We start from the raw sequence: 144,179 nt of genomic DNA on the forward strand, positions 1-144,179 counted from the left end.
TACCAAGCCAGGAGAAGTTTTTTGAAAAACAAAACAAAACCAACAAATAAACAAAAACAGCTATTTGACTATGCAGGTATGGCTGTGCCCAAATATCCTAAAGAAATGGCTTTCAGAAACTGTGACCTCAGCACTTTGCAAGAAATGCATTTTAAGTCGTAATCTAGTACAACACACTACAACACAGTACAACACACTAAGATCTTGAACAAAATTAACAGATTTTAATAAATGATGTGATACTATGAGCTATGTGTACTGGTATTTTCCTTTCTATTGGATTCTCTTTCGTATGTTTTTTAATGCTGCTCAAGACCTTTCCAATGGACTCACAATTCACTAATGGGTCACAACGCACAATCTGAAACACACTGCCCTCGGGGCTTCACGATAATTCTCCTGCTGGGATTCACTGCAGGAACCACAGAACAATCCAATCAGCTATAAAAAGTTCAAGCAAAATTGATTCGCCTGGTTCGAAAGGTCCAAATGGCAGAGCTGCTTGCCCTGCAGGACCTGCTGAGGAAGCTTAAGCCCACAGGCTCACCCAGAAAGTGGGTCAGAGCAGCACCCCCAATGCGATACACATTGCCATCAGAATTAAAGGGGTTTATGAAGCATTTTCCTTCCCTGTAACACAAAGTGCAGCAACCTGCCTCAGTTTTGAGGGGATTTAACTACATGCATTAGCAGTGGGAATGATATGGTTTGAATACCACCCAAAGCATAATCAATCCTTATCAATAACCACCATGCCTCCAGGGAAGGTGAAAGATGAATCCCCCTCCGAGAAGTTGGAGGATAGCATCTACACGGCAGAAATCTCTGCCAGACAAAAAAGCGAAGTGGGTGAGAAGTCTGGGTCCCAGCTGGGGTCTGAGGGGAAAGAACAAACAGAATGTCAGACTTACGCAATGAATGGACTTGCTAAAACCAGCCAGATAAGTGGAGGAACCCAGAGCTGCAAGATTTTGTCCCCAGTAGGTCCTGGGGCTATTTTATGGCACCTGACCTGAGGGTCCTGTATGATAATACGCCTTCCGGCCTGGAAATGGCTGACTGGCATCTTGAGTCGGAAGAAGATGAAGGTTATCAAACTGATTTCTCTGATGTTTGAGGTCGTTGTGATAGAAATTCCTAGTTTCACGTGGGCCTAAAGAAGGAAGCAGATGACTGTTCACACTCGGGTCAACCCTCCAGAGTTTCAAGAAAATATCCTTCAGGGAGGCAGAAGAAGCTCACCCAGGGGTGCACTTGCAAGTGATTGAGAAGTAAAGGTAGTTTAGTGATCAGGACTCCACACTGAACCCCCAGCTCTAAGGCGCTGTATCCAGCTAGTGCCTGAAGACTGCCAATGATGCTTCACAAACCACCAGCAGTTACAAATCAGAGCTCCAGAAACGGGAAAATAATCACGGAGAGGTTCTGTGATCCCCGGACATCAGCAAGGGAGGACACACAGGCCACAACATCAGCAAAGTGGCCAGCTGTACCACAGCAGACCCCAGAGAGGGTGCCCAGCTAGACAAGAGACCCATGAGTGTCCTGAGGACACCCTAATTCACACATCAACCTGGGTCCTCCCCTTGTCCTCGTGGGAACACAGGAACTATCTTCTCACTTGGGACATAGGATGGGGATCAGAGAAACATGCCTGAAAAGGAGTTTGAATGTTTCTTGCCGTCAGAAGCAATCAAAGGTTGTTAGAAATTTTTGATCAATGATGGAAAATAACACAATTCCTGTATTTCATAACATATGAGTTTATAGGCATACATAATTGATTCTGCCATAGCTTTAAACTGGATTTAAATTAATAAAACCAAGTGAAAGCGTAGTGTTTGCAATTCAGTTGCACACCCCTAAAGGACCTGTGGAGGATGAGCTGCGATGAATGAGGAAAGGTTCATTGTCTTTGGAACACAATGAGTATTGTGAAAAGATAGAAAACTTCTATCTACTCATTCCACAGACAATGAAATGCAGTCTGGGCAATGTCATTATAAATCATGAAATCCAACGCCGCACTTTACAAATAATAAATGAGGCCAAGAGAAATAAAGCTTCTTGATCAACATCCCCCACGAAGTTAATAGCAGAGCAAGGACTAGAATCCAATTTAGGACACTGTTTATTCCAAAAATTAACTAACGTCCTTAAACTCTCTTTAATGTGTATGCAACCTAGATTTTCAATTGGGGCATAAAAGTGGAAGAAAACAGCTGTTTATTAAATTTCTACTCACCATATATCAGCTCCAAAGGTGATGCAGGATAAGAGAAATACTTCAATAACCTGCTTCTGCAGTGTTCATGTATTATGTATGAGGAAGAAGGATATATAATTGCCATTATAACCTCCGAGAAGGGATTAGAGGGTAAAAGAAAATTTTTCATTAAGAGCTTGTGATACACAACTAAAGCATGTTTCAGGGAGGCACATAATTATCTTGACAATGCAAACATTTAGCGACAGGCCTAAAGGCAGAAAGTTATACTAAGGTAATAGATTTTGTATAAAATAGCAATTGTTTCATAAATAATAAGTCATGTTTGCAACATATATTGAACCATAATGAGGCATACCAAAGCTCCTAGACTAACACCAGAACTTTAAATAACAGACGTGTGTATAAACTCCCATTTGGGCAAGCTTCTCAAGTTCCTTTCAGACTCAGAAACACAGTCCTGCCTGGCTGGTGTAGCTCAGTGGATTGAGTGTGGGCTGTGAACCAAAGTGTCGCAGGTTCGATTCCCAGTCAGGGTACATGCCTGGGTTGCAGGCCATGACCCCCAGCAACCACACATTGATGTTTCTCTCTCTCTCTCTCTCTCTTTCTTCCTCCCTTCCCTCTCTAATAAAATAAAATAAATAAAATCTTAAAAAAAAGAAGAAATACAGTCCTGGATCCCAACCCACATCTTTTGTTCTTCAAAAGGGCAACATTCCTACCCACCTGGTTCATTCCCTATTTCATTTTCTGCATCCCCTTAAACTCTGCACAACGTGTCTCCACTTCTCTCCACCCCCTCTAATGGATGCTGGTTTGACTCATGGATCTCCCTTCTGCACACATGTGCTCCTTCCCCAATACTGAGAGTCTCCTCCCCACTCCCCTTCCATGTGACTACCCTCCACAGAAGGTCAAAGTCACAACCCCTTCCCAGGGGCTGTAGGCATTCAGTGACTGTTGGATAGAAGAGTATGGAAGCCTAGACCCCTTGGTGCTATGCATACCAACTCTGAAAAGACACCCAACTCTACCTACTTGTTAAGATGGCAGAGGCCTGGTTGTGGTTGCAATACAACTCAGCTTCTTTCTCCGTCTAGTTCTACTTCCTCTACTCTCCCTCAGTGTTGATCCCAGGGGCACTCCCCACAGCAGCTTCCTGAATGCTAAAGACAGCCTCAGGGTCAGCCTCCTGGTAAACCTGTCCATAACACCCACTCCTGACCCGGAGACCCCAAACTCTCCATGATGCCACCCTTCCCAAGGGGCTGTTTTGCTTCCTCACAGCTACTAAGACTCATACAAACAATTGCCTACAAATAATAAACATAGAATTATATTTATGACATATGGTAAAAAACACATAACATGAAATCTACCACATTAATGAAGTTTTAAATAAGCAGTACAACAGCATTAACTACATAGCATTGTTGTACAGCAGACATCTGGAACTTTTTAAACCCTGCATGACCCATTGCACAGCAAAATGCCATTTCCCCTCCCACCAGCCCCTGGCAACCACCATTCTAATTTCTACTTCTATGAATTTTACTATTTCAGATCTATCATACAAGTGAAGCCACACAATATTTGTCTTTCTGTGATTGCCTTATTTCACTTCACATAAAGTCCTCCAGAGTCATCCTTATTGCCACATGTGACAAGGGTTTCCTTCTTTTTCAAGGCTGAATTACATTCAGTTGTACCTATAGACCACCTTTTCTTTATTCATCATCCAACTGTGGACATTTAGGTTGTTTCCTCTTCCTGGCTATTTTGAATAGTACTGCAATAAACATGGAAGTGTGAATATCTCTTCAAGATCCTGTTTTCAATGATTTTGGGCAAATACCCAGAAGTGCATTTTATGATTGTCTTGTGCATAGAGTAACCTTATAGACAGGCCTTAATTTCATACTGATCAATTGAAAAATACATAAATGTAACCATTTGGATTACATCTACCATGTCAGCATCTTGGCACACTATGCTATTACATATCTTAGGAAGTTAGTGTAGGGGATATGTTATTTCACAGGGCTGGTTTTGTCTTGCCCAAGATCAAGAACATGAATAGATCAACTTTTCTCACCCTGTGGTTTGTAAATGACCAGCCATGTGTCAAAGCATTCCAGAAAATCTGTGACCACTGTTCCCATTTCTGTGTTGTTAATCAACTCATAAAACAAAATTTAGCTTCTTTGGACAACGGAATATGGAGTGACCTGGAGGAGATCAGGTGAGTGGTCTGACATGTCCTTGAGCGTCACTCACAGATTCATGATGCACTTGTACCTGGCTGAACACCATGGCGGTTTTGAGGGGTGTTTAATTTTTTTTACTAAGTTGTATTTTGGTCATATCCTGTGTAATATTTCCTCATTTTAGACCATTCATTAAGCAGGAAGCATAAGGAACATTGATTTTGAACTAAAGGTAATCAGAGGCATACAAAGAATGAAAATTCAAAATCTGTTTTAGGATAATCTTTACTAGACCGCTACTTTTCACCATCATTCAAAAATGATTCTTTCAGTTTAAAAATCAATGTTAAAAAGTAAACCACAGGGTTGGAACACCTCTAATTTGACTTTTGCCTTTTTGCAAATAATGATTGCCTAAATTTACAGTGTATTTAAAAAGTATGATTGAAACAATTTTAAATGGCCTCTCTTATTTGTTTATCTAAAAAACAAAACACAAAGTTACAAAAAAATATTACAAATAGCAAGATTTTCTAACAGCAAATAATGAAAGCTTCTTTTATATATTTTCCATAGCATGGTACTTAAAAATGCACATACATTTAACTTCCAAAACAAAATGTAAATTTTTATCATTGACTTTTAAGTCACATTTTTCCTGTATAATTAATTAAAAATGAATTAACTAGTGGATGTGCCTTATTATCTGAAAAAAAGCTAGACCTTGTTTAATGTGTCTTAAGAACAGTTGTAAAAATGTACCATAATTTAACACATTACATCCATGTGTCTCAGGAGACACTGTTCCCTGGTTGTTCTCAGCAAAGAGAATACGTTTAGATAAAACACCAATGTGACAGCCACAAGTGATTGGAAGAAGACAATTTAAATTTTTACTGTTGCCTTTGAAAAGCATTGAAAGGGACTATGTTTTTCACTCTGAACAAAATGTGTTAAAATCTCTTTATCAGAGACTCTCAATATCTCACACATTGCAAGCTAGTTGTTCCTAATTGGCTTCTCTCTACGCCTGGCTCCCCTTAATTCTTTCTCCCTAAATTTTTGTACTTGCTTCCATTGTTAGGATCAATGTACATATATTTTAAATTTGTTTTATTTACTTTTTTAGAGACAGGGAAATGAAAGAGAAAGAGAGGGAGAGAGCCATCAATATGTGGTTGCCTCTGTCTCCCAATGCAGGCATGTGCCCTGTCTGAGAATCAAACCAGCGACCCTTTGGTTAGCTGGCCGGCATGCAATGCGGTGAGCCACACCTGCCAGGGCTATATTTTTAAGTCAATAATAAAATAAAAAGGCAACCTTGGGAGCTGTGCAAGCAATTGAGTACTCTTTTTCATAATGTAGAGGTGGGAAAAAGGCTATGAAATTCATACTCAATTTTTTTTGATATCTACATTTTTATTTTCTTCTAATATCCTTTTTTTAAAAAAAATGATGTGTAATTTATATTCTATTTTAAGGGTACAATTCAATGTATTTTGACAAATATATACACCTGTGTGACCAACACCCGAAGTTCAAGCTATGTAGATAATTTCCACTTGTCCAGAAAGTTTCCTTGCACCCTTCTCAGGTGGTTCTCTACAATTAATAGAGCTGACCAGCATGATGATTGCTATCCCCATTTTTATGATTTGTTTATATTTTTCACAGAACAGTATTTTGCCCCTTTTTATTGCCAAGTGGTATTCTGTTGCATGAGTATACCGTTGTCTATTCATCCATTCCCTTGTCGAGGTACATTGGGTTTTTCCAGTCCAGGCCTCTCTTGCTACTTTGTGCTTACTAATATATTGATCTATGTTTTTACTTAAAACTGCTTTGTTAATTTCACATCCATGATACCAGCCAACATTTAAATATAACAGTGGCACATTTAGGAAAGATTATGCAGAAACCAGAATGCTTGTACTCTGCTGGATGGAATGTGAAATATTATAATCACTTTGGAGAGCAATTTGGCAACATTTAGGAAAATTGTAGAGGCACAGCTTTTACTCTCCAGTAATTCCACTCCTAGTTACATATTTTAGAGGAACTCTCAGATGTGTACATAAGGAGACATCTACAAAAATGTTTAGAGCAGCGGTTTTTATAAAAACAAAGAAAAAGTCCAAACAGCAAAAATGTGTTGGCAACAGAAGAATGAATAAATTGTGACATATTGTATATCCTTAAATTGAACATTATATAGCAATAAAAATAACTAAATATGAGCTACTTGTATCCACTTAGATAACTCTTACAAATATAATATCGAGAAAGAAAATAAGTTTAAAAGAATGCCATGATACTTTTTATTTAATTATTTAAAGCAATAATAAAATGACATATATTATGCAGAAATGTATCAAGAAATATATAGAAATTATACATATTAAGTATTACATAGAGAATAATAATTACTTCTGCAGAAAATGAAGAGACATAAAAGACAGGAAGCTATAACTAATTTTCTTTAAGTTGGGCTGTGGATACATGTTATGTTGTGTTATACGGAGATATGTAATAATATCTCTTGTGTCTTGTATTATGTCTGAATATTTAATAATTATAAATTTTCCATCATGGTAACAAACCACTCAGAAGGGAACACATGACACAACAGATGTCTAAGGAGATCTTTCAGAAAACGCATTGGAATAAAAAGAGTGTAAGCTAGAATGTTTGGGAGACACGAAACAGCTTAACTTCCAGATTCTTGATTCTGTGAATCAGCATTGCCGTTAAACATGGTGAGTGAGGGACCGGGTACTATTGAAGAGAATCTGATCTTTTCTCAGGACCACAGGAGCTGCTCTGACATTTTCAAATTTTCCTTTTCCCTAGTTGTGCTAAAACATAATGTTAAAGTAGATCCAAATGTATATGAACATATAGATAACTTGGGGACACTGGAATGCTGGCACAGGTCTAACAACTTGCTCGGGGAGAGGAGAGCAAGGAAAGCCCTCATGTGTAGCTATGGTCAATTCCAATGGCTGATTCATGCCCTTGGCTTGCCTGTGATGCATGCGAAGTTGGGACGAGACACACACAACTGGCTGGCATGATGAGATCTGACACTTCCCTGTGGGAGACGGGCGTCACAGAACTTGTCCCCTAGAAACGAGAGAGGTCTGGCACAGGGAAGTCACCCACTGTCCAAGCTGATACTGAGATGTTCACAATGGTCAAACAAACGCTGAGTTATTAAAAAAATCCACTAAAGAAAGGGTAGAAGAGCAGGATCTTGACAGAAAGCGTTAACAGTGTCTTCCATGTTGAGCTAAGAGCTCAAGTCTGCAAACTTCCCTGCATTTCAGAAGCTAAGTCCTATCCTACTGGAAAGCAGATCTATTATTACCTATAAAATGTGCCGCTGTCTTGAATAGTCTGAATCAGAGTTAGTGCATTATTATCAGAGTGAAATGGTGATCTTCTTTACAGAAAGAAGCCAACAAATACAGCTAAGAGTGCTGAGCTGAGAGTAAAAGAGCCAGAACTGTATGCACTCGGTTACATATGGAGAAGAGTACACATGGTACCCTTCTCTTTTCGAAGAACTGTAATGAAAAACAGCTAGGGGTGCACAGCTGTGCATGATTCCATACGTGAAGAGAGAGTACAACCAGGTGAGAGAAGTTTCGTGAACATTCATTTAGGGGTTTTAGGCCCACTTGTCCCTCCCTCTCACCGCTGAATAGTGGGAAAGACAGAGACTCTGGTTCTGCCTTCTCAACCGGATTGTGAACCACACACATTCATAAGCGTTTCCTGAGAGGCATAGGCCAAACGTCCCAGCTCTTCTCTAAACTCGCACAGACTTCGGGCCTGATTTCAGTTTATTCCTGGAGGCAGATTAGGAAATATTTGTGATAGGATTAAACTCTCAAATAATGTGGGCAATTCTTCAGTTAAATCAGAATGTTTGTTCTGTGCCTCATTACCTTCAGCTCAGCACCTCAGCAACCTACAGTCATTAAATGATAGTATTTAATATGCAAACTGTTTATTTAACTCTGCAGGAAACCAGGAAAATAATCTAACCCAGACAGCTTCTTTCTTTAAGGTAAAACAACATGGCAGCCTCAGCAATGTGATTTTCCAAGTGAGACTTAAGAATATTACGGTGTCAGCTTCTCGATTAAAGATTTAACATCAAATAAAATTTCTAAAATTTTCATTTTGGGAATGTTCAGTACATGGAGCTGGTTTATAGTAAATATTGCTAAGTATATAGCTTTAAGAATACTCCCTTTGTTCCCAAAGAGCCATAAAAAAATAAATTTTGCTGCTCTCACTGTTTAATAATAGATTTTTAATTACTGTTTATGTTTTCCTTGGGATTTGAAAGTTTTGTTTTATTTTTTTGGTCTACTTTATGAAGAAATAATATACTCACGAATTTATTTTTTCAACAGTTTGTAAACATTCCAGAATTTGTTTCCTATGTTATTCTGGGGTCTCCCCAGCTTTCAAGGCTTTAAGGCTTATGGACAAATAGTAATTCAAGTTGCGTTATGATTTTCTTCACAGATCTCACACAATTGACTATCAGGTTATTTTCTTAAGCCATCTCTATGCCCCCAACTGAAATGCTTTTAAAAATGTATTTTTTTTCATAAATTGAAACTGATACTTAGAACTTTTTGGAAAAAATGGATTTTTTTCCTACTAGCCTTTTAAAGTATAGACAGTACTTAGCAATGTCATCTAGGCTAACCAATGAAAATGTAGCCTTGGTGTAAAAATGCAATTTTTGGGGAAAAAATATGTTCTCCTTTTTTTGATTCATTTAGTTGTTTATGTACAATAAGAAACTTTTGATTCATATAATACCAGCTGCTTGAACCTCAGAGAGGAGCGGTTTCTCTGAGTTGGCCCAGGTTAATGAGATTAGATGGCAGACAATCTTCTACCCCTGAGCAATGGACCCAGTCTGAACTTCCAGTCAAGACTTATTTATTCTTCGGCAGTCAAAGTTTTTTGGTGTTTTAGACTCCCATTAAAAGAAATCCTGTGGCTTCCCTTGTATCCTTCTGTATTGTTCTTCTTGATGAAAACAGGAATGCATTTCTTCTGGACTATAAAAAGTGAATATGCCATGTTCCTCCATAGGCTAATTCTTGCAGCTGATATCAAGTAACGCCTTGGTGGAAGTGAACAGGCGGCTGGTCGAGAACTTTGTAGGTGCCTTTCTAGGCCTAAGTGAGGCAGAGATGAAGGGGGAAGGTTGTAGAGGACAAGGTGAAGAATGGAGACTTACTTCCTCCTCATTCCAAACAGTCTCAGGGCCGCCTGTTTCGAGTGGCAGATTGCACACGTGCATTTCGTCATGCTGTCTTCAGGAATCTAAGCAAGGTGACAGTAAAGAGATAAAAAAAAGGTGAAAATCATAATCTCACAGGGATAGAGAGAGTCGTAGAAGAGGAACAGAAAGGTCAAAACAATTTTAGAAACAGGACCAAAAGGCAGATGAGTGATAAAGGATTTAGCTGAACAGAGGAAGCTGACAGCTACCTGCCTTCCTAAAAACACACACGTGCTGGTCTCCGGAACTACACAAAAAGCTGAAGAACTGAAGGCGAAGGCAGATGGGGCTCCACCGAGGAGGGATGATTGGGATTCCCTATGAGAAACAGTTCAATAACAGGTTCTTCCCCTACTAATCTCCCAGGATTGAGCACACTCTCGAGACAAGGAATGAATGTTTGATCGAGAATAGCAGGGGCCCTATGTTTAATCATCCTCTACCCCCAGGCCCAGACCAGAAGGAGAAGGGGAGAGGGGCAGTGCCAATTTCACTTCTTTTCACAGCACCATGTGATGTCATCATGAAGTACTGAGGCCAGTACTTGGGTTAGAGCAGACACCTCTCTTGGGGAGCTCCAACACATCGCTCATGTGAGCATATTATTAAAAAAATCATTTTTACTTAGCTTTGAATTGCATCATGAAATTTTTAGCTTTTTAATTTTTTACACATTTTCTTACTTACGTTTTCCCTTGTGTATTGGTAATATTAGTTTGAATCCCCTACTTACTTGCTGACCAACAATGGGGAAATAAAACCTGAAAGTGGAGTGGGTGCTTAAAAATGAACCACAAAAATGGACATCTGGCGAACACGTGTCCTCATACAGTATCAGTTCGCTGAAATTCATACTGGGTCTCTAAGACTAGCTAATGAGATGGTAGCTATTTTTAAAAAATCAATAACAATCAGTAATGATTCTACAAATCAAGACAATCAGTCAGGGTATATTTATTCCAAGAAAATAAAACGTACATGACTTGAATCCACAGCAAAATACTCACACAAAAACTTACATACAAGGAATGATGTCATCTTCATCAGCTTCATCTCCTGGAACAGGGACAAAACTTAAAACGAGTATATAAAACGCTGTAGCCCCGGTCTTTTCATTCACTTGGCAGATTACAGAAGCACATCCCCACACTGTGATACTGCGCCAGAGGTTTAGTGTGAATCTCTGCTGTTGAAAAACGCAGGGCACAGAATGTTACAGCATTGGCAGTCACGGTTATTTGTCCCAAGTGGATTTTCATCAGTTTTTGTGATCTGCTAGAAGTGGTTGGCCATCTGCAGGTTTCCATAACTTAACTACTCACAAACATTTCTAAAATGTAGAATTTCAAAAACATTTTAAGGAGCTTAACATGCAAAGTCTAGTCTATTTCTCTCACTATATATTTGAGACCTTTTACCCTCTTCATCCTCCCGAAATGCCCTTTCCTCTATGGCAACCCCCACCCCATTGACTGTGCCCATGTGTTTGCAGCGTACAGGTAATGCATTATTAAACTGTATACCTGAAACTTATATAATGTTATTAACCAATGTTACCCCAATGCCTTTAATTTTTAAAAAAATAAGAAATAAGTAACTAAAAATAACATCATGGAGGACATAAATATTTGCTATATTACCCACAATGATATACTAATTAGTGAAAAACAACAACAAAAATCTCAAACCAGAAATCATCTCTCCCCTCTCATACTATCTTTTTCTTTTTATATTTTTTCCTTCATGTCAGTTGGTGACGTGTTCATACTGTAATGGAAATAGACTATCATGTGAATAGATCAAGCTTTCTGTATCTGTGTTGCCCTCTCTCAAGATACTTTTCAAAGGTTATTTTTAAAAGTTACAGGTAATTAAAGGGAGAATAAAGTATTTTATGAGAAAAGATGTTATAAAATTTTTCACATAAAATAAAGTTAATACTTTTCTTGACATCAGCTTAATGTTTAATATGCCAGTGATTTAGAGATTATTTTTTGTGATGTAGTCACATAAAATATTAGTTTTAATTTTTCCTTTTTAGAGTCCCCGTTGTCTTATTATCACTATAAACATGCAATACACATTTTTCTGCATATATTTGGGACCTTGCAGATGCAAAGGATTATTTAAAATAGGAATGAAAAGACATAGGTAAGAGGACAAAAATAGGAACCAAGAGCAAGGGAAACAAATAGGACACAGTAATACATAAGATAAATATTAATCCAGTTATTATCAATAATCACTTTGAATGTCGCTAGTGTGAAGGCACTAGTTAAAAGACACAGGTTATCAGAGTGGACCAGAAAACACAGCCCTGCTATATATATTGTTGACAATAAACCCGCTTGTCTCAGTTGCCTAATGAAGGAATATCTTCTCCCCCAAGAAGAGACCACCCACCCTCAGTGAGATATGGTCTTTCCCACTGGCCCCGCCCAACAGAACAATGACATCTGAGCACCGTGGCCCAGCACAAAGCCATTCCTCGGCTTCCAGATCATTCAGTCCTCAAAAGCACCCCTGCTGAGAAACAAAAGGTCCACAGCAATGTTTGCACACAAACACAAATGTCCTTCCTTTGCTGGTTTATTTCCAGGGTAAGTTAAAAATGATGTCTACGTCTCTTTCCTGAAATCTTCTTCATCCCAGATCCTCATTCCAGAAAACAGCCGTTCCAGCAAGAGTACAGGCAATCTCGAAGAGTAGGTGACAGTGTACAAACAGGCCACATTACATAGAAGGCGTGGGCAGAAAATAGGTTTACCATTCTTTGTGTGGGAAATAATGCAATCATTGACAAGTAATAACACAAGAATAAGTTCTGTTTGGCATACTCACAACTGTAAGCCCACGTTTGCCCATCCTTGTATATCACCCAAGCGAAAACACATCTCTCCGAGAAGCAACAAAATCTTCAGAGACATAGCTTTGCCAAAAACTTGTGTACAACAGTTAAAATGACCAAAGAGACTCCATTGTTTCTCAGGTTATACCATCTGCAGTCATGTTTATATCCTCAGGAAAGAGCCAGAGAAAGAAGGAAGGGATGCTAAAATACAGAATAAGAGATACATGCAGAAAAATACTCCCTTAGAAGGACTAGAGTTAGGAGACAGAAGGAAATGGAGGCAGAACACAATGGATGGAGTGCCCTTGTGCAGACAGCAAAGCCGGTCGAAACTGGGGACTCCCATCCGGGAAAAGGTTCTAAATTAAAACCGAAACCTGTGCTATGAGTTGAGGAACAGATAGGAAAAAAACATTAACTTTCTTTTAATTCCACAATTAACTTCCAGATATTAATAAACAAGCTTCTTCACCTTTGTAAACCTAAATGAAAGAGAAATATTATGGCACCCTTGCTTCTCACATTAAGAAGCAGAAATAAAAAATGCATGGTCATAGAGAAATGAAAGATGGCATACTCACTTTAAATTATATAATGTCTTGCTCATAGTCAAAAGGGAATATGTATGAGAAGCCTTGCATGCTTGCTGAATAATTATAGAGCACAGTAGGCAGAAGGCAAGATTTCCTTCTCATTTTGCTTGAATGTCCCATAGTGAAGGTAAGCTCATCATTAGGTCTATGATGCAGAGCATGGATTGCATCAGATATGACGCAAGAGAGTTTCTGAGTCCGCTAAAGCAGAACCCCAATGTGATCACAATGGTGTGAAGGCCGCCTCTTTATTGACAAAATAAGCTAGAGTGGGAATATAACTAAAGAGAACGAGTTTTGAAATACTCTGATCTGATGCTCTGATCCCATTGTTTATTAGTGGTGAATCAGACACCTCTGTAAACTCCTTTAACACAAGGTAATAAAAGTTGCACTTCACAAGGTTGCCAGCCTTTCTCTCTCTAGCTTCAGTGAGGCGGCACTGGTATGTGTCATTGTAAAAGACAGAGGTGCAAAGATAACGCCAGGGAAACCATGACAAATGCCCGCAGCAAACGGCTAGGGTAAACGAAGCTTGTCTATGTGGGAGGAAGCTCAAAGACACCACCGGAGTCAGAAACTAGGCAGAAACTGGGACAAAGCCATAAATCCTTCCGGTTGGGGTGCCTCGTGGCTCAGCCCCTGCCTCTCTTTTCTGTACACTCGTACATTCTCACAGTCATGGTTTCATCCGGGTCCTTGCCCTCAAATACCATCTTACTAGTTTCTGGCCACAGTCATAGCCTAGTACTGCAAACTAGGTGGGTTAAAATGCAGAAAGTGTTAGTCTTACAATTGTGGAGGCCAGAAGTCCAAAATCAAGGTGTCAGCAGGGCTGTGTTCCCTTTGAGCCTGTAGGGTGAAGTCCCTCCTTGCCTCATTCTGGGTTTTGGGAGTTTGCTGACAGCCATTGGCTTTTTTTGGTTTTGGTGATGCAGCTGCATTGCACCAATCTCTTTCTCCATCATCACCTGGCATTCTCTCCTTGTGTGTCTATGTCTCTGTGTCGCTTCTCTTCTTATAAGGACACCAGTTGATTCAGGCGGAGGGCCTGTACCACTCCAGTCTGATCTCCTCTTAACTTGACTCTTAACATCTGCAATGACCATAGTTCCAAAAAAGCTACACTCTAAGGTACTGGGCACTAGGACTGCAACACATCTTTTTTCTTCAGGGGGCCACAGTTCCAGCCAAAGTACCATCTTTAGTATTGATCCTGAGCCATCTAGCAGTTGCCTACTTGGCAGATCCATTTGGCCATCTAAACAGGCATCTCAACAAGTACAAAAGAGCTGTCCCAACCCCCGCCCCTTCCCACCTTCCCATTCTCAGCCTTCTCCATCTCAGTGAGTGGGGCTAACATCTGCCTCATTATTCAATGAAAAAATCTAAAATTCATCCATTGCTCCGCCCTCACCCTCATCTCCTGCATATAGGCCATCAACAGCTTTTTCTTGTTCTTCTGCCTTCATGATGGGAGCTGAATCACTCATTTCTCTCCTCTATTCTGCCACCACTCTGATCCAAATCACAATAGATTACAAAAATAGCTTCCAAAAGTATCTCCTTGCTCACTTTCTAGTCCATTTTTTCATACAAGAAGGCAGAGGGGAAAAAACTTTTAAAGATACATCAAATCATGGCACTCCTTTGAAACTCTCAAAAAGTCACTCTATGGCCTAAAAAGAATAATGAGGCTTGAGTCTAACACTGCCATTTCATACCACTGACCTTCTGTGCATATTAGCCTCATCACTTGTTATCACTCACTTTAGAAATTCTGTCATTTGAAATCTCTAGAATCCAAATATGAGGCTGGGGGAAGGCTGCGTGCAGGAGGTGGGAGAGGGGAAGGAAAGCACAGCATCTAGCATTTCGTGGTTGCAGGGGAGACCTGGGGTCCACTCCCCTGTATATACCCACTTTAAACCAGTCCTTCTTATTTCACTCCTGCTCTCTGTACTACCTTTCATGCTATCTATGCCTCCAAGTGCTAAACGTCGCAATCCGAGTGCCTTTTGCAGATCATTCAGTTAAGGTGACTTTGCCCTCTTCCAGTTCGGGCACTTCTCCTCAACTGACTGCCTAGCTTCCAAAACTCCTAACCATCTTTATCTACAGATATCTCTTCACTTATTCTCATTGACCTTATGAATTGATACGCATTTAACCTTCATTTTTCCAAAGCATAGTTCAGGAGAGAGAGTAGATGTAAGTAATGAATCTCCCTGATTCAGGAGAAACATCACTAACATTAAGTTCCTTTCTCTATTCCAATTCTTCTATTATAATAACTGGCAGAAAACCCTTAGATTTGGGTTAAAATAAACACACATTACTTGTACCAGAACAATGGGTGGGTGGTAGTTTACAGAAGCATTTCTCAACCTCAGTACTATTGACATTGGCACTGGGCAACTCTGTTGGGCGGGGCTGTCCTGGGCATTGTAGTGTGAGTAAAAGCATCCAGCTCTGTCTCCAGATATCATCAGATGTCTCCCGTCAGGGTGGGGGACATTTCCCCTGATGGGGAATTGGTAATTTAGAGAGTAAAAAAGAGAAAGTGACATACATAATAAAGATCCTGTACCCCTGAATTTCACCAATAAAATATGACTTGGAAAGCCTTGCGGCAAGACCTGCCAGTACTTTTGACCCTGAATTACTAATGTATGATCTCAGGACAAGCAGGAAGTGGCAAGAGCTAAGGTGGATCTGAGGAACTCAGCAGAAGGATCCTTTGATTTCTGTACAAGTGTGTCACTATTTGCAGAGTTGAGTGTCTTAGTATTTCCTTTCTGTCTACCAACCTGACATTATGGATGTCATATATAAACTTATGACTTGTTCTTCTAACAAACACTTATTTCCCACCCACAACATGCTGAGGACCATTGAGAAGACTGCATGAACGTGCAGTAGCGTATATGATATTTAAGGCTTCGAGCTTCATGGTGATTATATTCAAGGGGACTATTGCTAGTAACTAGTAAATCTATCAATAAATAAGTTAACTGAGGTAGTGATCAGTGCTATATGGAAAATAAAAGAGTATAATGTGTGAGAAATGAATGGTGGTAGGGGAAGAAACAAGGAAGGAAAAATTAGACTGGGAGATCAAGGAAGTCCCACTAAATAGGTGACATCTGACTTAGAACACAATTAGAGGATATAATTGAAGTTTGATTATGTGTGTGTATATGCATGTGTGTATATCTATGAATATGTGTGTATATGTGTATATCTGTTTGTGTATATGTGTATACATATGTGCTATGATCTAAATTATTGTGTTCCTATCAACTTCATATGTTAAAATCCTGACTGCAGAGAATGATGGTATTGAAAGGTGAGGCCTTTGGGGGTGCTCAGGTTATGAGGGGGGGCACTCATGAATGGTATGAAGCCCTCCTAAAAGAGACCCCACAGAGCCCCCTACCTGCTTCCACCATGTGAAGTTGCAGCAAAAAGGCAGCTGAGTAGGAGGTGGGCTTGCACCAGAGATGGAATTGACTGCCACCTTGATCTTGGACTTCTCAGCCTCCAGCACTGTGAGGAATAAATTTCTGTGGTTTCTAAGTCACCCAGTCCATGGTGTTCTTGTTATAGCAGCCTGAATAGACTTAAAACAGTATGTATACATACACACACACACACACACACACACACATATATATATATTTAATTAACTTTTTCTCTGCATCCTTGCTTCTGTTTATTCATAGTTACTCCTTCCTCATTAGTGTAGGCCAGCAACTGACCCATTAGAGTTGCCCGTTCTCTCCCAGCACCACCCTCCTGCATTTGCAGTTCCCACTGTTGCCTGCCTCATTATTTTGGTATTTCCATATTGGAATTCATCTGATGGGCTGAACTTACCTTTTGCTCCAAGTAATGCCATAAACCGCTGGCCAGTCTGTGGATGGACTACTCTTGGATCCCATGCCCTTTCCTAATCTAATCAAAAAGCCTGTGGCAGGGAAAGGCCAGTCGGTACGACAGTACCTGCTGCTGTTGGCCTTGAGCAGGACTGCAGTCAGATCAGCTTCTCTCTAAACCATCTGGGTACCCAAGCTTCCTGACCGACACAGCTCCCGAAATCACCAGTGGCTCACTCTTCGCCGTGTACTCAAGGTCATTCTACCCTTCAGCTCTGCTATCATTTATGTTCCATTTTTAATTTATTATCCAGAGAAATCCCCGGAAGATATCAGAAAAAATCATCCTGGCAGTAACAGAGGTTAACAGCAAACAGATAAGCATATGCCTTCCTCACACTAGTGTCAGATTGAAACTGATTTTCCCCAGACAGTGGGACGGACATGTTTTCGTTCATATTCTCTAGTGTGAACCATACACTTATTTATTGAACCCAAAATTATTGCACAGCCATTTGAACCAAACTATGTTTGAAGATCTGGATGAATCGTTCATGAACATAATGACAAAATTCCTGATTTGGGGGCTTGCACAGTATTGGGAGCAAGCAGTGGCTATTTACCAGGCTTCTGTGACTGTTGGGCACTCTTCACAATGTTTGCAAACTTCCTCCTACATAGGCCTGCCTCTCCAAGGAGGATGCCGACTCTACATTCCCAGGCTCTCTTGTCACTAGATCACAGAGACATGACAATGGCTCTTCTAGTCACATTCACTGATAAGAGGTTAAATACAGAGAAAGTACCATAAAGATGGAAACATAAACAGATTTTGTGTGTGTGTATGAGTACTGTGGTGTTACAGAAAGTCACATAGGCCAGAGCAGAATCAGTAATAGGGATGCTTGTAGTAGTATTTGTTGCCCGCAATGTGGAGTCCTCGGTTAAATGGCCCCATGGTACAATTTGGGCATTTTCTAGATTTGTGCCATCCCGTATGGCAGCTAATAGCTTTGTACATCTCTTGGACCTCAGGATGTGGCTAGTACAACTGAAGAACTAAATTTTTTAATCCATTTACATTAAAATTTCAAAACAGCTGCTTCATTCAGTTATTAGAAAACTTTTAAATATATTTGGAACAACATTGGTATGTTTGTCTCCCTTTTCAACTGTAAATTTTATGAAATCAAAATCCAGATCAGGTTTTTAATAGAGTTTAGTAGCCACATTGAGATAGACCATTACATGTAAAATACACACAGGATTTTGAAGACAATAGAAAAAATAATGCAAAATATCTCTAATTATTTATGTTGATTATATGTTATAATAATACTGTATTACTGTGGTTATATTAATAATATAATAAGATATATTTTATTTTTCCTTCAAATTCTTCCTTTATAAAGTACCACATTTTCTTAAAGGACTTGATATCTTTCTTTGCCTTTGGAAGTCAGTAGGATTGGGTTTTTTAAGCACCTGAGTATTTCAAGGTGAAATTTTTTCAAAATGGAGAACCAGGAGGCAAGCTTGCTTAGCCATTCTACTGACAGTATGAGAAGAAGGCTCCCTTTTCTCAACAGTAAGCTGGAAGAGACTGCTCTGCCTAGCACTATAGCTTACTATTAACACCCATGGTTATAGCCAGCCTCTCCCAATACTGTGTGCAACAGCTGGGCAGGAGTAGTCTCTCTCCATCACCAGATGCCTGTCCCCACCCCACCCCTTCTCACCCAGGGCTCTTCTTCATGGAAGCCAGCATCTTACCATTGCAAGAATCCTCAACACCATTCTCCTACTCTGCAAACACTGACTTACATCTGTAGCTTCTTTTAGGACTTAAAGTTCTATGTATCTGGGACTTCGTCCAGACTCCAATCATCCTTCCAGTTATTTAGAAATTATGCTGCCCAGAAGAATGTTGAGACTGGGTTGAGAGTGACAGAATAAAGTGAGGAAGCTTCTCAAACACCATGGATTAAATATTTGGATTTTAATCTGAGGGCAACAGGAAGCCACTGAGTTTTAAACAGGTGAGTGAGTGTGATTAAATCTATAGTTTCACAAGAAACATTCTAGCTTCAGTCTGGAGAATAGCCCTAGAGGCAAAGAGACTGCTTATAATGGAGACTCGAAGAGCTGAGACTAGGGCAGAAAGAGAGAATAAAATACAAATGTGTCTGTGTGGTGGTTGGGTGTACAAGTAGCAGAATTTAGTGACAGATCAGCTGTTAGGGCTGAGAAAGGAGGAGTTGATAAAAGTTTTATGTTGGATCAGGTCAATGGTTGGGCCCACACTGAGGCACGAATCACAGCATTTATTTGGGAAGTGATGTAAGTTCTCATCCTCTTACATTCATGAAGCTTCTCCTTTCCTCTTACATTCATTACATTCATATTTACAGGGACAACTTCCTATAAAAGATATGACTAAATTAAACTTTATATGCATTTGAATTTTGATGCATATTATTATGTTGCTCTCCTTAAAACTTGATATTTGGGGATGGGGAGGGTTTATGTGTTACACAAAAAATGATGTCTCACTATCAACTTGGTTTTTACTTTTTTTCTTCTAGGGGGACTAAGGATGAGCACCTTCTAAATGTTTAGAATAGGAGAAGAAATGGAAGACAAATATATATATCTGTTTTGATATTCCTGCTCAGTTTATATTGGTTGTTTTTTTTTTTACTTTATTCAGTTTGTAAGCTATTTATATATTAAGGAGACCAGGCCTCTATCTTATGCATCAAAAATATTACTGCCAGTCAAATGTTTGTCATTCATAGGAAATTTTCATTCTTACAGACTTGAATTGCTTATTTTTTTCTTTTATGGTTTCTGAGATATTTAAATAACGCATAGGAAAGGATTCTCTATTCCATCATTATTTAAAAGTCATCATCTCATTTTTTATCTAATAATTGTATATTTATACTTAAATGTTTAATTCATATGAAATTGATATTGATGAAGGGAGATAGAATCCTACTCATGGTCCAAAGATACTTATTATGTAACCCATTACTTTAGAATGATACTTTTTAAACCATAAATTAAATTTTTGTACATGTCTATTTTTTTATTTTCTATTCTGTCCCATTGAGCCTATGTATAATTTTAAAAAACTGTTTTAATGATTGTGATGTTATAGTATTACTTGTTAAGGCTTATTCTATTCACTCATTTTTCATAGATATTTTTACATGTCTATTTTCCATGTAAACTTTAAAATCAGAGTAGTTTGAAAAAATTTATATTGGTGTTTTTATTGAATTCAGTTTAATGCCCAGATTTATAGGTTAATTTATGGAAAATTGGTATTTTCATACTGTTGAATTTTTCCAGTCAAGAGGAGTATCTCTATTTACTTATTTCTGTCTTTTATTCCTTCATACATGTAACTGAGAACTTTCTGATTTTTAATTTCATAAAAATGAAATTAAAAGCTATTGAATTTTTAGTCATTCAACTCTAGTAAAGAACTTTATAGTTGCTTCTCTTTGATTTTCTACATATACAAGCATATCATTTGCAAGTGATCATTTTGCTTCCAATTTTCATAATTCTGTTTCCTTCCTCTTGTCTAATCACATGGGCCAGTAACTCCATGGCACTGTCAAATCGTAGTAACCATGGTGTACGTTTTTGTTTTGTTTTTCCTGACTTTATTGGAAACGCTTTTAACAAGTAAACATTTTATCAGCTTTCAAAAGAAATACTATATTTATTCGGTGCACTGTCCAATTCTCCTGTATTTTCGTCACTGGTTTTCCTTGTCCAATACCTTCCACCTTGAAAATGCCACTTATTTGTTTAAAGGCAAAAAGTAAGGTCTTCATCTCTTCATGCACTGCTTCAAACAGAAAAAAATTGGAGTGGAGGACAGGGTGAAAAGGAAGCTTGCTAAACTCATAGCAACAGCCAAAGCAAAGAGTCAGGAGTTCCTCCAGCAGAGGATCATGCCCCCGGGGCACTACAGAAGGAAGAACTGGAGCGTGGGGAGGAGTCGCGGCCACCCCCGCCCCCGGCCCCGTGTAAGGTGCCAACCGCAGAGCTGAAATGTGAGCCGGGGTGGCCGGTGACTTAGTAGCAGCCACCGGACCACCGCCACCCGAACACCACTGGGAGAGACAAAGAGACCTCCGCCCCAGCGGTGCCGGGCGCGGGGCTCCGGGGCTCATTTCTCTGGCTGCCAGGCAATGGCCAGCTCTCCTCGTGCTTCCCCTCTCAGGAGTACTGCTGTCTCCATCTGACCGCCCTCTGTCCCCTCCGTCCCCTTCCCGTTCCGGGCTCTCCTTTTGCTCCCAGCCAACCCTAGCTCCAGTCTGTCTGTCTGTCTGGCCTGGCGCGCAACCTCCGGCCACCGGCTTGGATGGACGCGTGGAGGCTGCTCAGGGGTCCAGGGGTCTTGCTTCCAAAGTTGGTTCTGCTCTTTATCTATGCAGGTCAGTGACTTAGGGCTGCGGGAGAGGGGAAGGGGATCTGGGGCTGCACTTGGGTCACACTCTGGGCGACGTGGTTTGAGCCAGACGCACTGGGACTTTCGCAGGAGCGCAAAGATTGTGTGGTCCTGGCGTCGCTGGACCCCTGGGCTCCACTTCCATGCGGGTTTGTTTTGTTGGGTTTTTTTTTTTTTTTTTTTCCTTTAACGTGTCCTTTCCACTGACGTTTCCTTCCTTTTTAAAATTTTCTTTCCTTTAATTTTCTGTTCTTTAATTTTGTTTTCTTTTCCTCTCCACAAAGCAACGTGGAAGCAAGCCCTAACTCCACCTTTAGGAGATTTTACTCTCTGAATAGAGTAACATTTATCCAGTATCCACGACTCAAGAATCAGAGTGTGATTGGAGGTTAAGGGTTGGAAGGGAAACATTTTTTTGAAATCACTTGAAGTCTAGAGCTATTGCTGAAGTTTTCAAATAAATTGATGTAGTGACTTTTCCATTTCAGTATGCACTGCCCTCTCTACTCTAGCATTCTGAATATTCCTCTTTTCCCTTTGGAAATAAAAACCCATAAACCTTTGCTTTAGAAGATGATCCTCACGTGCGGTACAAGTGGATGCCTTGAAGTCAAACGTAAGGTTTTTGAGAGGCAACAGTTCACTCTGGGTCTAATCTGTTTCATGGATTTTGTTAAACACTTGTTGGCAAATGATGGGCATCTCATTTCCCTCCTAATTACTCCTAGTGATAATTGCTAATAATTGATGAAGTAAAGTGGTTTTCTTGTTTCGTGATTGACATAGAGCCCAATGCTATGGCCTTTCATTGCTTATTCATGTATAAAGTTAATTACATATGAGTTTCCCATCTGCTTTCTAGTCACAAAACAAGCTCAAAGCAAAAGGTTTGCAAAATATTTTCATTTCTCTAATCTCCTATAGCAAAAACCATAGGCTGGTACCCACGGCCTTATAATACTAAATTTGTGCATAGTACCTTGAATACACATAAAGATACCACACTGAAACAAAGATGTTCTTCAACATGATCGGATCATCAAAAGTTTTGAATTTATCTTTCAAGGTTGCCAGAAGTGAGACACAGTAACTCCTGTGGAAATTTTGAGTCTGTTTATTAAAATGCAAATTAGTAGTTTCCATAAGTTAGTTTAAAGGTATTTTCTTGTAGGGAAAATGTAGGTTTTCAAATGCAGAAATTTATAAAAGTAGGAAAAGCACTTATTTAATGAGGAAATTCCACATTCTAATCTGTTTACACTTATTTTACTTCGGTCACACAAGGTTTTCAGAATTCTAGGAACAGAATCAATTGCATTCATCTTAGTTTTATCTCTGCATTAGTTTATCTGGAGCAATGTTAATTCTTTTCAACTCCTCTATTTATCAAAAGAATACAAAAATAAGAAAATGGAACTCAGCAGATAAAACTGTAATACCCTCACTTGCCCTTACTCAGCCACCATTGAAATCAACTTTTTCATAATCAACTGTCTATTCTATTCCCCCCGGTAAACACAAAGCTTCTGATTTGCGCATTTTCCTTCCCTTCATCCTCTTCCTCCAGGGCTGGGTGCACAACTCCCCAGCTTCAGAGAACCCACAGGGCTGCCTAGCAGCAAGGTGGGGTGCTTTAGAAAGTTTCCTCTCTGTTCATTTCTTCTATCCTTCCGCATCTCTCCCTGCTGAGCTACAAAGTGTGCTGATACTACTAGGTTGACTTAGTACCTTTGGTAAGAAATGTTTAGCCAATGTGTTCTTTGGTGGTAACTCCTGAACTCCTTATTTCAGAGGCTTTTTCATGCCTGTCATATTCATTCAACTACTGTTTACTGTGTGAGATGTGGTGAGTGATGTATAGGACAGAGGCCACGCTGAGTCTTGACTAGGAGACCGGGTGTGCCCATTACACTAATGGGTCATAGGAGAGGTACAATCATGCGCTATTGGTGTCCAAAGGAGAGGGTCTCATTGCTGGCCAAGGTGTGTAGTTACGTTCCATGAAGATGGTGTCTGTTTTGCTCAGCATAGTAGTTTGAGAGACTAGCTAAAATGCCTTGTCCATAAGTGAAGTTCAATCAATATTTGCTCAGAAAAACAGAATTAAGGAGGACTTTTAGGAACGAGGCCTTTGAAAGACAGGGAGGAAGCATGGGACGTAGGAGATGGAGTAGCAGGACATAGTGTGGTCAAAGGCAAAATCCACGAGATACATCTGTGCAAAAATAGATGGCCTGCTTGGAACTAAGATTTATGGCTGGAAGTAAGGATTAAGGTGAGATGGGGGAACACAGGAGAAGCAAGAATAGTTCAGACACCGTTAGGTGACTCGTCAGCCTTAACGGGACAAAAACACAAGTAGATGTGCTGCCTGTAACCTGAATTATTTCTCCCAAGACAAATGCACTCAATTCACGTTCCATTTGTTAAGGAAATAGGAACGAGGTGTCTATACCTGAAGCCTCATGTTGTACTGTGGAGTCACTTTTGGAAAGAGAGCCAATGAAGTGTTTACGTTATTGTCCAACTCCCAGGGCAGGCTACAAAGACAGAACTTGGCCAAGGTTGTGCCTTCGTGTCCTCAGCCAGTGCCTTCTGTCCCCTCCCTTTCCTTCCTCTCTTAGCCTTAGCTGTACTGTAGCTTCAAGTCTCTGAACAAGTATTTGTAGCCCGATACAGCTTTTCCTGTAGAACACATTCCTTAAGGTGGAGTGGGGGTGGGGAACCTTCTTCCAGATCACGCCTTTAAGGTTACTGAAAAAAGTTTGAACTGGATGATTTGCAAAGATACTAACTCGAATATTAGAAACAATATTGTTTATTTTCTAAAGACATTCGGAATGTTTCGTCTTTTTACAAGTGAGAAAATGCTCCTGTATCATTCAAACTCTGGTCTTCATAGGATTAGTCTCAAATACAGTGGAGAGAGCAACTAACATATCCAAACAAGCTCTGAGGTGTGTATGTGGAGCCTGTGCTTGGAAACACCATGATTGTGAATGTACCTGCTGTGCTATGAAATCTGCCCTTTCGGTCCTTTAATTCTGAAAGCAGACAAGAGCGCTGGAAAATGCCATAAAAATATGAACAGTGTGTGGCATGACAGTCCATGTCTGCGGCAGGTGAAATCCAGCTTCTTGGCTACAAGACTTTAGGCTTGGTTTCCTGTAACACTGCTCAAAATATTTTGATAACAACATGTCCTTATAGTAATAGTAATTGGAGAACAAGAGGAGTAACTGAATCTTTGATATTCATGAAGAACTTAGTGAGATGTCAGTGTCTTGGACATGATGTTAAAAGGCCCCTCAATGGTTGTCCTGCTCCCACAGAATGAGTGGGGGCATCAGCTCCCCTACTACCTTAATGGCTTGTAGTGACTTTTAAGAACATGAAGCAAAACATTCCTGCTAAGAGCTCGAGACAACTCAGCAGTCTAACTAAATATTTGAATTAATTACACAGCACGAAAAAGAGCAATACACATTCATTGGGAAAACGATAAAATAATCAGTCTTTAAAAGTTCGATGCACTCTGCAAAAAGCATACTCCATCAATAAATCATTAGACTGTGTTTCTGTCCTCCAAAGTTTCAAGTAAATTTAAGCAGAGTTACTGCATCTTTAAAAAGGTAATTATTTTCTTCTTTCATTTCTTCTTACCATGTTCCAGCGAAAGTCACTAAAGTTTGTTAATTTACGAGGTAGAAATAAAATTGAGGGAAAGAAAATGTGAACTTTTTTCACTTGTTTGACAAAGGGCATGCATTGTGGATAAAGGTGAATGAACTTGACTACTTTTTAATCCCATCCTTTTGTAAAAAAATGTCATCTTGGCAGGGAGGTGATTTAAAAGCAGAATTGAAATTTTCCTTTCTAGATAAATCAATTACATGGACATGCAGATATAAATATAACATGTACTTTTACAGAGTGACTTGAGCACAAAAGCAAGAGTCTTACATAATTTAGAAAATAGTTGATGTTACCTTCAGAGGTTGAGTTGAAAATGACTCATTTTGTGATTTTCAAACATGCAACTTAAATTATCCCACTATATTTAATGTTTTCCTTGTCATATACCTGAAATTCACATACCCATTATAATTTATAACACTGACTATAACTGAATGATAACCTTAATGTGTCAAACATTATTTAAGTGGAATAAAGAAATATTTAAAAGCCAGGGTAATTTTCATTCAACATTTTTGGGATAATTTTCTTTAACCAAAAACATATAGGAAAAAAAGAGAGTAATTTGGTTTCGTTAGCTCCATCATGTCCTTTTTAATCAGAAAATACCTTTCCCCCCTTCACACAGCACTCTTTCATAGCTTATCGATTCTTAAATCTGACATTAAACTCTTAATTATTCACAAGTTAATTATCTAGGGAAACTTCTTATTTTCCAAATCCAATGTATTGCCAGGATATGCAGACTCATATGAGTTACCATGTGTAAGTACCTGTGATTATGAAGGTAAAAATGGCCGAGAAAGAAAAGCATGTAATTCATTGTCATGACAAAATATACATTATTTTCAAATTCTCTCCAGTTGCCATTATTCATGTTAATAACACTTTCAATTAAATGAAATTAATTGAGAATAATACCCAAAGTCAAAAGACTTTATCTTTTAAAAATCATTAAAAGAACTCAATTGACAAAGTGAATGACTAATTAGTTGGCTCATTCAATCCTCCCTTCATTATCTCACTCAATTCTGACCGCCAGTTATGGTGCTAGATGCAGGAGATTCAAAGAAGAAAGGTCTTTGTCTTTTCTAGCTTTATGTTTAATAGGAAAGGAAGACAAGTTCAGATGCTTGTATATGTTTTAGAATTCTGCCTATTTAAATCAAAAATCTAAATGCACTCAAGAGCGGTTAAGGTATGAAGTAGAATAACTTTTGGTGAAGCTGTGATTTCAGAACTGTAACTGGGTGCATGTTGTGTTTATTTTGCAGATGACTGTCTTGCTCAGTGTGGCAAAGACTGCAGGTCTTACTGCTGCGATGGGACCACACCCTACTGTTGCTCCTACTACGCCTATATCGGGAATATCCTCTCGTGAGTACTGGTCAAATTTAGCAATATTGACACTCTTTCCCATGCCCAGTTATATTTTCAAAAAGTATTAAGTTATAGGTATGGGCAAGAAATTTTAAGATCTCTGCTGGAAATCTCTACTGGAAATACTAAATCCTCATCATTATCCAGTATGTTGCTTGGCAAAATGTGCAAATGAATACACAAAATACGTTGCCTTGATTAGAAGGGAGTTAAAAGAAATATACTTTTATTGCTTAACTTGTTTTGTAATAATGACAATGTTTTAAGTAGCCCTTATTCATGTTATTGATCTTTTTTAACATGGTAAATTATGTTGTCTGCTTTGTTGAAAGATTTATAAGTTCAAATTTGTCATTTAATTATGGCCAGTTTATTTTGCCATCCATGTATTTGTCTAACTCATCCAGTAGATATCAGAGCAAAGAGACATTATGAATAAAAAACAGTGGAGGTATGAAATGTCAATTTTCTATGTAATGCATAGAAAGCAACTTCAAGAAACAAGTTTAGAGCCCAAGATAGGCTAAGCATCAGCAATGTAAAGTAATAACCAACCACACAAAGCAATGAGACACACACACTATCACAATGTTAAGCATTTCTCCATAAAAATCTAAGAATTTATTTTAGAGGTGCTTTGGTCAAAGGGAAGTGGAGAAGCAGGAGCTGCCGTCAGGGTTGTACAAGTCTGTCAGGAAAGTTTACAACTCTCAGTTCTGCTCTGCAGGCCTTCAAGATGAGAAAGTAAAGGTAGAGAATTAGGAACACAAGAATTTTCTGCATCAGAATTACCCGTGGCCTTCAGATAGCCACAATCATCTGGCTTCTGTTCTTCTTGTGTTTTGTTTTTCAAGTGAACAGCAGGATGCTTTTGGAGCTGTCCTGTTGTGGCCTTACTCATGCCCAAGAAGGCTTAGGTGGTCCAGGAAAGACTAGGTTCTAAAGGATGTTCTTGGAGATGGCTTATAAATCCTCCTCCATTTCCTGAGAATAGAAAATCTGCTACAACGTAAATTGTCCATAGATTCAGAGTTGGGGCTGATATTAGAGATGATGTCTCTCAATAAGACCAAGAAGAATCAAACTTCTGGGTCCTCTGGAATACTGCCATGATTATGTAAGAAAGGCCAGGCTGTGATAAAGATGCGTGAATGGAACTTGAGCAATCTTTGAAATGCTTATCAATTCTAAATAAAGTTAAATTTTTTCTCATGGAAGACTTGGTGGAAAAGAGATGAAGTCTCCTTCTTATTTTAGAGGATAGTCAGAATGATATTGGCAGGAATTAATCTGCTGAGAATACCCTACGTATGAGTATATAATGATGTTTTACATTTGTATGCCACTTCACACTGGCATGGATGGACCTGGAGAACATTATGCCAAGTGGAATAAGCCACTCAGAGAAAAGATAGATGCCATATGGTTTGGTTCATATGTGAAACCTAATGTACAAATTGAACAAACAAGCCAAATAGAAACACTCATAGATAGTGAGCAGGCTGACAGCTCTGGCAGGGAGCTTAGAAGGTTGAGGGATTAAGGAAAAAGGAGAAAGGATTCATGGACATGGACAACAGTGTGGTGATTGCAGGGAATAAGAAGAATAAATGGTCATGGAAAATATACAGTAAATTAAAATAAAATAAAATTAAAATTAAAAGTAATTTAAAATACATTATGACTAAGTTCTAATTTTACTTTTGAGTGGTCTCCACCTGCCAGATATTGCTCTTCCAGGCAGATGTGTGAGTGGGCCCCACAGGTGGTATAGATTTGAGGAACTGGCACCAGAGCGATTCCTCATTCTTTGGTCCTCTGGCTTCTGGCCCACTTTCTTGTCCACTCACTACATCATGGTGTGCTAGGTGACCTTATTTCTCACCCGATAGCTCCCACCACCCTGGTAAATATGTATGTGAGACATAATTACTTATTAACCTGAACATATAAAAATTAGGTTGACAGATGTGCTTTCTATGTGTTACATTTGCAACCAGTTTCATATTTTCATGGTATCTATTCTAAGCCTTTCACTAATTTCACTACTTAAGTAGTTGAGTTGATGTATTTATCTGGGTTATTAGGGCCATGTCCATGTAATACTAGGGGAAAAAAAAGGATTTTGTTTTTTGATAAAATAAACACAGATGGCATGTTTCAGGCAGTTAAAACTGAATTTTCTGTTCAGAAAAGAGACCAAGTAAATCCCTTGCTAAACAATTCTCAGGGGAAAAAAGGAGGGGGCGCTTTCAAGTGTTTTCCCCACTGGATAAAGGAGAACACATTTCAGGATTTCCAGTTATTGTTTAAGATTTGAAAAGAGTTCTTAACTCCACCCAAAGCTTTTTTTTAAAAGTTGGGTGTGGGTAGAAAGTTTGAGAGAAAAAAAAAATCACTCCAAGAATGCTTACAAAGGTTCTTTCATGCACATGTTTTCAAATATCGCTATTTGGGAACTCACAAACTATGCTTCCTCTCTTCCAAGCACCCAGGCACCTCCTTAGTGAAATCATTTTTATCACCTTAACGGAAAATTAAATCTTTGTGGTTATCAGAAAAGTAATAAGGAAGAAAGCAATAAATACAATGGTATGTTTTGTCTCCTAAACGAACAACTTTATAAATTGGTTATATTTTGGTTTCTATTTTTGTCTGTCTAAAAATAGAAAACATCTTGGCTCAGTTTCAAACGAGCTGAAAAGAGTACAAAATACAAGTTGGGTGATTCTAGATTTCATAAACGGTGAAGCAAGGAACTCTTGGTCCTGGTCGCGGAGGCCTCTCCCTAGTGACCCTCCAAAATAATCAGAGTAGACATGCTTCACCTTTAACTCTATTTATGTCAAGTCTCCTCTCCTTTGTGCAAAGTAACCAGCAAGACTCATTTTTTAAGAAATCATAAGACCTGAGTTTCAATTTACCTTTTAGTTGGAAGTTGTATTTTACTCAGGTCCTTCCCTCACTGATATTTTACCTGAATGTGAGTTAATTTTGATAAATAAATTGAGGTCATCTCCCCTTTTCCTTCCTTTTCTGAATAGGAATTTTAAAATTTATTGTGTCTCAGGAAAATTTTAAAAATAAAAATTTAAAGTAGGATATCTACCTTCATTTCTTTTGAGATATAATTGACATATAACATTATATTAGATTCAGGTGTACAAAATAATGATTTGATATTTGTATATGTTGCAAAATGATCAGCACAGTAAGTTTACTTAACATAATCAATTTAAAATAGCACATTCCACTTTTAATTATTATGATCACAGATTAACTTTTCAATATAGAAAAATAGTAGCATCATTTTCCAGAACTTAAGAATAATTTTATATAATCAAAAAGTTTCCGGAAAGAAATGAACTCACAACAATCCAAAACTTATGGAACACAGCAAAGGCAATCCTGAGAGGGAAGTTCATAGCAATACAGACCTACATAAAAAAAGATAGAAACATTTCAAATAAACAACCTAACCCTACATCTACAAGAACTCAAAGAACAACAAAAAAGATAGCCCAGAGCAAATAGAAGGAAGGAAATAACCAAGATCAGAACAGAATTAAATGACATAGAGACTAAAAGCACAACTCTAAGGGTCAATGAATCCAGGAGCTCATTCTTTGAAAAGATAAACAAAATCGATAAGCCTTTATGCAGACTCATCAGGAAAAAGAGAGGACCCAAATAAACACAATCAGAAATGAAATAGGAGAGATTACAGAGCTGTGATTACAGCTCTGATACCACAGAAATACAAAGGATTGTAAGAAATTACTATGAAGAAGTATATGCCAAGAAATTTGAAAACCTAGGTGAAATGGACAAATTTCTAGAGAAATAAATCTTGCAAAACTCAGTGAAGAAGAAGCAGAAAGCCTGAACAAACCAATCACAGTTGATGACATTGAAGCAGTGATCAAAAAACTCCTGACACGCAAAAACCCTGGACCGGGCAGTTTCACAGGAGAATTTTCCAAAGCATTTAAGAATGAACTAACCCCTATCCTTCACAGACTATTCCAAAACACCCAAGAAGATGGAAGACTCCCAAACTTTTTTTATGAAGCCAGCATGATCCTAATCCCAAAACCAGATAAAGACATAACAAAGAGAAAACCTCAGGCCAATATTGCTGATGAGCAAAGATGCCAAAATCCTCAACAAAATATTGGCAAACCACCTCCACCAATACATTAAAAAGATCATACCCCATGATCAAGTGGGATTCATTCCAGGGATGCAAGGATGGTATAATATTCACAAATCAATAAATGAAATACATCACATAAACAAAAGACAAAAATCACATGGTTATATCAATAGATGCAGAAAAAGCATTTGATAAGATACAGCACCCATTTATGATAAAAACACTCAGTGAAGTGGGAACAGAGGGAGCATTCCTCAACATAATAAAAGTCATATATGAAAGACCTACAGCCAACATCATACTCAATGGACAAAAACTTAGAGCTTTCCCACTAAGATCAGGAACAAGACGAGGATGCCCACTTTCACCACTCCTATTCAACATAGTACTGGAAGTCCTAGCCACAGCAATCAGATAAGAAAAAGAAATAAAAGGCATCCAAATCGGAAAGGGGAAAGCAAAACTGTCATTCTTTGCAGATGACATGATAGTGTACATAGAAATCCTATAGACTCCACCAAAAAAACTCCTTAACTTAATAAGTGAATTTGGCAAAACAGCAAGATGCAAAGTTAATATTTAGAAATCAAAGGCATTTTTGTACACCAACAATGAAATATCAGAAACAGAAATCATGAAAAAATCCCATTTAATATAGCAACAAGAAAAATAATCCATAGGAATAAACCTAACCAAGGATGTAAAAAACCTGTACTCAGAAAACTACACAACACTGAAGAAAGAAATTAAAGAAGACAAAAACAAATGGAAGCATCTACCATGCTCATGGATTGGAAGAATGAACATCATCAAAATGTCCATACTACCCAAAGCAATTTATAGATTCAATGCAATCCCTATTAAAATACCAATGACATATTTCACAGATACAGAACAAACATTTCAGAAATTTATATGGAACCATAGATGACCCCGAATAGCTGCTGCAATTTTGAGAAAGAAGAGTAAAGTAGAAGGGATCACAATACCTGATACTAAACTGTATTACAAGGCCACTGTAATCAAAACAGCCTGGTACTGGCATAAGAACAGACACATAGACCAATGGAACAGAACAGAGAGCCCAGAAATAAACCCAAGTCTATATGGTCAATTAATATTTGACAAAGGGGGAAGAAGCATAAAATGGAGTAAAAATAACCTCTTCAACAAATGGTGTTGGGAAGCTGAACAACTACATGCAAAAAAAAAAGAAACTTGATCACCAACTTACAACATGCACAAAAATAAATTCAAGGTGGAGAAAAGACTTAAATATAAGTCATGACACCATAAAAGTACTAGAGGAAAACACAGGCAGGAAAATCTCAGACATTCCATGCAGCAATATCTTCACTGATATGTCACCTAAAGCAAGGGACACAAAGGAAGGAATAAACAAATGGGACCTCATCAAATTAAAAAGCTTCTGCATGGTTAAAGAAAACAGCATTAAAATGAAAAGAGAACCAACTATATGAGAAAACATATCTGCCAATGATACCTCGGAAAAAGGTTTGATGTCCAAAATAATAAAGAACTCACACAACTCCACACCAGGAAGACAACCTAATTAAAAAGTGGGCAAAAGACTTAAACAGACACTTCTCCAAAGAGGACATAGAGAGGGCCCAGAGACATGTGAAAAGATGCTCAATATCACTAGCCATCAGAGAGATGCAAATTAAAACCACAATGAGATACCACTTCACACAAGTGAGAATGGCCATCATAAACAAATCAATAAACAAGTGTTGGAAAGGGTATGTAGAAAAGGGAGCCCTAGTGCACTATTGGTGGGGATGCAGACTGATGTAGCTGCTATGGAAAACAGTATGGAATTTCCTCAGAAGACTGAAAACTACCTTTTGACCTGGCAATTCCACTGCTAGGATTATATCCTAAGGACCCTGAAATAGCAAAGCAAAAGAACCTATGCACCCCAATGTTCGTAGCAGCACAATTTACAATAGCCACGTGCTGGAAGCAACCTAAGTGCCCATCAGTAAATGAATGGATCAAAAAACTATGGTACATTTACACAATGGAATACTACACAGCAGAGAGAAAGAAGGAGCTCCTACCCCTTATGACAGCATGGATGGAACTGGAGAGCATTATGCTAAGTGAAATAAGCCAGGTGGTGAGGGACAAATACCATATGATCTCACCTTTAATTGGAACCTAGTCAACAGAAAAAAAGCAAGCAAAATATAACCAGGGACATCGAAATTAAGAACAATCTGACAGTAACCAGAGGGGAGGTGGGAGAGGATAATGGGGGGAAGGGTTTTCAGGGTCTACTATAAAGGACACATGGACAAAACCAAGTGGGATGGAAGCAAGGGAAGGAGGTGGGTTTGGCCAGGGGGTGGGGGGACTTGTGGGGGTAAATGCAGACCACTGGAATTGAGTAACAATAAAAGAATTTTAAAAATTAATAGTAATAAAAATACTATTAAAAAGGAATAACTTTACAGAAATCAGCATATACTATACAACCAATTATTTACAAATCCATAGCGAATGCCCATAACCATGTCAAGACTCAAGTTGGTCCTGGGATTCAATGATGAATAAATGACATACAGTGACCTCTAGGATCTCATAACCTAATAAGAGTGTGTAGACAAATAATTCTAATTCAATGAACCAATCTATGAAATGTTATTGGAGGGCTAGGAAAAGGGAAAACAGTACAGTTTGTGTGTGTGTGTGTGTGTGTGTGTGTGTGTTTAAAAAGAAAGCCTCATAAACATGACATGTAAACAGCTTTGAAGGAACAGTATTTACGTAAATGTACAGTGAAGAAAGTTAAGTATATTCCAGACAGACAGACTCTTGATTTCAAAGGCAAAGTAACAAGAAAGGAAAGGGCCAGTTTGTGAAAACCAGTGTTGTTCAGTGTTGCTAGAGAGGTAAGGGTAAATGTTGAATAGCCCATTAGAATAGGTTAGGTAAGGCAAAACGTAAGTCCTCACTTTTGCATATTTTTATTGGTAGATTTTATACCTTAATTGGTCATGTCTCACACAACTGAAGCAAAATAATTCATTATTTTTCTAGAAATTAGAGAGCTGGTTTTATGTAGAGAGAACACATTGTTAGACAGCACACTGGGACAAGGGGCAAAGGCGAGAAGGCACGAATGATGATTATTTTTATTTATTCCATAGAGAAGAGATTTGAAATAAACACTTTGAGATATTAGACTATTTCGAGGTATTTATGGCAGAATGTGTGACTTTGGAATTATTTTTTGATTTTTGATATTTTTTTAATCACAAAGTAACTACCTGAAGGTTAAAAGCCTCACTATGCTTGAAAATGATAATAGGGCCAATTCAAGAAATAAGTGATTTCTCATCAAATTGATTCTCATTTTACTCAACCACTCTCCCCCATGGAAGATACACATCTGTGATGAATATTGAAAAAGCTATTTCAGTGTTTGCTGCTGATGAAATTGAATTGACATTCATTAGAGAGAGGATCTAGTGTCAAGATGTGGCTTGTACAATAGTCTTTAGAATTGATAGAATTCAAGGAAATAGAGAGTGAAGTTGAGTGGCTAGTTACTGATAGACTTTACTGGAAGTGAAGGTAAGCTGCTATGTAAGTGAGAGAATAATTGTACAATACTGAATAAAAACCAGCAACGACTTGGTTGGACATAGTAAGCCAGATGACAAGAGGTAAGATTTAATTCCCTTATTCAAAAATAGAATTTTGCTCTTTAAATTTGCATTTGTAAAAATGCAGATCTGTCTTGAGATGCATCAGAGAGCCATCTGGCCAACACAAAATCCCCACAGGGGAAAATCAAGAAGAAAAACTAATAATGGAGATTCTGGTGGGATTAAGTTTCTTTTCTTCTCGATGAAATGTGAAAGATGTATTGCCTGCAGTTTTGCAAAGACAGCTACTAAATATCACAATTGTGATTTTAGAGTCATGTTATGCATGAAAGGAAAACTGAGTTAAAAGATAAAGGTTTCATATTTTCAAATGGCATTTGCGGTCCTATGCTCATTAAGTAGCTGAGCATTCTGAATAAAACACATGAGGCTATTCAAATACTGACAAAACTATAATGCATTCTGAAAGGTCTTTGGCATTGGTAAAAACATTTAAATTAATTAAATTTAAATTTTCTCAGTACTTAAATATGGATAAACACTTCTGGAACAGCGCATATTAAGTAAATGAAAGTTTGTGGGAGTCTTTATTTTTGTTTTAGTAATGATGCAAAGATAAATAACTAATACAATGTTAAAATAAACATGAACTTTATTTAAAATTTAACAACTTATTTTTAACATAAGAAGAAAGTTTGTGTTTCTCAGAAGACACACATTTACATTTTATGGATTATTTTCTTAAAAGCAAACATGGATATCTAAAATTTTTCTCAGTCAAATCTATATTCTATTCTGTCAGAACTGTCTGTGTAAATTAAGACTAGTGTCAGAATCATAATTTGTTTTTAGGAAAGAATAGATGACTTTTTAGGACACAGTCTTAGTAACCTATTTCTATAAATATTTACAGAGATATTCTATGTTCTATGCCTGTTACATAAATATAGCCAGCATGTTCTTGCCCATGCACTGTGTATAAGCTGCTGCAAGCAGATTACTATAAATAAATAGTTTAATATACTGGACAAAGGCCACAATGCAGTGAAATCAGGGACAAATCAGTTGGACTTTAGTCCAACTTTAGGGTTCTAAGAAGGCTTCTTGAAGAAGACTACATAATTCTAAGATCAATCCCAAAAGAAAAAGCAATTGACAAAATTCATCACTCAACATTAAAAGAAAAACATTTAACAAATGAAGAATAGAAAAGAAAATGCCCTAACCTCATAAATACCTCAAAAAAAAAAAACAACCACCGTACCCTACCTCAAACATTATATTTAATGGCCCACTGTTATAACACTTCCCTTTAAAGGCAACTGTAAGACAAGCTGTTGTCTAGCACTGCTCCTATTCAGCATCCTGCTCTCTGGGTCAGCATAACCAACAAGGCAAATTAAAAAGAGACAATAAGAACTGGAAAGAAAGAAACTAAATTGTTATTATTTATCAATGATATGACTGCCTATATTGCTCAGAATATTAAAAAAATGAGAGAATTCACCAAGACTTCAGCATGTAAGGTCAGTATTAAAAATTATTGCATTAGTTGAGGTGTGTACATAAATCTCATTTACAAAAAAAAATATAAGATACCCAGTAAGAAATCTAATAATAATATATGTACAGCATTTATGGAGTATTATAACTATGTAAAAATTCCAAGGGATGAAAGACAGAGCTAAAGAAATTAAGAGATATACCAAATTGTAGATTGGCATATTATAAGGATGCCAATATTGGGATATGTCAATTCCTCCTGAACTATATATAAATTCATGAAAGTCACAAAACTGTTATTTTTTGTTGAGTTTGACAATCTGAAATTAAAACAAACCAATGCATGGTAATGTATCTTTATAGTAAATCTCAAAACTAATAATCCTGTGTGAAAAAGAATTAGCAGAAAATAATGTGCCAAAGATGATCACATTGGTATGAAGTTAAACAGGTGCAGTAATACCGTGTGCTAGTTATGGAAGCATGCACATGTGTGAGAGACGGGTACCTGTGAATTTCAGGATGCCCAGGACTGAAGGGTTTCCTGGGGTATAGGACTTCGTCGCCCCTGGGAACAGTCCTGGGCTAATGGGAACAAGTCGGTCACCCCAGGGAGAAGAGCAGGAAGAAGATCGCCAACTCTAATATTTTAGTATTTAAAAATATCAAACATCAGAAGCAACTCTAAACTATTAACGTGATAAGTCTGGGTGGTGAGTGTGTGGGTGTTTTAGTATTATTATCTGTAATTCTTATGTTTGAAAATCTTTGAAATTAAAAAAAAAAAGAAAGCAATGAAAACATTTCATGGTGGCTGTCATGGATTCACCTATCCGGAGACCAATCCCACTGTTTGGGTTTGCCAACACTCCCAAGCAGTGAGCTCAGTTCTGACCCTCTCTGCCTGGAGACAGCATCAGACCCCTCAGGCTAAGAGCTTAGTCCTACCAGACTGCCCCACCCCTATCTGCTTCAGCCACCAGCTGAATTTAAATGTAAATCCACGCTATCACCTGAGCTTCTGACCACTGGCCATAGATTAGATATTCCCAAGGCCCCTTCCTTGGGTTTGATTAATTTGCTCAAGCAGCTCATAGAACTCAGACATTTTAGTTACTAGATACCAGTTTATGATAGAAGATTAAAGCTCAGGAACAACCAGATGGAACAGATGCAGACGGTAAGATTTGGGGAAAGGATGCAAAGCTTCTCTGCCCTCCCCATGTGCTCCCTGTGTGCCCCCTTCTTCCTAAATCTCCACATGTTCACCAAACTGGAAGCTCTCCCATCCTTTGGGTTTTTATGAAGGCGTCACTACATACACATGATTGATTAAATCATTGGCCACTGATGATTGAATTCGGTCTCTAGCCTTTCTTCCCTCCCCAGAGGTCAGGGATAGGGGAGGAAGGCAGAAAGTTCCAGCTCTCTAAATCCTGTGGTTGGTTTCCCCGGCAACCAGCCTTCATTCTTAGGTACTTCCCAAAGTCACCTCATTAACATAAACTTACATGTGGTTGAAAGATGTTTGTTATGAATATTAAGACACCTGAATTGCTCTTATCACTTAGGAAATTGCAGGGGGTTTAGGAGCTCTGTGTCAGACTCAGGGACAAAGGTTAAACATGTATGTTGTACTATAAATATCACAGCACCTTCTTAACATACAGATTCTGATTAGGTAGCTTGGGGTGGGACCTCAGATTCTGCATTTTTAACAAACTCCCAGGCCGGGCTGACACCACTCATTCTCCAAGCACACTTGGTTGGAGAGGGCTGGGGCTGTTTGACAACGTCCTGTACTAGAGGCCGAAGTGGAAGAACAGATTAAGACTGGGGACCGATGGGATGTGGGGCTAAAAAGAGGAGGCAGTCCAAAATAATTGCGACTTTCTTTAGATGAGCAGGTAGATTGTGTTCTGGGAACTAAAGGGGAATATGCAGGAAAGTTCAGAGAAGGGAATGGATTTTGTTTTTAATATATTGAGTGACAAGGGAGGTGAGAAATAGGCTTTATAGCCTATAGGCCAAATTCAGTGGGCCTTCAGTTGGTGGACTGGACCAATCTGAACTCAGTGGGGAATCGAGCATCGCACACAGCCTAGAGGTGCTGTTTTAAAAAGGTGTGTGGGAGGGAATGAGCTGTGCTAAAGAGGGTGTAGGAAAGAGAACAACAAGCTAATGATGGAATCCAAAGGACATTCAGGAATACATTGTGATTTCTCCCTTCTCTACACCTGATCAGCTTCCTGAAAACTGTTCTACATCTATTTCCCTTAAAGTGTCCGCATCCTTTCAAAATTCCTTCAGCCGTATGAAAGTTAATCTGTCCTTCACGAATCAGCCTGAAGCCATCTCCTGTGGTGGTGGGAATAGTAAAGGCCTTTATTTTCTTCTATGTACTTCTTGTGGGTTTTGTTATATAGAAGATAGAAGTCCTGGTCTTTTCATTCATTCTGAATTGCATATGTTGCCATAACAAAGTTCATGTGAGGATCCAGCTTCGTTCATCCTGATGCCCAAACCAAATCAACTCATATCTGGTCATATATTTCAGGTGTTTGGGGCTACCTCAACTAGACAGAAATCAGAGTTGGGCATTATAAGAGAAAGTGTGTTTGGTGGTGCCAGGGATTATTAGAGTCATGGGAACTACCATTTATTTAATTTTTTTCTGTCCAAGATACTTGAAATTATATTAGTTTATTAATCTTCAGAATAGCCCACATGGCCTAGGTAGTAATTTTATCTTGAAATTCACAGAGCTACTAGGTAATGAGCTGGCATTTAAAACTTCATGTGCTGGACCTCTTTCTGGTATTCCAATGGGTTCCTGAAAATCTCAAGATTTCAGGGTGAAAGAATGGAAATTATTTATTGCTTTAAGACCTTAGGAAGTCTGACACACCATATTTTGGGGTGAGCCTTTTCTCAATATCTGGATTAAATTCTCTCCTATAAGTTGCCATAACATTATCCTTTTTCTGCCATGTGGTTATTTATCACTTCATTGAAGTCCCTACATTACCTGTCTGCCCTTCCATTCTCTAGACCCTGAGGGGACAGGAAGCCAATTGGACTTGAAGGTCCAGGGCCCAACCTACTAAATGACCCACAATGCATTGTTTCAATGCAGGTCAATCCTATATTTATGGAAAACCTAACACTGTGTGTTCTAAATAAATAAATATTTATTTATTTAGTGTTGTGTGGATGAGTACTTGCTTAGAAAAGTCAAATTATAATTTGCCTATGTTATTGATTTTCATGGAATTCAAATCAGGTATCATTACAGAGTAAAATGCATGATTCCTATGGAGTTATTCAGCTATCACTTTCTAGTCACCCTTTATAGGATGATGACTTCCTAATCAGATAATAAGATTAGAACTCAAATGCCAATTTGATTAAAACTGTCTAACCTTTTGTCATATCTCATTGACAAAGCACATATTTGAATGTGATCCATCAATGAGGAAGTGTAGTGTGCCTGACTCTGGCAATTAAGGCAACAGGTTTCTGTACAACTATTCATTTGCACAACTTTTGAAGATAAAATGTTTTGTTGATAATGTGGAGAAGGGGAGAATTATGCATGCACACAATAGTGTTTATCCCATCATATTGGGAGAATTCTGGTGAACAGCTGCTGGCCAGCACAGAACGTGCAGCTGCCTTCCAGCTATAAAATGGTAGGATGAACAGGCCCACGACAAATGACAGTTTCAGAGGGTGATGATAACCTCATGCAGTGAAATAGGATTCCATCTGAAACTGCCATGGGTGATGCCTACTTAACTCATAATGACCCAGAGGCAAACACACTTTCTAGTGTTGATATTCTTGCTTACAAGAAAAAGGAGAAGAAAAATCTTACAGGTGACAAAAAGAATACCTTTTTTACGCCTTTGCACAAATCTGACAAAAATGAGAAAAACATGACAAATTGCTTCAAACATATTCTGTGTGAATTCACATTGCAGAATTCCTGTATCTCTATGCTGTGCTACATTTTGCAAAAAAAAAAAAATGAGTGCTACCTGTGGTGACAAATAACCAACTGTACAATGTTGGTACACCATTATTTTCCTTTACAAGTATCAGAAATTAAACTAAATCAGTCTACAAAGTCTTACACAGAGGGAAATATTTAAGTTTAAATTTATCAAATAAATGGTGAGAACTTGACCTTGCAGTTGCAGTCTCGAGTAATACCTATACTTGTATTAAGTAAATAGACCTTGCCCCTTTCCTGGACTTAAACAGGAAACAACTCTTCATGAGTCTGTTCTTGATTCATAGTAGTTTCAGTGATAGTAGGTTGTAGAAGAATTCATAAAAATGGTGAATTCCTGTTTTGTGCTGCATGAATTTTATTCTCCTAATATCACTGTGCCTCAATTTGCTGATTTATAATGAGGGAACAGCAGTAACAGGTTACCTATGTCTCGGAATCAGGCTGAAGGATATATTTGTACATAAAGGCACTTAGAATGGCTTTGGAATTTTTCCTGACATTAATGAAAACACTGTGTGATGAAAACATCTGGACTTTGGAAACAGATGAAACATAGGGGGAGCAAAGTGACTCCTCGAAGGTCTTTTGGGGAGCCCATGACTGACCAGCAGGACACTGCTTTGGGTGTGAGGCTCCCTCCCTGGTCCTCCTGGCCAGAGCACAGGCATCTCTCCTCAGGAGAGCACTCTCAGTGTTCAGTGAAATACAGGGCCCAGCACCAATCATGCCTCGCTTTTAGGACAAAATCTTGCATTACAAGCTCATAAGCATGTAATCCTGTAACGTAACAATATCACACTCAAGCACACCATATGACAGTTTAGGTGAAATGTTCAAATTAAAGCTACAAATTATTATACTCGTATTATTACCCTACCAACTATGCTCAAGCAGGCGTTACTTCTGCCAGACCCTGTGCATAATCTACTTAATCAAATGCGATCGCACTTTGACAGCTGCAAAGGCAGCTAGTGGAGCACCATGTCGTGCTGCCCAGCAGTTGTTAAAAGTACAACATAGCCCCCAAAGTCACATGGATTAAGTATTACAAATCTGCCGTGTTGCCCTAGGCTGAGCTGTGCATTAGACATGCTGACCAAAAAATGGAGGAAACAAGTCTAAATAAAAATATATATGCCTGATTTAGGAAACAATCACACACATAATATGAAATATCAGGGGGCAATGATTTGCTTTGTAAGAAGATTCCTTATACAGAGTCCCAGTTAACTCACTATTCCAAATTTACTTTACTCACAACTTTTGAAGTGTACACGGTGCGTATGGCTGGTTCGTCCTGTTGATGACTCGCAGTAATAGATGCACAGCGCGGTGGTCTCACTGCTCACCATTTCAGCAGAGGGATCCCAGCACTCTCTAGACGTGAGCATGACTTTGCATGTAAAAGTCCAGAATTGCCCGGATTAGACTTTTAAAAAAAAAATGAGTTAGCGGTTCTCTCAATATATCAAGTGCTTAGAAGACTTACAACCATGAAAAGGGCAATGACTGGCCTCTGATGATGTTGTATACACTCTACATTGGCAACAGTCGCCAGACTGAAAGCATTTTCGGTGATGGCAAATAAATGCCAGCTGCATGCTGAATAAAACCTCATGACCATAAAAAGGATCAGCTGAGGTCTATCAATTCTAAAGTAAAGTTCTTTTTACATGGAGTGTTGGCTTTAAAGAGCCAGCTTCTTTTGCTTTAGAATCTGCATAGTGTTTGCAGTAATTTTTGTCTCATTACTTTTCACTGGACAGGTGGGCCCCCATTTGGGGTAAGGCAGAAAGCACACTCCACTCCCTGCCCCCACTGAATGCAACTATAGAATTTGGATGGAATGCACAGAGCAGCTATTTCAGGTATATGGAAAACAAATCATAGCAAGCAGATTGGTGAACAAGACCAACATTTCAAGTATTACCTAAACTAGCTATGATCTTGCTGGTTATTTTCCTCTGCTCCACTCTGGATTAAACATAGCCAAAACATATAAATAGGCTTTGGGACATGGACAGAGAGAATCTCTCCAGTTCTAGTCAAATGACCAAGGCCTCTTCATGCTCAAAGACAGTGGAGGGAGTACCCAGATTTATTGTTCTCTTTTGTAGCTCCCAAGTGATCTTTTGGTCGCTGCAACAGTGTCAGTGACACTGATGGCAACCGGACCTTACAGGGACCTAAAACTCTGGGTACAAGGAAACTTTCTTATTGATTAGAATGATGTAGTACCAGGGAGACAGGGTGAACCTACATTGCTTTCTTCCTTCTTTATCCTCCCACTGTCCAATCCTGAATATGAGCCCATTTGTGGAAGTATGCAAAGAGCAGAGTAAATAAAGCCCATCTTTCTGACCAGAGAACTTAAATGGGTTGCTCCAGGGAACCAGAAAATATTGGGTTGGCCAAAGAGTTGGTTAGGTTTTTTTCCATCAGATGGCTCTAGTAGCACTCAGTTGTCTTTAACTTCATTTGAAACTATTTTATTTGATTGTATTGTTACAGCTATGATATCAGCATACATTAAAAAAATTATCAAACTTGGTAAATGATTATGTAGCCACTTTATATTGAAGATGGAGGAAAATATGCAACATTTTAAACCTACTATGCTTTATTACTTCAAGAAAGGTAAAAACACAACTGAAATGCAAAAAAAAATTTGTGCAGTATATGAAGATGGTGCTGTGACTGATCAAACATGTCAAAAGTGGTTTGCAAAGTTTCATGCTGGAGATTTCTCATTGGATGATGCTCCACAATTAGGAAGACCAGTTGAAGTTGATAGTGATCCAATTGAGACATTAACTGAGAACAATCAATGTTATACCCTGCAGGAGATAACTGGCATACTCACAATATGTAAATCAATAAAGTTATTGGTGAAAATGAAAAAATATATCTTTTATTTTGAAGGCAAAGCCATACAGACTTTTTGGCCAACCCAATACTAGGAAGATCACCAAAATAGAGGCATTCAAGAAAGAGACCGCAGACACTGCTTGTGAACTCCTGGGCTCATCTCATTCACACATGCATGGATCTGACTCTAAGTAGCACATCCCAGAGCTCAATAACAAATACGGGGTAGACAACTACCCAGATCCTACACTGGCAATTGGGTACTGTGCACATAAGACAGATCCAAACATGACTGTGAAGGCTTTGAAAATGGAACTCACATTAAAGCAACAAACCCCCGAAGTCTGACTGGAATATGTGATCTAAATTGAACTTGGTTCATTGTTTGCTAAAACTGAAATATCAAAATTCCCCATAGTCTTAAACAAAACCCAAAGTCTTACAACATAATATTCAAAGTAAAGAGTAAGAGTAAAGAGTGAGTGAACTTGGAGACAAAGCAATAGAAATTATACAACCTGGAAACAGAAAGAAAATATACTGAGGGAGAAAAAAGTACAGAGTGTCAGGGACCTCTGGCACGATAACTAAAGGCCTAGCATTCATGCCACCCAAGTCCTAGAGGAGAGGAGAAAGAGTGTGGTGCTGAAGCCTTCCCAAGTTCGGTGAAAGACAGAAACTAAAGACTCAAGAATCTTAATAAATTCTAAAAAGGGTAAAATTTAAAAAATCCATACACAGACACATAATAATAAAACTACTGAAAAGTAAAGTAAAAATTCTTGAAAGCCCCCAAAATAACCAACAAATTACATGTTGAAGAGCTTTGGTTTTAGTGGTTCCACACTTCTCATCAGAAACCAACAAGGCTGGAGAAGTGGTATGTTAAGATTTTGAAAAAATAATGACCAATTTAGACTTATGTAACAAGCAAAAATGTCCTTCAGGAATAATGTGGAAATAAAGATACTGTCAGATTAAGAAAACTAAGAGAATGTTTAGTGAGCAGAACAGACTTGATCTTAAAAGATTGCTGATATTTCTAGGAAACAGTAATTAAAGGAAGCAATATTTGAATGTGAGTTGATCTGACATTAATTTTGTCTTCCCACTATAGCCCACTGGTTTTTTTTTTTTCATGTCAAAAGCCTGGACTACATGTGGAAAAGCTTCTACCCTCATAGAATTTACAGTCTAGTAAAACAAATGTTGTATACATTTTATCCTCAGGTTAAATTTTTTTGAAATGATATCTACATTTTTAGATTTACTCTCAGACTCTGGATTATGTCACTACATTTGTTAAGTATAAAACTAATATATTAAACAGAGCACTCACTAAAAAGTCTTTTAAAGATAATAATGATCACCAAAAGGAGTAAAGCACACTATTTTAACATTATAACAATTCAGAGATTTTTGTATAAATATGTTTGTACAAATATTAACTATATAGTGCTGGGCCACACTATAATTTGGATAAAATAATACCATAACAAAATATTAAAATAAAAGGATTATTAAAAGAAGGTCTTCAGAAAGAAGGCAAATAACACCAGAAGGAAACTTGGAATATCAGAAAAGAAGAATAACAAAATTGATATGTATCTGAGTAAATATAACAGATTATATTTCCCCTCAAAATATGTTAGACAGTTGAATGTAAAAATGTGTAGTGTTTTCAATGGATGTAGATGTGGTATCAATATAAAACACAACTATAAGCATCAAGGATAAGGGGATCTATAAGATGGTGAGGTTAAATATCCCAACTAAGTGGTATAAAAGTGGTTGTAACTGATGATAAAAAATTAAGTGTGTATGCTGTAATCCTTAGAGCATTTCTAAAAAGAAGCACAAAAACAAACAAACTAAAAAACCTACAGTTCAATGTAGTCCAAAGAAGGCAGGAAAGGGGAATCAATGGAATGAAAAACAGAGAAAACAAACAGAAAACAAGTAATAAAATGATAGACTTAGATCCAAACATCAATAATTATATTAACGATCAAGCACACCAACTAAAATGAAGGACAGAGAATGGATAATTTTAACTAACAGAGTTTATCCTATCTACATGAAACTCACTTCAACTACAATACTATAGGTAGATTAAAAGTATTTGAGGGGAGGAAATAGGAGACTTTGGTCCCAGGGTACAAAGCTTCGATTGTGCAAGATGACTAAGTTCGGGAGACCCAATGGATAATGTGACTGTGGTCACATTATATTTGCAATTGAAATGTGCTAAGAGGATTAGATCTTAAGTTTTCTCAACAAACACACACACACACACACACCACACACACATACACACAAGAAAAAGTTAACCACTATATTTTTCAGACTATAAGACACATTTTTCTTACCATATTTTTTGCTTCAAAATCTTTTTCCCTTTTTTCCTCTAAAACCTAGGTGTGTCTTATGGTGTGGACCCCAGACACAGCTAGGTTTTAGAAGAGGAAAATAGGGGAAAAAATTTTGAAGCAAAAAGTGTGGTAAAAAAGTGCATCTTGCCCTGGTTGGCATAGCTCAGTGGATTGAGCTCGGACTGCAAACCAAAGTGTCGCAGGTTCGATTCCCAGTCAGGGTACATGCCTGGGTTGCAGGCCATGACCCCCAGCAACCGCACATTGATGTTTCTCTTTCTCTCTCTTTCTCCCTCCCTTCCCTCTCTAAAAATAAATAAATAAAATCTTTTAAAAATTATATTTAAAAAGTGCATCTTATAGTCTGAAAAATACAGTATGTGAGGTGATAGATATATTACCTTGGGTGTGATGATTATTTATTAATGTATATTAAATCATCAAGTTGTATACCTTAAAGATATATGATTCGCATTGTCAATTATAGCATAATAAACCTGGGGAAAAGCAATGAGCTATGAAGCCACGACAAGAAAAAAATTGTGAAATGATGGAAAAAGATATGCCATACAAACACTCAGCAAAGAAAAACTAGAGTGTGGCTACCTTAATATAACACAAAGACAAGTTCAGAGCAGAAAATATCAGATAAAAAGTGATATTGGACGATGAAAAGAGGGTCAATCAACCAGGAAAACATAATAATAAAAATGAGAAGTTCAAATTCTCGACATTTGGTTTTTATAAACAGCAACTAAAGAAACTAATTTTGTTTGTTGAAACTCACTTTACAAAAGAAAAAGAACATTACATGTATGTTAACTTATATACAGGGTTAAAAAGTATTTGTACATTCCCTTTTTTCTTCTCTGTTTTTAATTTGAGCATGGTAGTTAATGCAGATAATGCAAAGGAAGCTTAGATTTACCTTATTCCAATTCTGAACCAATCTAAAACTTGACAGTCTCTGGCTTTTTGATGTGTAAACACCTCAACTAGGAAATGAGAACTTTACAAGATGACCCACAAGTATGCATTTTTTGTAGTGCACCAAAAACCCATTTCAGTGACGACAGAAATATTGATTTAACATACTGGATGGAGGCTATGCTCTGTAGGTGACATGGAATAAAGACAAACACACACAAGCCCCAGAAAACTGAGTGACAATAATTAAATGTTGTAACGAAAATGACTAAAATAATTAACTCCATTTCAGATTCATTGAGAGAAATTATTTTCTCATGAAACGTGGAAGAGAATTTTGGAAGGGAAACGAATGTACTGTAATATTAAAAACAAGACTCTTCGATCACTAGCAGACTTTCCCAGCTATATTCATACATTTTAAAAAATTCATTAAACTTTTTAAAAGAATGAGCCTGGATGTTTTCTTCTCGTTTAAATATTGATGAGAAGGGAGAGCTCAGACAAACTGCAAGTCCCAAAATTCATTGCTTCCTGGAATAAAATTCATCTGTAAGGAAGAAAGTTCATAAGGGAAAAGAGCATATACTGAAATGATTCATTCAAAGCAAGTACAATTTATTCTATTTTTTCAGATTATGTTATTAGGAAGACTAACCCCCAGGTGTTTCGATTAATTGATAATCTGATTTAAATAGCTGCAAAATATCATAGGTTTTTTTTTCCTTGTACTGCATCATTTGTTTCAAATAACACGCATAACCCTTTACTAGCATAGTAGAAACAAAAAATACATTTATTCATTTTAAAAATAGCATTCAAGCTTTTAAATGTCTTGTGATTGTAAATACTAGACATTAATTATGTGCGCTCAGCTGAAAGTAGAGATCACATATCATTTATATGAGTTTAAATTAGAGGTTTCTAAACTTTAGTATGCATGAGAACATCTGGGAGTGCTTGCTCAAAAACCATATTTTCCCAGGACCTAATCTAGAAATTCAAGTTCAGTAGATCTAAAATAAGATCAAGAAACCTACATTTTATTAACCACCTACTAGTAGGAGATTCTGGAACACATGGCCCTTGGACCACACTGATCTAAGTAAACCATACCAAAAACATTTCCTTTGGGACTCTTATTTATTGTCCTGCTTAGTTATCAAATTGTAAGAGATACGATTACACTGTCATTTCATGAAGTACAACTTCTTTGCATTTACCCAGACTTACATAAAGCCTATTTCAAATTACTATGGTAAATATACTCTGGAGTAGTGAAAATAAAATGCCATGAAGGTTTATTCACATTTGATCAAAGTAATTGAATGGAGTTCTTGGCATTGGTTGAGAACCAGTGGGTTCTCGGTTAAGCCCACGGACAGTCAAATAAACAAAGCTCTTACCTCTACACAAATGGTTGTAATATGCTAATAACGCCAGGATATGTTCCATAGGTGGATACCATGAATAACTGAGCTAATGCTTATGAAACTATTTAAAACAGCAGCTGGTGCTCAGTAATTTTATTACCTGCCATCTATTCTTTGCCAATGCATGTTTTCATCACATCAATTATCTCATTCATGATGGGTAACTCAGGGAATGGTATTAGTATAATAGGGAAGCTGGGTTGATTTAAACATGATTTTTTACATTACATATGTGGAAACTGGAGTTCCCACTAAGCTCCTTATAGCTTCCATAAAGTTCCTTGTAGTTCTCACTGAGTTCCTTGAGCATCCTTATAACCATTATTTTGAATTCTATGTCTGATAGATTGTTTGCCCCAATTTCATTTAGCTCTTTTTCAGGGGATTCCTCCTTTCCTTTCAATTAGGGGTTATTTCTTTGTCTCCCCATTTTATGCGACTCTTTTTGTTATTTCTGTATCTTGGTTTGCTCTGCTTTGTCTGCCTGTCTTCATGGGCTGAACTTCTGTGGTAGGAGTTCTGTGGGACTCAGTGGTGAAGTCTCTTTGATCTCCTGAGCTGGATGCTCCGGGATTGTCCTCTATTCAGTTTATGTGGGCTCTCTTGTTGTACTTGGGCTTTGATTACTGATGGTTCATTCATTGTTGGGTTCTCCCCTCCAGCTGGCTGACTAGGAGTCACATCCTCCACCATGTTTGTGTGCTATCGTGCAGGTACTGATTAGTAAAGCAGTACTACCCAGAAAACCAAACTCACGCCAGCTAAAATACCCCCTACCATATCAGCAATATCAGCAGCAATTGAGCAAAGATTAATAAAGGTGGAGAGAGACTAAGAATATTATAAAATTAGAAAAAGGGAATATGAGATGGCTAAAGGAGATAAAAATGATTTTGAGTGGGAAGAGGGAGGAGAAATAATAAGAGTAAGGAATCCTAACAAGGCTAAGAAAGGGAGAACATAAAATTTTAAATGTAAGTAAAACAAGGAAGGGAATGGCAAAATGGAGTAGATAAAGGGAGGGGTATAATATGAGATTTGAAATTAAATTTAAAAAGTAGTGAACCAAAGGGAACAAAACTGCAGAAAAACCAGAACAGGGTCAATAACAATGACCGCTGAACAAAGATTAATAAAGGTGCAAAGAGAATAAGAATATTATATGCAAGAGAAAAGAGAACATGAGATGTCTACAGTAAGGAAAAATTATTTTGAGAGGATAGAAGAAGGAGAAATAAATGAGAGTGAGGAACAGAATCCAGGGTAAGAAAAGGAAAAAAATAAAGTTCCAAATTCAAATAAGTATAGGCAGTAGGAAGGCAAAATGGAGTAAGACAAGGGAAGGGTACAATGTGAGATTTGAAATAAAAATAATACAAAAATCTAAATTAAAAGAGTAAGAAATAAAAGACAAAGAATAGTGAATTAGTTGGAATACAGTTGACACCAAAGAAGAAGTCTTAAAAAACCTATGTGAAAAAAAAATAATGCAAATTCTGAAGAGGAATGAAGTGGAATTTTTCTCAGCAGAGTTTGGTGTTTGCCCTCCGTCTTCTTTCTGGGTCCCTCCGCCTGTGGTTTTTTATCAGCTTAAGGTCCTGGGCTGGGCTGTCCAACATCTGGCAGCACCACCTGTATCACCTTCACCTGCCTCTAGAGGGAGCTTCCATTGTGATGGAGAGGGTGGGACCTCTGGAACTCCCCTGGGAGGCACTGTTCAGTCTTCTGGGGAGTTTGTGGGTGTGTCCCCCACCACCCGCCCCTGCACCACCCATCTTAGTCTGTCCCTGCTTATTTTCAATAGCGTGTAATTTCTGCTGAATTAGCTGGCCCTCTCAAGGGAGGTGCCAATCTGTGTAAAAGGGTCAGCTCTTTCTTGATCGGTGCTGAGGGCAGTTCTGTGTGAAAGCTGAGGCTGGGTGGGGCTCTGAATCCCCCTTACTGCGTTGATTTCTGATCTCCCAGCTTTGCTGGCCTCAGTGGAATAGGCCCCTAGGAACCAGTGTATTTTGTCTCCCAGAGAAAAGTTCAAAATGGGCCCTTTAGGCGTTTTTCCTTCTCTTTCTCTTGCAGATATGCATCCTGCGGTGGGGCGTGGCGGGGGGAGGGGCGGGGCTGGGTGTGTTAAGCCCTTCCTGGAGATCCAGTCTCCCCTAGGGAAGGTGGATCTGTCTGGCTGTAAACAGTCTCAGTTGCTCCCTCCTGCCTGTCCAGTTCCCAGCCCACCACCCTAGTAGCAAACAGTTTCCAACTCTGCACTCCGTGCAACCTCCAGCCTGCTAGCTGTTCCGGGCTGGCGCTGAGAAATCCCCTTGCTGTGCACCTTTCTGATCTCTCTGTCAGCTGCACTGAGTGGGAGCCAACTGCACCCGCAGTCTTTTCCCCTCGCCATCGGGGCAGCTGCGCATGGGGTCTCTGCCCAGCATGCCTCAGTTGCCCTTTAAAAAAGTCTCTCCGGTCATTCCCACGGCACCACTGAGTCACTGTCCAGATGTCCTCACACGCCACCTCGCCAAAAACCCAAAAGTCTCTCACAGCCATGGCTGCCCACATCCGGTCTCCACCGCACCACGTGCAGATAGAATCCCCCACCCCCTGTGGCGCTCTCCAGGTTGACTTATGCAGCTGCCGCTATGGGTGTGCTGCTCACTGCGCGTGTATAGCCTGGCTCTCCCCAACTTTGTGTATCCAGGTCATTCCCGGCCTGCATCTCTTTGTGCCTTTTTAATATCCTCTGAGGCAGCCTCCAGCCACAGTGAACTTCCTTCCCGAGCCAGGCGTATTCTTTCTTGAGTATCTATTTAGTTGCTGAGTACTCCAAGCCCAGCAGAATCCATTGTAGCAATCAATGAAGCTTTCTTGTCCCGGCTTCTACCTTACATGGGCCCTTTCATTGCATCTAAGGTGGCACATTCGCCTGGCTCTGCGTTTTTGTAACACTTGCAAAGAAAGATATTTTCAGTGTCTCTTTTAAGGCTATAGTCTCTTTTCATTTCAGTTTTTTCTCCCTGAGGGGCTTTGGAATGGCTGCCCCATTTTAGGGATCTGGCTGGGGGACATGGAATTGTGGATACATTCAGTCTAAGTTTAGTATACATTTATGTGGTTCAGAGTCACTTCAAAGTATAGTTAAGTTTTTGCTAGCCATTCTGAGGTAGGAATGGCTCCCCAAAATGATCAAACAACCCAAAGCAAATTTCCAGACATCATGTTAGAACACCAATTTTCAACTGGTGTGCTGCGGCGCACTGGTGGGCCACAAGAATTTTTAAAACATGCAATACTATTTAGTTGGGAGCAATGACCTCTTTTCCCTTAGACTGTCAAAAAAAAAATGACAGCAGCCAACAAAACAATAGCCATCTTGTGTGAATGAATCAAAATTACACCCATTTTTAATCAGATCAACAAAAATATAATTTTTTGTGTGCCACAGAACGTTAGTGATCAGTTCATGTGTGCCATGAGATGAAAAAGGTTGAAAATCACCATGTTAGAGGAAATACTACATTATCTCTCTCTTCTCTGTTTGGAAAAAGATATTGCAAAGTTATTGCCATTTGAAGCGGGGATCACAGGATTTGCAGCCAAAAATGTAATAAAACCTATGCGAATTCACACTGCTGAGTTGTGTCAGGCAGTTAGACTGATACCTTGTCCTTCAAAAAGGGTCCTCAAAATTTTCCATGCTTCAGACCCCAGGAAATACTGGTCACCACTGGTCTGGATTAGCAAGTTGTGTAAATGTTAACCCATCTCTCTCTGATCTGTTTTTCCCATAAACCATATTACTTTTAATTTATGATTTTGTAGAACTTAAGTTTTTTCACAGAAATGCATATGTCACGTTACAGCAGAAACATCTGTTGTTGCTGTTACCGTTTTTGTTGTTGTCACCGAAATTATTGGACCTTGGGATAAGGAGGGAGGGATGCATTTAACCAAATCTGGTCTGTGACAAAAAGATTTTTTAAAGTATGATTTTGCATTTTGTGTTTCATTTTGTATTTTTAAAGCTTTCTATTCTGTATTCAAAAAACTGCATTTTAAGAAGATATCAAGAGAATTAAAGCTCACAAAAGCACTACCCTGACTTTTTCTGAAATTAAAAACTAAGCAGATCATAGTTTTCTTGACCTGTGCACTTTATTTTGTTTTAAAAGTTACAAATCATTTGTTCACTTTACTTTGTTTTAGAAATCTCTCATATCTAAAAATAGCAAGGTCTACTCCCACCTATGAAAGCACCTAATTTATGCACGTAGTTAAATTACTGTAAATTATCCGTAAGCCATCTTTAATTTTATTTGGAGTATTCTGTTCATCAGAAGGTTGAAGCTTCTGATGAACACAATACAATGCAACTGTTCGCTCGTGTGATCACTCATTAAGTTGGCCGTCTTGGAATTAAACTTCCAATTATTTATTAGTCTCTTTCCATGAAAAATAAATAAACAAAGCAGCCAGGGTAGAGAACAGCAGGGGTGGTACTTCAAACTGAATGGTCAGGGATGAGCAGGTAAGGGGCCCTGAGGAGCTGGCGTTTGAGCAGAGAACAGCAACTGTGTGAATATTTTGAAGAATACCACTTCACCGTATAGGAGGCAAACCCAGAGACCTTAATAGGATGTGATAAATGAAAAAATGGAAATTTAAATAGAAAATTGTTTTAAAAGGTTTATTTATTCATTTTTAGAGAGAGGGGAAGGGAGGGAGAAAGAGAAAGAGAGAAACATCACTGTGTGTTTGCCTTTTGTGCATGCGCCCCCTACTGGGGACCTGGCCCACAACCCAGGCACGTGCTCTGACAGGGAATTGAACCAGCGACCATTTGGTTCACAGGCCAGCACTCAATTCACTGAGCCACACCAGCCAGGGCTAAAAATAAAATATTTTAAAATAGCACAAAGATCTTATGATTATAATGAAATATATAATTTTAACATAACATTAATTGCCAAATTAAGAATTAAACATAGAACAGGATTAATAGTGGAAAAATTTTGTGATTGAATGTGTTCTGAAACAGTTAACCTGTTCTGAAGTGGTTTTGGCTATCCAGTAAATTATTCTGTTCGTGCCATTCTATATACAAATTATAATTTACCTTATTCTCTAGCTATACTCTTATCTTCATAATATAAAAATATATAGATAGCCATTTTAATTATAAAATTATACTTTAAAAATTAGTCAAATAATGTTATGCAAGTTTTAAAAAATTACCTTCCCTTCTGCCATTCTCATGATCCAGTATGTCCTAAGAGCCCCCAGGGCACCTCACAATGTCCACCTATCAAAGTGTCACTGGAGATGAACCCTGACTCCAAAGAGTTTATAAAACTTAGTTTTCTATGTCAGAAAGCAGTTTATAAACATTGCATTCTTATGATAAATATCTGGCTAATGAATTGATTAATAGACATTTGGTCCTGTCCAAAACATTCATGGAGACATTTAGTCCATGCCAACCTGCCTACCTAACCCCCGGTGTCATGACAAACTAGGCTTCTGAGACAATAAAGGTTACTATTGACAATACACCCACAACATAATGGACCAGTAACACCTGATACTGTTTTTTGGTATTAATTCTGTAAACGCAGAGTATAAACAACTGTTATGGGCTATTTGACCCCAGGGATGTTTCTTAAGCGCGGTCATATTGCACAGGACAGAATATTAAGGCCCATTTGGCAAGGACCAAGTGCGCTCGCTCGGAGACATTTTGGAGAGGACCAAATTCCAAATTTCAAGGACCTTTGGCATGGATGAGGTGTCTCTGTGGATGTTTTGGACAGAAACAAATGTTCTGCAAGGCTTTAACTTCCTTTCTTCTTAACTATACACCTAGTAATGTGAGATGCATCCTGGACACTGAAAAATACATGGTAGAGCCTGGATTGTGTTATTTTCTCAAAAGGTAGGTTTTTGTTCATTTTATCAGGAAGGTAATGTGGAAGGACTCACATCCCAGTCTTCGTCACTCCTGCAGTGAATCGCTGATAAGAATTTCCATTTGGTTCTTTAAGCCTCAGCTGAGCTGCTGCCCGTTTGCCCTAGGCATGAATAATCCAGAGGTGATTCTGCGACTTTTCCCAGAATTTATGTGCAAAATTAGTGTATCCCCTTCTCCTTGTAGTTCCTCCTTTCCCTGAGTTACCCCTTACTTTCCATCTCCTTTGATAATCCTAGATCCTGTCCTCTAGTTCTTGAAACCAGTGTGCTGCCGGGGTTCGTACTGATTTCCAAGTTCCTACCAGGGACCCAAAGTTTAGCCAAATCACTTGATCTGACTGGGGCCTGCCCTTGAGCAAAGAGTCTTATCTACAGGAAATCCACCCTGTCCCATTTCCTGCTTCTACGTTTCCATTCTCCTCCAGTGTCTGCCTGCTTTTACTTTCTCTCCAGTGACTTCAGGGTGGTATTGTGCATATTGTCAAGAATCTGGAGCTGTTTTCTATGGTAGGGTTGTACCGACAGGACCCACCCCACTTTGACCATTCTGCCAGGAGAAGAAACAGCCCAGGCCCCTGGCCGTGACCTTGGAGGAACTCCTAGTCTGATGTCTTAAGCAGAGACGCTAAAAGCACCTAGGGAGTGCCTCAGATAAGCTCTTTTAAGAAATGATTTCCTTAAAATATAAAATAGATGTCTTTCTTAAAAGTGGCATTGCATATCAACCTTGTTTCCCACTCACTTTCATATCAAATCAGAGAGAAGGAGATATGCTATTATGAGAGGAAGAAAAGATGTGAGTTCAGACATAATAAAATGCTACTTATGAATTTATGAATGCATCTAAGCTTCTGTTAAATAGCATAGATTGAATACAAATGTCTATCTGTATTTCCTCCTGAAGCCTTACAGAGCAATGACATTAAAAGAATTAAGAAAAAAAACTCTCACAAGGACAAAAAGACAACAGCCAACATAAGCGGCATTGTGAAATCTAGAATACTTTAATCGCTGGTAACTGCTGTAGACTAAAAAATGCGATGATCTGAATCTGCTGAGACAGAAAGCCAAAAAGCTAGTCATTTCCACACAAAACTGCAGCAAACCTCAGAGACGGGTGATAACTGATGCTTGAAAGCCAGATATTAAAAAAGGGACTGTAAACAGAAGCATGGATCGAGGATCTTTAAAAGGGAAGTTAGCCCTTCCACATTCCCTCTGTAACCCTGCTCCATCAAGAGAAACCCTGGGGTCTACTTAGGGAGAGGTTTTATCTGACAGCCTCTGGATTTGGAGACAGCGAGAAGAGTTTAGGGCAGAGGTAATTTACTGTGCTGCAGTGAGTGGGATTATGGGAAAATCTTCCCCCTGAAGATGACTTGAGGTGGGAGACTGGTACTGCCTTGTGGGAAAAAATCAGTCCACTCAAAAATATAAACCTCCAGTAGGAGGTTTTAACCAGAGGGTCTATGAACTTAAATGAGAATAGCCATTCATTTTTTTTTGTTTTTACTGTCCTCTAAAAGCATTTCTGTCATTTTTTTATGTAGACAACAAACCATCATAGTGACAGCATTACCTGTGACCATTGTCACAGTTACTTTCTTACCACATTACATCGGAGTATTTGCACTCATCATTGTTTCAAAAGTTATGAGACACAGCTCTAAAGCTTATAGTATAATACATTAGCAATGAAGCACATATTACTGCACCACAAATTTAACTTTTAATATTTTGATTAAGTTGGTTTCATACATTTAAAAATATTCCAAAACAGGGTTCACAGGCTTCACACCACCTAGCCACGAAACACACACATACACCCACAGATTAAGAACCTCTGCATTATGGACACAGGCATTTGGAGACTTCCTCAATCGAACAAATGATCCCATAGTAGCAATGCTACAGTGAGACTCACAAATTGATAAGCCACACTCATGCTTCTAAATAAGGTACTTTCAGGCCTCACTTTTAAATATGATTTGACATCTAAGGAAGACCAGACATTTGAGAACAGTGTCTACCATGACAGGTAGAAATAAAACAAAACAAAATGGAATCAAATAAGAAGAAAAGGGGAGAAAACCAAAGTAGCGAGAAAATAAACATGTGAAAGAAACATCATTCATATCCTAAGAGTAAGAGACTATATTTCATCCATAAAAGAAGACCAGGGCACCACATACGAAGGAACAAAGAATACAGAGGAGCTCTTGGAAATTCAATTAAGATAGCTTCAACAAAAAGTTCAACAGACATGCAGAATATTAAGGACAACATGACTCATTTCCTTCTTCCAGGAAGGAGAGGAAAAGTTGAAGAGATGGAGATGGTATTTTATCTTCTCTACCTATTCTCCATTTACGAATCACTGCACTGCCTGGTAAATGCCTTCTGCCCTTCTACCGCAGCGCCCCGCCATGTGCATTCGCCTTTGCAGGAACCAATGGTTGGAAATGAGAGAAGGTTAAAAAATGGGTTGGCTGCAGGCCGGGCACCAGTAATTTGCTCTTTCCATAGACAGAAATATCTGATCCACGAAAGTTCATCTCCATGGTAATCACTACTGTTTGGCACCAAATATTTCTGGCTTTCTACTTTTGCAGCCTCTTGGTAATAGGCTGCTCCCTCTCTCCTGCAGTGTGAGGATAAGCATTGTCCCGTGACTGGTTTGGGCCAGTGAAGTGTGCAGCTCTTCTGGAAAGAAGCTTTCAGAGCTGATTCACTCTTTGGCAGGTGCTCTTCTCTCTCTCACATACAAAAAAGCTTCTGCAAGCTTGGGCTGCTGAGTGCCGATAAAGGACAAAAAATGCTTCCTGGCAACCTGCCTTGGATACAAAGCTTGAGCACTAGATACACCTTGCCTGGACCAATCACTAGGAGCTTGAGGTTGGTTGTATTGCAATGTCAACTAGAGTTTCTACCATCTACCTCCCTGCATGTGCTTTATATTTATATGTGTTCTGACTTGTGAATCAAGGGGAATGCCATACAGAAGAATAGGATAGAGGACACTAACTCGTACCCTTTAATATGTGAACCTTGAACTTAGGCATAAGTTACCTGGAGTCCAGTGGTTTTAAGTCAAACACTGCATGTATCTATTCCTTATTTCAGCACTACACAGTCTCTGGTCCTCTGCATGCGCCATTCTTTCTAACCGATGAACACTTTTAAGACCTTCTCCTGTACTCTTTAATTAATTGACCGACTGCCCATCCATCACGATCCCCTTCAACATTTCCCTAAAAAAATCTCTAAACCCAGATGCCAGGTAAGGTCCCCTGGCTTTATACTCCTACACTTGCATGATTCCTTCACAGTGTTTATAATTATCACTGTTTACAAATGCAGTCATACCTCAGTACTCATCAGCTTCAGAACTCATCAAACTCTCTACTCATTGCATTTTGATGAGAAAAAGAGTTTCAGTACTTGGTGCTTGATCAGGACTCATAGCACCTGTTAGAATTTGTATGAGTCATGATACCGCCCCACAAGAGAAAATGATTCACCGTTCAGTATTCCTCAGTTTCAGTACTCATCACATGTTCCAGAATGAATCAACGACGAGTACTGAGGTACCACTGTGTTTGTTTCTTTTTCTTGACTCCTTGAGTGCAGTGTTTCCATTTAGGCCTGGAACACAGTAGGTGCTGCAAAGGTATTTAATGAGTAAATGAACGAGTGAATGTAGAATCATGAAAGCCGAGAATAGGTCTGTAGAACATAGAAATGTTGTGGTATGTGTGGCATACAGAAGTAAAGATCAAAACACAGATGGAAACGGAGCCAGTTAAAGGACTTGATTTAGAATTGCCCAGGTAACACCAAGAAGAAGATACATGACCTTCCAATGTCTCAGGGTTGCTAGTGTTATAAAAATAGTGATCAAAAAATCAAAGGAAAAAGTTACCATTGTCTTTCTACACAAGTATTGGATTACAAAAGCAAAAGGCCCTTATAGTCTCATTAGAGTGACGCCTCCCATTTTTTTCTAAAAGGAAAACCTCTCAAGTATGGAGAAAAATTATATTTAAAATGTACTGAGGTGCTTACACTTTCCAAAAAGTCTTAAGTTCCTGCCATACCTGATCTTGAAATACTGTAATTAGGCATGCTCTCCTTTGATAATGTACACCATCAAAGTCTTAATTCACATAGACTGAATATATACCTCTTTGTTAAAAGCATAATAAAGCATCTCATAGAAAAGTAGGCCTCAATGCCTATGTGGTTTTCAACAATATGTTACATCTACCTTCTTTTTCATGCTCCTTAAGTTTAATTGGCAAAGAAGATGTTCAAACTCACTGGTGGTCTGTTGGATAAGCAAGTTGCAAATAGTCTCTGGTGGAGGTGCCTCAGAGTTCCCTTGACTCTTGAGCCTGATAGAGAAACTGGGGAAATCCTTGGAGGGTGGGATCTGAGAATGGCCACTGACTCACTGTGGCAGCACATGCAAGGGAAAGAACCCTCAGACTGCAGACACTATATATAAAACAAATGAGATTAGAGAGTCCCCTAAAATTTAAAAGGTGCTGTATTGAAATCTGGCTTAACATGTGGTGACTGCAGGCCATAGCCACGGGTTTGGTACTAGTAAAGTTCTCACAAGCCCGCCTCCCTCCACCCAAATGAATAGGATCAGCGAAACTTCAATAGGATTGCTCTCTACCGTAGTAAACATATTCTGAGCTGAGCCTTATCCTTTCCTCCTTTTATAACTTCCCCCTCTCTGCTTAGCCCTCACAGCAAAGGCCCTCTTCAACTGGTTTATCTGTGTATCCAACAGAGGAACTTACTTTGGGCCTGAATATGTCTGTGGCACTCTGCTCTATTGAATTATACCTAGCAGTTGCAATGTCAACAGACAAATTTGCAATGACTATGGGAAAGAAATAATGAATGAATGAATGAATGAATGAATGAATATAATAAAAGTTACAGGTGAGACAGATTTCTATCACAGCTAAAACATAAGATGGGAATAGTCTTATGCTGGGCTTTTGATAGCAGAGACCCTTTGCATTCCCTAGGCCTGAGAGAGACAAGAGGAGGGAGTAGTTATCAAAATTCAGAGAGAGTAGCTGAATGGAAAGAACCTTTCATGATAGCTAGGGCCTGTCTAGGGAAAGCAGCCAACTGGCAGCAGTGGACAGAATTGGGAGCCAAAGCATCACAGGTTTCATTCTCACTTTCAACCTCCAGTTTCCTGCATCAGGCATTCATTGGCCGAACTCAAACAGAAGTCAGAAGGCAAGCTGGTCTGTTGATGGAATTGTTATGGGTCAGCCTTCCTAATTACTGAGCAAGATGGAGAGGGGTGGAAGGTGGGTCAGGAGGGGCAAGAAGAAAATACCCAGCGCATTAACACAATGTAGAGATGCAACGTGGAGCCACCAACTCTGTAGCTGAGTGATGAGGCGAGAAATCAGCAACTTGTATTCATTGACTCACTCACTTAACATTAACCCTGTAGCAAACCCTTATTATGTAAAGGAACTCCATCAGTTTCCTAGGATACTAAGAAATAAGACATCATGTCTGCCTGCAAAGAGCTGTAATGGAGAAATCAGACAAATAAACAGGCAAATGACAGTAGGTCGCAGTGATATTAGTGAAATATTGACAAAATATTCTTTTACAAGGCCATTGTTTCGAGATTGTGGTTGGCAAATTCCTTGAACTGATTTGAAACAAATGCTGAAATGGTGACATAAATGCTAGTGAATGGCATGCCACGTATGCTTGAAGCTCCACGCATTTACGATTTCATACTGAATTTTGTATCATTTGAATCAGTCTTACAGCAAATACACTTAGTCCTAAAGTCTTAACAGAAACTTCTAGGCCTTTTGCCATGAAAGAATAAGTGCCTTTGATTGGCTGTGTTATGCAAACTAGTGTTTGTTAACAGTCACTTTTACAGTCTTTTTACCCTCACAGCTAATGCCAAACACTGAACACAAAACATGCACACGCACACACACTGCCACCACCACCACCACCGACACGAGCGACAGCAAGTCAAGTTGATATGATGTCATGAACAGTTCATGACTGTGCCACCCATAGTGTGGCCAACATAACAAAACACTCGACTTCTGAATACCAGTAAAATTTGTCCATTAAAACCCATAGTTTTATTATGGCCAAAACGATCACGCAGGCTGCTTGTGAACAGCTTGAATTCTATAAGCAGTGTCTCAGCTTCGATGACTATCATAACACACAAATGCAAGCAGGCTGGCTGACACATCTAAGCCTCACACTGCACCTCAGATAAGATAGCTTTTGGGGTTTGCTCTAGTCTCCAGCAGAAGAAGTACTCAGCATCGTTGGGGAGTTGCTTACCAACACTAACATGTCAATATTCCTGTTGATGTATACGCGTATTCTACTCAGTTCATTACTGGCACTAGAAAAGCTGGGTTGGGGGCAATAACAAAATTGTCAAGGAAAGAGCTTGGGATCCTTGGGTTTCTTCATTTTGAAGTCCATAGGTACCAAAGGGGTAAGGGCTAATAACCAAATTCCTTGCAATATACAGCTGGCCCTCAATCATTCTAGCAAACAACTTATGTGTTTAGTAAGATAAAATCCAACAGCATTAAACCAAAGTGACCTGTGTCAAAAACACTACCTAGAGCTGATAATTTTTAATTAAATGAAATAGATGGATGATAACCCTGACTGTGCAGACCACGTTCCCCCATGTCTTCCGGATCTGCGTCTGTACGTTGTCACCCTGCTATTGGTCCAGCCAGACTCCAAGTCTACAACAGCGTGCTGCTGCCGCCTCCAACAAAACCACGTTCCGTACAGATTTCGTCCACTTTAGGCAAGACCAGGAGTACTCATTTGTACTTAAAATTTAAACAAAAATTGTGGTTGCCTGTTTTCTTCATGAATTATATACATTAATAATGTAATGCATGGCTCTCATCAAATTAATGAGTGTGTCTTATATATGTTAGTATGTCACTCAGCCGATAAAAGATACTTTGCATCTAGTTTATCAGAAACTCATTTTTTCATAAAACTCTATACTTTTCTAAAAACAAAAAAAAGCAAGGAAAACATGGTTGGGAAAATCTAATGGGATAAACACAGATAAGCTTTGCACTAAGCACACTTCTATTCAAATTACCACACCACACCTCTGCCACTTTACGAACTAGGTGACCTAAGGCACTACTAATCCCTTCCCAGCCTTACTTCATTTATATGTTCAATAGAATGATAATACACACCTATTGTATTGTTGTGAAAAATAAGTAATGCATGTATGGTACCCTTGTAAAGTGTAGAAAGGAAAGACTCTATAATTATTTTAATTTCATCTGTGCAACTTTGTTTGGTATTAATAATGGAGTAGAGAGCTATGAAATAGATAATAAACCAGTAAAACTTTATGGTGTTAGCCTGACTCCCTCTGAAAAACTTTTATTGAAAAGGCATAGAACAGATTTATCTGAATGTTCTTCCTTCTCTTGTGTATTTTCTCCTCCGATGGCCATATATAATCAGTAACCAAGGTTCTCAATAACAGTAAGTCAAATTGATTTCTGATCAGGAAATTGCTTCTCTCCAAGCATATAAATAATGGTAACATCCCAAGAGATTGAACTAAATATTACATTAAACTTACACATTTTTCCCCACTTGAAGGTCTTTCCAAAGTTGTATCAACAAATTTCTGGAAATTTTAATTTAACAGGAATTTCTTAAAAAGAAACAGAAAACTTTTAAATGCAAACCTTTTTTAAACTAAAAACAGTGATTTAGTTATTAACCAAAATTATAATATTTGGGCTAAAATAAATATTTTTATCTTTATTCTGAAAAAAAAAACTTTCCTGTAGTGATACTTGCCTCTTTTTAATAGACAGTTGCCCAGATTTTAACAGAACATTTCTAGATTTTTACTCATTTTAAGTGTTGCTATATTTTTTCCTTTATCTTTTTTTATAGAATCGCCTTTCTTTATTTCTTGAAATTTCTATATGATGTTTCTGTTAAATAGCTCACTCCTCTGTCAGAGCTTTTATTAAAAGGAAAGTAAAAATAATGCCTTAACCTTTATTACCTCTGACTTTGTAGACTATCATATTTCTAGGGACCCAACATATGAAGAGAACTTCTGATCACTGAGCTGTTATGTTATCTGAACAAAATGTTCTCCTAGGACCCATGAAAGATTCTGATACCTCAAACCTGAATTTAGCTTTGAATGTGGCAGCAGAAGTCTTTGTAAAATTGTAGTGTTCTGGAGGAGCTTAGCTTTTTTTACAAATGACTCGAAAGGCCATATTCATGCAAAAGAAATGTACAGAGTCGCAGTGAAGTAGAATATATTCATCCCAACATTGGCCGTTTTTACTTGATGATGAAAACAGATCTATCGCTCTGGCTGGCATAGCTCAGTGGATTGAGCACGGGCTGGGAACCAAAGTGTCCCAGGTTCGATTCCCAGCCAGGGTACATTCTTGGGTTGCAGGCCATAACCCCCAGCAACCGCACATTGATGTTTCTCTCTCTCTCTCTCCCTCTCTCTCTCTCTCTCTCCCCCTCCCTTGCCTCCCTAAAAATAAATAAATAAAATCTTAAAAAAAAAAAAAAGAAAGAAAACAGATCTATCTACTCAACAACCAAGAATTGTCTGTAATGAAAGCTTTCTAAATTCAGGGAGAATGTAAAAAGCTATTTAATGTTTCTTTTTTGGTTGGCTTTCTACCTTTGAGGTTTACACAGCATTCATTGAGAAAAATAAAAGTGATTTGACTTTACTGATTATGTAAATTGGATTATTTTACATAGTTCAAATACACTGAGTTTACACAACTTCATGCTTGCAAAAACAAAACAAACTAAAAAGCCATAATATTTTACAAATTATGCTTGATTCCCTCCAAATTCAAAGCCCCAGTGAACAAACAGGACTACTTATTTTGGTAATATTGTGGCCAGTGGAGAGAGAAACGAGGGAATCTGGCAGCATTTCCCGCCTTTGCTCTGGCTCTGATTTGCTCCCCATGTCCAAATGCCCTTTACTACATTACCAGGGCAGAACAGAATTACACGGGAGCAGCCATTCCCTGACTTCTGATCACCCACGTTATAAACACACCAGTATATTTGCAAGAAAAAAAAAAATAGAAAGGTCCAGAGCCTCTTTATAGTTAGGGTCAACTTAACTTTCTCGTCTAATTCATTAGGAGTGATTGGCCTGAACTCTTGGCTTCTTTATGCAGGGGGAGGACAGCTCAGGCAGAGAGCGGGAATGAACAGCCCATGGTATTTGGAGGACAGTGCTATGTTCCGAAGGGAGGCTGCTGAGTTTTAAAACGCTTTCACCTTTCCTACTGCTTTTGTACCTAGAACCCCGAAGTAAGGACGTGGATTATTTTACCGCTTTCGAGATTAAAACGAAAGAGACAAAGATGTGAAGAGCCTCGCACAGGGTTCACACCGTTCCTTAGCTAATAAAAAGGGGGGCTCAAAGATAAGGTAGATATCTCCATGGATAAAAACAAGAGAAATACACAGATGGTAGGGCGGAAGCCTCTGTAGGGGGAGGCAGGCAGAGAAGGCTAGATCGCTGATCTGAGACTGAAACTTATTTTTTAAAATCTTATACTAGGTACCAAGGTGGAAATATGTGTTCCTGGAATCCTATAGTTGAAATTAGACTCATTGGTTTCATTTGGAACATGTATACATTATTTTTAGTACAGCTGGAATGATCCTAGTCATCAAATAAATTTTATTTCAAATGGTCTTAACACGCAAATGATTTCTATATTACCATAAGAGATTTACAATGTAACTTTTATAGCAGAATTTATTAGTAAATTAGAGATTGTCTCTAGTAACTGCAGCAAGCTACAGTAAAACTCTTCCACCAGTGGGAACCACCCACCAAATTAGCAGAGTAAAATGCTTTTAAATGTAGACAATGATTATAGAATAACTTTAATTAATAAGTGGATCCTGTCAGATAAATGGTAAGCTTCCATTTAAGTATCCCATATACACATGAGAATAGCTATTTTACTTAAAAAGTTGTAGTAGAGCTTAAAAATAAGATAAATATCTCCATGAAAGTCTCTGGGAAGGGAAGCAGGCGGGGATGGTTAGGAGGTAGAGTTCAAAGTACTTCATGCACTGTGGTGGGGCCCCATGGGCTGGGGGCTGGAAACAGACTCCCTGCTTGAGCCTGTGACTATTATGGGACTGAGGTCAGCTCACCTACCTGTCAGAGAAGCTGAAATACCTGCAAGGAAATAATAGGATGAGGCATTGATAATTGGTTCAGAATAGATATTTTAAAGATTCTTAAAGAGGTAGAGGAAAAAGTCATAAAAAATTATGAAAAAGCAAGAAGAATGAAACAGAAAAAATGAAAAAGAAGTAGGTGAAGGAGGAGGAGAAGGAAGAGACATAGTTAGAAATCCTGGAAGTGAAAAAAGATTGTTACTGAGATCAAAGAAAAATCTTATTGACTGAGATCTGTTGTGGTTGAAGAGAAATTTAGTGAATTGGAAAATGGTACTGAGGAATTCACAAGGGCATCAGAAAGGGGATGACAGAGAGAATGTTCTAAAATCTCCATGTCAGTTATCAATTTATTGCCTCTTAGCTTCATATTTAGCCTTCAATACATTCTCTTTGAGAACAGATGGAACTTGTTAAAGCATTGCCCTCACACAGTGAGCATGATGTTGAGCTTTCTCTGCAGAGGGCACTGGAGGCACATGGGGTTGGAGAAGGCCAGCAGTGTGGATGCGACCACCCACCAAGAGTGTAAAATCCGTCAGCAACTTTGCAGCTTTGGCCCAATAGTAACCTTTTCCAGGCCCTTTAACAAAGGAAACCAGAGCCCTGAAGGCTTCCTGCCAGCACCAAAGGCCTCCTGCCCTCACAAGCACTCAGGATTTCCTCTGTTAAGCCCCTACTCAGCAGAGCATCCCCCCACCACCTCTGCTCCTTCTGCAGTTGCCCAGGTGACCTACCAGCACCCTGAAGAGTTCCAGCTGAGCTGCCACTCACTCTGCAGGCCCAAACCATTGGTTTCTCAACCTGCTCTCTGGGGTGGGCGGTGTGGGGGGGATGGGTGCCCTGCTTACCCAGTGACTACAGAACACATCTGGCCACACTGCAAACTTCTCTGCTACCCAGTGGCTGAACTAAACCTCCCGTAAGTGAAACCTTCCCAGTCTGTGCCTCCTTGGGAACTCTCAGCACTAGCATCTCATATAGTTTCCACATATCTTAGAGTTATTTTGCCAAATTTAATAGTTCTTTATATATCATTTTCCCCTGTTTAAGTGAGTGTGTGGTTTCTATCTCCTGATATAAGCTGTGCATTGTTTGGAAGTTAGGTGGAGACTCAAATTAACTTTAAATTTGTTTATGTCAACTCTACATGCTAACTGCCCTGAAAGAATAAAAAATGGCATGCATTATTTCTGAATTAGTACCAAGAAACAGGAATAAAGTGAATCAATTTCATCAACCCAGAAGAAGATAAAAAGGAGAGGAAAACCAAACAAAGGGAAACCATGGTTTAAAACACACACAAGCAGTAATGCCGTAGAAAACTCCAAAGTAATTACAATCACAATAAAGATAAACCAACTAAGTCACATATGAAAGTCTGAAAATTTTCACGTTGGATATTTTTAATTTAATCCAAACTTTGGATTTTTGCAGGAGACAAAATGACACACAAAATAGTTTGAAAATAAAGGAAGAAAAATTACACCATATAAATAAATATTAATCAGAAGAAAGCTTGGCATTGTAAATTTAATTAGCCAAAATAATTTTAAAGCAAAAGGCACTCTTAAGCAAACTTGAAAACAAAAGCACTATTGTGTAAGGATGTCTGTTACTTATAGAGAAGGGACAAAACCCACTGGTTCAGTTATCATGAGAAAGATATATAATTTTAATCCTATGCATCTATCAACATAACTTTAAATTATATAAAGCAAAGTTCAACAGAACCACAAAGGAATATAGACAATGCCCAATAATGACAATGAGAGATTTTAAAAAACTCAGAAACTAATATATTTTTGAGACATAATTTTTCAGAATCTTGATGATTAGAACACAGGTAGACATGTTGGTCAAAAACTGTGCACCAAAAAGCAGAGAATTCACTTTTTTTCCCCCAAGAATATATGTATGTGATAATTTACAAATTATGCCTGCCACAAAAATTTAAACTGATACCAAAAAATAATGTCCTACAGACCACTCAAGTGCAATTAAAGTTAAATATCAAACATCTAAAGACAGTTCAAATACAATAATCTAAGTTTAGAAAGTGGGGAAAATCACTCATAAATAATCGCGGATTAAAGAGAGAATCTTAATGGAAATTACAAAATGGTTTTAACTCCATAGCATCAAAAGAACTATATGACATTTTCAGAAGTGGAAACTAACCTACTTAGAGGAAAATGCATAATCTTTAAAAAGATTAAAAATAATTGCTTGAACATTCAGCTCAAGAAGTCTGAAGGCAGCAACAGAGCTTCCAGGAAAATAGAAAGAAGGGAGTGATAAAAACATTTTTGCACCACTAATTGGAGTGTAAATCAGAACCTTTGGCACATGGGAAAGGGGGAATATTCAAAGATGTTCTTTGGGGTTTTATTCGTCCTGAGAAAGAGGAAAAAAACGAAACCCCAAAATGTTCATGGAGGAGAAAAATGTAAATCGCGGGATATTCGGGCAATGGGGTATACTGCCGTGTGCTCACTTTCATGTCTGTGGTCCTTTGTGCCCAGAACAACACTCCAGTTCGCTTGCTGTGCCTGGAAAATCTTGTTTATCTTTCCAGGCCCAATAACCCTTGGCAGAATTCAGTTATCCTGGGGATAAAACTGCCCTTGAATTCATTTCTCTAATAATGTTTTCACGGTTATATGATCATGAGTTGTGTTTCTGTCTCTCCTGATACTGTGTGGGATTCTCAGGGGCGGGGACCTGGACTTTGTTTTTCATCCTTGCATCCCCAGTGTGTAGTGGGTGCTCATAAAAGGTGGTTGAAATAAATGACGGTCTGTTCCACCATAAAAATCCATAACAGGTAAAGTGAAATATTTTCTTTTAAGTTTTGTTTTTTGAGGGGGAGTACTATCACAGGTGCCATTGAAATTGTAATAAAAGCAGGTCATTCAAAAACAAAGCAGGTCATTGAACAGATTCATATAAACACACAACTTTGCAAATGCTGTTAAAGGCTACCAGGCCCACTAAAACTCACTCATGGAATAGGTCAAGGCTAGGGTACGGCATCTTTATTGAGCTTTTAAAAAGTAATATACAGCCCTGGCTGGTGTAGCTCAGTGGAATGAGTGCGGGCCTGTGAATCAAATGGTCACTGGTTCGATTCCCAGTCAGGGCACATGCCTGGGTTGCAGGCCAGGTTCCCAGTGCGGGGTACGTAAGAGGCAACCACACATTGATGTTTCTCTCTCCTTTCCTTCCCCTCTCTCTAAAAATTAATAAATAAAATATTTTTAAAAAGTAATATACAGTAAATTTTCTCTGTGACTGGAATATTGCCCACATTGTCAATTGTTACTAGTCTCATAGTGTAGGTGTCTCATACTGTGGCAGATTTAAATGTGCTAATAAATAAAGGTGAGTCCTTTATTCTACACCATAATTTTCAACATTTGTTATCTCATGGCACACATAAACTAATTACTAAAATTCTGAAGCGCACCAAAATCTCTATTTTTCTTGCCAATTTGATAAAAAAAAATAGGCATAATTTTGATTCATTCACACTGGACAGCTATTGTTGTACTGGCTATTGTTATTTTTTATTTGGCAATCTAAGGGAAAAGAGGTCAGTGCCCCTGACTAAATAGTCAGGTATTACGTACTTTAAAAATTCATAGGGCATACCAGTTTAAAATGGCTGTTGAGCATATAGTTTCTTGACAGAATACCACATAGAACAATACAACATCAGTGCAAAACGTGGCGAATTTCACTTCAGATAGAATTTGTTTGTACAATGATGACAGTGTAACCTTTTCAGTCTGTACCTCCACTGTCCTGAAGGACAAAACAGCTAACAAGGAACTCAGAAAAAGAGAGAGAGAGAGAGAAAATGTTACAAAATGCTACCTTAACCTGCTAAAGAAATAGATTGAATGTCTCCCTGAGTGCGAGCAAATATTTGATTCCGTTTCTTTCTATTTTTTTCCTTTGAAATGTGATGGTCTTGTGACCCAGAGGCTATGTCACAGACGAGCTGTAAGTAGGTATATTCAAGTGTAGATCACGTATCCAGGACCCAGTGAAACGACATTTGTTGTTCATTCTCTTTGGAGTAAGACACACTCAAGCACTCAACAGAGTAGTAGTACATTAGGAGTTGTTTTTTTAAAAATAGATAATAATACTATTACATGGTCAAAATATGAAAACATTGAAGGATACTATAATTTGTTATTATTAATTTAAATGTTCCTTTCAGATAAGTTGGTCTTGGTGGTTTTTAACTGGAATTTGACTTTGAATTCAGTGTCTATTCAGTATACCACCTGTTTTTGTGTGTATATATATATATATATATATATATATAGGTTATAGGTTATTTGCAATATATATATGACCAAATATATACATATGCTATATATATATAGAGAGAGAGAGAGAGCAAGTTAAAAAAAACATTGGATTCTGTCACTCCTCTCTGCCCAAAACCTTCCAGCACCTCCCATTTACATGCAGGGCAAGAGCCAGGGCCCTCAAATGGCCTACAATTCCCTTAGGCCTCTTAGCCTGTGGCTTTATCCCCCACCATTTTCCCCTTAGGCACTCTCCCCAGGGATGTTGACTTCCTCGCTTTAATATATGACGCATGCCTACGGCTCTGTCTGTTCCAGCTTCCTGAAAGTCCTATCCCTGCGTCTGCTTGGACAACTCCTTCCCCACCTTCAAGTCTTTCTTTGTCTCTCAACGAACCTGCGTCTCTTCCCTGATCCTTCTTATGCTGCCGACTTACTCTTTTCTTCTTTGTGGAATGTAATACTTTTGGATAATATTTATATTTTATTTAGGTATAAATACCTATGTGTTGTTATTACTTGTTCCCCACCTCCTTCCAGAATGTAGCCTCTTCAAGAGTAGGAATCTCATTTGCTTAGTTAGTTTTTTAGATTCAGTTGTTGATAGATATGTATTTATTGCCATTTTATTGTTTATAGTTCAGCAAGCAAGAAGGCCAGAGACAGAATCATGGATACAGAGAGTGTTTTGATGGTGTCAGATGGGAGGGAGGTTTAGGGTACAGGGAGAAGAAGTGAGGGGATTAAGAAGTACAAACAGATAGTTACAGAATAGCCAGGGGGAGGTGTAAGGTAGAGTATAGCAAGTGGAGTGGCCAAAGAACTTATAGCATGACCTATGGACATGAACAGCGGTGAGTGGAGAGACTGAGGGAGCAGAGGGTGTTGGGGATGGCAAAGGGGGAAAAACTGGGAGAGCTGTAATAGCATAATCAATAAAATATAACATAATTAATCTGGTAAAGACAAAAAAAGGATAAGTATATGAATAATATATTCCAAACATCTAAAATAGTTCCTGTCACATAGTAGGCTCTCAATATATTTGTTGAATCGAATGAATGGGTTGGTTGGACAACCTAAGATTTGCATATTAATTCACTCCGAGAACACAAAGATGAATAAGAAGTCATGATCCCGTCCAAATTTGAGTTTACCTCTGATCTTAGGAACTATATGAAAACGTTTGCCACTCATCTCAGGCCTAAGGGAAGGAGCAGGGTTAGTTCTACCCAATCTATTCAGCTTCAGGAGGAAAGACATCTGTTGCCAGGATTTCAGTAATACTCCAAAAAATGCAAATTACTGCTTAATTTCTGAACTCGAGTGACATTCTGATCTCCAGTCGTTTCTCAAGGAGTCCATTGGTGAGAAGCTAAACTGAACCATTCATTGTTTGGTGTGCCGGCAGGCTGAGCTTTAAAAGGATAGCAATCTGGGAGCAATATAAAGTGTGAAGCTACAAAAAAAGCAACATAAGTTCTGCTTTCCACAAATGAAGAGATAAAAGGAATGGGTTAAGAAGTATCAGGGGTCTAAGCTGGGATCTCAGACAGTTGCAGGCACATAGGAGTTGATTTCTGTCTTCGTACATATCTCACATTTAAAATCAACTCTTTTCTGTTAAAAATCCAATGCCTTCATCATAGCTGTGCACAGGCAGTGACCCGAAGACTGTATGATGTGGGCCTGGATCCTAGGGCCACGTGAGAGGAACACTGATGTGACCTTCAGGCCGCCATCCTTTCAGACTGTGATAACAGAATATCCGACACTGGGTGCTCAGACAACCGACATGGATTTCTCACAGTTCTGGGCACTGGAAAGGCCAAGATCAGTCAGCATGGTTGGGTTCTTGATCAGGGCCCTCTTCCTGGTTTATAGACCGCTGTCTCCTTGCTGGAGGGGACAGTGACTGTTCTCTGAACAGTGAGAGAGCCAGTTCTCTGGTCTTTTTATAAGGGCAATCGTCCCATCATGGAGGTTCCACCCTCACGGCCTCGTGTAGGGCCCCACCTCCAAATGTCATCCTGTTGAAATGAGAGCTTCAACACAGGAATCTTGCAGGGACACATATTTAGTCCATAGCAGCCCCTAAGAAATACCTGTATATGTCTGTGTGGAAATCTTCTGGAGTCTCTTAGCGGTTTAATAAGGAGTGGTCTGGGCTATCTCAAATTTTGGGATTCCCTCTACCCTTCCCCACTGACACCCCCACTCCTCCTTGTACCAGTATATCTAATTCCCCATCCATCTGAATCTTCTTCTTCTACACAAAAGAATAAAAAGGAAAATATTTTTATATAAACTAAATATGTCTCAATGAATGAATAAGCTTTCAGCTGCATTTTTTTTTAGTAGCAAGCCATTTCTGAGAAATAATTAGGTTTATCTGGCAGCAGTACTTGAAAGATTAGAAGTAATACCATATTATAATTGCATATAATAACATGAAAAGCAAAAAAATGGATTCTAGAAGAAATAGGCCCAGATAATCCTAGTGTAGGGTGTTCTGTTTCTTTCTTGTAATTCACTTCATTGAAAGGTATATTATTTTTAGCCTTGATGGTAGTCAAAATTATAATTGGATAGATTATCTTACTGAATTCTTAAATCCTGGCTAAACATTTCTTTTTATTATTCCCTAGAATCTCTCTATTACTTGTTAGCCTGCAGAATAATTTTAACATTAAGTTAAGCAAAAAATGTTGAAGCAAAGCCCTTAAAATGTGTAATATATTTTAAGAGCTAATATAAGTGGCTTTAAATTTGACCATTATGGCACATAATACACACAGCTGCTATTGTCTGTTTACATAGATAATTAAAAATTAACTATATTTTGGGAAGCTTTTGTAAACTTACCAAAACTAGGGAACTTATCATCCAGCAAAATTTATCAGCTTGATATCCTGCCATCAACAATTTTGAGGTGCAGTTTTCAAAAGAATGCATTTCTTAGTTTTAGTTCTCATAATGGTATCTTTTCTTAGTCACTACAAACTCAAAATTATTTTTTCATAATTGAGTACCCTTTGGTCATCCATTAATAAATGCATTAATATTAATGGAATGAGAAGAAAAGTCTCTTTTAATATAATTTTTAAATAACCTAAATATGTTTTGCTCTTTCATCCAAATTGGCTTTCAGAGAATGCTTGTGAACTGTCAAACTGTCACAATGATGTAAATTAAGTAAGTAGCAAAAGCAATTTATGCAGTTATTTAAATAGAACTCCCTGGAAGAATAAGTGATCATAGGATGCAAATCACTATATTTTATTTGTTAAAGGCTTTGAAAAACAGATTGCATGTCAATAAGCCTGTACATACTATTGGTAGTGGAAAGGATTTGCAGGCTCCGATCCCCGTTTTGGCTTTGCAAGTGGTGTGAAACACAGAGCCACGGTCCACCTTCCATATGCCAACCTCTTCTTCCGTTCCATCCAGCTGCTTCTTTGTAAAGAATTCCAGTGACCAGAAAGAACTGCAATAACTAAAAAGGCCCAAGTCAGAAAAAAAACAGAGCGTAGGAATGAACCTCCAAAGGAAAAATTGCCAACATAGAAGAGTCTGAGAAAGTGAAATTGTATTTATATATTATTTTTAGTACCTGTATTTTAAAACACCTCTTCTGTATGAATGATACTGTAAGGTACTCTGGGGGATGAAAAGATGTGTACAGACTCTAAAGCTTTTGGAGTTTATAGTATGTGCATGAGTATTATTCCAAATCACATACAGAGCCATTTAGAAAGAAATGTTGTAAGAGTAGGGGAAACTACTCTTTTGAACAAAGAGACCAGATGGGAGGTAACATTTAACCTAAAGAGATAAGGTGTACAAGGGGTGATTGGAAGACACTGGGTAGCCCAAGAGAACTGAACAAATTAAAATAAGCCTGGGAAGGAAATTTGGACTAGTTTAGGAAAGGCCTGGAAGTCCAGAAATTCAAAAACAGTTGTCTGGAGCAACCATTATGTTCTTAGATTATTTTTTTGTGCCTATTTGCATGTGGGACCACAGACTGTCCCTGAGTTGTGAGCAATAGAAGACACAAAAGCTATCTAACTTATAAGGAAAAACTATAGAAAACAGGAGAAAAAAAGATCAGTACTATCATACCACATTGAATTGTAAAATGAGTTTGTATTTATAATTGTTCTATCTTCATTATTCATTTAATAAATATTTATTGAAAAGCTGTGATATGGTGGTGGAGAGCAGGAGGGATTGGTGTGGATTCATTTAGACCTGCCTTCAAATCTCATCTCTACTGATTACTTATAATCTCTCTAAGACTCAATCTCCTCATCTGTAAAATGACATTTTACAGATGAGGAAATAACATTGCTCCCTGGCAGAGTTCCCATGCATGTGAAATGAGATACTGTAAGTAAAAGCATTACCCAAGGGCCTGCGTGTAGTTAGTTCTCAAGAGAGTTAGTTCCCCCTCACCTGACCCTTTCCAGACTCTACACTGTTCTTTCCTTTGTGTCCTGTGTCTTCCTCTGCAACACAGCCACTTAATTCTTCTTGACGGGCTTCTCTGCTCTGTGAATCTAGAATCAGATTACAAACCTAAGCAAAGTAATTTAAGGAGCGCCTCCCCAGTGGTTGGGACTTGGCTCAGGCCACCCTCTCGGCAGTAGCTTCACTCTGATCTTGAGTGCTGACTTTGTCTCTGGACTTCCGTCCAGTCCCCTCCTTAAAGCCGCAGTCTTCCTAAGACTGGTCTCCATCTTCTTGCCAAACTCCACAACCTCCACTTTTTCCTCTTATTTTTTGGTTCTGTTGCCCTGGACCTTTGTCTGATTAAGAGAATCTTGCTTACTTGATAATGAGCGTCATTGATGTTTAGAGCCTGACTATATCTCCTACTTCCAGATTGGGTCCTGGGCTTATGCTCTCCAAAACTTGTTTATTTTTTGTTGAACGGAGCCTCCCTCCCTTCAGTTCCATTAGAGCACTGACTTGGGCCTTTGCCATGTCCCTGGAATGTCTCCTGGACCCTGCATTTAAGGAATTATATGACTGAGTGTGTGTGCTGAGGCCTGATGGCGCTCTTGTCACTATTCCCTCAGTCAGCAGGAGTCTGCACCAGCCTGCCCATGTCTGCACCATTCTTAAAGGTACAATGACAACTAAGACAAGTCCTTATACATAAGGATCTTATAATAGAGTAGTGGAAATGAGACAAGTGTATAACTAAGTACAACACCAGCCAAGATATGGTAAAATGAGTCAGAGGTTGAAACACTGTGCAAATTCATCAGAGCAAGAAATCACATTAGGTTGACAGACATTCCTGAACTGCTATGTTGAAGGTGACCTTGGAGCTGGGCTAACAGGTCAATAAAGGGGAACCCACAGCCAGAAGAAAGAAGCAACAGGTGGTAAAAGGGTGCCAAGGAAAGAGTAAGTAGTAGGCGGGAAGGCTAGAGAGAGTCTGGTCTAGATCTAGGTTATGAGAAATCTTAAATGCCTGGCTAGGAAAAAAGTATTTAAATATGACGAGGATTGGAGATCAGAGCTGTAGTATACAACCACACAAGCTATGCATGGCCCAACCCCAAGAGGTCCTATTAGTTTATACATGGAGTTTGGTAAACTTTCTCTGTTGTATCTGACCAGATTGTAGATATTTCAGGTTTTGCAGGCCATGTGTCTATGTTGCAACTGCTCAACTCTACCTTTGTAGCTCAAAAGAAGGCACAGGCAAGATGTGAACAAGTTAGCGTGGATGCATTCCAATAAAACTTTATGGACACTGAAATTTGAATTTCACAAAATATTACTCTTCTGTTTTTTCCAGCTCTTTCAGATTGTAAAAAAAATGTATTCTTAGCTAATAAACTATACAAAAGTGGGCAGCAGGCCAGATCTGGCCCTCAGGCTGTGGTTTGCCAATCCCTATGTAGACTCAGTGTGAATGACACTGCTAGAACTGTAACACAGGGGCCATTGTGGGAAGCAGTTGATTGAATTTATTCCAGACAAACCTGATAATGTCAAATATGAACAAGAAATGGGTTAGTGGGAAGAAAAGTGTGAGGTGAGGGGCCAGGTCTGGGGCTACTGCCACCGTTCCAGCTGTGTGTGTGTGCATTTGGCTTGTGCGTGCATTTGCACTATTTTTGGCACACATATGAACTGTCATGCAGAAAGTGGCATTTGACCTGCACTTTCTATTTTTCTATAGCACTTATTCTATACTTTGTATTCCAAAATGTCTGTACAATATATGATCATCAACTTAGCACTGTGATCAGCTCCCTGCATGTTGGAAAAAAGAATGTCAGATTCATCTAAAAATAATAAAAAAGGAAAAACAGTCATTCTCATAACTTTGGGGTTGGGGGAATTAACCCAAACCCTTAAGTCAGTGCAGTAGTAGAGGTTGTCAGTATAAGGAAATGAAAAAGCATTCACTTTGAAATAATCTGGTCCTGTTTTCTCATAATATCACATAGAACATCTTATAAAACTCACTGTGCTTTCTGTTCCTCGGTATTTTAATAACCTGCACTTGGGCAGGCATCAGAAATCTTGGTTCGGTGACCTTTGGATTCAGAAAGCTTTATCTCATCGTTGATATGCTATCTGCATCCCAGCACGTGGCTGTGGTATCTGTTTGTGGCTGGCCTTATTGGATCCATCTTCTTTTGTTCATCTCAGTGAGAGTTATGGGGGCCAATGGCTAGGCAGGAAATTCCATGACAAGGTTAAATTAAAATATTCTCATATGGACTTTTGTGTGTTCATTATCCCATTCCTGAATGGTTTGTAGTCTGTAATATTATCAGTTTATGACCTTTAAATAACTGTAACAGTGCCTCTGTTTAGTATGTATGGAAAATAATATTACTTGAAGCAAAAAACAAAAACATCTGAACTAAAATAATGGGTGGAGGTTCTACAGAAGTGATTATCTGCTTACTGTAGGAAATACTATGAGGAATGAGTTTTCTCATAGATAATAAAAGGCATCCCAGTGGGTTTTTATGGTACATATAAACAAGCTTATTTTAAAATGTATACGAAATTTATAGCCAAGGCAATTTTGGAAAAGAAGCATAAAATTGAAGGAAGCACACTACCCAACTTTAAGACTATTTACAAAGCTGCGGTAACCAAAATAATGTGGCACTGGCGAAGGCACTGGCACATAGACCAATGGATCAAATTAATTTTTGAAAAAATGAGCAAAAAGAAATTCAATGGAGTTTATTATATGTCAAGTTATACCTCAATAAAGCTGGGTTTTTTTTGAAAGCATGCCAAGTTAACAAGAAATTCCTCACAAGAACAATTTGTTCATTCCACAGGGACTTAGCACAGGTGACCTGGACTCCTCCTACCCCACTGTTGTAGGACTCCACTGACTTTCCAGAGAACCCAATGCATATCTTTCATAGTAGAATCCTCATCTTTAAGTATTTTGCATTCAATGCACTTAAAAGATTAGGTTTTCTATTAATAAGATTTCTTTGAATATAGAAAAGTGATAAATAAGATCACTACACCATTAACACAAACTTTTTATCATCAGCAGCAATCTTTAGCTGACTAAGAAAACAATTGTGTATAAATTCAGCATGTTTTTGAAGTCTGACAACAAATGTACTCATTAATTACCCATAGCTGTAAAAATGAATGTTATGCCCTGGCTGGCGTAGCTCAGTGGATTGAGCATGGGCTGGGAACCAAAGTGTCGCAGGTTCGATTCCCAGTCTGGGTACATGCCTGGGTTGTAGGCCATGACCCTCAGCAACCACACATTGATGTTTCTCTCTCTCTCTCTTTCTCCCTCCATTCCCTCTCTAAAAATAAATAAATAATTTTTAAAAAAAAGGATTTTAAAAAATGAATGTTATTAAAATAGTTTGATATATCCTTAAATACATCCTAATGAGATTTTCAAATAGCTGAAAATCTATTCCCTTTGGTAGCAAGAACAGAGGCCACATATGGAGAGAGTGGAATTATGAAAGGCAGGTACTCTGGATCACTGAGTCACACTGAATGGAGGAGAGCTCTCCTGGTGAGTCATCTGATTTAGAACTTGTTTGAGGAAGGAAAAAAAACTTTTTTAGTTTAGCCATTGAGATTTGGGGCTTGTTTGTCACAGCAGCATAAGCTCAGCCTATTCTAATACAACTTATCTACTTACCTTCTCCAGCTTCTAACAGCACTTTACCATTATTTCCCAGTACACCATTATCTCCCATGAAGATGTTTAAAAGAATTACAAAAACTGTTCTCTGATGCTATGAGAAAATAAAGATGGAGAAGGTGAAGGGATTGGTGAAGGTTTAGGTGCCACAATTCTAAATCAAGTGGTCAAGGAAAGACTCACTCAAAAAAATAATATTTGACCAACAAACTCAAAGCCATGCATATAGCTATAGGAAATGTATTCTAGGCAAAAGAGAATCATCAACCATGTTATGTTTGAAGAGTAGTAAAGAGGCCAGTGTACCTGGAATACAGTGATTAAAGGAAGCAGGGAATACTGAGAATTGAAGTCCAAACCATAAGGAGAAAAAGGCACATCATACAGGGCCTTGTGGGCTATTGTAAGAACTTTGGCTCTTACTCTGAGTGAAATTAGAAGCCACTGGGAAGTGTGGTGCAGTGTAGCGACATGGTTTGATTTATATTGTTAACAGATTCTCTTCCAAAAGCATACCTAAAACAAAAGACCAGTTATTTGATGCAGACACCGGCCTGCAGTATCCATATCATTATCGATGAAATGAGACATTCACATGGACTACTGAGTCCGGTGGAGGGAAAGGGACAGCATGGCTTTTCTCTCAAGGAGAGCCAAAGCCTTGGCCCTTGCCGTGACCAGCCTTTATTGGGTTTCTTGGCATGTTACATGATGGTCCTCATTTACTATGCACAAGTTCGATTCAGGTGGTTACCTTTTACAGACAACAAAGGAGATGAAACTGCTAATCACATCACAGAAGAAGGATATTTGCAAATGAAAAGGCAAAAGTGGTTGAACTGGTTACACTCATCCTTGGAAGGTTTAGCATGGATTTTAGGAAGTTACTTTGCAGTAAATGTCCTCAATTCAGGGAGAAGGAGTTTTTAGCAAGAACAAGACTCAAAGTGCCCTAGGCACATTGCAGGCCTGATTCCCCACGGGAGAACTTATCCATGGGCTTGGGTCCTGCGCATCTTCGAGTGGGAGCTGGGCCCACGCTACACAAAACAGTCTCCTACAGTTATTAACAGTAGACGACATTGCAATATAACCTTGGCTCCCCTCATGTGTCCTTTTGATCCATGAGTAGTTTTCACCAAACCAATGCTACATGGTGGCAACTCACATTGCAAATTGTACTGATGACAATTAGACTTCTATCTACGTTTCCCAACCATACCCTAGGCTGCAGTGCCCTGACTTGAAATGCTTGCCATACAGCTATCAAAGAAATATTTGCAAAAGTCTTTATTCTCCTGAACCTCCACTGTAAATTATCAAAAATCATTGCATTGTAATTTCACAGCACATGAAACAGCACTTGGAGTATCCTAGGTGATGACAGAGTGAATGCACTGACTTCACAAACTGTTCACTTTGTCATTTCCACCTGATTACTACCCAAAACACTTCTCTGGCTCAGTATCTCCAAAAATGAATCATTCCCCATGCTCATTTATTCACTTCAGAACTTATGCCAGTTGCCATCCTTTTCTCAGTTCAGAAAACTGCCTTTACCACAGTAGCTCAAGTCAGAGCCCACTTCTGAAAGCTCTTTACCCTACACACTTTTCAAGGCTGCTTTTCCCTTTCTCCTCCAACACAATTTCAAATCTAGCCCTCATTCCGTCTCATGTGAATTGCTGGAACAACCCCTAATGAATGCAAGTCCCTTTCTCTCACTGCCCACTGTTGCAGGAAGCATCTTTCTAAACCACAACTCTGACTGTTTCACTCCCCTGTCTGCAAGGAACAAGCTACACTCTTTGGGCTTAAAGCTCCCTCATGCTCCAGCACAGGCCTGCATGTTTAGCCACATGTCTTGCCACTTCTTCACAACAGCTTTTGCTACAGCCACTCAAAGTTGCTTGTTTTACAAACCTCATAAGCTACTTCACACATCGATGACTTTGCACCTGCCTTCTGCTGGAATGTTTTTTCACCTTGTTTAACTGGCAAATTCCTACTGCTTCCAGCTTCTGCTTACATGCCATGCCATTGGTGAAGCCTTCCCTGATCTCCCCTCCAGGGCCCCTCATATACAATTTTATTTCAATGGTGACTTTGAGCTTGCATCTGTCACTCCCCCCATGAGACAACTCTGTGTGCCAAGCCCCTAAGGCTGAGCCATACATAGTAGAAACAAAGGAGGTGTTCAGTTCATATTGAATGAATTAATGACTCTAAATCTCATTCTAGCTCTATTATCTGACATTAATGGAATTTAAAAGATGTCATGTCCAAAGGGTTTGATCTCCAACACATATAAAGAACTCACATGACTCTTCTCCAGGAAGACAAACAACCCATTTAACAATGGGCAAAAGACTTGAACAGACACTTCTCCAAGGGGGACATACAAAGGGCACAGAGATGTATGAAAAGATGCTCAGCATCACTAGCCATCAGAGAGATGCAAATTAAAGCCACAATGAGATACCACTTCACACCATTCAGAATGGCAATCATAACCAAATCAACAAACAACAAGTGTTGGAGAGGATGTGGATGAAAGGAAACCCTAGTGTACTGTTGGTGGGAATGCAGACTGGTGCAGCTACTGTGGAAAATAGTGTGGAACTTCCTCAGAAAATTAAAAATGGAATTGCCTTTTTGACCCTGCAATTCCACTGCTGGGATTATACCCTAAGAACCCTGAAATACCAATCCAAAAGAACCTATGTACCCCAATGTTTACACCAGCACAATTTGTAACAGCCAAGTGCTGGAAGCAACCTAAGTGCCCATCAGTAAATGAGTGGGTCAAAAAACTATGGCACGTTTCTATGATGGATTACTACGCAGCAGAAACAACAAAGGAGCTCATACCCTTTGTGACAGCATGGATGGATCTGGAAAGCATTATGCTAAGTGAAATAAGCCAGGTGGTGAAAATACCATATGATCTCACCTATAAGTGGAACCTAGTCAATAAAACAAATAAGCAAGCAAAATATAACCAGAAACATTAAAATAAAGAACAAACTGACAGTAACCTAAGGGGAGGTGGGAGGGGATAATGGGGGGGGGGCGAGGGCAAAGGGTTTTCAGGAACATCTATAAAAACCACATGGAAAAAAACAAAAGAGGGTAGGATAGGGGGAAGTGGGGATAGGTGGGAAATGGAGACAACTATACTTGAACAACAATAAAAAATTGTGAAAAATAAAAAGATGTCATGTCCATGTCTCAACAGCCATCCTGTGATGCTCATTGTGTAGTCATATCCTTTGTAAGGGAAAAGGTACTCATTTCTTTCATGGTTGGTTGGGAAACTTGAAAATAAACAGTACATTCGTGTTGAACTTATTCTCACTCAGGTTTTGAGAGGAGCATTTTATTGCTCCAGACTGATTTATCTCCATAACTCTTGTTTGGCTTGCAGCCATTGTTATTAGATGATTACCATTCTTCTTAGGGCTGACCTCATTTTCTTGTGCAGTGTATGCTTTGGTTTTGAAAGGGAAACCCGTTGAGAAAAATCAGCTTCTGATTTCTTGGTTCCTACAGGGATTTGAATTCTGATTATCACGTAGAAATAGATTTCATTTAAGGGAGCAGCTCTTCTAAAATTAATAATCAAATAACGGGAAAGTAAAGATAGATGTCTGATTCTTTTGTAAGGGATTACGTTTCAGGAATGCGGCATTGTTTAGTATTTATATCTGGCTTTTTCCTACTACAAGAAAATGTTCACAAAATGTTCTGGCATATGTTCTGAGTTGGGACATTGCTGGTTTTGCCTCATCAACTTGCAACCCCTCTCCAGACAGCATAAGGCATGTTTGGCTGAAAGCTGCAATGATATGCTGTTATAACTGGTGGCTGACTAATCTGTTTTTACAGGATTGGTACTGCAAGAACTGAGTCATATGTCTCACGTCAAAATTGAGAATTTTAATGTCAAAAGTAAAATGAACCCTTCAGGATAGTCAAGTGAAAAATCACAGCAACCTGTTGGCTACGGGTTTTCATAGGTACTATTTGATTTTTTCCCCCAAGTTACATTATTGTACTCTTTGCAGTTTTGTGCAGCCAGTGGAAAAATGCAAGCTCAGAGCCAACTTGTACTGTTATAAAAAGGATGATAATTTGAATGATTCTAGTTTTTCTGCAATCAACTATAAACCTTAAGATCCTCTGTTTATTGTGGGCTTTGTTTGTTTGTAAAGTTTGCAGTGGTCAAGTGCCCAAATAAAGGGCCAGGGTTGTTTCAACAAGTGGGAACTGTGCTAGACTGGGTAAGGAGCCTACAGAGACCACACACTGTTGGAGCCTCTTTTTCTTCCCTAGAAGGAACAGTTTCACAGCATGGGCACCTGGGTAAGGTGTTCCAGGTGTAAGACATGGGACACAGGTGATGCTGATTTTAGAGACACGTGGAAAGCTGCTCCAGACCAAAAATACCTAGCTCATTCATCTGTTGCATCATGATTAAATTCTGAATGAGGAACCAAAAAAGTCTTTAGGGATCTGTAAGTCTGTTTCTGTTTTGTTTGTTTGTTCAGACTGTTCTTTTGAGTCTACATATAAGTGAAATCATATGGTATTTGTCTCTCTCTGATTGACTTATTTAACTTAGCATTATACTCTCTAGGTCCATCCATGGTATGGCAAATGGCAAAATTTCATTCTTTTTTATGGCTGAGTAGTATTCTATTGTACAAGGTCTCTCGAGAAAAAGTTCAGCCATTGTTAATATAATGAGAATGGTTTGTGTGACATCGATGGAACCTGGTAGTCAAAGAGAGTGGACTGGAATGCACATGCATGAACAATGATGACTTCACTGTACTAGTCAGTGGGGGCAGTAGATGCTTTTGAGTGAGCATGTGTACTGTATGGTCATCACAGTGAAAATGACTGAATGAGTAGAGCAATGAGTCTGCGTCAAATTTTGGATTAAGCTCAGACATTCCTCTGTAAAAACTATTTGGATAATTCAGAAGGCCGCAGCCATGGGCAACTGGTGATTGGCAGCTTCATCAGGACAATGTGCCTGCTAATGCATCACAAATCACCCAAGTAACTGAACCCACGAACAGCCCAGGTTTGGCACCCCACAACTTCTGGCTTTTCCCAAAACTGAAATAACCTTTGAAAGGGAAGAGATTTCAGACTGTTGATGAGATTCAGGAGAATATGACAGAACAGCGAATGGCGACTGGGAGAATTGTGTGAGGTCCCAAGGTGCCTCTTTTAGGACTAAGGCATCATTGTCCTATGTACAATGTTTCTTATATCTTGTATCTTCTTCAATAAATGTCTCTATTTTTCATATTCATGGCTGGATACCTCTGGACAGACCTCAAATATATGTACCACAGCTCTATCATCCACTTTTCTATTAATGGGCACTTGGGCTGCTTCCATATCTTGGCTATTGTAAATAATGCTGCAATAAACATAGAGGTGCATATATCTTTTCAAACTATTATTTTGAAAAATATTGGGGGAACACTTTGTAAAGTATACGATTGTCTAACCACTATGCTGTACACCTGAAACTAATAGAAAATAGTATTGAGCATCAACTGTAATTGACAAATAAAATAAAATATATAAATTTAACTTGAAGTGGAGGAGAAAAATTAAAAACAATGGAAACTATTAAAATTATTTGTGGAAAGTTGAGTTTGAGAATGGCGGTGCACTTCAGGTAGTCCAGCTTCAGGCCTTTTTAAAGGTCATTTTCTCTGTCTCCTTACTTAGCTCTGGCCCAGGATGTTTTGGAAAACACAATACAATAATGGTTGTGAAAATATTTTTTTAATTTTTTTAACTATTTTTAATTTTTGTTCAAGTACATTTGTCTCCATTTTCCCCTTACCACTCCCCCCCAACCCCAGCCATCCCCACCTGCCACCCTTGATCCCACCCCCCTTTGGTTTTGTTCATGTGTCCTTTATAGATGTTCCTGAAAACCCTTCTCCCCTTCCCCCCAAATGCCCCCTCCCACCTCCCCTATGGTTACTATCAGTTTGTTCTTAATTTCAATGTCTCTGTTTATAAGTCGCTTGCTTGTTTGTTTTGTTGATTAGGTTCCACTTATAGGTGAGATCCTATGGTATTTGTCTTTCACTGCCTGGTAAGCCAGGTGGTGCAAATATTTTGTTATGTAGTTCATGAATCAAAAGAATGTAATGAAACATCATTAATATAATACCAGAAGGAAAGCCCCCCTAAATGTCAAAAGGACATAGTGCATAAACCCTTCTGTCTGGAGAATACTCAGCGTAGCACAGATAATTCACATGAGGAGCCCACGAATGACAGGATGACTGTGGGTGAGAGGCAAGGTGACTTAGACTGCCAGTAGAGTAAAATCAGTGGGTTAGGAGTCAGACCTAGCTAAGGAGGGGAAGAAGGTCTTCAAAGGTCTTGTAGGTCCTATTAGAAAAGGAATCTGAAACCCCATACCATCAACAGAAAAGCGACTAGCTTTTTGGTTAGCTGTTCTCTGAGGGGCAGGTAGCGTATTGACTGTGAACAGGTACACGTAGGCTCACTGAGATGATGTGTAGGTTGTGTATATTGGCAGGGTGGTAGTTACATTACATATAAATAAAATCATAAAATTCACAGTTACTTTATACCTCAATAAAGAATAAACAAAGCAGAGAGGGGGTACAACTGGCCAGAACCTTGAGGTTACACTTCTCCCAAGAATGAATAGTCCCTTAATATATCAATAACCTTAACTTTGTTTCTTCTCTCCCATCTATGAAAAGCATTAAAAACCTTTTTTGTTGTTTTTTATATTAACCTAGTTTTTTCCGAATGTGCTCTTTGTATGGTATTATGCAAACAATAATTTTCTTTCATTTTATTAAACAGTTCCTTATGATTAGCTATGTCGCTCTGTAAATGCCCTCAAACTCAGTCTCACAACTTTATGATCCTATTGGGCTACTTAGTGAGAATGATAACAGCTCATGTTTATTAAGCATTTATAGTGTTCTAGTACTCTGGCTAAAGACATACTCATTTGTTTCTCACAACAACCTCACGAATTAAGTACAATAAGCATGCACCTTTTTACCCCCCAAAAATGAATTTTAGTGAGGTGTAGTAGCCAAGGTATGGACACATGGTGAAATGTGGCAGGAATTTAGATCTGTCTGTTATCAAATCACAATCTTAAGCTCTGTGAACTCTACCACCTCCCAGCAGTCTCTGAATTCTCAGGCAGAAGCACGTCTGCATTTGCAAGTCAAGCTTTTCATTGTCTTTATGTGCTTGGGGATAAAATATTTGGAAAATAACATTGATTCTAAACAATATATCTCATACCGTACCTTGGTGACCATGAGGTACCTTATGAAAACCAAGGTGTAATTAATAGCATCAAAACCCAGTTTAATACAGAGGAGCAACATTTCCTATGTATTTTCATCTCTGAAGAGTGTTTTCATTCATTTACATTTTCCAGCTTACAGAATTTTTTCTTTTAAGCATAAACATTTAAAAATATTTTAACTATCTTTCAAAAATGAAGAATATAGCCTGAATACATACTTAATTTCTTAAACAGACCACCCCTTCTACCATATATTAATCTGTTTTTGATCTTTGGATATCATCAAGATGTGCTGGACTCTTGAACCTAATCAGAATGTCCCAAGTTGATAACGGTGTTTGTTTTTTTTAATCTATATTACTTTATTGTTTTCCAAAATTACTATTATATTGTCATGCCTTAGAAAGCATCCCAAATCTCAGTATTTTTAAGCTGTATAACATGATGATTTGATACCCATAAATATTGCAAAGGATTGTTGCAATAAATCTAGTTAACATCCATTACCTCATATCATTACAAAATTTTTTTTCTTTGTGATGAGAACTTTAAGAACTCATCCCTTAGCAACTTTCAAATACAAATAAACAACAGTGTCAACTCTAGTCATCATGTTGTGCATTACATTCCTCATCGCTAGTCATCATATAACTGGAACTTTGTACCTTCTGGCCACCTTCACCCAATTCCCTCACGGCACACCCATCCCCTGGCCCTGGCAGCTAACACCAAGCTGACCTTTTTTTCTATCAATTTATGCGATACTTTAAATTTCACATATAATTGACATTCTACACAGTTTGTCTTTCTCTGTCTGACTTATTTCCCTTAGCATAATGCCCTCAAGTTGCATCCATGCTCTTGCAAATGACAGGATTTCCTTCTTTTCAGGACTGAAGAGCATTCCTGTGTGTGTGTGCACTCCATCTTTCTTTACACATCATTCATCTTAGGTTGTTTCCATGTCTGGGCTGTTCTGAATAACACTGTAGTAAACAAAGGGGTGCGGATATCATCGCCTCAGATAAATACCCAAAAGTGGAATGACTGGAATGCTGGTTATACTTTTATTTGATTTTTTGAGGACCCTTCATATTGTTTTTCACAGTGGCTGCTCCCATTTACAATCCCACCAACAGTGTGCGAGGGACCCCTTCTCCACCCATCCTTGCCAGCATTTGTTGCTTTGTCATTTTGATACAGGCCATTCCAACAAGTGTGAGGTGATATCTCATTGTGGTTTTGACTCGTATTTTTCTAATGATCTGTGATGGGCGCAGTTCGTGCACCCATTAACCATTTGATTATTCCCTTTGGAAAAAAATGTTTATTAAGGCTTTTTGCCCATTTTTTAATTAGATTATTTGGGTTTTGCTAGTGAGTTACATGGGTTCTTTATATATTTTGTATATTAACCCCTTATGAGATAGATATATAAGTTGCAAATATTTCCTCTCACTCCATCAGTTGCCTTTTCATATTGATAGTTGATCATTTGTTGTTGATTGTTTCTTTTGTGATACGAAGTTCTTATAACTGTGTTTTCTCCCCTTTATTGTTGACTTTTTTCACAGCTGTTCTTACAACATTTCATTAAATTTGTCGCTTCAAAACTCTTTTAGGGTAAAGAGAATGCCAACACACAGCAGAGCTAAAACACAGATAATAGAGCCTTTAAAATATTTTACAAAGTATGATACATAAGCAATGTGGAGAGACCTAAATGATTCTCTTATTTTTTTAAAACATTTTTTAAAAGATTTTATTCATTTATTTTTTTAGAGAGGGAAGAGAGGGAGAAAGAGAGAGAGAGAGAAACATCAATGTGCAGTTGCTGGGGTCCATGGCCTGCAACCCAGGCATGTGCCCTGACTGGGAATCGAACCTGCGACATTTTGATTCGCAGCCTGAGCTCAATCCACTGAGCTACGCCAGCCAGGCGATTCTCCTATTTTTTTTTTTTTAAATTGCAGATGTTCATTTTTGTCTTACCTCCTATTTGCATAAAGTTGTAAAATTCAGATTTTTCCAAACACATTTTTTTCTCCTCTGCATGTTGTACTGCAGTTGCTATGATTAGCTGAACAGGTAATATCCAGACAAGTGTTTTATTGTGAATTTTAGAAAATGTTACCTGCTCGAGACAAGCTGATGATTTCCTGTCAGCTCCTCATTAGATGTCTTAAATCTCCGAGAGGCCGTGCCAGTGGATGTTGCTCAAGAGTGGTCTCCAGGCAACGAGATTCCAGGCAGACAGACACTGTGAAGGACACAAAAGTGAACAGACATGAGACGAAATACTGAGTCTGAAAAAGGAAGAATTTAGAAGAAATGTTGACATGTTTGATACATATATGAGCACATTCTAGTGTCTTGGAGAGAGGAATTTAAGAAACCGTTTAATCTATAATTCATTTCTCAAATTAGACCATGCTATTTTTAACTATGCATTCAGGACTTTTAAAATAACATTTGAATTTTTAATCAATAAAATGTAGTGCTCAATAATGTAGTCTTAAAATGTCATTTTGATTCAATTTTGATCATATACCTCAAATTATTCTTTTGTTTTTTAAAGGATGAAATAAGTGGTTAAGGACAGCAAAGCCACTCAAGAACAGACTGCAAATTATCTCACTAGTATCCTAAATAAATGAGGTCCCTAGATATTCTTGCCACTATAATAGATTCTAAATTACCCTACTGAGATTACACTTAACGTCACAGAAACTGACTTTTTTTTTTATTTTGATTCCGGTGTAACTCTAAAATTAAATCCTGTGGGGAAAAGAGAATGTCAAATTTGTAATGAACTTTCCACTCACTTTTATTTTTCTTGTCCCACATACCTCCAGAATCAAGTATAAAATAAACACTTTTGACTAGATCTATAGAGCAGAATGTAAACATTTGTGCAAAAAGAAACTAACACTTGTAAATAAGGAATAAAAACAAAAAACTCATCCTCAAAAATATGCATTGACAGAAGCAGGGCACCAGTTGTTCCAACTGTGGTATTAAAGATAAGAGAATTTAAATAAAATGACTTATCTTAGCATTAATATTAGCTACAGCTCACTGGTATATTACAACATAGAGACAAATAGGATGAAAAGGAAAATACATTTGGAGGTAAATATATTATAAATAGAGGTAGGACACTTGTCTCAAGAAGACAAGGAGTAGGTGGCCTTTAAAAGAAAAGACAGACATTGTAATACCTACTCCTCATAAGGTGCAAAGATCAAGAGAAATTGTAAGGGCCAAAATAATTTAACTATTTTCTATTTGCTAGAGGGTTTACAGCCTGAAATAATCAGTGTATAGGAAGCACACCGTGTCTTTAACTTTCTTTTAAAATGCATAAATTCATAAATAACTTATCCTTCTCTTATTGCTGTATAAATGTAACTTACTTTTTGTCAAACTTGCTATGCATTCTCAGCTGCTCTCTAACTACCTCTGAAAGCAAACAACATTCATAACTCCATTTAATCTCTTTGTGAAAGACAAACAGTTATCAAATTTTTACATAGCCAATGAATGCTGTCCATGTTGCATTTTGATTGGGGAAGGAAAGTATCCTTGACCTATTTGCCTTCTAAACATCTCTCTGTCTCTCTTGAGTTCTTTGCCTTCCTCTATAGAAGAAATTTATTCTAAATTTCCAAGGCAGATGGTTTGATTTCATTACATCCTGGGTGCATAAATCAGTGCTTAATTTTTAAAATAAAGCTGGATTTTTCATGGTACAAAGAATATTTCATTATTAACGTGTTTATGGTCTTGAATTGTCTGGCTGTGTTATTACTTTTATTTTTCTACTCAGATATTATGCATATTCTTTTCTACCTGAAGGCACTGAGGTACTTGGGAAAGCAAGCCAAGACCCTTTGCTGTAGATTTTTTGCACATTCATTAAAATATCCTTATTTGTTGGCACCCTCAGTAATTCTCATCATCTCTCATGGTGTGTTCCTCATCTTCACTGCATTTGCAGACCATCATGAATCCTTACAACCCTTCTGTGAAGTCGATGAGTGGGCGCTGCTTATCAGATTTTCACTCAGTCTAACTGTGGGGAATCCTTCTATCAAGAAAACAAAATGAAATTGGGACCCATTTTCTCCACTGTACTGATAAAAACAATGAGACCAAAAGATAAAGTGGTGAACCAAGGGGAATGAGAGAGCCTGTGTGGACAGAGTGGCAATGCCGTTCCAATCGTAACTCTCAGTCCTAGGTCTTTTGTAACTTACCGTGTTGCTGACTGTTTTGGCCTGTACGTGGTGCTTTAGAAAGTTCTGCAATGTTTAATAATCACACCATGACTTGTTCATATTATGTTTAGCACCAGAGCTTTCTCTTTCTGCCATGAAAGGGTACAGTGAAGAGAGAATCCTCTGTAACACAGAAAGGGGGTTCTCACCAAGAGCTGTATCTGCCGGCACCTGGATCCCCAACTTCCCAGCCTCCAGAAATGTGAGAAAATAAACATCTGTTGTTTCAGTTACCCAGTCCGTGGCATTCGTTATGGTAGACCAAGCTGACTTAGACACCACTCTTTATTTGGCTGGGATCATAAATTCCCTAGACCCAGCTCTTGCCTCCTCCCTAGCTGCCCTGCTGTGGAATCTTCCTCCTTCCATTTTGATCCGCTCGCTGATATTTTGTGCTTTCAAACACCGCAGCTTTGCTCTAATAAAACCCCCTGCTTGTCTGTCCCCCTTATTCCCAGCCTCACTCGTAAGCGTCCTTCAATTCTGCTCTGTTGAACTTTGCGGTGTCCCAAATCCACTGTGCTCTCCCTCCCCTGGTGTCTTTCTCTTGCCTTGCCATATTAGTTTCCTTTGGAAGCCACAACAAACTACCAAAAACTGTAGCTTAAAACAATAGAAATTTGTTCTCACAGTCCTGGGGGCCCGAAGTCTGAAATCAGGATGTTAAGGAGTCAGCAGGGCTGGGCTCCCTCTGGAGCATCCAGGGCAGAATCTTTTCCTGTCTCTTCCTGTTCCTGGTGGCTATTGATATTGCTTAGCTGGCTCAACCCTCTGTCTCTGTGGCCATATTCTTCTGTCTGTCAAATCTTTCGTGTGTGTCTCTTGTGAAGGTACCTGTCATTGGATTTAGAACCAGCCAGGTGTCCCCGCTGATCTCTTGTTCTCAAGATTCTAAAAGTAATGACATCTGCAAAGATTCTTTCCAAATAAGGCAACGCTCACAGGTTCTGGGAATTAAACATGGACACGTCATTTTGAAGACCACCATTTTATTCATTAGACTTGCCAATGCCTTTCCTCACCTCTTTTGCAAACTCCCAGTTGGTGGCCCTGTGTCTTCATTCTTGCCTTTTGCAAACTTTGTTACTCTACTGAGATCCTCCTGGAACGCAGCTCTATTCCTGCCACCCACCTCTCCTCTGTACAGTCACCCCTTTACCATGGTTTTCTTTTTTAACATTTTTATTGTTGTTCAGTTACACGTATACCCATTTTTTCCCATTGCTGTCCCCTGCCCTGCCCACCCCCTCCCACATTCAGTCCTCCCCCTGTTGTCTTTTATGCATGTTCCTTGACTGGACTCTGGTTTTCAAGGCCCTTCCTGAGCTCACCCCAGTTTAGCTTGGCAAACTCATCTGGAATCATTAGTCAAACATCTTCCTGCCATCAAAACTACTTACAGTACTTACTGTACTGAACTTTTTTCTCTTAATATTTGCCCTACTCTCTCTCTTTCACGTTCTCATGGCTTGTTTTTTCTTCCTGAATACTTTTTTTCTTCCTTGACTAGCCTTTCAAAGCTCATTTTAATTGCCACTGTAACTTTCCTTAATATCTTGTTGTCTGTCTTCCTTCCCTGGTGTCATTCAAAGGAGACACCTCCTGGATCACTGTCCTGCCTACAGCTTCTAGACGAACATCTGAGTCAGTACATCATCCACAGTTGACAAATATGTGAAGAGACCTATTCCTCATTCTCTTTTGAGAATTGATCGGATGTAAAAGATGGAGATCTTATAAAGGTGATGTCAAGTTTAGCTGCTTGGAATCTCAAACCAAATAAAATATATAGGACAAATGACATATCGGAATTCACTTTGAGATTTAAGTGACTTTTTTATTCAGTGGAGAGCATAAAAATCGGTATTTACACATGGGCCTCCTGAAAGAGCCACGTTTCATTTATCTTTCATTATGGAAAAGAATGTGTGCTTCCTGGGCATTTTAAAACAGAACATTTACCCACCAAAAGCAATTTTTAGTTTTACACCATCACAATTTTTTTTTTGTCAGAAGCAGTATATTTGACTCCTTCTCAGGTTGATCATGTGACATGAGCCACACTACGTGGAGTCCATGGCATTTTAATAACTTGAACTTAAAATAGTAAAAAACCAAATTACATGTCTTAGTCCCATGTGGTACTAGAACTTCCCTTAGGGACTAACATAATGAGAAACTACCCCCCTACAAGCAGATGGGGAAAAAAGGTCAGGATTTATAGCACAGAGCCAAGAGGCTCTATGGCCATTTTTTTGTGGGCATGCTAGCTGATTTGCTTTTAAAAAATGACCTTTTTAAAAAGAAATTAAAGAAGATCTAAATTTTTATTAAATGGTTTCTTTTATGCTCTATAATTTGAGTGATAGAAGATTGATGAAACAGTCTTCAAAGTCACAAACTAGTGAATTGGTGGACATAATCCCAAACTGTTTACATAAAATAAGTTATTGGTGCTGTTCCCTTGAATTTTTATCATTTGGATTTCCTGATGAGGGTACATAGGTAGAAAAGGGCTCGTTTGCAAATTAAATATGAGCAAATGTCTTAATATTTTAAGGACCGGCAAAAAATATCAATATATTAATACAGTGGCCCTGGCCAGTGTGGCTCAGTTGATTAGAGCATCATCCTGTGCACCAAAATGTTGGAAGTTCAATTCTAGTCAGAGCATATACCTGTGTGACTGGTTTGATTTCTGGCTGGGGCATGCTTGGGAGGAAACCAGTTGCTGTTTCTCTCTCATATTGATGTCTGTCTGTCTGTCTGTATCTCTCTCTCCCTCTCTGAAATCCACAAACATATTTTTTAATTTTAAAAAATTATTAAGACTAAGCCCTGGCTGGTGTAGCTCAGTGGATTGAGCTCGGGCTGCGAACCAGGCATTGCAGGTTCAATTCCCAGTCAGGGCACATGCCTGGGTTGCAGGCCATGGCCCCCAGCAACCACACATTGATGTCTCTCTCTCCCTCTCTCTATCTCCCTCCCTTCCCTCTCTAAAAATAAATAAATAAAATCTTTAAAAAAAAAGTTTGTCATGTTAAACCCACAGCCTGTCCTCTGAATCACAACACCCATACCTTAGGATACTTAGGCTATCTTGCAAAAACAGATAAACCCGGAAATCTCAGTGGCTAAGCCCAACACCATATTATTTCTTGATCAGCTTAGCTGAGTATCTCTCTCTCCAGCTGTGACTCTGTGACTCCGTCTCCTTCCATACTGTAGGCTCACCATCCCAGAATCTTTTGGTTCCAGTACCACACACAGGCTGGGATTGTACAAGGAGGTGAGGAAGAAACACCAAGTCCTTACTGACCTTGAGAGGAAGTGATGCATCCCTTCCTTTAATATTCCATTGGGGAGAATTGCTCACACAGCCCACTCACGCCAAGATGCATGAGAGGCTGGGAAATGCCAAAGAGCACCTGGCTCTTCCCGCCTCTGCCACACCCCCGTGCCAGCACTCCCCTGCCTCGGGAGAGTCTGTGCATAAGAGATGACCACTCCCTAGCTCCCTGCTGCTGTGTTCTCCTTGTTGCATTTGCCTCTTTGCCTAATACACGTTAACTTGATGAGAAAAACCTTTCTCATCACCCACAATGTAGTTTGCTATTTTGCTTATCTACACTAGCAAGATAATTACTTGAATAACTACAGTTTGCCTTATTCTGCCAGGCTAAAGAGCTTATTTTAGCCTTTTTTTTTCTCCCCAGTAGGAAAACTCTCATTTCCCAGTCCAGTTCTTCTTCATTTCATCTGTCCTAATAGATGGAACATAATGAAGTTTGCCTGTCTTCTGAGATACACAAGAGACTCCCCTAGTGTGATGGATGGCCCACTCTGAACCACCCCACTCTGCTGGTTCAAACCTGGGCAAAATTCTACCCCCACTCCGATGTATCAGGGCAGTAAGAGTGAGGAGCACCTTCCCTGGCCTATCGGAATTCCAAAGAATACAGTGAAACCTCCCAGCACTGCTCCTAAAAATGCCCAAAATCAATCCAATTTTTGAATCATTTATGCTTTAAAAAATTATATTCAATATCTTCTAAACCAACTACTGCGTCACTGTATAAGATCTTTGCCAAGATCTTCAAGACAAAACTATTTCTTTGAAAGTAGAAATAATTAATTAAGAGCTGGCGAGATGATATTAATAAGTACATGCAATTATAATTACTTAGATAAAATACTTAATGTTACCTCAAGGATTATTACATCTCCACAGACTTGTGATTGTTGCTTTAAATTGACAATAAGTGAGATAAAGATTATTGAAAAGCATTATCGCTTTCTACCTCAGAATTGGGGGTGATGTTGGGGGAGAGATTTGCATGAATAACTGTAGTTTAAATTGCAATTAGCCAATATTCATAGAACTTTGTTCTTGTTGGACTGTAATTAATTATCACACAGAAATTTCAAACTCTTCTAATCTTTTTTGGTATCTTCATTAGGCTGAGATTCCCACCTTTGCTTCACTTTCTTTTCTTGACCTGGAATAGCTGTATTATTAAAGTGGGCTTTCTGCTAATTAGTTGTGGTATGAGAAGCAGGAGGGCACCTCAGGCATTCTCTGATCCAATTAGATTGTAACTGCATAAAGACCTGGATTGGAAAATCAGACTGCATGGAGCAATCTAAGAATAACTCAAAGACGATTGTTTTTAATTTATATTTTCCAGGGGTTTAGGAACATGAGTTTCCGAGAAGGACAATTAAGAGTTCATTGATTATACAAATAAAGCAAACCTCCTATTTATAGATGCTCATTATGCTGAAAGTTTATGCAACACCATATTAAAGAGTGCATATATCTTTGATAAACATTCATTTTGGAAAACATACTTGGTTAAAAATCAGGCCGGTAAACAACAAGCGTTAACCAAGTGTATCTTCTACCTTCTCTGTGACACCTTCTGGGCCTGGCACTTCCCTTGTTTCCTGTAGAAAGGCAGGGCTTTCCCTCTGCGGAGGCCCCTTCTTAGGGAGGGAAAGGAGACCAGGTGAACTGAAGTACATGCCGCAGTGCCACACGCTTGCAGGGTACTGCTCCATAAGGGAATAAGCCGCCTCCAGATTCAATGACTTTTAAGTACTGGGACTAAAAACAGCTCCGGGTGACTGGGGATAGCGTGGAGTTATGATAGTCCTTTAGAGGTTTAAACTCAATGGCCTGAAGGCCCCACTAACTTTACCTTCCCTGTTTGATGTTCCTGAACCCCCTCCTCCCCGCCTCTTCCCTCTTCCCCTTCCCTTCCGCCATTGTCAGGTTCAGTCTTTCACCACGTTTTGCCCAGAGAATTACAATGGTCTTTCAATAGGGCTGCCTGGGGACAGTCTGGTCCCCATCAAATCCACTTTCCACAGTACTCTTAGACTGATCTGTACTGAACAGATTATCGCTTGTTTTCTGTATACTCCAATAACAAGGCCAACTTCTTCACAGTGTCATTGAAGACCTTCTTGACCAGCCCCCCCAAACCCCTTCTTATCCTCCAGCCTCATCTCCTTCTTCTCTATTTCAGCAGCTCTCAACTTTCCACAGACCCTTAAACACAGTGTGATACATGTATTACATTCCTATGGCATTTATATGTTGTTCTTTTGATCTGAAATGTGGTTCTGCTCTAATCCCCTCAAATATCTCTGATTCATTTCTAGCCTTCCTTTAAGATTCAGAAGGGGTTACCACCTCAGGAAGCCAGCTTCCAGCACCCCCAAATACACATATACACCCACACCTTCTTTTGCTCACATACACTGCCACATATGTCTTCTTTCTCATCACAAACGCCCAATCTCTGCTCACACATGCCTGTGCATGTGCTAGCATGCTCAGATTAGGCACTGTCCTTTGTCCTTCTAGAACCTAGTCTGTGTTTTCCCCTTCGCCTCAATGCCATGCATTATAGATACATGCATGTGCATGTGTGCCTTCCACAGTCTTTGTCTTTCTTGAATTTCCAACATAATATCTAGGCAAGAGAAGGCACTAAAAAATGTATAGCGTTACATAATTTATGATTCTCTCCAATCTGGAGATTAACCGATTTTTCTTGAAATAAGCTCTGCCAGAACAGATGGCCACTGGAAATCCTCAGAGCTCCATGCCTGCGAACTTGTCTGAAGTTACCTTGTTTTGATTTTGTAGCACCATTTATATATTTAGGAGAAGAATGGACAGATCTGAGACTTGGGGCCCTTTGTCTCTGTTTGTCCTTCATTCTTGAAAATTCTAGCTCACGTCTATAAACTTGAACTTGGACCTGGAATCCCAAAAATGCCAACTCTACAAAGATGCAGTGTGAGTCATATTTGCCAAACCCCTTGCCTGTGCCCCTGAATAGACAACCTCTCTTTCTCCCATGTCTTTCCCCTTTGGTTGCCTATTGCAAGTCTGGAAAGAAGCGTGTGACCCAAGCTGGGCCAATCACTGTATTCCTGGCCTTGGCCAATGGATTGAGCTAGAGGTGGGTCTTCAATTCCAGTTGAGCCAACCCCATTCCTTCTCTGGGATTGTCTCTACTGGAATGGGACAATAATACACGGGTGAAATCAGTTTTTCTTTCATGGGTAGTTGTAAGGCACAAAACCCAGGAACTGTTTGGAGCTATGTAGAGACAGCCATCTACAGTGGAAAAGAATGATAGTGAGGCTATGATGAGGACGTATTGCTTGTGAATGGCTTTAAGAATCACTAAAATGAGCATGAGGCTACATTCGACAAGGAAGCCAAACTGGGACGTCTCCATCCACCATATCAGGTGGGCAGAGCTGAGGCTGTGCACAAGGCCTCTGGAGAGGCATAATCAGGCAGCAGCATTTGGGTCTTGCAAACCACAAGCTCATGAGAGTCAAGTGCAGATAATAAATGTCAGACCTGAGCACATCACTGGCAGGTCTACACAAGAGATCTCTGCAGCAGGCAACAATCCATCACAGGCCTGTCTCAGCAGATGATGGGGACCTGCGAAGGTCCAGGAAGAGAATCACAGTTGCTTGGGTGGGCGGACTCGCTTGTAATGTACAGTCGAGCAGTTGGCAGGAGAGAACACTGGGTCGGACAGCATGTGGGCTCACTGCCAGCGGTCCATTATGCCACTGTGGTCTTGTTAGTGGTTTCAGCAGTTAATTTGGAAAGGTTTACAACTTCCAACATCCACCTCAGTCCTATAGGAATCTGACTAAATTTTTAAATGTCTAAGTCTGAAAGGTATTGTAGCTGTTCTTCTGTAGCCAGGTCAATGACAATGTGAGCCTCCAGATTTATTTGAAACACTCCATGCTGGAGTCAATGGGGAGAAAAAGCAGGTTACTCTGTGGGCTCTGCATTTTCATAATCAGATTCAATCCTTAAGTCTTATACGCTCTTAGGACTTAAATCTCAACAAATCGACTTTCAATAGAAAGCCTTATCATCACTGTTCAAAAACTGCTTTGTGATTTTTTCCCACTCAAAATATGATAAAACAGTATAGAGAAGAAGAGAAGAAAGTCTTGTCCAAAGTAATCATCGTAAGTGAAGGTAATTAGCTCAGCGTGAAGTTTCAGCAAAGGTTACTTCCAAAAGGCGAACTGTGCCAAAGCATTAGAAACAAGAGAATTATATCCAGCAGTAATTGGGGAATTTTTTACATTTAAAAGGAAGAGGCAAGGAAGTCTCTGCTCAGTGATTGTTCCCATTTGAATCTAGCTTATGATCACATGTGTCATAGCACACTTCGTTTGAGCACACTTTATGAACTGCCTCCATTGTGCAGTGAGGGGCAACCGCCCATGAGGAAGACCCTCCACACTCTCACCTCTCACTTACTCCCCACTTCAACCTGGTCACCGGGTTTCAGAGCTTCAATTTCCCAAACAGTCCAGGAATCCTTTCTCTCCTCTTCTCTGCTTTCCAATGAGACTTTGTCCATTAATCTGGCACAGGGAAGAGACACCACGATGGTTGCCGCGGAGATGGGAGACTGCGTGCAGGGCAGGCCATGGCCATACAAACAGCTGTGGGGTGGGGATCGGGACCTCTGCGATCTCTTTACCAGAACACGGGGTAGAGGATCTTTATTTTAGCCTCTCACAGATCTGGTTTCCTTGCCTGCAAAAAAAAGTCGGTCAGATTCTATTGCACAAAAGCATCCTTTGGGTCAAAAAACTGTACATGCAATGAAGTATTGAGAAATCATTATTACTCTCTTTAGTTCATTACATTCATACCACTGCTGTTTTTTTTTTTTTTTAAGGAACAACAGTATGAATGTAATGCATTTTATTGTTCTCTTCTGCTGAGTATGATCAAATTAATTGTTTTTCTTGTCTTGGTCTTCGATGCCTAGAAAAAATTGACCTTCAAATCTCTCTTTGCTTACAATTGCATACATGGTTCTCAAATCTTTGAAGGTGCCATTCATCATTCAACTGTAGATCCCATCACCCAGAATAGGGCCTATCACGTGATAGATATACAATATATACTGTATGTCACGAATAGTGCTGTCTAGTGGCAGCCATTTAGAATTGCAGGTATTATGACAAGAGTAAATAAAAAACTGTACTTGAACAATGATTAAAATAAAATTAAAAAAAAAAAGAGTAAATCAAACACCTCTAGGGCATGCCTGGAAAATTAAGCTGATTTATGCATGGGTCAAAACTGCTCTTCCAAATATTGCTATGAAACCAATGACATGCATGTATAATTAGCTGTCAATGACTGCATTTCGACTTTGACAGTATGTTATGGTGCGCTGAGGCTACATTGGTAGGACATATGACATAGAATCCATCCAGTATACGGAACATATCAAGTAATATAATTCAGGGAATCTTTACTCAGATTTCTGTTTTTCACTCTTATTTTATTGTATGCATTTGAATTTCGTTGAACTTGCTTGGTGAATCTAATATAAGAATTGTGCCCATATTCAAAAAAATTGATCAATAAAAATAAGTACAAACAAACCAAAGGGTACTTTTTGACTTGAATTTATCTTTAATCAATCAAATCATTTACTATTGAACTCCAGTGGAAAAAAAGTGTTACTGTGCAGGTCAGTCTATCATTTCCAACATCTTCAAGACTATTTATTAATTCTTATTGTGTATACCTCCTTGATGTCTAGACAATATAAAGATTTCTTGAAGGACTCTCACTAAATCATAAAGATGTAGCCACATGACATGGAAGAAGAATGGCCCCAATGTAACAGAAGTTGAATGCAGTCTTGTACTTTCTTGGTTCTGCTGTACTTTTTTTGGAACCTTTTCATGGGGACCTCAGAGTATATGTATGTTCCTTAGAACTGCTATTTCCACATTAAAGACTTCCTTCTGTTTTACCATGTTAATCTTGGCAAAGGAGTTGTATTAGGTGAGACTAGGTTAAGCAACATATCACACACACACACATTAAAGTACCAGAGATTTTAATGAAAAAAATTAAATAGTTTATATTTCTCTGCCGTACAAAGGGAATCCAGAGATAAGTGACTCAGGGCTGATGTAGCATCTCCATATCTGTTAAGGATGCACACTCCATGAAACTCATACCTCCTCCACCCCTAGGCAGGTTGTCCGCATGGTCTGGCAATGAGACCAGAGCTCAGCCATTACGTCCATGTTTCAGAAAGCAAGATGAGGTGAGAAAGCTGGGGAGGGAGTGGGGAAGCTCACTCTTCCCATCTTTTAAGAAGTTTCTTGGAGTCATGTCACAAAACATTTTACTTACAACTATTTTCTATCAATGTGTCACCAAAAAGACTAGTTTTAAGAGTATCTAGGAGACACAGCATTTATTTCAGATTGTCAGGTACCTAAATTAACCCACAATAGTTTTTTTATGAAAGGAAAATGTAGGGGACAGGTATTGAGGTACACACACCTCTGTCACAGGGGCAGAACCAGTGAGTCAGGGAAATGTATTATCCTGAGTATAACAGAGAAAATGATTACAAAGCCTCAAGAAAGTGGGTATGTTGAGGGAAGTTATTAGTGAGAAGGACCAGCATGAAAAAAGGCAAAGTAAACATCTTGGGCATACCTGAATTTTATAGCATGTTTTTCACAAGTAATATAGGCTTACTGGGGAAATGATATGGACTGGTGTTGCTACCTCCTACTAGCATTTACACATGAAATTGTAACAATATTTAGTAGCAATGTAACTATTTGAAATTATAATTTTTATTTAACATAAACAGAAGTACATACAGCTAGATATAGATGCAAGCACATTCTTGCTCTTTCTTGGTGAACTGCCCTGTCGGCCGAAGCACATTCCTGAATGGCTGCTTAAAGAAAAGTACAGGGGAGAGAAATGTTTCAGAGTCCTTGCACGCCTGAAAATGACTTAACGCTGCATTCACTTGTTGATCGTTTGTCTGGGTCTGGAATTCTAACGTGAAAGACATTATTTCTCAGAAATATGAAGGCATTGCTAATTGTGATCTAGAATTTGGGATTGCTGTAGAGAAAACCCATAGCATTCTAATAACTTTCTTTTGTGTGATGTTGTTTTTTATTTGTCTTTATGAAGAGTTCTAATGAGAATAAATGTCACCATTAATGTAATATTTGGACGTGAATCAAGTTGTCTTCATTAAACACATATACTTCATAGAAAGTAGATAAATGCTTTGCTATTCACACAGCAGAATAGTTTTTTAAATTATTATTTTAGATAGCCTATCTGGAGAATTATGTTTTGTATAAATACATGAATTTTAAAAGCCAGAACGTGAATGATAGGTCTACTGTTCTGGAAAAGGATCCCCTAAAGGTTTATAACTTATTTATTCACTACAATACACAAGACTACCTAACCGAATCAGGGAATTATCTCTTCAAAAATTACCCTTAAGGACATTCATAAAGAAACACTTGTCACATAGTTATTGAATTGTATATGTAAGTCTGAAGAGCCCTGAGACTTTTCAATAAATGTACTGTTTTCCTTTTCTTTTGTAGGGGCACAGCGATTGCTGGCATCGTGTTTGGAATCGTATTTATCATGGGGGTCATTGCTGGAATCGCCATATGTATCTGCATGTGTATGAAAAACAACCGTGGGCCCCGGGTGGGAGTCATCAGCACTGCACACATCAATGCCATCGCGTCCTATCCTGGTAAGCAAAATAGATTTTGAGAGATACCTCAAATTCAGCATGTCTGAACATGACCATCCTCCCAAGTCCCCTTCCCCTTCCAGCCTTTGCCATCTCCATCGGTGGCATCTCTAGACTCCTAGCTGCTCAGGCTAAAAATCTTGGACTCCTCCTTGACTCCTCTCTTTCCTTCAAACCTACATGCAGTCTATCTGGAAACCTTCTCAGCTCCGTCTTCAAAATACATGTATATACAGTATCTGACTACTCCTCACCGTACCTACTGCTCCTTCCGTGATGGGAGCCACCACCAGCTCTCACCGCCATCCCTGTGATAACATCCTAGGTGCTCCCCCAGAGCCCTCCTTGTGCCCCCAGGGTCTAGTCTCAACACAATAGCCAGAGGGACACTTTCATGATAGTGGTCACATCATATCACTACTCTGCTCAAATTCTTTAGTGGTTTCCTCTCTCTCACAGAGGAAGAGCCAACGCCAGTGGCTCTTCATTGTATCTAAAGTAAAAGACAGGTTCTTACCAGAACCTTCAAAGCAATGTATGATTTGGTTCCTCTTTTTAGTTCTTTGACTTCATTTCCTCCTACTCTCCCTCTTATCGTTCTGGCTGCACTCACGCTTTCCTGGCTGTTCCGTGAACAAACAGGGCACACACCCACCTCAGGGCTTTGTCTGAAATACTGAGTCCCTCACTCAATTCAAGTCTTTGTCCAAAGATCTCCTGAATGAGGCCTGCCCTGATCACCCTATTTAAGATTATAATGTATCCCTCCCCACAGCACCCAATCTTCCTTAGTCTGCTACATGTTTTTCCCCAGTGTTTTTAATTTTCTAATGTACCACATAGTTTACCTAATTGTTACATTTATTGTTTATTGTTTTTTTCCTCCTTCCAGAATATTAGCTCCATGAAGCAGGGATCTTTTTTTTTCCTTTTGTTTGCCACTAAATCTCAAACACATGTTATCGGGACCGGCACCTAACAGGCACTCAGCAGACAGAGCTGAAAGAATGAACACAACTCATGATGACACCTGATTTAGAGATCAGTACCTAGGGAGTTTACCCCAAAGTCCACTCTGGAGTGTATGCAGCTTTTCCTCAGTGCGAAAGCAATGCACAATTTTGAATCTCCCCAACTGACTGAGAATGTTGTTGATTAGTGCAATAATGTTAGGGTATAAGGGAAAAAATGAGGGAATTATTCTTTATTCTTCACCTCTCCTCATTTTTACCTGGGCAACCCGTAACCCAAGAGAAGAACAGAAGACAGACAGACATTAAGTGGAGAAAAAGCAAAGAGAAGTGCTCTGTAGATAACATTTCAGATACACTTTTGCTTGACCAAGAAAAGTTTAGTTAAAATTCAATTCTTAAAACAGTTTCAAATATTACTTATAAAATTAGAATAGAAAATATAAAATATTTTCATGTGAAGTCCTGTGTTTTTGGGGGAGGATTGATGTGTCTATTTCATGCGTGGAAACATGTTTTCAAAACTTTACAGTGGCTCCTCACTACTGGCAGATCACAGAGGCAGGCCACATGTTTAGTAAACGCAGGGCTCAGGAACTGAATAATGCAAGAAACACAATGAACCTCAGGGTAGAAACATTTTCACTACAAAAACACAAGGTCTTCGAAACATAATGTACTTACTTGATTACTTCTCATTTCCTTCTCAAAGACGCTAATGAAGCTTTTACTTAAAGGATGAGGAAACAGAGTAGAATTGAATGTTTTTCAAAATCTCTCATGTGTGGAAATATAAAATGTTTGTACTCACATTTTATTATTAACCCTGTGGTAATAGAGGTAACAACCCAAGTTATCTGTATTGTTGTATAGTCCAAGTGGTATAGTCCCACAGCCTGGAGGCCACAGACGTGGGTAGAAGACAATCCAGCCATTGTTGTACTAGCCCTTGGTGCAGGTTCAAGGTAGGGAGCCCCGCAGTGAACATGGTCACTCTGCACTGGGGGACGATGACCAAGAAAAGGTCATCTGCCCCCACCCCCAGCCTCTGTTGGACAGTGACCTTCTAAGATAGCTTTTTATTCCTGCCATATTGGGTAGAATAAATGGTGTCCTGTTCAATTACAATTATTTTTAAAACCACCCGTGTGAAATTAAGAATTATGTGTCAAATCTCACATTTCTACCACTTTCCAGAATTTCAGTGTAAGTGAAGGAGAGCGGTCATAGTCACGCCTTTCTAAAAAGTAAGTTTGGATTACACACACCTGAAAGAAGATAATACAGGAAGACCATAACAAAAGGCTTTGCAAAGATATAAAAATCAATGCCAACAAAATGAAAACAAGAGATTTTAATGCTATCAAGAAAACTGAGATTTGAATTGCATTATTTAGTTCCCTAATGATTGATGATGATGATAGATAGCTAGATAATAGATGATAGATAGCTAGATGATAGATAGATAGATAGATAGATAGATAGATAGATAGATGCAAACAATGGAGAAGGAGGGAAAGGCTCTTGCTAACAGAAAAATGCCAAAGGATACCTGTAAAAAGGAGTTGTGGAGTCAGAAAATTCATTATTTTTAAACTATCATAAGAAAGGTTTAGGAAAAGAATCATCAGCTAATGGTAAATTTGGGGGAAAGGTTGCTGAGGAGCAGAATATGTACATGCCCTTAAAGCACCTATTTCCAGATTCCTGTTAATTATAAAAGTGGAGAAAGCAGACACCACCTGGACCAGGAAATAAAACTTAATATCACCAAGGAAAGACATATGGATGTCTTACATCTTCGGGTGTAACTCTGAAGGTGACACAGCTTCACCTGTGCAGTATTCTGGCTGGAAGTTCAGAGCCTGAATCTTAGCATGAAAAGCTATCTGACAAACCCAAGTTGAGGAGCATTCTGTAAAATAACTGGTGTGCAGTATTTAAAATCTCTTGGAAACATTTCATTAAGAAATCAACACTTAACTTGCATTATTGAGTTGACAAATGAGGGCAACCTTATTTGGATATGCACTGAACATGGGAAGACTTTCATGTACTCATCCAAGGAGGATTTGGTGATAAGGTGCCTTCTAATTGTGCCTATTTTATTAGTGAAAAAAGAAGCAAGTCTTATGCTAAAAGTAGGTTAAGGAGGTGTTTGTAGTTAAGCAGAAAGAATGAAACAGTAATCGCAGAGAATGAAGGGGTTGTGGAATGCCCAAAGAAATGCTCAATTCCCAAGCACAGCTAATGGCCTCCACACTTAAGAATATGGTCATTCATTTAAAGTGAAATCAATTAGTATAATTGTGCATTTTTATCCTCTTACATTAAGCTCCTAGATACAGAGCTGGGGTAGTTAAAAATGGTGCATTTAATTAGGACTGGAGTCTCATCAGGCAATGCGCAAAGAGATAAGAAAGTTGACAGTAGATGCACAGAAATAATTTATCTGCTGGATCATAAATCTAAGCTGAATAAAGATATGAATACAAAAGTAAAGGTGATATCAGCTTAAATTATTATTTTTAAGTGCCATCAATAAATTGAAAATCCAGGTGAGGTTCAAGATATTTTAGAATGTGTATTCTAGAAAGATAAAGAGCAGTAGTCAGATTTACAGAATGGTAGCATTATTGGTTACACCAAGGTCAGAAAACGGTTTTTGAATACAAAAAGTCAAAGGGGCCCTGGCTGGTGTGGCTCAATGGATTGAGTGCCATCTTGTGAACCAAAGGGTTGCAGGTTCGATTCCCAGTCAGAGCACATGCCTGGGTTGCAGGCTAGGTCCCTACTCGAGGGTACACAAGAGGAACCACACACTGATGTTTCTCTCCATCTCTTTCTCCCTCCCTCCTCCTCTCTCTAAAAATAAATAAGTAAATAAATCTTTTAAGAATATATGAGACAATATATTTTAAAAAGTCAAAGGGCCTGAGAGGCAGGATTGCATGTGTTTCAAAAATAATTAAAGAAGACAATTACAATTTAGGTGTTACAAACCAATACCGTGAAGTACACAGTCTTCATGTGGTGAACTACAAGATGGGCAGAAGGCAGGAAGCTTTTATAAGATAAAAAATAAACACAAGGAAGACTAAAATAGTAGGTGATGGCCAGTTAGTTGATTTCTGGAATTTTGTTCTAAAGAACTAATTCAAAAGAAGTCTTTGTGTAGAAAGATATCTGTCACTCCATTTGTTATAATAATAATAAAAAGGTGTTAATCTAAAAACAAGGAAATGGTCATTTGAATAACATGTAGCTATTGATAATAATGTTTATGAAGAATATATAGCACAATGAAAAAGGCTATGTTATAATTCAAAGTTAAAAGCATATACCTTTTTATAGGACTACAAGGATATAAAAAACACAAATGACCAGAAGAGAATGTATAAAGTTAATATCTGTTAAATTGTGGTGAAAACATTATGGATCATTTTTCTGTTTTGAATTTTTCTAAAATAACGTTCTATAGTTTTGATATCACCATGCATCTTCCCTTTACATTTGCTTTAGAGCTGTTGGCCTGAGTGGGTGGAAAACATTAAATTTCTTCCATGAGTGTCATAGTACCCTTAAATTTTCCAAAATAGTTGTAGACAACTATAATGATATTAAGGATAAACAGCACATTTCCTCTACTGAAATGAGAAAATTGTAATACTGGGAATGAAAGAATTTCTAAGACACCATATCTCCATCTGTATCCATATGTCATTTGAAGACGACTTGACCTTTAAGGAAGAACAAATCTTCTTAGAGTTAATCCGGAATGCTAAAAATTGATACCATGAAAAGTTTACTTCCTAGAGAAACCTGATTATTGCAAGAAAGAAAGATAGCACAGTCCACAGTTATACAAGTATTATTTCAAAATGTCCTCTAGGAGCTGCTACCGTGAAAGATGCACCATGTTTATTTCACGATGGATAGTCTTCAAAATATCGCCCTTCAGCATTATATTATCACTTTGTCAAACTCCAAAGGCTGTATGACAGAAACAACACCGTTTCATACATTAGATTTTCATGTTCAACATGCAGCTGTATAAACCGTGGGGAATCTCACTGAAATGTCCTCCAGCAGTTTTTATGCAGATGGCAAAACACAAACGCTTTGTCACCCAGGCATAACCACGCACTGCGGCCTCGTGACAGAGAATGATGCAGTCAGCCTGTAGAATCCTGCGGTGTGTGCCTCTCACGTGGGAGGCAGGGAAAGGCTTCCATATAAAAACAACTTAAAACCACATGCTTGAAAGAAACAGTTCAATGGCTATCCAGCTGTAACTTCCTACTTTTCATGGAGGCTGCATTTCTGGGCTTGGAGGAAGTTTATTATAAATCTGTTTGTCTCAGCCCTCCTAGACATAATGAAGCAAAGGAGTGGGTGTACCACAGAGGGAATGTGTGTTTAGATTCCACAGGAGTAATTCCATTTTGTTGTAGAAAACAAAGCTCGGCATAGCCCAGCCCCCACAGGTCCACAGCAGCCATGGAGAAGCTGTACACATCATCGCTGCTTTCTCTACAGAGCTCCGTCCTCGGGCAGGAGCCCACAGCCTGCTCAGAGCTCCAGAGACCTGCAAAGCCTCTGCTGCCCACGGAGGACATCCCACCTTGTTCTGTGTCTCCATCTTCCTCTTTCCTTGAGTGACTCACTTCTGCTTCCTCACATCCCTCAGTCTAGGCGGATCAGCAAATGGTTCAAAGCATTAAACTCCTCATAAAGTTAGCCAACTTAAGGGGACCCAGAGGAAACAGGGTTTGTGTTTGCAAATAGGATGAAGCCCAGTGTTCGCACATGCATATCAATCAGAACACTGTCATAATCTTGGTGATACAAGCACATTTTAGAAGACATCTTAGAAAGAAGTATGTTGAGATGTCACATGTTCTTTCTTCCCATTCTAATGTTAAGAGCCTGGCCTTTTGGGGTTTTTTGTTTGTTTTGGGGGGTTTTGGTTTTAGCATTGTTATGACACCAGTCTTGTGATTTAGTCTCCATTCACAGTAGCAATTAAACACATTAATTCCGAGTAGAATCGTGATCTTGATGTCGATTCAAGTACTGGCAAGTCATCAGGGGGCTTGCTGAGGCTCTGCTCAGATGTTGCAGAATGACTGGGTTCTTAAGGACAGGGTGCACTCAAGGGGTACCTGTCTTCGAACCCTAGAGATTAGGTTGAGATCACTACATAAAAGCCATCCATATGTAGCGGTAATAAAGCGTATTAAACGTCATTTCAAAACACACTGCATATATTACAATAACAATTAAGACAACTTTTCACATAAGATTCACAAAACTAAATGTGTCAACCTTATTCACAAACCAGCTTGTCCCTCCCCCGCTTTTATTTCTAATTCTTATTCTTGTAATGGCTCCATGACCGTGCTGGTTATGGGAGCCCAGTACTGAGTGCCCAGTACTTCGACACCTCCTTCCACTCTCCACACCTTCCTCCACGCCCAGTCATGACCTAAGTGCTCTGCTGCCCCGAGGGCTCTTATGATTCCCACCTGATCGCCCCACTGCTATGAGTCCCTTATAATTCCTCACATAACTCTTACATTCTCTCGCCTTTTCCATGGTCCACCTCAATCACCCCAAATTCACCCCATATTCACTAGCATATTCAAAAAAATTTTCTGATAGTTGTACATCACTCACTGCTTATATGATTTTCAAAGCCCGCCATGATGATAGTACCATCAGATCCCTTAATGTCTTTCCCTCTTCTCCCCTCCATAGAGTTTTTTCTTTGAATAAAAATGCTCTCCTCTGTCTGGTATTTTGCTCAAACTTGAATTACCCCCTAGCCTCTTCTCTCTCTGCTCGTCAACACCAGATTGCCAAGAAACACCCTCAGCCACCAACCCTAAATACTTTGGCCAATCGCACCACTTTTTATAGTACTCTTCCTGGTAGGTAGGTGTGCCCCTGAGGCCTGATAAAACTCAGAGTTTTGCAGGCAAAAATTATGTCCCTGCCCAAAGCACCCAGTGTGGTAGCATCAACATGGAGGGCACTCAAATATTGGCTGCCTGCCTGATGCCCTTCTCCTTTTCTTTTTCAGTGGCACCACCCCCCTACAGTTATGACCACGAGATGGAATACCGTGCAGAACGGCCTCCCCCCTACTCCCCGACCCCACCGGCTTCCACACAGAGGTCGCCACCCCCTCCTTATCCTGGACACGCAAGGAAATAATCCTTCTCCTCCCAGAACAGAATATGTGCCAGCCACAAATCTTGCCCAGAATCAAATGCCTCTGCTCAGAAACAGACAGGAAAGCATTGCTGGAAGGAATCGTCTTTTGGGTCAAACAATGTGTCAAGTGGAATGTCCAGGCTAAGAGACGCAGAGTTTTTAACCTTTCTCAGAGCTGACCCCACCTGGAGTATTATGTGTGGTTCACTGGAACCACATTTAAAGAGACCTACTAATTGATGTAAGCACATGCAGAGGAGAGTAATGAAGACAGATAAAATATCTGAAAGGGTTGTTGCAGTACTGGTTCTGGAAAAGAGAAGGTTTCTGTGATACAGGGAAATAGCCTGGACCACCCGAATAAACCATGTATTCTGTATTCCATGTAGCTTTAAGAGTCAGAACTAGAATTGTGTATTCTTTCTTTCATCAATAAATGCTGATCAAGTGCTTGAGAACCTACTCTGTGCCTTATACCACTGGAAGCACTGGATGGAAGTTATGGGGACTTTAGTTTCAGTGTCAGAAAGGGCGATTGGAGCTCTCGGGAAGCTCCCCGTTACCCATACTTCAGGCAGGACCTGGCTGACTGTCTGTCACAGACACGCTCCAGAAGGGACCGCCAAATTAAACGGTTGAAGGGCCCAGTGGACCTCAGAAGTTCTGCTCATGTTTTATGTAGATACGGAGTAAATTTCTATGCCTCCAAAGATGGAAACTTCTACAATAGTTCAATCGCGTCTATTTACTTTGAAAGTTAAAGCAGAATCAAAGGGATTCAAAGTTGCTCAAAACCAAGAAATCTTCAAGGGATAGTGACTGCCACCTAAAAGTCATCTGACTTTACTCCTTGTATTATGACAAAGATTATGCCAACGGTGAAAACAAGTATCAAGTTCCACAAGCAACAAATTCTTCATTTCAAACTAAAATATTAGATGCCAAATAATTCCATTTTTTCTACAGGAAGTAAAATCTCAGAACTCGATCATGAAAATATTACAAGTTTACAAAAAGAAGAGGGAAAGAGGGAAAATGAAGTTTGGATTCTGTTCTATGGAATTCTTTTCATCGGTAGCTTAGAAAAATTTCTGTTTCTCTTTCATATATTTTGATAATCTCGTCCCTTGGAAAAGTTACACATTTATGGAAAGGTTAAGATATCAACATTAAATCGTGTCTTTTGCCAAAATCTAAATGTTATAAAGTGCCTATCTTTGTGTGTAAAAGTTATTAATAAATAAATCTAACATGCCATGTTCTTCTGCAAGTGACCTTAACATTTATGTTGGATCTTTCATGTACTTAAAATTTACACTGAGAAAATATTGGGAAGAGATGAGTCATTTTTTGTATCACTTTGCAACTAATCTAAAATGTTTACGCCAACACCATCATCATAATTCTGTGAAATCCCCAAACAATACTATGAATTTTGCTGGATAAAACAAAAGAAATACCCTAAGGTATAAACTATAGTTCTCTCCTTATAGCTAGGAAATTTAGTAGCTAATACAAGTAGCATATTTTACTTACAAATACACTGATCTGACGGAAATACAGTTTGACTGCCAGTGAGATCTAAACGCTAGATTTGTTTTGAGGGACTTGCTTGGTTTTTAGATACTGATCATTTTCTTACTTATGAAGATGCAGTGCATTCAAGAGCTCCAGCCTATTCCAGTGACCGTGATTTTAGCACAAATGTAACAGTACCTATGCTTTAATTTATCTTCCTTCCGCAAGTGTGATCGGCCCCGTCCACACTGCAACTGTGCAGCTCCAAGTGCCAGGGTCCCTATGACTTTCAGAATTTTGGCTGCAGTGCACCATATATTTCTTAAGAAAAACAGAGAGGAAAAGACCAGTGGAAATTGAATTCTCATCATCTTCACCATCGATAAACATTTATTACATACCTCTTACATTCTGCAAACATTACCCACATAGGAGCCATTTCAGTTCACACCATCTCTCTTTTCTGGGTTGTTTTAAGGCCTCCTGGAAGATATATCACAAACCCATAGACCTACAGTAGATGACCATTTTTATTATCTGTACTTAGTGACACAATAGCATAGATGTGCACATTGCCAGTATACATTTTCGGAGTTCACTGATTATTTTCATTGATGCTACATCTTGGGGGGACGGGAGATAGTATATGATGTGAAACCTTTGAACGATGGTTATTTAAAAACCAATGTATTTGCTGAGGCCAACATGTTTACAATAAGCAATAAAAGGAAAGAACCCATTTTAGCGAGGGCTGTTATTTTAATCGTCTTGTGTCCGTTTCATTTCGCCCCCTCTTCCTGCTGACGCAGCCTCATTCCCCCGCGCAGGAAAGCAGGACTGGAGCCAGATCACCTTTGGTTTGAATCCTGTCTCCTGCCTGCGTGATGTGAGACAGGCCCCTTCGTCTCTCTGAAATGCAACTTTCTTCTCTGGAGAACGTAAACCACAAAATGGGCCTCATTCATCGGGTTTGCTGAAGATCGGGTGGATGATGCAAAATGCAAAGTATGGTCTTGGCACATACGACACGTTCTATAAATATTAGCCAGCAAATAAATTAACAAAAGAAGAACATAAGGATGACAGCCTCTGGATCTGCGCTAGCCAACACATGAGCCACCAGCTACATATGGTTATTGAAATGTAAATGAATTAAAATTAAACTAAATGACACATCCAGTTCCTCAGTCTCGCTAGCCGCATTTCAAATGCTACACAGCCTCGTGTCGCTGGTGGCAACCTCCCTGGGCAGTGCTGCTCTGGAAACCCCCTCTAGGCGAAACCCAAGGAGGCAGCAGGGAGGAGTTGAAGAGCAAGCCTCTCCCGTCACCTTATCCAGGGGTGGACTTTGTCCATTAATGGTGATGTCTGTCACAAATACCTGTGAAGAGGCCACTGCTCTGGAAGCAAACCTGTGCTCCCATGAGCAGTGAAAAACCCACTCTGGGCTAGGGGCGGGGAAGCTCTTAACAACAGCTAATGAGTTACAGGGCCGAATCTAGATGAGAGACCCTGCACCTGGCCCAGGAGCCAGTGAGACAGAACCACAGCCTGTTCTCAGCGTCTCATCAGTCCTGCAGCTGCCCTGCTCAGCCCTGGAAGCCATGACGGGAGTGTCCGGGGCCACCCACGTCTCCCTAAGGTGTGGGGCAGCAGAGCATTCTTCTATTATTTCATAATCCTGTTGCCACCATCACAGGAAAGCTCCACTGTCCGCTCATCCACCCTACTCCCGACTTGTTTAGCCGGACCCAGTTGGACTACTGGGGCTGTAGCTGGGGTAATCCAGCGCACACCACACTGTCGTGAGTCCAGCAAATGCTGGAGCTCTGGGTGCTGTTTTATTTTTAACCTAATTAAAACAACCTAACGCCAGAACAGCAGAGAGATGTGATCATCTTACTAATCAGCAGAGAGGCTGCTAAGGACCACCAGAATCTTAAGCAGAACCTGGTGGAAATGGTTCCCTTTTAATTTTTGCATCACAGACCCAAGCCACAAGCCACGTAACTGAACTGCTCAGTGCTCTGCTGGCCCAGCCCCTCTGTGTGGCATCGTTCAGTGGGAACTGTGGCAGGGCCTCCAGAAAGGAAAGTGATAGAACTAGGGTTAGAAAGATCTTACAGGTGGTCCTCATTGCCACCCTTGTCCCAACCCTGCCCTTGCCTCTTATGACTCATTAATGCAGAGGAAAGAAGTAAGACTTCTGAATAAGAGAGACTTGGGTTTCTCTCGTATCTCTGTCGCCTTCTCGCTATGCTTTCTGAGCCAACTAACTGCACTTCTGTAATCTCAGTCTACGCAAAATACGTGAACTTGGCCAGGTCATCACAATGATTGGAAACAGCATGTGTAAGAACCCTCCTCATAAAAATTCTCTCTGCGTTGGTGACTCTGACAGACACAAATATATATACTATTTCCTTTCCAAACTTTGTGGCCTGTCCCCAAGCCCCACCACTTCTTTATTTAAGCAGGTGTAATAGTTATCCATTGCTGTGTAACAAACTACCTGAAAACTTAGTGGCTAGAGACAATGACAGTTATTGTCTCATATTTTTACAGAAACTAGCATCTACGTGTGGCTTAGCTGAGTCCTCCAGCTCTGGGACTGCACAGGCTGCGGCCATCTCAGCGTGCAGCTGAGACAGGATCTGCTCTCGAGCTCGCTCACGCGCTTGGTCATTGACGGTGTTCTGTTCTTTGCAGGCTTTAGGCTGAGGCCTCATTTATTCCCTGGCTCCTGGCCAAAGACCACCCTCACTTTCTCACCATATGGGCCTCCCTGTAGGACAACTCCAAATATGTCAGCTTGCTTCCCCAGAGCAAGCAAGCAAACAGAGCCTAGAATGAGAGAGTGTGCCAGCAGGGCTAGCAAGAGGGGAGGCACTTTGGCTATGTTCTACTCCTTTGAATCAGGTTACTAGGTCCAGTTTTCACAAAAGGGCAGGGGGTTACCCCAGCGCACAAGTACCAGAAGGTGAGAGCACTAAGAGCCATCTCAGCAGTCGGCCTACCGTCGCAGGGAAATTTCCCCTCATTCCCCCAAAGTCCATCATTTGGAGTTTAGGCAATCCCCCCTCTAGTAAGGGTGTACCAGCTCAACAGCTGAGAGAGTCCAAGGACCAGGTGTGGCTGTGATCGAATTGCTTCTAGTGCGCTGACGGGTAGCATGGAGCCAGCGGCTTTCACAGGGCCGTGCTGGCTGAGCCGGTGCCTCGTTCCTAGGAAACACTGAAGATGACACAGAGCCTCTGTGTTTCTCATGAACTTCATTTCCGAGCCTCCCTAAAGCACGTTGCATTTTGGCCAGGAACGAAGTATGCCACACACCTTATAAACAAGTCTTAACGTAGTCCCGGTTCATTCCAAAATATTTAATCTTCAAGAAAAGAATTCCAAAACAAGTTTCCAGAGGAGTGTTCATTGGATCAAGTTGCTACCTCACCCAGAATTCCTTCACTAAAGATGGAAAACGAACCCGAGGCCATGTTTGGAACTGCAGAAACATGCTGGGAATGTTTGCCTTCTCTGGGTACATTAAACATAATTGGTTTTTAAAACATTGTTCCGAGTCAGGCTCTTTGATTCCTGTTTCTGCTCCATTCCCCTTCTCTAACCCTGTCAGGAGTGGCATCTGAGTGAGCACCTCCTGCCGCTGCGTGGTGTGAAGAGGAGGCAGGGGAATCGTTTTCTGGATCACATTGGGTCGCGGGCAGTAAGTGAGTAAGGGCTCTCATAGTGTTTCCATCGCCTGAAAGATGGATCATTTACATTTTTCCTTACGAAAATCCAAAGAAAACCAAGGGATCTGATTCTCCCATTTTTGTATCTTATTGTAAGTTAGTGTCTTCATTATTGCACATCTTGTATATTATCTTCTTCTTGGTCTGGGAACAACTTGGAAGCCGTTCAGTAGTTGGATGCCTTCTGCTTTGCCTGTGAACACGCATCTGGAGGCCCGCCCCTGGGTGTCTCACCGCCACCTGCACACACAAGACAAACTTCTGCATCTGCTGGCCTGGGAATAGGCCTCTCGCTCCTTCTGTAGCTTAAGGGCTTGTACTCTGAGGAGAGGTCTGATCATTTTTTCCAGTCAGAATCCATGGATTCTGGGGGGAAGAGAGGCATAAAAGGACTAAATAATAATGGAAAAATACAATAAAAATTACATTTTAAAAACATTTAATGGATTCCACCTCTGTCCTTTTTGCACCTATTTTGTTCCACTCTTACATGCCTTGTCACAGATGTGCTCTGTGTCTGTCTCCCCCATGAGATCGCAAGTTTTTTGAGAACTAGGACTCTCTCTTGGACATTTGTAATGCCCAGTGGGGAGCTAAATGATATGTGGAATACGAAGTAAATGATTGAATATATTAAGTCAGCAAATCATAGTTGATACTAAAGAATGTTAAAATAACTTGAAGAATTAGAGAAAGACAGTTTATAGCGAGCAGCATATTCTAAGTGTGGTCCATAATCCAAGAGGTGGGCTAGAGAACTGAACAAAAGGGGGATGATTTCTTGGTTTATAACGGATGATGCCTGTCCACCCAGACACAGCTGGGTTGTGTCATTAAACACAGTGTTAACACACGTCCACGCAAGTAAGTGAGTGTGCTCATCTGGACAGACTCGCATACTGACAACAAGACAAAGTGCCGGTTTGGGAGAGGCCCTTTTATAATTCTTCAGATCAAAAATCAGTTTATTTTTTACATGGAAAGACTACCAACCAAATATCAGAGAAGAATTGCCTCCTAAATCACATTTCCATAGCAAGGATTCTAATGTAATTTCAACTTCGGAGGCAGTGTCCGAAGGATTCACTGAAGACATTTAAATAAGATGCCATAGTTTCCACATTGCAATTTCTTTGGGGAATGTCCAGAAAACACCAGTGAATACCCTGAAGTGAAACAAAAAAAGACTAACACTGTTGGAAATGGCTACAAGCTGTTGTGCTATTATTGTTTAATATGTACAAAGGGCAAAAGTGCATTTCTTGAAGTTATGAAAAGCAGTAATATCATTGCAAAAGGCTGGTTCTTAATGGAATCATCCCTACAAATATGTTTCCTTAAATCATAATAATCACAACTGTGTTTTGGGAGGGGGTGGCGGAGGGAGGAAAGGGTTGGTGCCCTGAGCTGTTCTAAACACTGCCCATTTCATTACATTCCATCTTCCAGTTTCATGATGTGTTATTATCTCCCCATTCTGTTGGTTTAGAAATTGTAAGTGCATCACTTCTTGATCCTAAAAAAAATCTTTCAGTGAGAATAAACTTTTAATGCTACAGAGAAATATCTTCACATTTCCTCATGGCCTGGAAGAGCTCCCCGTGGCTCTCCTGGAGCTGACTGTGACACCACTTTTCCGTGGCTTCATGTCCAGGCGGACTATTGCACGTTTGGACGAGGTTCATGACTCACGTTCTAGCTCTTCACCTTGTCCTACTGCAGCAGTTCATCAGGTCCCCATCAGTGCCGGTGTTTGCAGACAGCACGGATGAGACAGAGAGTAGAGGGATGCTTCCCATTCTGCTACAGCACCTGGCCCCAGCAAACAACTGCACCCAGTTACCTTCCAGCTCATGACCTTTTCCAGTGCAGAAACCACTGCAAATCTTCCGTGGATGCTCTAGATTTCCGCTTGATCAGAGCAAAACAGTGAGTCCGTAGTTATGGGAAAGGGATAAGGAAGGGGTGCTCTGCAAAAGGATGTGAAGTTTTAATTAATTTCAAAGGGACAGTCCTGAATGTTGGTAAACATGAATGAAAATTTCAAAAATTGGTGCCTGCATTGTACATATCTCCGTAGAATTGGTTGTTGGTTTTCTGTTATACATTGTTTTAGAAACTGAAGATTTCTGCAGAATTTTTAAAGAAAAAATTTGGAAGCCATAAAATGTTAGACTAGACAATAATAATATGGTAGGATACTTAAGAAAGAATTTGTAAATGGGAAAAAAGTTAATAGTAGCCTTCCAGATAATTCTGTATAAACAGTAGAGTTCTATAGTAATGAAGAATAAAATAGTTTTTGCCCAGCACAAAGCCATGTATACATGAATGTCAAAATTAAAATATTTATGAAGTCAGTGTTTCTCCAGCCACAGCAATCTAATAAATAATAATATTTCTCCATCTTGGGTCTTATTTGCTACTGGAAGCAGGACTTCCAAGCTCCTGCAATGCACAACCGATATATATGGGAGTCTCCAGAAGGTGTTTCTTAAGGCCTCTCAGTTACCAGGTTCCATCTTCCGGGGTTTTTTTTCCCAAGCTTTCCTTCACTGATGCCATTGGCTAAGCATGCACCTCCCACTAGACTGCATGAGGGTCGCTTGCCACAGCTGTACTGCTGAGAACCGCCGTTAAAATGTGTGAATTGGTTTGCTGTGCCCAGCCACCAGTATCCCTGTCACTGCAGGAGCTCTCATGTTACAATGTCACTACCGCAGGGCAGAGCCATCGTGGAGCAAGCTTAGGATGTTGTGTCTGCCTCCAGCTGTGCTTGAAAGCCTTTGGCTGCAGATGCCAGTAGAACTGGGACACACACGCCCCTAGGCCTGGGCCACTGAAAAGGTAGAGTCTCCTATATGGCAGGGCTTCCAGCGTTCTCTCCATTCCCCAGCAACCCAAGAGAATGTTGCACTCTGAGCTAAATGGGAAAATACCTCTTTTCCTATTACTGAAGACATTAGGCTCTTAGCTGCAATACTTCATGTTCCTAATATCTCAGGGTCTATTTTCCCAAAACAGTGCTTTCAGCTTTGACATAATATCCTGTCCTGTTCTTCAGACTTAGACATGGGTCTATAAGGAAAGAACTTGAAGACAAATTGTACTCTTTTTATAAGACAATTAACTCATCTCTATACATTGGAACATTTTATGGGAACAATGTACATGAACCCTATACGTGAACCCTGCCCAGGAGGCTTGGAATCTCATGCAAGTAACCCCTCGGTGGACCTGCTCCATCATTCAGTCTTTCAGACGCACGGGAGTGAGCAGTTGAGCTCACCGTGGGCAGCTGCTTTCTGCACCACACACAGTACGATGGCTTCAGTCACCAACCCGTTCGTCCCAGGAAATTGTGAGTAGCCATAAAGTAGCGCTACACTGTTTTTAGCCAAATCCAAATGAACTAAGCAAATAATTTTAGCAAACTACCTAGATGGATGTTATTTCAAGTTTTTATGTGAATTGACTGTCATTTTGACTATAGACAAGTTCTTAAAAATATTTCAGTAGAAACCAAAATAAGAGCCGATTGTCTCTCCATTATATAACAATTTTCAAGCAAATATATGGTAACCTAAGACACAAAAGTGTGGTGTGAGCAAAGTGTATTAAAGCTTTCTGTTTTGCATGCCTTCCCCCTTGCCCTTTCAGGTCCAATTTCCACCCCTTCCCCTCCATCTCTGCCCCAGGAGTCACGCTACGTAACCTGCATGGATGAGCTCCCTCGCTTATTGGGCTTCTGGTGGAGTTTGGCCAATAGGGAGCCAACCCAGGAGATCAGAAGGAAGATGGAAACTAAGGATAGAATAATCACTGGGAAAATTTGGGGGGCTCTGCCTCTCAAACAAAAGTCTCAATGCCCATAGGATGCCTTTTCCAAACAGCTATTTCTGTTAACTCTCTCCTCTGGCTCACTCAGGCCAAAGGCTGGGAAAGCTTCCCCACTGACACTAGCCTGGGGATCTGCCATACCCCTTGTAGTTTCCCTCAACTCTGTCCACACGGTTCGGTACGCTTTCTTCAAATGACTCGGTTTGCGTGTGCCATTCATCTGTTGGCCTGATTAAAATACTCATTCTTAAAAAAATGTCTTCATGTGGGTCATTTGATAGAATAGACCAGAGTCTTTTCTCAACTTCCCTGGGTTTCATTACAAATTTGTTTGACAGAGTAAGTTGGAAACCTGAATTCTAGTCTCGGCTCCATCGCTAACCAGCTCCAGGACAATGCAGGATTCTCCAGAGCCACTATGCTCTTAAAAACAAAATGAAGGTGTGAGGCTGAATGATCTCTGAGGCCATTTTTTTAGCTCTGTGATGCTATGAGGGACTAATAAAGTACCACATGGCAGCTCTCCGAAATGAACATGCCAATGAAAAGGTTCACATAGACTCAGAGCTATAAGGCACCATAAGAATATTCTTATGTAACACTATTAATTTTTTAAGTGAGAAAATAGACACCGAAGAGAGAAGAGGTTTGTTCACAGTCACTGGGGGTGAGCCACCTCGGGGCCATCAGCAAGACCCTGATGCCTGTGCTCTTATCCACCACGTTGTGCCGCTTCTCTGCGCAATTGTCGGTGCGGGTTGTTACTGGCATGCTCTTTTCAACCTCAGGACCTTCGCATGCGCTGATCCCTGTCTTTTTCACTGTTCAAGTTTTAGTTTAAACACCAAATCATCAGGGAAGGCTTCTCTCACAACCTGATTTGAGTAAGTCACCAACTACCCATGACCTGTACTCTGCATCAATATTTCCCGTGTTGCCTTATTCCATGATGTAATTAAATATTGTTTGTTTCCTTGCTTCCATCCTGTCCCCCTTCTCCACTGGCCTGCAAGCTCCCTGAGACCAGGGACCTGCCTCTTTCATGTAGAACTCTACACCCAGCACCCAGTGGGGCACCTGGGGCAGCCAGGCACTCAGTAAATGTGTATGTAGAGTTCATTGTTCAGTGTGTTTTCCAGAAGCACAAACCAAGGTTTAGAATATAGTCGCCCAAATGCTTTAATAAGAGAAAGGTTAGATTGAAACCCAGAGTTCTTAAATGGGAAGTGACCATCTCAAAAATCTATCCTTTTTCCCTTCTACTTCATGTCTATACTACTTCCCCTAGTGGGCATGATTCCCAATGAGGGCTGGTATCACCACCACCACCAGAGACAATCCCATTAAACAGAGACTCATCCTGCCCCAAATGCCGCAGGGGCCAGAATTTTTCCTCAGATTTTCTCACCTGTGGTACCTCAGATTCCACCCAAAAGATAAAAATTTGTAATTCCAGGAAGTGTGATTAATTTTGAAATGTTTTAGATAGTTAACGACCCTAACTCATGCCATTAGCAATGAATTGCTCCGCTTCCTGTGCTGGTCTAAGGAATAAGGGAGTACTAGTAAATGTTCCACCTTCCTTCTCTTCTTCGAACTTCAGTCACCGGCGGTTAAACAGCAAGAGCATCTCAAGTGGCGTTTTGGCCCCTCTCACTGCAGTTTTGCTTTGACAGCTATGCGTCCCCCAAGTAACGGCCTCATGTGCCTGCCTTCCAGGGATTAATGCAAATATGGGGATATATTTTTACCTGACAGCCACCTGCATTCTATTCTGAGCGAAGCTGTGTTTTATTGTTGGTGAAGAGGCACACTCGTGGAGGCATGAGTTGCTGGAGGATGAATAATTGATATTGGACATGAGTCCTTTTTATGGTCTCCATTTGTTAAGGGAAAATCCAATCAGGCAGCGCGGGTTTTGTGTCACTGGCTTTGAAGTATATGTCTTTGGAAATACAAACATTGGCGTTTTACACGTCCTGAGAATGTATGTAAGTCAGGCCCCATAACTGTGAGATAGCATTAAAATTAAAATAGTAGGAGCTACATTTCTACTTATAGTAAGAAAAACAAAAAAAGAAAATTACTCAAATGAATCAATAGATATGATGGCATCACCGGGCCTAAGTTTAAAAATAAAACAAGGTTAATAGATTTCACAGTAAAAAGATGATAACCTCTTCCTGGCAAGTTACCAGAAAGTAAGCCCAGAGCATTTGTGGGCACACTCTTTAGAATCCCTTTCGTTCACTTATTCATTCACGCATTAGGGCATTTATTCCATCAACAGACTTTTATTGACAACTTATTTTGTGTTAGACACTAAATGCTGGCATTGATAGCAACGAAGAAAATGGTCATGGCCCCTTGACTCATAGAGATTGCGGTTGTCTCTGTGTACTGTACATAAAAAAAAAGAAAGTCACTACAAAATAAATGTATCAGATTCAGTTATGGGAAGTGCAGTGAAGACACATCAGTCCGAGGTGCAGCCTCAGACATTATTAGCTTGAACCCATTGTCTCCAATGTGGGAATGCCCACATCCTGGGAGGGGAAGGGTCTCAGCTGAGTGTAGACCAAGGAAGCTGCAGGCCTGGAGCTCAGACCAGTTATCACAGATGAAGTTGATGGGTTTTTCATCCACACGTAAGGCTGCCAGGCCCACTATAGAAAAAAAAATATATGTCTGTGTGTGTGCTTTGGCTAACGTCAGGCTTATAGCATCTAAAGATTCTTACTGAAGAACAACTGTCTTGTAAACTTAAGAAATTGTCTTTTTTATTGTTCTAATGTTACCAACACTGACTGTTTTCATTTGGTCTTATTTATTATTAAGCCTACTGGCTGTATATCTGTGATTTCCTTGCTTTTCAGTTGATTGGTTGGTTTTAGGAGATCTCGACTACTTTACAGTTGTAAAAAGCCCTTTATAGAAGCCAAACTGAAAAGGCTATACACACTTCATGATTCCAACTATATGACCTTCTGAAAAAGGCAGAACTAGGGAGAGAGCAAAAGGATCGGTGGTTTCCAGGGGTTGAGAGGGATGGAGAGATGAACAGGTGGAGCACAGAGGATTTTTAGGCCAGTGAAATTGCTCTGTATGACATTATAATGGGGGTTGCCTGTGTCCATGTAGGCTCATCAATTGCAACGAATGTACCACTATCATGGAGGATGTTGATAGTAGGAGAAGTTGTGCATCTGCAGGGCAAGTGGAATGTGGCAAATCTGTACCTTCCACTGTACTCAATTTTGCTGTAAACCTAAAACTGCTCTAAAATAAAGTTTTTTGCCCCCAAAGATCATTATAAAGAGCCAAGTCATTAGCACAGTAAACAAGGAGGAGAGGAGCCGTGCTACCCAGATCAGCCGTCACTACTATCCCTTCATCTGTTCGACAGACAGCGATTGCACACCCTTGTGTCAGTCTTGATTCTAGGTGCTGGGGACTCCCCAGGGAACAAAACACCCGGGAACTTCAAATAAGAGTAAATAAATGGGTAGACTGTCGATTGTAAAAAAGATCAGAAGAAAATAAGCACAACAACAGGAGAGAGAATGAGAGAGTTGAGAGGTAAAAGGCTGTGTTTTTAGTGAGAAGATTAGGGGACTTTTGACTCAAAGCTGTTTAAGCAGAAAATGTAAAGGGGCAAGGGAGTGAAGCCTGCAAATATCCAAGGCAAAGACGTAATAGGAAGAGGGACAAGCATAAGCTAAGAGCCTGAGAGGGGCAAACACTCAGCGTATTTGAGCAACAGCATGGAGGTCACTGTGGCTGGAGCAGAGAGAGGGAGCAAAAGGGAGATGATGTCACATGAGTCTCAGAACAGATGGGGTCAAGCGTGGAAGTTGTGGTAAGAATCTTGTATTTTATTCTGAGTGAAATGGGAAGTCGCTGGAAGATTTTGAGTCTTTTATATATGATATATATCATACATATGACATATATCGTACATATATTTACACATGTATTTATATAGTTACTATAATGTAAGTGTTTGATTCAAATGGCAAATTTGTGTAACATATATCTTTTTGCTGTAATATTGAGCACTTGTACATGGTTCTTCAGATTTCAAAGGGCTCTCATCTATGCCACTGCATTTTTATGCTTATAAATGTCCATAGAGGTGGAGCATGAGCAAGAGCTGTGCAACAGAGATATAGAGGTTAAGGCAAACATGCAAATGTGTAGCCTGAGACCGTTTCAATTAGGCCATGGTTACCTGTCCCAAGGCAGCGTGCACTAACTCACCGGCACAGTGCTTCATGTAGCACATCCCTAGTGGGCATTCGAAGACAGTAGAAGAAAAAGAAAAGTTTGGAAAGTAGGTCACTGCTATAGATCTTGAGGAGGCTGGGGGCAAGGTGGGGTTGTTGGGCAGCACTTGGAGCTGGTTTGCAGAGAGATAACACAGGAATAAAATTAGGAATATTTCAAAGAGGACAGTTACGGCTCCCTAAAGATTTTCTTTTACTTCAAAATGGCCCTCCAGTGCCTGGAGAATGCTGGTCAAGCTCTACCCAGCCCTTCTTAGGCTGTCCTCCAGAGGCACAACCAGGAATAAAACTTCCCAGCACAAGATTAGGTCTCAAATATTCATTAAAAAAAAAAAACCCTTAGGTCTGCTCTCTGAAATGTTCTACAACTTAATGTATTGTTTCCTAGACTGGAGAATCAGGTTCCGAGTGTGGTTCTGTCTAGGATTCTGAATGCTTTTGATCTCTGTGATGTCACACAAGCATATACAGCTGATTTTATTCATTGTGTATCTGGTCAGTAGGGACAAGCAAGGTCGTGTCAGGTAACTTGCAGTGTGTGACGACTGACTTTGGTTCCTGTGAATGTCCTAATGGAACGTGCTATTTCTGCCAGAACTGGCATATAACCTGGGTTTGTGCGCTTCCTAAAGGTATTGCAATTTGTGAGATGTAGTTGCTATTCTTTGTGCACACCTTTGGGCAGCCATAAAGTAATACTGAGAAGTTTCATTTTCCTATCCTTCCCCTTTAAAATTAATTTCAGGAGTGTGTTCACTTCCAAAAGTAAAAATTCCTACTTCATTGCTATGAATTTTCAATAGTATCTACATTGCCAGTGATAATTTGGTCTGATGCCCATTTAAGCAGTCCTAATAGCAGGTGGATGTGGAGGTAATGTCACAATCTGGAGGACCCATCTTGCATATAAGAATATAAATCGCCCTGGCTGGCGTAGCTCAGTGGATTGAGCGTGGGCTGGGAACCAAAGTGTCCCAGGTTCGATTCCCAGCCAGGGTACATTCCTGGGTTGCAGGCCATGACCCCCAGCAACCGCACATTGATGTTTCTCTCTATCTCTATCTCCCTCCCTTCCCTCTCTAAAAATAAATGAATAAAATCTTTAAAAAAAAAGAATATAAATCATCGTTCATCCCCATATTAGTTAATTACTAAATAAGGTTTACAAACAATCCAATGTCTTCTATGTCAATTACATTTTAATTCCATACCTACAGAAAACATTCAAAGGAGGGCCTCAAATTTGAAAATAGCAAGAATTTTTCAGCATAAGTTTAGCATTTTCCTTGAGTCAATAGTTCATGGCATTTTCCAGCTTTCTCTCAACACTGTTCTTATGAATCCAAGGAAAGAAGATAAATGTGGGCATTTTCAAGAAAACTGCTCTATCTGCACTCAAACTTCTTTTTTCCTGCAACAACAATGCTGCCTCCTAACTCGGAGCAAAAACATGATGATTTAGGGGTTGAATGATTGATTGTACTATAACGAAGTAAGACCATTTGATTTCCAACTTTTTAAATTTCCCATTTTATATTTCTTTTTTTATTTTAATATATTTTATTGATTATGCTATTACAGTTGTCCCATTTTCCCCCCTTCGCTACCCTCCCACCTGCCCATTCCCCCCCTTTAGTTCATGTCCATGGGTCATACTTATAAGTTCTTTGGCTTCTCCATTTCCTATATTATTCTTACCCTCCCCCTTTCTATTTTCTACCTACCATCTATGCTACTTATTCTCCAGACCTTTCCGCCCTCTCTCCCCCTCTCCCTCCCCTATTGATAACCCTCCATGTGATTTCCATTTCTGTGTTTCTGTTCTTGTCCTAGTTGTTTGCTTAGTTTGCTTTTGTTTTTGTTTTAGGTGTGGTTGTTAATGATTGTGAGTTTGCTGTCATTTTACTGTTCATATTTTTTATCTTCTTTTTCTTAGATAAGTCCCTTTAACATTCCATATAATAAGGGCTTGGGGATGATGAACTCCTTTAACTTGACCTTATCTGAGAAGCACTTTATCTGCCCTTCCATTCTAAATGAATGCTTTGCTGGATAGAGCAATCTGGGATGTAGGTCCTTGCCTTTCATGACTTGGAATACTTCTTTCCAACCCCTTCTTGCCAGCAATGTCTCTTTTGAAAAATCAGCAGATAGTCTGATGGGAACTCCTTTGTAGGCAACTGTCTCTTTATCTCTTGCTGCTTCTAAGATTCTCTCCTTATTTTTAATCTTGGGTAATGTAATTATGATGTGCCTTGGTATGTTCCTCCTTGGGTCCAACTTCTTTGGGATTCTCTGAGCTTCCTGGACTTCCTGGAAGTCTATTTCCTTTGCCAGATTGAGGAAGTTCTCCTTTATTATTTGTTCAAATAACTTTTCCTCTTGTTGCTCTTCCTCTTCTCCTTTTGTCACCCCTATGATTCGGATGTTGGACGTTTAAAGATGTCCTGGAGGTTCCTAAGCCTCTCCTCATTTTTGTGAATTCTTGTTTCTTCATTCTTTTCTGGTTGGATGTTTCTTTCTTCCTTCTGGTCCACACCATTGATTTGAGTCCCAGTTTCCTTCCCATCACTATTGGTTCCATGTATATTTTCCTTTATTTCACTTAGTGTAGCCTTCATTTTCTTCATCTAATTTGCAACCAAATTCAACCAGTTCTGTGGGCATCCTGATTCCCAGTATTTTGGTTTGCAGGCCAGCACTCAATCCACTGAGCCACAGCAGCCAGGGGTTGATTCCCAGTGTTTTGAACTGTGCATCTGATAGGTTGGCTATCTCTTCATCGCTTAGTTGTATTTTTTCTGGAGCTTTGATCTGTTCTTTCACTTGGGCCATTTTTTTTTTGTCTTGATGTGTCTGTTACATAGTGAGGGGTGGAGCCTTAGGTGTTCACCAGGGTGGGGTAACCCACGTCACTGCTTTGTGACATTGTGTTTGGGGGAGGGGTCTGAGTGGGAACAATGGCACTTGCTCAGCTCTCTGCTGGATTTCAGTCACTTCCCCCGCTTCCCCCAAGCAAACTTGGCCCTTCTGGTGCTGATTCCCATTTGGGTGGGCTTGTGTTCATTCTAGGACCCTGTGAGTCTCTCCAGTGAGCTCTTCCGTGAGGCTGGGAGTCTCTCCTGACACCTCAACCCCCACAGGTGTTTTCATTCAGTGTTTTGAGGCTTTATTTTCCCGTTCTGGGGCCCTGGGTTGTGCAGCCCATCCAACTCCCCAGTTGTTTCTCCTGGTTTATTTGCACATGAATGTGGGACTCCCCCAGTCCACAATCTGCCTGGGGCCACTGCTGCCTTGCCATGAGTCCTCTCTGCTGGGCTGCCTGTCTCTGCCCTTCCTACCCGTCTGGATGGATGTGTCTTCTTTAACTTCTTGGTTGTTGGACTTCCATACAGTTCAGTTTTCTGTCAGTTCTGGTTGTTTCTTATTTTTAAATTGTTGTTGTCCTTCTTTTGGTTGTGCGAGGAGGCACAGTGTGTCTACCTATGCCTCCATCTTGACCAGAAGTCTCCTATTTTATATTTCTGAGTGTCATGAAGAGTCACCCAAGCTTTTAATACACATAGAATGAAAATTAACTGAACCCAATATTGAGATTACCAAACCATTCAATTTCCTAGGATGTAGCAGATAAAAAATAAAACATTCTACTTTCCCTGAAAAGAGGGAAAGGAGTGAGAAAGGAGTCTAAAGTGCTTGAAATGCTCCAAAAAATGTAAACTGCTCCTTCCAAATATATATTTTGAATATTCCAACTACTTAATATGGTTGAAAGTAACTTCCTTCTTAAGTTCTGTGCACAGAAGACTGAGGCTTAACTACAGATCCCTGAACAATTTTTATTTGTCTAAAAGTGGTGTAATGTTTTTAAAAATATAGCCTAACAAAACAAAATCATGGGGTTTTGATGTGTTATTGTGACAGCTGCCTTCCTTTCGGACTCAGTTTATCCTCATCCTGTGGTGCATTCTCCTCCATCAGGTGTCAGTGATTATGGAAGGTGACCTGGGTGACTTTTCTTCCTCTGTAACATGGATTTTCTAGGGATTGAGCTAAAAAGGTAAGAAAGGTGGGCATGTGGGTGTGTCTGTGTCTGCAGTGAACACACCGAGTACTTTGGAGTCAGTCAGAGCATTATTTCAACTTTGATACCACTGCTTACAAGTTTCAGGATCTTGTTGAAGTCACGTAGTTTCTCTAAGCCTCAGCTTCCTCATCGGTAAATTGTAAGCCATTTAGCATAACCTAATTGCTTTGTCTAAGTTCCCAGAACCATTCATGATGGTTGATTCTGTGAGTCAACTTGGCTGGGCTGTGATGCCTAATTGTTTGGTCAGACACTAGTTTAGATGCTGCTGGGAAGGTATTTGTGGATATTATCAACAGCTGCAATCGGTTCATTTAGGTAGATTACCCACGATGGTAGGGCAATCTACATAAGAGGATAATCACCAAGTTACCCACTGGGTAACTCGTAGGGCAAAGACCGAGGCTTCCCAAGGAAGAGGCAATTTTGCCTCAAAGGTGCAACATAGAAACCGTGCCTGAGTTTTCAGCCTACTGATCTGCATTGCAGATTTTGAACTGGCCGGCCTCCACATGGCATGAACCAACTCTTTAAAATGAAATCAGTCTCAGTCTCTCTCTCTCTTTCTCTCTCTTTCTCTGAGTGTGTGTGTGTATCACATATATATTCACATATATATTCACAACATATATATATTTTCATCATTGCAGTTGTGATTCTCATGCATACATCACTGCATATTTGTCCTATATTATTTCTTTTAGATCAGTTTCTCAGAGTGAAATCATGGAGTCGAAAGCTATGCACATTTTGCACTTTAGTATATATGTACACCCTCCCCCCATGGTTCTGTTCTCTAGAGGACACGGGCTAACATACTATCTCATGTTGTTGTTATGAGAATGAAATCAGTTCCACATGTTGTTAGAATACCATGCATCTGATATCCTGTGGTTCCTTACCCTCTTACCCGCCAAATGAAAGTTACAGGGAGCCCACGAATAAGGCTAGTTCTGAAAGCAAACTGGCATCGTCTTCCGTGCTACTTTGTCGGAGATTCAGGGTAGGGAGATAAATGAGAGGAAGTCACAAGGGACGGAGTCTCCCATGGGAGCTGCCTAGAAAGAAAAGAATTAAAGTCCAGTGTGTTGTTAGCAGTCATTCCACCCACATCCAGCCCTAGGCTGGGTCTCACTCCACCAGAGCAGAGGGCTCTATGCCCGGCTGGAGTCATTACCCTATAAATGAGAGCACTCACCCAGCTTCTGGAAACCATCTCACATCACACCCAACAGCCAACTGTGTTTCACTTGGGCTCTGGCCTCTAAAAACCAAGTGGAGAAAAAAATGATTCAAAAATAATTCTATCAGAAGCAGCACTATAAAGGGGGCTAAGGTTATTCTTTGTCCTGAATATGATGAAAAATAATGCAATGCTTTAAATACCATCACCACTCTTCATCAAAATTTCTAAGGGAGAATCTTAACCCAAAGTCAGTTTCACTACACAGTTGGTACTATTCTCATAAGGCAAATTGATAGTCATATTTCTCAATAACCAGACATATCATTCACTCTCTCATGTCACTTTGGACTCCATGATAACCTTCCATTATGGGCTAAACTGATTTCACCTGGGAAGATGTTGAAGTTTAGTTTCATTGCTTCAGAAAACATGATCATAAGCTTCCACAGTCAAAATAATTCAAGATTTCAGAATTTGAGTGGATTTCTTAATGTACTGAAAACCTAATTCTAAAGAGGAGCATAGGTCTACAAGAGATGCAGGGTTCAGGTGCACTTGGGCCCTATCAGGGCGTACATCTGGAGAGCAGTTGGGCCACATACACCAAAATGCAAAATGTGTATATCTTTGACTCTGTGATTTTGTTCTGAGGAATTGATCCAGGAGAAATAATAGAACAAATAGGCAATGATGTGTGCATGAGAATCATAACTGCAATGTTGACTATAACATAAAATAAAATCAATATAACTACACATCAACAAGGCCAAAGGCATAATGATCATCCATGCAATGCAATATTCTACAGCTACCATAAGTGAACCATGCAAACGGCTTTATGTCCATGTTATATTAAGCAGAACAAGGAGGATTTAGAGTGAATTCCATTTTCCTAATCAAAATACTGTTTGTATATAAAATCTAGAAGATATATTATAAAAGATTAAAAATTGTCGTCTCTGTGTTGTTTGACGAAAGAGTACTCTTATTTCCTTTTTAAATTTTATTTCTTTCAGGGTAAATAGTCCATCAATTTTTATAACCAGGAAACAATAGTAATTACAAATTCTAACTATACATGAATTCACATAAAATATTTTTCACATGTCTTAAGGAAAATTTTTAATTTTTGAAGTTTCAATTGGTCATAATTCTCAACATAAGGCATAGAGCAGAAGTGAATCTTTTCTAGATTCAAACAAAACAAATTTCTCTGAAACCCAAGGAAACTGTAAGAAAATATTCAAATGCTTGATAACCCTGCAAATAAGACCATAGGCTGAGATATCTGTGGTAACTACTGAATAAACATATTTGTCAGTGTCTGTAGGTCTGTGGAGGAGCATGAGCTACTTGCCAATGAACCACTTGAGACGGGTTCCAAGCACTGTCTATCATTGACTCCGTTATGTGCAAGTTGACAAAGCTTTTGTTGTCGCAGCTGGAGCTATATTTACCTTGTAAGTTCGAGTAGCGATTTCTCTCCGGATAATTTTCCACTCACTCTGAAAACAAGCCTGTCTTAAAACTAAACTCCAACAAGAATGTGGTTTAACGTGAGATCAGTAGTAGAGAGAGCTCAGTCATTTTGGAAGAGGAACGATGCATGCATAGGACAGAAAAGTAGACAGCATTTTTCTCTCAAGACAACAAATGAAAGGGAGTAATCTGACTTTCTGTTCTAGGACTGACCTGTGAATTGAGAGGCGTGATGAATCTAGTTGTTTGTAAGTTGTAGAAAGGGGTGACAACAAAATAAATATAAAAAATAAAATTAATACAATAATAGATAATAAAATTTAACAATCAGTAAGGCAGAGCTTAGAGCCCCCTTGCTATGACCATTTTAATCACATAGAAGGGAGGTGAGAAATGGGTCATATGGAGGAGACAGGCCAGGATGGGAGAATAATTTGGAGGACTTAGAATAGCACCTATTAGCAACTGATATTAAAGTATGCTTATATTTCAACAATGCTACAACCCTTGGTGTCATTGATTTATGCAACTGGCATTGAGACCAGCTCTAGAAACCATGCCTAAGTCAGGGTTTCCCTACATATATGCAGTTCTAAAATGTGGGGATTTTTGTCCAGTGGAGGCCATTGAACAACATCTGGAGACACTGAGGGTTGTTACAACTGCAGTAAGAAGCTATCAGCATCTCTCAAGTAGAGGTCAGGGATGCTGCTAAACATCCTGTAGTTCTCACAGTAAAGAATTATCTAGCCCACAGTGGATTGAGCGCAGGCTGCGAACCAAAGTGTTGCAGGTTCGATTCCCAGTCAGGCCACATACCTGGGTTGCAGGCCACGGCCCCCAGCAAACACACATTGATGTTTCTCTCTCAAAAGAATTCTCTGGCCCAAAAGTCTGTAAGTGTTGAAGTTGAGAAACACTACCTTAACCATTATATATGAAAGTTATAATAAAGCCTTCTAATAATATTTCTTGACTGAATTAATCAATATTTCAGTGGCCAAACTTAAGACTGATGCATAGGACATAACACAGAAATAACTTGGAAGCTACTTATCCATGGCTCTCACAACGTAAAGTGTATTTCTGTTGCTCTTTGATAAAACATAGGACACCTCAGACACAGTAATATCTTCAGACTAGTTCAGACATGCCAAAGGCATTGAACAATTATGTTCCAACTGCCAAGTCAAAAATGTTAAGCACAGGTTCTTTTTTAAAAAAAATGTCTACACGTTCAGAAAACATAGTAACAAGTTATTTCCCCAAAGACCTCATAAGATGGACTCAACATGAGCATGTGAGAGGAGCAAAATGTAACATTTCCAAGACCACATGCTTTAGGAATGGCTTTAAGACTAAATGTTTGTGTCCCCTCAAAATGCATGGGTTAAAACCTACTCTGCAGTGTGATGGTATTAAAAGGTGGGAATTTGGGGAGGAGGTTAAGTCATGAGTGAGGATCCCCCATAAATGGGATTAGTGTCCTTATAATAGAGGCCCCCGAAAGCTCCCTTTCCTCCCATCCAGTGAGGGCATAGTGAAACGACAGCCATCTAAAAACCAGGAAGCTAGCTCTCACCGGACACTGAATCTGCCAGTGCCCTGAACTTGGACTTCCAGCCTCCAGACGGTGAGATATAAATTTGTATTGTTTATACATCACACAGCCTATGGTATAATGTTACAGCAGCCTAAGCAAAGACAGGAACTTTCAGGATTTACCCTACTTCTTATAAATTTTTGTGTGTGCAAATTGGAAAGTGAATGTCATTTGAGTTTCTTCTAATTAGAATAGACATTGGACAAGTACTTTCTGTATGATTCTTGGCCAGCGGTTTGTATGTGTGAATGTGTGGTTGTGGGCGTGTGTCTCCGACAACCGCAGACGTGGTGCTATTGCAAAAAGCGTTTACAGATGTGCAGTGCGGCACCGTCAGAGGAGCTTCCTGTGCCTCGGACAAGGGAAGGCCAAATGCTTCTTGAGAGGAAAGTGCTTCGCACTCTTGGAATGTAGTATTCTCGTATTTAGCATTCCTGCTGTTAGAAATAGCCAATGTTTGGAAACTAGCTATTTTCCCAGGGGATGTTTTAAGAATTGTGAATATTAAAAGGAGAAAAATAATATCTGTACCAGCCAGTGCACAAAATCACTAAAATGTAGAAATATATTTTGTGTAAGGATTATAAAATCAGAAGACACATCCCAATTCTACCAAATGTGATGGACACAATCGGAAGTAGATACACCATGGCATAGAGAGTTTATCCAAGGCCAGCTCCTGTCACGGGTCAGCCGGTCATCCCTTTTGCTTAGGAGAAAGATCTTTGCATGATTTGATGTTGCCCAGGCTTATCAGTGATACCAATAACACACATCCAAATACTTCTAAAAGTGACACTTTTCAAAACAATGAGTAAAATAATGGCTATTTAAAAATATTTTCATTCCTGGAATTTTTGGGCCATTTCTGGAGTTCTAGACTCCCAGACAAAACCCTGTCTTTTAGTAATTTTCATGGCACGGGATCTGCAGAATTCAAATGAACAGAACGACTTTAAAGTGATACATTGTTTAATATATTGGGGATCTAAGTGAAAAAATAAGGCATAAAAGAGTATCTTTCAACAATCAGCAAAAAGTGGAAAACTTCTACCGTGTACTTCTTCTACAAAAGCCTGCTAGGCTACATGTCTATGTGACTACACTTAGTGCCACTGTACTGCACGCACACTTAAGCCAGTAGCTTTGGTTATGTGTATTTTACAAAGAAAAACAAAGCCTATTAGGAAAGCCCATCCAAAAAAAGTGAATCCATGGTGTGAAAAGTCTTCAGATGAACACTTTTCTAAAATTATAAAAAGTTACTGAACTCTGAGTCCATGCTAGAATTTCTGCATCAGCAGCTGCCAGCTGCCCCCTCTTTAACTTGGATGGTATCGTGCACAGTCACGCCACGTGCTGGGCATCTCTTGTGCCTTGTCTCATGTCCTCGTGGCTCAACATTTTCACTGCAAGTGGCCCCTCAGGAGCCACCGCAGCACGTGTGTGGCTGCACGGCTCCTCTTCTCAGCACACCACCCACCTACCACTGTCTGTCCCAGGGCCTCTCTGCTGCCACTCTGCAGGCACCCCTGTGCAAACCACTGAGCCATTCGGATGTGTGCACAGCCTGGAAGTACGAGGGGGCCAGCACTGCACAAGGAATACATTCCACATATGTAGTTCATTAATTAGGGTCCCCAGTGCACCGTGCATCTGTATCTGCAGATGCGCACATAGTGTATGCAGCGTAGAATTTCTCTGGGGGAAGACCCGAGGAGTCAGTGCTACTCATTGCTGGGAAGTGAAACGGGTGGGGAGGGGGGAGGGGCTGAAAGACACGGGTGGAGAGAGGACCTTCAATGAATATTCTGTTATGCCTTTTGAATTCTGAACCATGTAAATGTAGGGCCTAAAACTTAAATAAAATTAAAATATAAGTCAATAAAATACCCTTCATTAAGGTCGGAGCATCTTATCTGGTGCGAGAAAACCTAAATATCCTAAACATTCAGGCCCATTCCTGCATATTTGGGGAGGAAATAGTACAGGCGTGGCAGGATTGTCCCTTGGAGAAATTACCTAAAAATGTCAAGCTTGTCACAGATTATCTTCCCATAAAGGATACTTTTTATAGAGGAAACGGTGTTAGTGATTCAGAAGGCAACCGTCACATCAACTTGGTTCCATTTCAGACAGCACATGTTGGAAATGTCCAGATGACACTGTTGGCTAGAAGCTATTTCAGGTGTCCTCCAGTTGATTTTACAGAGCAAGCTATCATGCTGTCGGACTGCCAAACCAACTGACGGAGGCATTTTACTTTTCTGTTACATTTAATGCAGAAGTTTTGCTCTAGAAGCACATTTAGATGAATCCAGACAAATTTTGAGGGATCATTTCAGAGGAAGAATTCCTGGATTTTGGTGGACTTCTCCCAATAGCCCCAAGTGCTTCCACTGTCCTGTCCAACTTCAGCTACAAAACAGACTTTCGTATCTCAAATTATGGAAGCTTTGTACACCCTCATCAACTTTATTATAAACACAGTGACTTCTTTTACTGGCAGTCTCTGTATGGTTTAAGCAAATACGAGGTATGAAAAATCAGTTTTACTGGCCCTGGCTGGTGTAGCTCAGTGGATTGAGCTCAGGCTGAGAACCAAAGTGTCGCAGGTTCGGTTCCCAGTCAGTGTACATGCCTGGGTTGCAGGCCATGACCCCCAGCAACCGCACATTGATGTTTCTCTCTCTCTCTCTCTATCTCCCTCCCTTCCATCTCTAAAAATAAATAAATAAAATCTTTAAAAAAAAAGAAAAATCAGTTTTACAGTAACATTAATCAATTTTGTTTTAAATAACGAGCTCACTGCGTGAATTTAATTTTCTGTTTCTATAATTAAATTTACAATGAAAGCCTCACGAATCTTTTTTGGTGCATAAAACTTGGCTACAATATTTTATACTACATTAGGCAATTTTCTTGCCATTATTTGTAGCAGATTGCAAAATGTATCACTAGCTACAATGTTTCCATTGTTTCATGTGGGTAAACTAAGGCTAGCAGATGGGTTTGGAGTGTCCAGCTCCCACGATGGGATGGTTTCCAGCCTCCACTGTGTCCACGCGAGGGAAGTGCTGCACATGTACTCAGGGCCAAACCACGCAATCTGTTCCACTTTCTCTCTGTTTTCCTGATTAGATATAGATTTATTCTTGATAAAATTACCAAACCAAATGTAAGCTGAATCAAATTAAGAAAAATGATCAAACCAGGCACTCCCAAGTAGAGCAGAACGGCGAAAGCACCATCGCACAAGGCAACCACCCTGAAAATTGCACTGTTGCTTTCCGTCCCAAGTGTTTGACCACCATAACTCATGGGAAATACTACCGCAGGCCGACAGAAACTATAATTAAAATTGCCTGCTGGCATTTCCCTACATAATATAATTTGTTGATTCAGAAGCTCTACTTTGTCTTGCAAAGGTTGATCCAGGAACTTCCTAATCTGATAGGATGTGTTTTATTATGTTTTTTCATAATGAATATTGGAATAGTTAATGGAGGGACTGCTCCTTTATTAAAAACAATATATTATCAAGAAAAATTCTTACTCGGTCTGAGAAAGCAACCTCCCAGTTCCCAGTGCGGGTTTATTAACCATCTAAATTTGATCTTCTCATGAAGCTCATTTTTGTTCTCAGAAAATACATGCAAGGTCTTTTATACCAAAAAAAAAAGGTAACTATTTTAAGCTAAACACTTATTAAGTCGCAAAAGCAATGAACTTCACTTAGTTTGTATTCAATAGGCTGTATGTTTACTGAAGCCTGAAACTCTTGGTTATTGCCACTTATATAACATTGAACTTGGCGCTTACATAAGAGCATGATAGAGGTGACATTAACCAAATTAAAAAGAGAACACTCCCCATGAGAGATTATCTGTCGGGTATCAAGGGACAGTTTAGACCTACCTGAAAATTCACTACACTGAGGTGAGCTTCTGAGCTGGTTTGGAATAATATTCCCTGAAACTATAGGAATGGCCCATTCAGTTTTAAAACATCAATTTCGTTTTGTCATTCAATGCTGTTATGGGAAATACACTTTTAACACCAGATACGTTGCTTGTGGACACCCGGGTACAACCATTTTCTTACTTCACCATTCCAAAAATTCATAGTTTTTCTGAGAATGATGAGAGTTTTTCTCACAAAAAACAGTGTCTACTCAATTCCCAAAGGTCATTTTGAGTAAACGAGTCAGCCAACTCAAGCAAACTGAATGGGGGGTGCCGTGTTAATAAAACAAAATCATCAGTGATGGTATTTAATTTTTAAACCTGTAATTTGGTCATTTTATAGGGTCCAGAGCCAGAATATGAATTCATGTTTTCAACTCTTAACCCAGATCAAATTTACTCTCAATCCAATCTTGAAGGGGGCCAAGTGAAATACCAAGGAGCTTTTCTTTTTTTTCTTTTTTTTTTTAAAGATTTTATTTATTTATTTTTAGGGAGGGAAGGGAAGGAGATACAGAGAGAGAGAGAGAGAGAGAGAGAGAGACATCAATGTGCGGTTGCTGGGGGTCATGGCCTGCAACCCAAGAATATACCCTGGCTGGGAATCGAACTTGGAACACTTTGGTTCCCAGCCCGAGCTCAATCCACTGAGCTATGCCAGCCAGGGGGAGCTTTTCCAAAAAGAGTCTTCTGAAGCAAATTTTAAAAGAGGGAAGCATCTGCTCTGTTTTTTCTCTAGAAACCACCTGAAGCACCTTCAAAGCACGAACACACCTTCTCCACGTGCTTGTTCAGAACCTACTTCTGTTGGTGACCCGCAGCGGCAGGCAGTCCCCCGGGAGCTACTCTGGGCGTGTTGGACATGATGGACCTGGCGCTGTTTGGGATGAAAAAGAACAGGCTGACCCTCCACTTGAAACTGACCTGCTGGTCATTTCCAGTCACTCTCAGATATGGAAATTCCCTGGTATGGTAACGGTTTATGGGGTCAAAGCTCAGGTCACTGTGCAGTACTTTCTTTCTTTTCCTTCTGCAAGACTTGAATGTGACTTACAGCCCAGGCAGTAACCAAGATGACAACATGTAGATTAGACTAAATCGGCTGACCTCAGAGCTGAGTATCCATCACAGGGATTTACAGTGGGGACTGCCAGAGCTCTCTGGCAGCCAAAAATTACTGCTAGACTCCTCAAACTTGTGGTGTTTTTCATTACAATCCATCTAAAAAATCAGGGTTGAAACAAACATTGTCTTATATTCCCCTTATACTACAGTAATGGTGGTAATGGGAGTTATACTATCACTAGGAATAGTAACACTTGGCATAGAAATGTTACAATCTGATATTCTTTTTTTTTTTTTACAATCTGATATTCCTAGAGTTCTATAGTAGATTTTACTATGAGCTTTTGAAGAAGACTGACTGAATATAACTGAAAAAAAGAGCAACCAGCCTATGTGTGGTAAAGACTCCCCCCCACCCCGTTTTATTGGGATATAATTGACACACAGCATTGTGTGAGGTTAAGGTGTACATAATAATGACTTGACTGTATTGTGAAATGATTTCCACAATAAGTTTATTTAACATTCATCATCTTGTAGAGATACAAAAAAATCATGGTTTTTTTTCCCTTATAATGAGATCTGACAGGATCTACTCTCTTAAAGGCTCTTGCCACATGAAAAAACAAGGATCAGTTGGTGATACAAAAGAAAATTGATGAGGTCATGCAAAGAATTTGTACTGAAAATATCAGGCCCTTAAGTAGCTGCCCAAACTTCAGTTATTTATCTAATCCCCCAGGGTCTCGATTTTATCACTCAGACAATGAGAGATTAAATGACATCTAATCTCCTTCTCAATTCCAAAATCCTAAATTTCCCTAATGAACTGTCAATAAAAATGAAGTTAATATTAGTCTGTCACCAAAATACTACCAATCCCTCATTTGAAAGTTTGTATAAAAGCTTTTACTGCCTCATTTAACCAGGAGCAACACTTGAGAAGGTATTTGATTAAGACTATCAAATACATTTCCTCATAGGGCGACCAGCAGTTAAAACAGCATGGTCCCACGTTTACAACCCAGGAGTCCCCTAGGTCCTGGGCAAACCAGGAAAAGCAGTCACCTTGTCTCACTACCACACTGCACCTGTGAGCCCTTCCACGGCTTCCACAGCTTCCACAGCTTCCACAGCTCCTCCTCCCACAGGAATCAGCTTCTTCAGTCAGATGATCAGTTCCAGCCAGGGACTGACTCCAGCTACACTGAGAAAGACCTTACATAAGAAATTATAATCTGGAACTGTCTTGGTTCTACTCCACTGAGTCCATGTAAGGCGCCTGAGAAGAACCGTGGCCCGCTGTTTGTGCACTGAAAATGTGTTCCTGCAGTGGGTCTCAAATCCTGTTACAAATAACGTCCTGACCTCTTATTTATGGCCTTGACGATTGCCACACCTTTCCCCCTTTCTCTCACAGGTGCTGCACCTGCCATTCGTATTCACCGCCCCTCCTGAGGGTGAGTGTCAGTACTCTTTCCGCTTCTGTGCAGCTGCCCCTGGTCAGGCTCTCCTCTCACTGTTCCTAACCTGCCACCCGCCCCTGGAACAGAATCTAGGCCAGTGCAGATCAAGCTGAGGCCAGAGCCCTTTGAGCACCATAATTTGTGCCAACAGCCACTTTGTGACCACCCCTGGCCCCTCTCAATCCTGGCTTGCCCATCCGTGCACCAGCTTGCATTGCTGGAGGTTGCAGTATGAAGTATGGGGTTCCAGCCCAAGCTTACCCACACTGGGATATGGCCCTGTCATCCTAAACACGGCATTTCTCATATTCAACTCCTTCAGCTTTAGGTTACTGGACTGATAAAAGCTGTTGTGGAACAGGTGGTACTGATGCTCGAGGCTCTGCCCCTCCCATGTTGGTACCAGCTTTGTCGCAAGGTGGCTGGAGCATGGCTGCAAAAAGGAGCAAGTCAGTGGGCAGGAGATTGCTCACCCAGGTGAGTCTCCTAGTACTTGATGGTCACCTAGAATTTCATGACCTATTTTAATGGATTATATGGATAACATTATTTTCACGTAGAAAAGGTATTCTAGATGAGGCATCAGGACCTTCTCCTTCAAGTGGTGCCTTCAGAAAATAGTGGGTTGGGATCCAATGTGCTGTGACTTGTCCACCAGCAGTCCACCCAGTAGTATTACTTGATCTAATTCCCCCTCCCTGGTGGAGCTCTTCGATCCTCAGTGGCAAGACCCAGGAATTACAAGCACAAGCCCTGAGAGGAGTTAAGACCACCTGTACCCACAAGGTTAAGATGGTGCCCATGCTGCAACCTTTAGAAAAGTGATATCCTCATTCAAAGCTAAGATACAGACCTCCCACAGGCAGATGCATGCAAGGGAGAAAAAGCACCAGATTGTCCACTGACCCTTTCCCCTGCAGCAATTTCAAAGTATAGGATTCAAGTGCCTGAAAAAAAGGAGGCAAATCTTAACTCAGATGGAGCGAAAGACTTGGGTGTGCTATCTGCTAGATTGGGAATATCATATGGGTTGGGAAACCTGGGATAGAACAGAAGACAGGAATGGAGACATGAGTGGTCAGGCGGTGGGAAGCCAGGAGCTGCTGGAGCCAGAAACCGCTAAAGAGGCCTTGTCGGTGGCGGCAACTCTGGGCAGGGGCAGCAGAGCAGAAGGGAGAGACAAAGGGAACCAACCAAGCCAGAGCAGCAGGCAGCTGAGTAAAGGCACAACTGAGTTCTGTCTGCACTTGACAAAGCCAGGCCGGGACACAACAAGGTGTCACAGAGGTTACTCCCTAATTTGATAGTTGGGAAACCATGGAGATGGGGAATTTGTGAGTCTATTTTTCCATTATGACTTCATTCTTAAAACGGTTGACTTAAGGCACACATTGTTAAGTTCTTGTTCCAGCCTTTCTTCACTGCCATTGTCACTCTCCAAGTATCAGAAGAATCAGATGTGTGAAACCAATCTACTGACCAACCAGATACTTAAGTAGTAAACGAATATATGTGCACGAACTTCCTCCTAAGTGGAGGAAAATGGTGATCACAGCGACTGTCCTTACTGAAAACTTACACAAAGTTTGAGGGTGATGGAGTTTGGTCAAATTCACTTGGCATTCTCCACTGCCATTGCACTTCAGGGGTGCAAGGTGGAGTCCAGGAAAGGCAATTGATTTGGAAAAGAACAGTGGCTTTCTCTACTAATCCTCTAATGACATCTGCCACATATAGCACCCCCCCCCAAAATACGTGCATTGGAATAAAGAACCCTGAATAAAGAGTTAAGAAAGCAAAAGTCAAGATGAGGACAGGCCACTTACAAACTATAAAATCTTAGACACTACTTATGTGCTCAGGGACTCGATTCCTTTATCTGTTAATTGAAGGTGATGCTGTTGCTTACTCCTTCTTGTCATAAATAAAAAACAAGAAAGGAAAATGTGAAGACTGGAGGTGCCACAAATGTACCCTACCATTATAATTATGTGAGGATGGTATGAGACATCTTTTCTTTCTATTTCATGTCTTCCTTGTTCCTCCTTTTATTTCTCTGCCTAAACATAGAGGGAATGTGCTACTTGCAGATTGAAAAGCTTTCCAAACCTAATAAAATATGATCAAGCAAGAGGAGCCAAGAGGAATTTAGGACATCAAATGCATCAGAAATGCTGTTTATTAGGAGCAATTCATTAGGTAACGGCTGCATACTAATCATTGGCACAATCAGCTCAGTGGCACTATGACGTCACCAACGGTTTCTCCCATTTCCCTTCCCATCCCCCCCACAGCGTGCATTGCACTTGTTCTCCCCTCAAAACAGTGACATTTTCCTGAGTTTCAGCTAAGTCAGTCTTCTTGTAGTTATGTATAGAATTTAAAGCCACTCCAAAATACATAGAAATCCTATTAAATTAGGCTTTATTTTTAAATGTCTATATGAGACAATGAAAATGTCTATTATTTGTCAAAGCCTCCATCCAATAGAGACAAATTCTGAAGCCCCTGTTCTGGCCTTATGGCTTTCTTTACACTCTGTAGAAGGAAAGGGATCAGGGGAAAGTGAAATAAAAAGGAATCAGAGAGTTGGGAAAATTAGCCATATTGTAATTTAAAATTCTATGCTGTCCCATGCTGTAGACTGAACGTTGGTGTCCAACCCCAAATTCACGTGTTAAAACCTAACCCCTGGGCTGTTGTGTTTGGAGGTGGAGCCTGCAGGAGGTGACATGGTCATGAGGGTGGAACCCCTGTGAGTGCAATTAGTGCCCTGCTAAAAGAGGGCATGGCGAGATGCCCTTGCGTCAGATGAAGGCACAGCCCAAGAAGGTGCTATCTGTGAGTCTGGAATCGAACACTCACCAGACCCTAAACTTGCTGGCACCTTGATCTTGGATTTCTTGGCTTCTAGAACTGCAAGAAGTAAAATTTACGCCATCCAGCCTCTGGCGTTTTGTTGCTGCATCCTGAAAGAAAGAGATGTGCTGGAATGTCCCTTCTCCTATACCCTTTATATCCAACTGGTCACTAAACCTATCTTTTAAATATATTTCCATTCTGGCGCCTCCCTCTTTTATAAAATATTTTATTTATGTATTTTTAGAGGAGGGGAATGAAGGCAGAAAGAGATGGAGAGAAGCATCCATGTGGGAGAGAAATAGCAATTGGATGCCTTTCCCATGCACCCCAATGGGACCAGGCCCGCAACCCAGGCATGTGTCCTGACCGGAACTGAGCTAGGTCCTTTTGATTTTCAGGATGACTCCCTCTTTTGTTGCCATTTCCCTATTCCACATCCTCATAATAGGGTCTCTTGCAAGACTCTTTAAACTGGTTCCTTCTTTCAACCCTTTATTCTTCCAGTCCAGCCTCCGGCTGCCATCAGGCTTCTTTAGTTACAGACCTCTCGTGGTTCCCTTTCACTTACAGACTGACCTCAAACCTCCAGAGGCAGACCCCAGATCACACACCCAGAGGAGACCGTGTCTTAACACTTCCACATCGTGCATTCTCAAAGGACTGCACCCTTGAAGTGTGTGCATTCTATTGTTTATAAATTGTACTTCAAGTTGACTTTAGAAGAGTTTGGCATCTCTGAAAGTTTTGACATGTAAAACGTGTATTATAGAACCTAAGCGCTTCTCTGAATACAAAGTGTGCTCTGAGGACAAGCCTTGACTTTACCCTGCATTCTTCCCAACTATATTAAAGCCAACATTTTTAAACTCAGCGAAAAGATGCCATTTGTCTCATTCATCCTCATGCATGAAATTATTCAACTCTTGTCGAATGCTACTTATCTCTTACATAAGCCAGTGGTTTCCTAATAAGAACTGACTTTTTTTTAACATGCAAGTGTATGAATATAGCGAATGTCGGCTCAATGAAAAGAGCAGCCACATTTTAGGATTCCAAATGATAATAAAACACTTGACTTTTAGTTCACCAGTGGAGCACAATGTGGAAGAGAGAGATGCCCTTTGGTGAGAGAACTCTCACCCTGGAATGAACTGTTGAGAATTCTCTGAGTCTGGAGACTGGCAGAACAAAATGCCATCTCAGGAGCCAAAGAGAACACCCCCCTTTTAGAGACATGGAGAGGCCAGGGGCTCTGCCTAACGTCCCATGGCTAATGGGAGGTAAAACGGGGCCTGAAACCCACACCCTCTGACAATCCATGCCTTTCCGAGCTCCTGCTTTATCCGCACACAACTCGTGCTAAATCGGTCATGAAATGCAAAGGAGAGAAAGAAGAGTTAACACAGTCACCGTAAAGACAGGAAGACATAATTTCATACCCCAAAATGTCAAACTCTAATTTTTTGTGTGTAATAAAAGTGCATGAATAGAAGAATGCAATACTCTAAAATTGAATAAATTTTTAGCTTCTATTGGGACATGTCTTTATTGTAGATATGTAGTTTTTTAAGTTATGGAGTTACTACATAAAAGCTTGAAAAACTTAGTTAATTTTTGTCTTAATAGTTCTCAAAGTACAATTTAAATATATGTATAAGAGTTCATGTCTTTGGTTAATTCAAATACACTTACAGTTTTCTTTCAATGAAAGAAAGGTTTTTTTGCCTTTAAAACATAGAGAATATCACAATTACCCTAATACATAAAGCCAAGTGAAATGCATTCTATTTGCCTCAACAAATAATATTTTTATATCAGAGGCATAGTAGTTGCAAAATAAGAAATTATCTGAGGCCAAATAATTTGCAACATTCTTATAAATGCATGTACACTTGTATCCAATATATTATTTCTTTCATTAATTCATTTATTAAACAAAAATTTATTGAGCACTCATGGGCTTCGCTCCTCACCATAGGGTTTAAAAAATAAAAATATAAAATGTACTTTCTCTCTTCTTATCAGAAATATTCAGTTAGACCATAACCACTGTTAGAAGAACATAACTCCAGGCCATCTGTCAAATGTTTACTGTTATCAAACCCCGCCCCCCCGGAGAATGGCACAACTGTGGCTCACTGCACTGTAGCGATTTATGTTTTCCTAGGTTCTCAGTGTATAGGTGCCCCAGACACGGCAGAGAAATGAAATCCCTGACCCCAAGAACCTCAGATTTCACTGAAACAAACAAAAATAAACAAATACCTACATAATATAATGTAAAGCAGTAGAGTTCACAGAATGAGAAAATTTAGTAGAAAGGTATCCAGTAGTAGGCAGGGGGAGAGTTACTACTCAAATAAGGTCATCAGGAAGTCCTTTTTGAGTAGATGATATTTGCAGAGAGACCTGAATGAAATAATAGAGCAAGCCGGTGTGTATCCTGGGGAAAAACATTGTAGCCAAAAGAAACAGCAAGAGCAAAGATCAGGTACAAACGTAACTCATATATTCAAAAAGCAGCAAGGAGACGGGTGTGACCGACTGCAAGGGAAATGGAAAGCATGATGGACATGTAATGACTGGTCTTTGTACTTTGTAGTCGCTGATGCTCAGTCGTTTAGAGGGTCCTGAGATAAGAAAGGAGAAGACCTCCTTAGCATTTTTGAAAGTCACTTGGTTGTCCATATGTAAATTGGACTTTAAATTGATTATAAGGCAGAAGCTAGTCTACAGTGGTAACCGAAAGAGCTTCTGCCTTATGACCGATTTAATGTTCACAAGTGGAAGGTTCAAAATGTACAGGCCTTTTCTTAAATCATAAACTTTAATTTTAATAATAGCCATAATAAAACAAGTGTAAGCCCAGGATGCACTTTTGATATTATCTGGAAATGTTCAGCAGGAAAAAAAAAGTGCTGAGAAAAGCAAAGCAACGTCTAGTTTCATTTAAGCTAGTAAGCATCTTAGAGTTCTTCTGCATCTCCCAGAGGACATAAGCAGGTACTGTGCACACCAAAAACACTTAATAAATACTAGTTGGATTGGATCTTACCCCACCAAATTTAGAGAAATTGTCGTTTACAGGAACACCAAAACAACATATCTGAGTTTGCCTAAAGACCAGCTTTCCCAAAGTACAGTTCAAAGCTGAAGCAAATACATGGGGAATGTAGATAAGAAAATGTCTAAGAAAATTATAAAAGCTAGAAAAATAAAATCCAATTAACCAACTGAGAGATGGCAGATGGCCACCTAGTGGGAATTTCTTTACATTTTTTATTTTATTGTTGATGTTTTATGTATTGGGAATAAGGAATGAGCCTCTCCAAAAAGGGGGGAATGGAAGTGAGGTTAGAGTGTTTCCTTTTCTCTCCCTCTGGTGCTTCCTTCCTGCAGCGTGGGTGCAGGTGCCACGTGGTCCATCCCAAGGTCACAGCTCCAGCCAGGCAGACTCACAACACGGGTGTCTCCTACTCCAAGTCCCAGCTACCACGTACCCATCAGCCACTCAAGCCTAGTGATGGCGGTAGTGCCCCACTGTCTCTAGCTCCTGAATTCTAGACTGTCTCTTGTCATTTCCCTGCAACCTGCACACATCTTTGTGAATGATCACTTTTTTCAGCTCTCCTCAACCTGTCCAGTTTGTTTGTGTCCTCAGTCTTCCACTCTGACTGCTGCAGGGCATTTGCACTTCCTGAGTTCTCCACCTGTGGCGCTCTTTCCCAGTGTGTACCTCTCTCATCCCAAGCCCCTTTTCAAGTCTTGGCTCCAATGCCGCCTTCTCAGGAAGGCCTTCCCTGTATTACCAATTTAAAATTGCCCTTCTTCTCACTGTCTTTGCCCTGTATCATCTTTTCTACTTTGTTCTTTTCCATGGAATTTATCATCCTCTAATGTACCAATGATAAGTGATGTACCACTTATCCAATTATTCTCTTATGTCTTGCTTACCTTTCTCTCCCCCCACTAGAAGCTAAACTCCCTGAGGACAGGACTCTTTATTGGGTTCACTCACTGCCACATCATGAGCACTCAGAACAGTGCCTAGCTGCTGTCAACTTTTCTGAGTGCATGCCAAACCAAAAAAAAAAAAAAAATAGAACAAGCAAGAGACTTCCTAAACCCCTACAGGGTTAAGAGAGCTTTAAAAGCCTGCCAATTTTAGGAAATTACTCTATGATCAATTTAACCTGACCCGAACCCAGGCAGGTCACTAACTAGAGACGGCTTGAGTCACACCACTAGTGACACAAGATTCCTATTTGAACAGGTAGAGTTTAGAAAGACAAATTTGCCCTTCAAATCCCACTTTTAAAGTAAATGTTAAAGTCCATAAATCATTTCAGTGGCTTAATTAGATATAAAGCCAGGTCCCAGAAATGTGAGGCATGCATAGCGTCAGTTTGATACAAGTGATTACTCAGTGTTTTCTGTCTCCCGGCAGTTTATTGATCCTCTGTTTGTGAGTTTGCAAGAAAAAGTAATTTTTTACTCAAGCAATTTTGCATGGATGCATTCCCAATACCTCAATGTAGTTATTCCTGACATAGAGAAAAGCCAACAGCCCTGCATTTCTCTCAGCTTCTGGGTATGTAATTCTCTCTGTCATTGTCTTGCTCCCTTCGTTCATCTTGCCCTCATTGAAATTAGAAACTCTTTATTCCTTTGTAAACAGATCCCTCTTGACACCAACCTACCCAGGATATAGGTACATAACCCTTAAATAATTTAAGGTTTAAAGGGCTGACACTTAGATGATTTCACTTGTATCTTCTTCTGAGAAGTTGCATTCCGTGAAAATTGGACAATTTTTTGCCTGCATTATGGAATGACGATGCCTACTATCTTTCAGCTTCCATCATTGCCTGCTTTGCAATCACCGCCACTGCCTGAGCCTGCTATGAGAGCTTCACTTTTCAACAGAAATAAAATAATGCTTTCCGAGGTTTGTGTGTGGTGCAATACCTTTGCAATGATCCATTTGAATTTCTTTCATACTCTGGTGAGCTACAGGAAGAAAATCAAAGCGGGCAATATCTAAAGTTGATGTCCATTTCATATGCCAATATCGAATTCACAAATATCAACTGGCATGGCAGAGCAATTATGTATTAATCAACTAATTGCTCAACATTTAGGATTATTGGTTGCCATATATAATAATAATAATTTATTTCTTTTCTAATGAAAGGGTCACTTTTATTCATTGTTAGAAATGTGGAAAATACAGAAATGCAAACTAAAGGAAAATAAAACTCACCGTTACTCCCATGGAGATGGGTCACTCATTCCCATTCAGAGAATGACCTGCTGCTGCCCAGCCTCAGGAAGGGGCCTGGGTGACAGCCTCCACCTGCTAACCCGTCCCACATTCGCTTCAGCTTTCAGACTAAGGTCCTGCTCATCTCGGCACTGCCCAGTAACAGTCACTGGGCAAGGCCTCGTAGCCAAAGCCATGGTTACCAAAGGCAAGGAAGCGGGCCCCCGCGGAGGGACAAACTTCACTCCTCAGCTCCTCCCGGCCCGATGGAGATCGCCAGGGCTGCATCACAGCCTGAGAGTTCTCCGCCTCATCCTCTTCCTCCTTCTTGTTTTCTTTCACAGGTGTTACTCTCCAATCATCCTTTCTTTTTTCAACTGTGGGAAAATGCACATAACATACCGTTTACCATAGGAACCACTCTGAAGTAGAATATACATTTTTAGTAGTATTAAGTATATTCATACTGTTAAACGACCAACCTACAGAACTTTCTCATCTCACAAAACTCAAACTCTGTGCCCATCAAACCACAGCTCCCCATTCATTCACTCCTCCGCAGCTCCTGGCAACCACCATGCTGCCTTCTGTTTCTGTGAGTTTGACTACTCTCCATACCTCACGTAAGCGGAGTCATTCAGTATTTGTCTTTTTGCAGATGGCTTCTCTCACTTGGTATAGTGTCCTCAAGATTCATCCATGTGGTGGCCGGTGTCCGAATTTCTTTTATGTTTGAGGTTGAACAACATTCCACTGTATGTGCACGCCGTCCAGTGTGTCTTTGCCCAGTTGTCTGTCTGTGAACAGTTGTCCCCTTTCCTGCTGTTGTGAGCCATGCTGCTATACACATGGGCACAGGGATCTCTTCGAGACTGTTTTCAGTCCTTTTGGATATATAACCAGAAGAGGAATTACTATACCATTTTTCATGTTTTGAGGAACCGCCATACTTTTTTCTATAACAGGTGCACGATTTTGCAAAACATCCAATGCTGGCTGCTGTGGATACTCCATAGTTGTTAAAATGTTGCTGATGACTAATGCTGAAATCAGCTTTTTATACTTTTATTAAACTGTTTTTATTGTTATTCTATTACAGTTGTCCCAATTTCCCCCCCTTTGCCCTCCTCCGCCCATCCCACTCTCACTGTCAGTTCCCACACTGTTGTCCATGCCCATGGGTCATTCACATTCTTTGTCTAGTCCCTTCCCCTTATTTCCACCATTACCCCCTCCTCCCTCCCCTCTGGTCACTTTCTTTTTTTATTTTATTTTAATTGTTGTTGCCGTACAGTTTTCTATCTTTTACTCCCATCCCAACCCCCTACCTAGCCCTCCCCTCCTCCCTCCCATTTCCAACCACCCCTAGCTTTTATCCATATGTCCTTTATACTCGTTCCTGTAAACCCTTCCCCCTTTCCCCTGAAACTCCCCTGAAATTCCCTTTACTCTCCCCTCTGAACTCTGTCCGTCTGTTCTTTACCCTCTGGTCACTTTCAGTCTGCTCCGTGTTTCCATGCCTGGGGTTCTGTTTTGTTTTTTAGTTTATTTTGTTCATTAGATTCCTCTTATAGGTGAGATCATATGGTATTTG

The 144,179-nt window shown here is 39.7% G+C and overlaps 1 protein-coding gene across 1 annotated transcript; it reads left to right on the forward strand.

The window, feature by feature from the left end:
• The first annotated feature begins 21,199 nt into the window (after positions 1-21,199).
• Positions 21,200-108,487, forward strand: CYYR1 (cysteine and tyrosine rich 1). Its single transcript, XM_028505026.2, has 4 exons — positions 21,200-21,530; positions 26,515-26,617; positions 98,872-99,029; positions 106,086-108,487. Exons 1-4 carry the CDS (start codon positions 21,458-21,460, stop codon positions 106,217-106,219), a joined length of 468 nt encoding a protein of 155 aa, XP_028360827.1. The 5' UTR covers positions 21,200-21,457; the 3' UTR covers positions 106,220-108,487.
• Positions 108,488-144,179: the final 35,692 nt, after the last annotated feature.

Source organism: Phyllostomus discolor, chromosome 2 (genome assembly GCF_004126475.2).
Source record: "Phyllostomus discolor isolate MPI-MPIP mPhyDis1 chromosome 2, mPhyDis1.pri.v3, whole genome shotgun sequence".
Taxonomy (NCBI): domain Eukaryota; kingdom Metazoa; phylum Chordata; class Mammalia; order Chiroptera; family Phyllostomidae; genus Phyllostomus; species Phyllostomus discolor.

Excerpts from the sequence above, each read along its gene's own strand:
- CYYR1 (XM_028505026.2), top strand. The coding sequence starts at position 21,458 with ATGGACGCGTGGAGGCTGCTCAGGGGTCCAGGGGTCTTGCTTCCAAAG. Across the intron at positions 26,618-98,871 it reads TATATCGGGAATATCCTCTC|GGGCACAGCGATTGCTGGCA; the intron begins GTGAGTACTGGT and ends TTTCTTTTGTAG. Across the intron at positions 99,030-106,085 it reads TGCCATCGCGTCCTATCCTG|TGGCACCACCCCCCTACAGT; the intron begins GTAAGCAAAATA and ends TTTCTTTTTCAG.